Source organism: Hemiscyllium ocellatum, chromosome 1, assembly GCF_020745735.1.
Source record: "Hemiscyllium ocellatum isolate sHemOce1 chromosome 1, sHemOce1.pat.X.cur, whole genome shotgun sequence".
In the NCBI taxonomy this organism is placed as follows: Eukaryota; Metazoa; Chordata; class Chondrichthyes; order Orectolobiformes; family Hemiscylliidae; genus Hemiscyllium; species Hemiscyllium ocellatum.
The window spans coordinates 60,174,561-60,318,739 of NC_083401.1; the positions used below are offsets into that span (position 1 = coordinate 60,174,561).

Below are 144,179 nucleotides of genomic sequence, written 5' to 3' on the forward strand. Positions count from 1 at the left end.
ATAGGACCGTTTCTCATTATACCAAAATAACTTGTGCAGTAGAGCTTTCTTTGAGCGTCTCTCTTGCCATGTTGTTATTTACATGCGTTTCCTCCAAGAATTGCTTAAAGACAGTCCAAGTTCTTTGTTTAACATAGAGACCTGATAATTGACAGCATGTACATTTTGCAATCTCGATCAAAAACATACATCTGAACAGTTTGTAAAGAGACTCTGCATTACTGTTTGCTGCATTATTCCAAACACTTAGAAAGAAATGCTGGGTTTTTTCCAAATCTGATTGGATCCATTTAAAGAATCCAATGTTCTAATGAAAAGTCATCAATCTTAAAAGTTGACTGTTTCACATATGCTGCTTCACCTGTGTATTTCCAGCCTGAAGACACAGTCATCATGGTGGGACAAAGGAAGGGGGCTTACGTAATGCTGAGTCTGAAGAATATAATATGGGATACAGTACCTATAAAAAAACTATTGGCAAGGGAGAAGGGGCAAGGCTGTGAAAGAAAATGGTGAATGATGAGAATTTTAAATGGCAACCAATATAGATAGTAGGGACAGAGGCGTGGGTGAGTGGAACTCTTCCACAAAGTGGAACTTTGGATGAGCTGGTTTATTGACTGTCTCTGTTTAAAGGTGAGCTAGACTAGTATTTGGATACTTTAATTTGGAAGTGATTAGATGAGCTGAGACATGCAGAAGTGAGTGCCCTCTGATGGAAATGGACTATGTAATGTAGAGAAAATGGTGTTGGGATTTTTTTTTTCTCTCTTCGGTCTGTGACTCTGATTCTGATCTTCCAATTGTGAAGATTTCATCAGTGCATTGAGGAAGAATATTGATACCAATTTTGAGAGTAATTGCATGTGTGTGGATGTCAGAAGGTATTGTCTGTCTTGCCCATTAATAACACCAAGCACTAATACCCACGCCATTATTTGCACTGTGAAATAAGGGCTATTGACATGAGAACATGAAGCAAATAAGACAAATGTTGACACAAATATGGTGCTTACTTTGTAGAAAACTACCTAGAGTATATTCTAATAGAGAATCTTGAATTTTGATATTCATTCTGGTAAATCTTTCAACAATTTTAATATTTTGCAATATCATAAATTAAATTGGATTGTCAAGACAACAGGATTATTACTCCAAAGTTTAATTGAATTGTTGAAGTGAAATAACGACTTACCAGGTTACTAATAGATTCATACAGTAGAGAAAAGACCCTTTAGCTCATTGGAGTCTAAATTAGAATGGTGCTGGAAAAGCACAGCAGATCAGGCTGCATCCGAGGCACAGGAAAATCGACGTTTCTGGCAAAAGCCCTTCATCAGGAACCGAGGCAGTGTGCCTGCAGAGCGGAGAGATAAATGGTGGTTGGGGGGAGGGGGAGAGAGAGAGAGAGAGAATGTAGCATAGAGTACAATAGGTGAATGGGGATGGGGATGGAGTTGATAGGTAGTTGGGGATTGCAGTGAGAGAGACTCAGAGATTCTTGTGAGAGAGGAGGAAAACTTCAAGGCAGGCATCCATAAGACCATATTGTGAGCAAATAGTTTTATAAAATAATAATAAGTATGAGTAGGCTAGTCAACCCTTTGAACAAACACTGCCCTTTGAGATCATAGCTGATCTTCTATTTCAACACCAGTTTCTTGCACTATACTCATTTCCCTTAATATTCGTATTTCCCTAAACATTCAATGCAATGCTCTTGAAATAAAGCACTTTGCAGTAACTTGATGAAAAAAGCCAGTAATTTCCTCAGAGGCATTTGTGGCCCAGTAACTTTATTAGAAATATTATGGAATCTTCAATCATCTTCAATATACTTTCAATCATATAAATGGGATTAGTGAGTTTTTTGAGAAGATGTGTAGCTCAGGTTGAGGTTCTGGATGTAGATTTGTTTGTTGAGCTGAAAGGTTCATTTCCAGACATTTTTGTCACTACTAGGTAACATCTTCAGTGGGCCTCCAGGCAAAGCACTGCTGGTGATTCCTGCTCTCTAGTTATATGTTTGGGTTTCTTTTGAGTTGGTGATGTCATTTCCTGTTCTTTTTCTCAGGGAGTGGTTGATGGGGTCGAACTTTGTTTGTTGAAATCGTTCAGGTTAGAATACCATACTTTTAGGAATTCTCGTGAGTGTCTCTCTTTGGCTTGTCCTAGGATGGATGTGTTGTCCCAGCTGAAATGGTGTCCTTCCTTATCTGTATGTAAGGATACTAATGAGAGAGGGTCATGTCATTTTGTGGCAAGTTGATGTTCATGTATCCTAGCGGCTAGTTTTCTGCCTGTTTGTCCAATGTAGTATTTGCTACAGTTCTTGCATGGTATTTTGTAAATGACATTAGTTTTGCTTGTTGTCTGTATAGGGTCTTTCAAGTTCATTAGCTGCTATTTTAGTGTGTTGGTGGGTTTGTGGGCTACCATGATGCCAAGTGGTCTGAGTAGTCTGGCAGGAATTTCCACTGTGTCTTTGATGTAGGGGAGAGTGGTTAGGGTTTCTGAATATGTTTTGTCTGCTTGTTTGGGTTAGTCTGCCGATTTCTCAGCAACAATGTTCATGACATCTCGGAAATTCCTGCCAGACTACTCAGACCTCTTGGCATCATGGTAGCCCACAAATCCATCAGCACGCTAAAACAGCAGCTAATGAACTTGAAAGACCCTATACAGACAAGCAAAACTAATGTCATTTACAAAATACCATGCAAGAACTGTAACAAATGCTACATTGGATAAACAGGCAGAAAACTAGCCACCAGGATACATGAACATCAACTTGCCACAAAACATGACCCTCTCTCACTAGTTTCCTTACATACAAATAAGGAAGGGCACCATCACTTCTACTAGGACAACACATCCATCCTTTAAGAAGATTGGTAAGGACAAACCAGGGAACTATAGACCAGTCAGCCTGATGTTAGTAGTGGGCATTTTGTTGGAGGGAATCCTGAGGGACAGGATGTACATGTATTTGGAAAGGCAAGGACTGATTAGGGATGGTCACCATGGTTTTGTGCGTGGGAAATCATGTCTCACAAACTTGACTGAGGTTTTTTGAGGAAGTAACAGAGGATTGATGAGGGTAGAGCGATAGATGTGATCTATATGGACTTCAGTAAGGCATTCAACAAGGTTCCCCATGGGAGACTGATTAGCAAAGTTAGATCTCATGGAATACAGGGAGAACTAGCCATTTGGATACAGAACTGGCTCAAAGCTAGAAGACAGGGTGGAGGTGGGTTGTTTTTCAGACTGGAGGCCTGTGACCAGTGGAGTGCCATAAGTATCAGTGCTGAGTCCTCTACTTTTCATCATTTACATAAATGGTTTGGATGCGAGCATAAGAGGTACAGTGAGTAAGTTTGCAGATGACACCAAAATTGGAGGTGTAGTGGACAGAGAAGAAGGTTACCTCAGATTACAACAGCATCTTGACCAGATGGGCCAATGGGTTGAGAAGCGGCAGGTGGAGTTTAATTCAGATGAGTGTGAGGTGCTGCATTTTGAGAAAGCAAATCTTTATCAAGGACTTACACATTCAATGGAAAGGCCGGGGAGTGTTGCTGAACAAAGAGATCCTGGAGTGCAGGATCATAGCTCTTTGAAAGTGGAGTTGCAGGTAGATAGGATAGTGAAGAAAGCATTTGGTATGCTTTCCTTCATTGGTTAGAGTATTGAGTATGGGAGTTGGGAGGTCATGTTGCGGCTGTACAGGACATTGGTTAGGCCACTGTTGGAATATTGCATGCAGTTGTGGTCTCCTTCCTATCGGAAAGATGTTGTGAAAGGGTTCAGAAAAGATTTACAAGGATGTTGGAGGATTTGAGCTATAGGGAGAGGCTGAACAGGCTGGGATTGTCTTTCCTGAAGTGTTGGAGGCTGAGGGGTGACCTTATAGAGGTTTACAAAATCATGAGGGGCATGGATAGGGTAAATAGGGAAAGTCTTTTCTCTGGGTTTGGGGAGTCCAGAACTCGAGGGCATAGGTTTAGCCTGAGAGGGGAAAGATATAAAAGAGACCTAAGGGGCAACTTTTTCCAGACACGGTGGTGCGTATATGGAATGAGCTGCCAGAGAAAGTGGTGGAGGCTGGTACAATTGCAACATTTAAGAGGCATTTGGATGGGTATGTGAATTGGAAGGGTTTGGTGGGAGATGGGCTGGGTGTTGACAGGTGGGACTAGATTGGGTTGGGATATCTGGTCGGCATAGACGGGTTGGACCAAAGGGTCTGTTTCCATGCTGTACATCTCTATGACTCTATATACTGCATGTGACTAAAGAAAGCTATCCCTACCATTAAATCAGGGATACAGTGCAATTTGATTAGAACAAATGAAAATTCACATCTTGCATGTTGAGAAGATTTTCCACTTCCTCAGTAGCAAGCATAGTTGAAAACTATTAAAGCAATTCCCATGATTAGGTTTTATTCTTTCAATTTTTTTTTCTCAAACTCACCTACTAATGAATACTGCACACTAATTATCCAGTATGTTACTTACCAGTCAGCCCATTTACTACAATATTGCCATAACTCAAAGATAATTTAGAAACAATTACAACCACTATCAGTCATGATTTGGAGATGCCGGTGTTGGACTGGGGTATACAAAGTTACAAATCTCACAACACCAGGTTATAGTCCAACAGGTTTAATTGGAAGCACACTAGCTTTCGGAGCGACGCTCCTTCATCAAGTGAAAGTCACCTGATGAAGAAGCGTCGCTCCGAAAGCTAGTGTGCTTCCAATTAAACCTGTTGGACTATAACCTGGTGTTGTGATTTTTTTTTAACCAATATTAGTGTAGTCAATACATTTTAAATACTTTTGTCCTAGCTGTCTGAACATCAACGCAACAACTGCAATGCTTATTTTCAGAAGAAGAGGGAAAAGGAGTCTACGTTGAGAATGAAAACTAAAAGCCATGGAAACCAGAAAATGGCAACCATCATGAACGTGTGTGTGTGTGTGTGTGTGTGTGTGTGTGTGTGAGAGAGAGAGAGAGAGAGAGAGAGAGAGGTGTTCATAAAGCAGTACTGAACCTCACGCTGAAGCTTATCCTTCTGTATCCAAAGGGTGTCTGTACAAAGGCTCCACTGTATTTGCATTTGAAACACCACTTCTAACGTCCTACAACTACCCTATTCTTGTAGGTAGGCAACTGAAATGAAAATTCAATGGATATTGCCTGGTCAAGATTTTTTTTGTAGTTATTCAGCATGTCAGTGAAAATGTTGCACAACTATACAAGAACATTTGATAGGCTTTCATCTTGTGTGCATCCTTAAAGCAGAAGAGAAAATGAGAAGTATTTTATGCCTGTCAATAAACATATGGTTATACTTTTCAATTCATGAAAATTGACTAACAAACTGAATATTAAAAGGTCCTTATTCTAAACAATAATAAATACATTGAAGTCAAAACATTGCTTGTTAAGCTGTCTGTACTTCATTATAATTTAGCAATACCAAGGGAAAATTCTATGAAAGGATGCAAGCTTGTTTTCAGCTTCCCTAATCTGATGTTAATTCTCTTAACACTCAATTGTTCATGTTACTGTTGTGCTTAGCAAAAAGTAACTTTATTATTTCATGGAATGAGAGTGACACTGACAAGGCAGCATTTATTCCTCATCTTTAATTGCCCTTGAACTGAGTGGCTTGCTCAGCAATTTCAGAGAACAGTTACCTACATTGGTGTGGGTCTGGAGTTACTTGTAGGACAGACCAGCCAAATTCCCTTCCGTATAGGATGTTAGTTATTCAAATGGATTCTTATGATAATCAATGATAGCAGCATGGTCATCATTATTAAGACTAGACTTTATTAACCAAATTAAGCAATCAGGGAGGTTGCCTGATGTCAGACAGGAGCTTAATTACATTCAAAAGGCACAGCATCCACATCATCAGCTCTGTGATTTAAATGCACTGGATGTACATGGAGGGGTACACATTTTGACTGTTCAGAAGCAGATCCATGGCACAGAGTACCTTGCCTCAGGAAACCACAGAGGATGAGCTCAAGTTAGCACCCTGGAAAGAACAGCATGACCCTGAAGTCTCAAAAAACTCATTTTGCCTGCGTTTGACCCATATCCCTCTAAAACTTTCCTATCCATGTACCTGTCCAAATGTCTTTGCAATGTTGCAATTTATCTGTTTATACCACTTCCTCTGGGAATAAACACAATATGCAAAGGCATTATTTTGATGAATCCATCATTATCATTATTCTGGGGTTACCATTGACCTGAAACTGTGTCAGCCAATAAATACTGTGGCTACAAGAGCAGGTTAAAGTTTCGGAATTCTGCCATGTGTAACTCAATTCTCCATAGGATGTTCACCAACTTCAAGGAAGAAGTCTGCAATATCATGGAGTATTCACCACTAAGATTCATAGATCTTAGATAAATTCATAGACTCAGACAGCCCAGAAAAGGCCTTTCAGCCCATTGAGTCTACACTGACATAACTATCACTCTAGGTGGTTAATCTCAATTTCCTGCACTTGTTCTATATCCTTGAATGTTATGATAATTGGAGGTCTCATCCAAGTATTTTCTAAAGGTTGTAAGATTTCAATCCTCCACTACCTTCCTAGGTAGTGTATTCCGGATTCCTACTACCCACTGAGTGAAAAAGTTTTTTCCCAAATTCCTTCTTAAGCTCTTGTCCCTTAACCTAAAACTATGCTATCTCACGATGACCCCTCAGCCAAGGGGAACAGTTGCTCGCTGTTCACCCATAGCCCTCATAACCTTATACACATCAATCAAATCCCCCTCCCTCATCTCTGCTGTCAAGAAAACAATCCCAACATATCCAGTCTCTCATTATATCAGTGTCTCTGTCCCAAGAAACATTCTGGTGAACCTCCGAGTGCTAACACATCCTTCCTGCACTGAGGTGACCAGAATTGCACACTCCAGGTATGGCATGATTGATGCTCTGTACAATTGCAACATTACCTCCTTGCTCTTGTACTCTAGGCCATGACTGATGAAAGTGTCCCATATGCCTTGCCAACTATCCTATTCACATGCTCTGCCAAATTTAAGGGATCTGTGAATAATTACTCCGAGATCCCTCTGTTCCTCTTAAGATAGTCAATGTTCTGCCATTTATTAAATATTCCATCACCTTATTTCTTCTTCCAAAGTGCACCAACTCACACTGATCATAATTAAATACAAGTAGTTCTGGGATAATGCGTGTTTCGGCAACACAATTTGGCTATACCATCGCTGATGAATTAGGAAACAATATTTTGGAGCACATTTACCTCCGTTGGCAATAGCACAATTCCAGCGGGTATTAGTTCATATGCATTATTCTGCATGCCAAAATATTTGCGCCGTTCTGCGCATGCACCAATGTTCTTGCTGTTCTGGGCATGCATGGTGTTGGTGTTGATCTTGGTGCCGTTCTGCACATGCGCTGATGTCAGCTACCAACAAAACAGTTTTCTGTGAGAGGTACTGTACAGAGAAAAGCTTTCGTACATTTTTAAAATGTACTGTGTTAAGTTTACTTTTGTTTTGTTAATAATATGATCTCAAACTTCATTTGGGCTACGCAAGACTTTTCTTTAGACTTTTGGGTAATTTTTGAGCAATTGTGAGTGATATTTTTTGCTAGTCTGCCCCAAACCCCACTTTTCCCATAGGCCCCATTATTTCTATTAAGTGACTTTCTATTAAGCAAAATTTCACCGGAATGCAACTATGGCGTTATAGGAGAAGTACCCGTACCATCTGACCAACCCATCTATATCTTCCTGTAAAACCATCTTCTTTGCAATTAACCATGCTACCAATTTTGGCATCTTCTCTAAATTTGCTTAACATTCCTCCCACACTTTCATCTATATCATTGATGTATAGTCCCAGGACTGATCCTTTGTGGTACACTGCTATACACCAGCTTTCTGACACTCAAACAGCTTTTTACCACTATCCTTTGAGTCCTATTACTAACCTAGTTTCTGATCAATCTTGCCACTTTTCCTGAATTCCATGTGCTTTAACCTTCTCAACTAGTCTTCCTTGTAGGTTCTTGTCAAAACTTTGCGAAGAACCATATAAATTACATCAACTGAACATCCCTCAGCCACTCACTTGATCACATTTCAAAAAATTCTAATAAATTTGTTAAGCACGACCTCTCTCTGACAAAGCCATGCTTAATATTTCTAATTAACCCATACCTTTCCAAGTAGATGTGATATATATGGACTTCAGTAAGGCATTCGACAAGGTTCCCTTGGAAGACTGGTTAGCAAGGTAAGATCTCGGAGTACTGGAGAACTAGCCATTTGGATACAGAACTGGCTCAAAGGTAGAAGTCAGAGGGTGGTGGAGGGTTGTTTTTCAGACTGGAGGCTTGTGACCAGTGGGGTGCCACAAGGATCACTGCTGGATCCACTACTTTTCATCATTTATATAAATAATTTGGATGTGAGCATAAGAGGTATAGTTAGTAAGTTTGCAGACGACACCAAAATTGGAGGTGTAGTGGACAGCAAAGGAGGTTACCTCAGATTACAATGGGATCTTAATCAGATGGGCCAATGAGTTGAGGAGTGTCGGATGGAGTATAATTTAGATAAATGTGATGCGCTGCTTTTTTGGGAAAGCAAATCTTAGCAGGACTTATACATTTAATTGTAAGTTCCTAGGGAGTGTTGCTGAACAAACAGACCTTGGAGTGCAGTTTCATAGCTCCTTGAAAGGAGAGTTGCAGCTAGATAGGATAGTGAAGAAGGCGTTTGAATAGAAAGGGTTTGGAGGGATCTGGACTGGGTGCTGGCAGGTGGGACTAGATTGGGTTGGGATATCTGGTCGGCATGGATGAGTTGGACTGAAGGGTCTGTTTCCGTGCTGTATATCTCTATGACTCTAATTCTCTGGCATGTCCCTGTTTCACCTGTGCTAGGATGTTTACATCATTCCAGTTGAATTTGTGTCCTTTGTTGTCTGTGCAGTTGGAAGTGAGAGAGTGCTTATCATGTCAGGCAGTGGCAAGCTGATATTCGTGCACTCATATGGTCAGTTTTCTTCCTGTTTGTCCTATGTAGTGTTTTTCACAGTCTTTGCAGGATGTCCTGTAGATAACTCGTCCTGTTGGTTGTGAGTGTCGGGTCTTTAACCTTTGCGAGGAGCTGATGGAAGGTGTTTATTGGCTTATGAGCAACTAAGGTTCCCAGGGTTCTGAGTAGTTGGGTGGTTACCTCTGACATATCTTTGATGTATGGTATGGTCACTATCATGTCTGTCAAACTATCGAAACTCACCCATAACAATGATACAGACACCACAGAGACATGGATAAAGAACCTCTCAGACTGGCCAGTCACAGACTCGGGGAAATCCATCCTGATACGCGGACTAAATTCTAACTACAAAGATGCCAGGGAAACCAATTTCCTCACAGCCCGAGAGTCCACACTAAAAAGCAACGACTGGATGAAGAAACACAACAGTCTATCAGACAGATGATAGCTCCGACCCTAACCAGAAAAGGAAACCGGAATACATGCACCACAGAAGAAAGGAAAACACTGGAGAAACTCAAAAGGAACAAGAACATAGTAATATCACCAGTGGACAAACGAAGGATGACGATAATACTCAACAGAAACCAGTACACAGAGAAAGCAAATTAACTACTCAGTGATTTTTTTTTATTTCAAAAATATACTTTATTCATAAAATATGCATAGAATAATTTGATACACTGTACATTAGGTGATGCCATTCATATTTCCACATTTACATACACAGCTCTGAATTATCATTATTCCATACAGCTCTGTGCATCTCTCACTCATGTATTGAGCTGAGGCGTCAGCAGAGCCCAAATGACTGCATGGGCCCCCTGATACTGCCATTTACCAACAGGTGGCGATAGACACGATCCCACAACTTGAGGACAGGATTGCCATGACACTCAAGCGTCTACACAGCACAGTAGGCATCAGCAAAACAGACCTGCAAAAGAAGAAACCCAACAGATCCAATACACCCCGATTCTCTGGATTACCCAAGGTTCACAAAGCAGGAGTACCGTAGGGCCTATTAATATCTCTCCCAGGGACACCTACCTACAGGTGAGTCAAGGAGCTGCAAACAAGACTGAAACACCGAATAGAATACTCCAACCACTCTATTCACTCCTAAGAGTTCCTCAACATCACCAGAAACACCAAAATAGAAGAGGATGAAATAATGTTTTTATTTGATTTAACAGCACTCTTTATATGTACAGACATCAACCTAGCTAAGGATGCCATTGCCACATTATTGGAGAATGTGGTTATTAGGATACCCGATGACACCAGCAGCATTAACAAAAACAGCACATTGAAACTATTAGACCTATGCCTGCAAACTCACTTTATATTCAATGGACAAATGTACACACAAATCAATAGAACACCAGTGGGGGTCCTCAATATCAGGACTGATAACAGAAGCAGTAATGCAATGCTTAGAATGGAAAGCCCTCCCTATCATCTAACCCAAACTCTTGATCCAGTGTGTAGATGACACCTTTATCATCATTAACTTACAAAAATGGAAGAAACCCATCACCACATCAATAACGTCCTCACCTTTCCCACTGACTCTTGGGGACTTATAACATACCCCAGTAAATTGGTTGCCCCCTGAATATTCTCAAGTTCTACTCACAAGGTCTCTTTTGAGGACCCTCTCTTTATTGAAGTAATTGACTCCTTAATTAATAGTGCTATACCAGACCATTTTTACACTCTCCTCTGTCTTATCCAAAGATCCTGTACTCCAGAATGTTGAGTTGTAAGTTCAGCCCATCCCTCAATCATGTTTCCGTGATGGCAACAACATCACAGTTCTATGTCCCAATCCATGTCATTAACTCATCAGTCTGATCTATTAAATGCCTAACATTAAAGACCATCCAGCCTATCTTATTTTCTTGACACTCCATATAGCTGAATTCACTGTGACTGGCTTCCTTTATTCAGATGGGTCCAGGAGAGGCAGATGGAGTTCACTTTAGATAAATGTGAGGTATTGCATTTTGGTAAGGCAAATTAGGGCAGGACTTATACACTTAATGGTAGGCCCCGGGGAGTGTTGTTGAAGGAAGATACCTTAGGATCAGGTTCATAGTTCCTTGAAAGTGGAGTCACAGGTAGACAGGGTAGTGAAGATGATATTTGGTATGCTTGCCTTTATTGATCAATGCATTGATTATAGGAGTTGAAATGTCATGTTGTGGTTTTACAGGACATTGAAGAGGCCACTTGTGGAATACTGTGTTCAGTTCTGGTCCCCTTGCTATGGGAAGGGTATTGTGAAACTTGAAAGGGTTCAGAAAAGATTTACAAGGATGTTGCTCGGGTTGAATTATAGGAAGAGGCTGAACAGGCTGGAACTATTTTCCCTGGAGCATCGTAGGCTAAGGGGTGACCTTATATAGGTTTATAAAATCATGAGGGGCATGTATAGACTGAATAGCCAAGATCTGTTTCTATGCTGTGTGACTCTATGACTTGCCCTGCCTTACTTCCCAAGAGAAGGTCAAGTTTTGCTTCTTCTCTAGGAGATAAATCTACATATTGATACAGAAAATTTTGTTGAACAACATTTTTTAGTAAATATTTTTATTGAAAAAAGGATTTGAGGTTTTTTACAAACTTACAAAATTCCCCCACAGTAGGCTATTATACAAAATGAGGAGGAATGGGATTGTGGGAGACATGGTGGGCGGCACGGTGGCACAGTGGTTAGCACTGCTGCCTCACAGCACCTGAGACCCGGGTTCAATTCCCGACTCAGGTGACTGACTGTGTGGAGTTTGCACGTTCTCCCCGTGTCTGCGTGGGTTTCCTCCGGGTGCTCCGGTTTCCTCCCACAGTCCAAAGATGTGCGGGTCAGGTGAATTGGCCATGCTAAATTGCCCGTAGTGTTAGGTAAGGGGTAAATGTAGGGGTATGGGTGGGTTTCGCTTCGGCGGGTCGGTGTGGACTTGTTGGGCCGAAGGGCCTGTTTCCACACTGTAAGTCTAATCTAATCTAAAATAACAGTTTGGATCAGTAATTGGCTTGCTGAAAGAAAACAGAGTTGTAGTTGATGGAACATGTTCATCTTGGTGTCCAGTTACTAGCAGCGTACCACAAGGGTCGGTGTTGGGTCCACTGCTGTTCGTCATTTTTATAAATTACCTGGATGAAGGCTTAGAAGGGTGAGTTAGTAAATTTGCGGACAACACTAAGGTCAGTGGAGTTGTGGATAGTGACGAAGGATGGAGTAGGTTGCAGAGAGACATAGATAGGATGCAGATCTGGGCTGAGAGGTGGCAAATGGAGTTTAATGTTGACAAATGTGAGGTGATACACTTTGTATGGAGTAATCGGAATGCAAAGTACTGGGCTAATGGTAAGATTCTTGGGAGTGCAGATGAGCAGAGAGATCTCGGTGTCCATGTACACAGATCCCTGAAAGCTGCCACCCAGATTGACAGGGTTGTTAAGAAGGTATACAGTGTTTTGGCCTTTATTAATAGAGGGATTGAGTTCCAGAACCAGGAGGTTATGCTGCAGCTGTACAAAGCTCTGGTACGGCCACACTTGGAGTATTGTGTACAGTTCTGGTCATCGCATTATAAGAAGGATGTGGAAGCTTTGGGAAGGGTGCAAAGGAGATTTACTAGGATGTTGCCTGGCATGGAAGGAATGTCTTATGAGGAAAGGCTGAGGGCCTTGAGGCTGTTCTCGTTAGAGAGAAGAAGGTTGAGAGGTGACTTAAAAAAGACATACAAGATAATCAGAGGTTAGATAGGGTGGACAGGGCTTTTGCCTGAAACATCGAATTCGCTGCTCGTTGGATGCTGCCTGAACTGCTGTGCTCTTCCAGCACCACTGATCCAGAATCTGGTTTCCAGCATCTGCAGTCATTGTTTTTACCAGGGAGAACCTTTTTCCAAGTATGGGGATGGCAAACATGAGGGGACACAACATTTAAGTGAGGGGAGATAGGTATAAGACAGATGTCAGAGGTAGTTTCTTTACTCAGAGAGAAGTAAGGGTATGGAATGCTTTGCCTGCAACGGTAGTAGATTTGCCAAGTTTAAGTGCATTTAAGTCATCATTAGACAGGCAAATGGACGTACATGGAATAGTGTAGGTGGGATGGGCTTCAGATTAGTATGACAGGGCGACGCAACATCGAGGGCCGAAGAGCCTATACTGCGCTGTTATGTTCTATGTACAAAACCAGTGCAAAGTAGTTTGACAACTTTATAATATAATAGAAATAATAGAAAACAAACTACTACTCTACTCCACAGACTACCAAAACACGAAAAAAACCACAAAAAAATCTATAAAACTACAATTCAATAAATAATCAAGGAGAAAGAAGAAAAATAAATAAACATGAAATAAAATTAAACCGCATTATAACAAGATAACTTAAATTATATTCAATTAAATTACTGCACTCAGCGCAATCGTATCGCAGCTCCCCACCACTGGGACCAATAGTAAGTAAACCCGTATTTGTTAGGGATTCCTCCCAATATGGGTCCCCTGACCGACAGACACAACCCTCACAGCTACACAAGGCCCTGAATAGTATAGCCGATATGTTTGTACAGATAGAATTCAAAAAGGGCCTTCATGTTCTGTAAAACAATTACCATTTCTGGTGCACATACTCACAAGAAAGTCCGGGGGATGTGTTCCATGACTATCCTACGCCAACTTGAGAATCATAGGGGATTCTCTGTCACCCAGCTCATTAGAATGTTTTTCCTCATGCAGAAAGAAAGAATATTAAACAATTTCTTCCCATGCGCATCCAGGGAGGGAAGATTGTTGAACATCTTTAACAAATTCCAAGCCCTTCACACTATGGCAGTCCTCGTCTATGTTTAGAAAGTTAAAATCCCCTATTATTGAAACCTTATTATTCTTACAGATATCTGAGACATCTCTACATTGTCGCTTCTCAGTTTCCTGCTGACTACTGGGGGGAGGGGGACGGTGGGCTATAGGACATCCCCAACAAAGTGATCATCCTTTTCTTATTTTTGAGTTCCACCCATATAGATTCACTGGATTATCCCTCAGAAATATCCTATATACAGCAGTAATGTTTTCCCTAATCTAAAACACCACATCCCTCCTTTCCTGACATCCTTTTCTATCCCTCCTATAGCATACAAACCCCAGAATATTGAGCTGCCAGTCCTGTCCCACCCTCAGTCATGTTTCTCTAAGTTATGATTTCCCAGTCTCATGTTCCCATATATGCCAATAATTCATCCAACTTACCTGTAAGACCCCTTGCATTGAAATAAATGCAGTTTAATTCTTCAGAGTTACTTCTGTTCTTGTTCTTGCTCTGAGGAAATGTCACTCAACACAAAACATTAACTCTGATTTCTCTCCACAGATGCAGCTAGATCTGCTGAGCTCTTCCAGCAATTTCTATTTATTTCTCTGATTTACAGCATCCACAGTTCTTTCAGTTTTCAAGTATTTTGGTTGTAGCACAAATAAAGCAATCATTAACCTTTTTCCCAAGACAGCCAAATGCTTGTAATCAAAACTGTTCCTGAGATTTGGAATGGTCTGACCAGTGCATTGTCACTCAGTGATTGCTTTAAACTAGTTTCTTAAAAGTGATGGTAATTTACAGACACAACTTCTTATTATCTCTTAACTTGTTTCCTAAGATGTCAGCCAGCTGTGGAATTGTCCCTTTTTCATTAAATGTTATGGCTTTCCACTACAATTTTTTTTCTGTAATGACTTATTTAAGGTAAGAGAGTGTGTGATGTTAAATATAAATGATTAATTCACCAAATTGCTGCATATGTATCATATTGTAAGCCCTGTAGAATTTTGGCAGCTATCAGTATGTTTTGATTGACATTCTCTTTCTGGTGTGGATTTCCATAGCGACTGTTGGTGCCTGGCGCAATTTATTTAAAAATAGCAAAGGAAAGTAAGTAGTACACAGCCTTAAAACTAATACAAAAATTATAAAGTTATTTCATACTTAATAGTAAAAAGGTGCATGCAAAATATGCACATAACATCAGGGCATAAAGATAATTGATATGTGAAGATGAGATAAGGCTGCAAGCTTACACAAAAATCACAGCAGGATACATTTAACTGATACAGTATATGTTCGTAAGTAAGAGACAAAACTACTTGACTGTAAATAGATGATAGAATCTAATTTATAAGCTCACAGCACCAAAGCAAAACTTAAGCAGGTAATATAATTAGCAAGAACATGATTGCTTTTTAATGCATGATGAGGTAAAAGACTAGGTAATTTAGGGCATTAGGCTGAAAATTTGAAACTCTCATAGCTATACTTCTCTCACATCGGAGCTTTCTAACTCAAACATAATAAATGTCAATGGCTGGTGAGTATCAGTTGCTGATCATTCTTCAGCAAAATAATAGAAGGTGCTGTTGATGATCTGTTCAGCTTAGATTTGGGCAGGACCATTTGGCCCTGGCTCATAAGACCATAGGAGTGGAAGTAAGGCCATTCGGCCCATCGAGTCCACTCCGCCATTCAGTCATGGCTGATAGGCATTTCAACTCCACTTACCCGCATTCTCCCTGTAGCCCTTAATTCCTTGTGACATTAAGAATTTATCAATCTCTACCTTGAAGACATTTAGCGTCCCGGCCTCCACTGCACTCTGCGGCAATGAATTCCACAGGCCCACCACTCTCAGGCTGAAGAAATGTCTCCGCATTTCTGTTCTGAATTTACCCCCTCTAATTTTAAGGCTGTGTCCACGGGTCCTAGTCTCCTTGCTCCAGTGCCAGTATGTCCTTCCTGAGGGTGGGGACCAAAACTGGACACAGTACTCCAAATGGGACCTAACCAGAGCTTTATAAACTCTCAGTAGCACAACGGTGCTTTTATATTCCAACCCTCTTGAGATAAATGACAACATTGCATTCGCTTTCTTAATCATGGACTCATCCTGCATGTTTACCTTTACAGTAGTTACAAATTCCAATGTGATTGTGGAAAATGCTCCACTAGCAGAAATTCATGTTGCTAGGAAAATGGGTCAAGTTGAAAACCAATATTTTATCCGAAGACATCAAATATCCTCGTCTGCTTATTGCACATAAAATTTTGTGACTTGTCCAGTCATGTTTCTGTTCATTAGTGAGTCCAAGATATTGAAAGTTGGAAAATCAATGATGGTACTACGGTTGAATGTCAGGGTTACTCATTTCTTTTCCCAAAGCCTTTCCACAATCAACAAGGAAAAGTCAGGATTTCCATTTCAAAGAACAAAGAAAATTTACAGCCCAGGAACAGGCCGTTCGGCCCTCCAAGCCTGAGCCGATCCAAATGTACTGTCTAAACCTGTCGGTCAATTCCTAAGCATCGGTATCCCTCTACTCCCCATCTACTCATGCATTTGTCCAGACGCAACTTAAATGAATCTACTGTGCCTGCCTTTACCACCTCTGCTGGCAACGCGTTCCAAACGCCCACCACCCTCTGTGTGAAGTACTTGCCGCGTGTATCCCCCTTAAACTTTCCACCTCTCACCTTGAAAGCGTGACCTCTCGTTATTGAATCCTTCACCCTGGGAAAAAGCTTGTCTCTATCCACCCTGTCTTTACCCTTCATGATTTTATAAACCTCAATCAGATCCCCCCCCTCAATCTCCTTTTTTCTAATGAAAATAAACCTAACCTACTCAACCTTTCTTCATAGCTAGCACCTTCCATACCAGGCAACATCCTCGTAAACCTTGTCTGCACCCTCTCCAAAGTGTCCATATCCTTTTGGTAATGTGGCGACCAGAATTGTACACAGTATTCTAAATGCGACTGAACCAATGTCTTGTACAATGTTAACATGACTTACCAGCTCTTATACTCAATACCTTGTCCAATGAAGGCAAGCATACTAAATGCCTTCTTGACCACTCTATCCACCTGTGCAGCAACCTTCAGGGTACAATGAACCTGCACTCCTAGATCTCTCTGCCCATCAACTTTTCCCAAGGCTCTACCGTTCATTGTACAATTCACTCTAGAATTAGTCTTGCCTAAATGCATCACCTCACATTTGTCTGGATTGAAATCCATCTGACACTTTTCTGCCCAACTCTCTAGCCTATCTATATCCTCCTGTATTCTCTGACTGTCCCTTATGCTTTCTGCTACTCCACCAATCTTCATGTCATCTGCAAACAAGCTGATCATACCAACAGTGCCCTCTTCCAGATCATTTATGTATATTACAAACAACAGTGGCCCCAACACTGACACCTATGAAACACCACCAGTCACCTTTCCCCATTTCAAGAAACTCCCTTCAACTACTACTCTCTGTCTCCTGCTGCTCAACCAGTTCTTTATCCACCTAGCTAGAACACCTGTACACCATATGACTTCATTTTCTCCATTAGTCTACCATGGGGAACCTTATCAAATGCCTTGCTAACATCCATGTATATGATATCAACAGCCCTTCCTTCATCTATCAACTTGGTCACTTTCTCGAAGAACTCTATTAAGTTGGTAAAGCATGATCTCCCCCTCACAAAACCATGTTGCCTATCACTGATAAGCCCATTCTTTTCTAAATATAAATAGTTCCTATCCCTCAGTACCTTCTCCAGTAACTTTCCCACCACTGACATCAGGCTCACTGCTCTGTATTTACCTGGAATATCCCTACTACCCTTCTTGTACAGGGGGACAACATGAGCAACCCTCCGGCACCTCACCTGTATTTAATGATGCCACAAAGATAGCTGTCAGGGTCCCAACTATTTCCTCTCTTGCCTCCCTCAGCAACCTGCGATAGATCCTATCCGGTCCTGGGGATTTGTCCACCTTAATAACCTCTAGCCTACCCAACACATCTTCCTAGTTATGTCAACGTGATCCAGACGAATCAAACTTCTATCTCTAATCTCAACATTCATCATGTTTCTGTCCTCAGTGAACACTGATGCAAAGTAATCATTCAGAATCTCACCCATTCTCTCAGGTTCGGCACACAGCCTTCCTTCATTATTCTTTAGTGGACCAATTCTTTCTCTAGTTACTCGTTTGCTTCTTATATAAGAATAAAATGCTTTGGGATTCTCCTTAATTCTGCTCACAAAAGCTATTTCATGACCCCTTTTAGCCCGCTTGATTTCATGGGACATTGGCATCAGTTTTGAAACTGGGAGGATCTGTACCGATCAGACCATCTCCACCTGAACCGATCTGGAACCAGTGTTCTAGCGAAAAGGATAATTGGATGGTCACTAGGACTTTAAACTTGTAAGTCAGGGGGAAGGGAAAGGGAAAGCGAAAGCGACAGGGAGTATGGAGTCAAGTAGAAAGATAAACAGCAGGTTAGCACGTGTGCAGGGTTTAAGTTCAAGGCAGACTACGAATGAAGCAAAAAGGAATGTTAACTTAGGACATATTACTAGAGATGTTGGAAATCATGAGGATAAGAAAATTAGCATTAAGGCACTTTATCTGAATGCATGTTGTATTCGTAACAAAGTAGATGAATTAACGGCACAAATCATCATGAATGATTATGATGTGGTAGGCATCACAGAGATGGGGTTGCAGGGGTTCAGGACAGGCAGTTAACCCTCCAAGGATTTACAACTTATTGAAAAGACAGGGAGGTGGGCAGAGGGAACAAGGTTGCCTTGTTAGTTAAGAATGAAATTAAATCTATGGCACTGAATGACATAGGGTCAGATGATGTGGAGTCTGTGTGGGTGGAGTTGAGGGACCACAAAGGCACAAGAAAAAACAAAAAAGGCACAAAGGTACAGACCTCCTAACAGTGGTCAGGACAGGGGTGCAAGATATACTGGGGAATAGATAGGGCATGTCAGAAAGGCAAGTCACAGTGATCATGGGGGACTTCAATATGCAGGTGGACTAGGTGGATCCAAAGAAAGGGAATTCATGGAATGCTTACAAGATGGCTTTTTGAAACAGCTTGTAATGGAGCCCACAAGGGAGCAGGCTATTCTGAAGGTAGTGCTATGTAATGAGCCAGATTTTATAAAAGATCTTAAAGTAAGGGAACACTTAGGAGGCAGTGATTATAATATGCTAGAGTTTGGTCTGCAGTTTGAAAGAGAGAAGGCAAAATCGGATGTAATGGTTTCACGTTAAATAAAAGTAATTACAAGGGCATGAGAGAGGAACAGATGAAAATCAACTGCAAGCAGGCCTAGCAGTTGAGCAACAAAGGCAGGAGTTTCTGGGTGTAATTGAGGACATAGTACAGAGGTTCATCTCAAAGAAAAGAAAGATTATCCGGTGAAGTGGAGGGGATATTTGGGGGATTAGACAGTCATGGCTGACAAAGGAAGTAAGGAAAGGTATCAAAGAAAAAGAGAGAGCCTATAAAGTGACCAAGAGCAGTGGGAAATCAGAAGATTGGGAAGACTACAACAACAAACAGAGGATAACAAAGAGAGAAATAAGGAAGGAGAGGATCAGATACGAAGGTAGGCTAGTAAGTAATATTAGAAATGATTGTAAAAGTTTCTTTCAATACATAAGAAACAAATGAGAGATAAAAGTAGACATTGAGCTGTTCCAAATTGATGCTGGAAGGCTAGTACTGGGAGATGAGGAAATAGCTGAAGAACTTAACAAGTACTTTGCATCAGTCTTCACAGTGAAGACATGAGTAATATCCCAACAATTAACAACAGTTAGGGGACTGAGTTGAGTATGGTAGCCATTACAAAAGAGAAAGTGGTAGAAAAGCTAAAAAGACTAAAAATTGATAAATTTCCTGGCCCCAAAGGGCTACACCCTAGAGTTCTGAGGGAGGTGGCTGAGGAAATAGTGGAGGCATTGGTTGTGATCTTTCAAACGTCACTGGAGTCATGGAAAGTCCCAGATGATTGGAAGATCACTGTTGTAACCCACTTGTTCAAGAAAGGATCAAGACAAAGGATGGAAAATTATTGGCCGAATAGCCTAACCTCGGTTATTGGTAAAATCCATCATTAAGGAGATTTTGAAATTCTTGGAAGCGCAAGGCTGGATTAGAACAAGTCAGCATGGATTTAGTAAGGGATAGTCATGCCTGACAAACCTATGAAAAGAATTCTTTGAAGAGGTAACAAGTATATCAGACCAGGGAATGCCAGTGGATGTTCCCTATCTAGACTTCCAAAAGGCCTTTGATAAGATGCCTCATGGAAGGCTGCTGAGTAAAGTGAGAGCCCATGGTGTTCAAGGTGAGCTATTGGCATGGATTAGGGATTGGCTGTCTGATGGAAGGCAGAGAATTGGAATAAAAGGTTCTTTTTCGGAATGGCAGCCGTGATAAGTGGTATCATAGAGTCCTGCAGGGTTCAATGTTGGGGCCGCAGCTGTTAATTTTATATATTGAGCAAATGTGAGCAAATGTGAGGTCTTGCACTTTGGAGAAAAGCATACAGGCATGGACCAATTTCTAAATGGTGAGAAAATTCATAAAGCCAAAGTACAAAGGGATCTGGGTGTGCTAGTCCTGGATTCTGTAAAGGTTAACTTGCAGGTTGAGTCAATGATTAAGAAAGCGAATTTAACATCATTTACCTCAAGAGTGTTGGAATGTAAAAGCAGTGATGTGCTTCTGAGACTTTATAAAGCTCGAGTTAGGCCCCTGTTAGAATAATGTGCCCAATTTTGGGCCCCACACCTCAGGAAGGACATCTTGGCACTAGAGTGTGTCCAGCGGAGATTCACACAGATGAGCCCTGGAATAGTAGGCCTAACATATGATGAACTGATCCTGGGATTGAGTTCATTTAATATTCATTAGAGTTTAGAAGGTTAAGGGGAAATCTAATAAAAACTTACAGATAATGCATGGCTTAGAACGGGTGGATCCTGGGAAGTTGTTTCTGTTAGGTGGGGAGACTAGGACCCATGGGCACAGCTTTAGAATTAGAGGGAGTCAATTTGGAATGGAAATGAGGAGACAATTCTTCAGCCAGAGAGTGGTGGGCCTGTAGAATTCATTGCCACAGAGCACAGTGGTAGCTGGGATATTAAATGTCTTCAAGGCAGAGACTGATAAATTCTTGATCTTGCAAGGAATTAAGGGCTACGGGGAGAGTGGAGTGAAATGTCCGTCAGCCATGATTAAATGGCGTAGTGGACTCGATGGGCTGAATGGCCTTACTTCCACTCTATGTCTTATGGTCTTATGGTCTAGATTATTATGGGATACATTTAACTTGCCTGATTGTGTGCTGTATGCTATTCCAGCTATCTGTGACAAAACCAACCTATAGTTATTCATCCCTATTAGCAAGGTTACTGTTCCTGAAAAACCCTGCAAAAGATGAATTCACAGAGCTTTATAACTTATTGTAAAACTAGGATTAGGTTCCCGGACCTCAAGGTTATGACTTTCTCCCTATTATTTTTGGGTTAAAATAATAAACACTAAAACATTTGAACAAAAGTTAATACTAATAGAATAAAACATTAAAAACAATTGTAGTGTGTTTTTAGTGTAGCTAGCTAGTTGGGAGCCAATGACCATAATTCTATTAGTCTTAAAGGATAGACTGGACCTATACGTTCAAGTTCCAAATTTGGGAAAGCCAATTTTGAAAGTCTTAGACAAGACCTTTCAAACTTTGATTGGGGGCCAGATATTCACAAGTAAAGGGATGGCTGGAAATGGGAAGTCTTCAAAAATGAATGTCCAGAGACAATATGTTCCTGTTAGGGTGAAGGGAAAGGCCGGGAGTTGTCGGGAATGCTGGATGACTAAAGAATTTAAGGTTTTGGTCAAGAAAAAGAAGGAAATATATGTCAGATATAGGCAGCAGAGATCACGTGAATCCTTAGAAGAGTATAAAGACACTAGGAGTATAGTTAAGAGGGAAATCAGGAGGGCAAAAAGGGGACATGAGTTGGTTTTGGCAAATAGGGTTAAGGAGAATCCAAAGGGATTCTACAAATACCTTAAGGACAAAAGGGTAATTAGGGAGAGAATAGGGCCCCTTAAAGATCAGCAAGGCCCCAACATGTGGAACCGCAGGAAATAGGGGAGATACTAAATGAGTATTTTGCATCAGTGTTTACTGTGGAGAAGGATATGGAAGATACAGAATGTGAAGAAATAAAAAGTCACATCTTGAAATATGTCCATATTACAGAGGTGGTGGTGCTGGATGTCTTAAAATGCAGAAAGGTGGATAAATGCTCGGGATCTGATCAGGTGTACCATGGAACTCTGTGGGAAGCAAGGAAAGAGATTGCTGGGCCCCTTGCTAAAATTATTTTATCTTTGATAGTCGCAAGCGAGCTGTTGGTCACTGGAGATTGGCTAATGTAGTGCTACTATTTAAGAAGGGTGATAAAGGAAAGCCAGGGAGCTATAGACCAGTGAGCCTGACATTGGTAGACAAGTTGTTGGAGGGAATCTTGAGTGACAGGATTTACAGGTACTTGAAAAAGCAAGGACTGATTAAGGATAGTCAACATGGCTCTGTGCTTGGGAAATTGTGTCTCACTGATGTGATTGACATTTTGAATAAGTGACAAAGCGGATTGGTAAGGGGAGAGCAGTGGACGTGATCTATATGGACTTCAGTAAGACGTTTGACAAGGTTCTCATGGTAGACTGGTTAGCAAGGTTAGACCACAGGAATAAAGGAAGAACTAGCATTTTAGATACAGAACTGGCTCTAGGTAGAAGGCAGAGGATGATGGTGGAAGATTGCTTTTCAGGCTGTAGGCCTGTGATCAATAGTGTGTTATAAGGATCGGTGCTGCGTCCATGCTTTTTGTCATTTATATAAATGATTTGGATGTAAACATGGGAGATATAATTAGTAAGTTTGCAGATGACATGAAAATTGAAGATGTAGTGGACAGTGAAGAGGTAACATCAGAGTACAACAGGATCTAGATCAGATGGCCATTGGGCTGAGGAGTGACAGACGGAATCTAATTTAGATAAGCGTGAGGTGCCGAAAGACTGGAGGTTGGCTAACGTGGAGCCATTGTTTAAGAAGAGTGGTAAGGACAAGCCAGGGAACTGTAGACCAGTGAGCCTGACGTCGGTGGAGGACAAGTTGTTGGAGGGAATCCTGAGGGATAGGATGTACATGTATTTGGAAAGGCAAGGACTGATTAGGGATAGTCAACATGGCTTTGTGTGTGGGAAATCATGTCTCACAAACTTGATTGAGTTTTTTGAAGAAGTAACAAAGAAGATTGATGAGGGCAGAGTGCTAGATGTGATATATATGGACTTCATGAAGGCATTTGACAAGGTTCCCCATGGGAGACTGGTTAGCAAGGTTAGATCTCATGGAATACAGCAAGAACTAACCAACTGGATACAGAACTGGCTCAAAGGTAGAAGCCAGAGGATGATAACGGAGGGTTGTTTTTCAGACTGGAAGCCTGTGACCAGTGGAGTGCCACAAGGATCGGTGCTGGGCCCTCTACTTTTCGTCATTTCATTAAATGATTTGGGTGCGAGCATAAGAGGTATAGTTAGTAAGTTTGCAGATGACACCAAAATTGGAGTAGTGGACAGTGAAGGTTACCTCTGAATACAACAGGATCTTGATCAGATGGGCCAATGGGCTGAGAAGTGGCAGGTGGAGTTTAATTCAGATAAATGCAAGGTGCTGCATTTTTGGAAAGCAAATCTTAGCAGGACTTACACTTTTAATGGTAAGATCCTAGGGAGTGTTGCAGAATAAAGAGACCTTGGAGTGCAGATTCATAGCTCCTTCAAAGGAGAGTTGCAGGTAGATAGGATAGTGAAGAAGGCGTTTGGTATGCTTTCCTTTATCGGTCAGAGTATTAAGTACAGGAGTTGGGAGGTCATGTTGCGGCTGTATAGGATGGTTAGGCCACTGTTGGAATACTGCGTGCAATTATGGTCTCCTTCTTATCGGAAAGATGTTGTGAAAGGGTTCAGAAAAGATTTACAAGGATGTTACTGTGGTTGGAGGACTTGAGCTATAGGGAGAGGCTGAACATGCTGGGGCTGTTTTCCCTGGAGCATTGGAGGCTGAGGGGTGACCTTATAGAGGTTTACAAAATTAAATAGGGGCATGGATAGGATGAATAGACAAAGTCTTTTCCCTGAGTTGGGGGAGTCCAGAACTAGGGGGCATAGGTTTAGGGTGAGAGGGGAAAGATAAAAAGGCTGAAAATATGTTGCTGGAAAAGCGCAGCAGGTCAGGCAGCATCCAAGGAGCAGGAAATTCGACCTTTTGGGCATAAGCCCTTCTTCAGGAAAGATAAAAGGGACCTAAGGGGCAACATTTTCATGCAGAGGGTGGTATGTGTATGGAATGAGCTGCCAGAGGAAGTGGTGGAGGCTGGTACAATTGCAACATTTAAAAGTCATTTGGATGGCTATATGAATAAGAAGAGTGTGGAGGGATATGGGCTGGGCACTGGCAGGTGGGACTAGATTGGGTTGGGATAACTAGTCGGCATGGACAGGTTGGACCAAAAGGTCTGTTTCTGTGCTGTGCATCTCTATGACTCTATGGCTTAGAGGAATATGGCCAAATACTGGCAAATGAGACTAGGTTTATATGGGATATCTGGTCAGCATAGACAAGTTGGACCGAAGGGTCTGTTTCTGTGCTATGGCTTTGCATGGTTTTTGAGAATCCAAGCTTCCAACCAGTAATAATGTGTATTCACGATACAACACTGCTGAATCTGTGGCCACAGCAGGCAAAGGTTAGGGAAACTGGTGAATAGGAACATTTCAACCTGCAAATTCCCCTACTAAGTCACCCACAATCCTGACAGCTACATAACTGTTATTTCTTGTTCATTAAGCCAAACTTGTGGAATGCTGAAAGGATTCAACAAAGTAGCTCACTACCACCTTCTCTAAAGGAAGTAACACACACTAAGTGCTGGCCTTATCATACTAAACTTTTTTGTGGAGGTAACAAGCAAGGTAGGTAAAAGACCATAAGACCATTCGGCCCATCGAGTCCACTCCGCCATTCAATCATGGCTGATGAGCATTTCAACTCCACTTACCCACATTCTCCCCGTAGCCCTTAATTCCTTGTGACATCAAGAATTTGTCAATCTCTGCCTTGAAGATATTTAACGTCCCGGCCTCCACTGCACTCTATGGCAATGAATTCTACAGACTCAGCACTCTCTGGCTGAAGAAATGTCTCCGCATTTCTGTTCTGAATTGACCCCCTCTAATTCTAAGGCTGTGTCCACAGGTCCTAGTCTCCTCACCAAACGGAAACAATTTCCTAGTGTCCACCCTTTCCAAGCCATGTATTATCTTGTAAGTTTCTATTAAATCTCCCCTTAATCTTTTAAAGTCCAATGAATACAATCCCAGGATCCTCAGCCATTCCTCGTATGTTAGACCTACCATTCCAGGGATCACCCGTGTGAATCTCCGCTGGACACACTCCAGTGCCAGTATGTCCCTCCTGAGGTGTGGGGACCAAAACTGGACACAGTACTCCAAATGGGGCTTAACCAGAGCTTTATAAAGTCTCAGTAGCACAATGGTGCTTTTATATTCCAACCCTCTTGAGATGAGTGACAACAGTGCATTCGCTTTCTTAATCACGGACTCAACCTGCATGTTCACCTTTAGAGAATCCTCAACTAGCACTCCCAGATCCCTTTGTACTTTGGCTTTACGAATTTTCTCACCGTTTAGAAAGTAGTATACGCTTTTATTCTTTTTTTCCAAAGTGCAAGACATCGCATTTGCTCACATTCAATGGTGAATTCCAGAAGGCATTTGATAACGTGCCAAACTTTGGGCTATTTCATAAGAACCCAAGGTGCTGGAGATAATATATTAACATAGATAGAGGATTAGCTAATAAAAGACAGAAACAAAAAGTAATTGTTGAAAAAAAACTCAGCAGGTCTGACAACATCTGTACACAGAGTTAATATTTCGAGTCCAGTGACTTCTTCAGCACTCTTTCCTGAACGCCATACAAAGTTAAAAATCACACACCAGGTTATAGTCTAACAGGTTTAATAGGTCGCACTTCTAATTAGACCTGTTGGACTATAAGCTGGTATTTTTTAACTTTGTACACCCCAGTCCTACACCAGCATCGCCAAACCTGAACACCATGACCTCCTTAATTTCAGATTATTAAAATTCGCTTGCAACATTGAACCAGTAAGACTCTACACAGACCCCGAGCTCGAAGTGCCGCGCGCGCGCACACCACCCAACCTGTTCACTCTCGACCCTCACGCTCCCCCAGCTTCTCTCTCGCCCTTTCACTTCAGCCCCTCCCATCCCCTTCCGTCAGCTCCCTCCCAAACCAGACCCGCCCCCCCAATACGTCATCTACGTCCCTCCCACTCGCTGTTCCCCTCCAACCACGTCACCTCCAGACTAGACCCGCCCCCTCAATGGAGACCTCCAACCCCGCCTTCCAAACCAGGTCCTTCCCCACCATGCGCACCAGGTCCCGCCCCCTCAATCAGGCGCACGCCCCTCCCTCTTCCCTTCCAGCGACTCGGCAGCGTCTGCCACATCCCTCTGTGACGTCAGCAGGGTCGACGGGCCGCTTCTTCAGCCGCCGCCATATTGCTGGAAAGAAATCCAGCGACGGGGCTTTCGGCTTCCCCCTTCTCCCGGAGTTTCCACCTTGTACCGCCGGCACTGAGCGAAGACAACCGCTCCCCTCCTTGACAAATTTATGAAGCCTCCTTCCTGACAAGGCAGAAACGGTAGCGGCTGACCCCGATCCTCCTCGAGCCATGTCGACTCTCACTCAGAGGAACTCCGGCCTCGTCCAAAGGAAAACCGAAGCTTCGAGAAACGCGGAAAAAATCCCTGACGGCGACGACGACCGGAGGGCCGAGCATGAGCAGGAAGACGAGAAAGGCGACTCGAAAGAAACTCGCCTGACCCTGATGGAGGAGGTCCTGCTCTTGGGCCTGAAGGACCGGGAGGTCTAGTTTATTTTATTCAGTTTCCATGAGCTGCGATAACATGACTATGTCTGCCTTTTTAGATAGAAGACAAGTCTGATTTTGTGTGAAAGTGTAGGCTCGAAAGATTGTCAACCTAACATGAACGGAAGGTGTTTGAAGGGAGAGGCGGGCTCGAGAAATGATTGAGGTGTTTATTGACCAGTACTGAAGGGCGGAGTTGCTGGGATAGCAGGTGGGATGGAGTTGGTCCAATAGGACTGATGGAGGGTGGTTCCTTCCGCACATCAAGTGTGGTTGCTTTCTTCTGTACACAATACCTGCACTGAGTGAACACCACTGAACACCAGCTCAGTTCCGGTTGCAGGCAGACTGAGCCAAGCGTTGGTTCTGGGAAGACTTGATAACCGAACTGTATCAAGCCGTTAAATAGAAAGGCTTTGCCATTTTTCTAGTGGGGCGGCGAACTGAGTAGAACGATTGTTTGCAAAGGAACAGAGACGACAGGAAATCTAAATATTAAGAGGAACCTAGGACCGCCAAGTGCAGAAAACACGAAACAATACCAGTTTATATTTATGCAGCAGGCTCAAGGTAGGAAAACGTCCCAAGGCACATCACCACAGGAACTTTGCAAAACAAACATGCTCAGCCGCGCAAAGGGATAATCGTTAAATGTTAGGTGGAAGAGGTCGGAAAAGTTGGAAAATAAGGCACAAATGCAAGAACTTGAGTCACTGACAGCTGAAGGCCGGGTCACTAGTTGTGAGCATTTAGAGTCAGGAATGCTCAAGGACAGAACGAGAAGATCACATACCTGAGCGATTGTTGGCTGGAGGTAGAGACAGGAATGTGTGAGGCAGTGAAGGGATTTAAAGGCAAAGCTGCCTATTTTAGCTTCAACAAAAGCCACACTAGGTTAACAAACAGTGATGGGTGAATGGAATTCTGAGAATTGGGAGGTGGAAAATTGAATGATCCTATGTTTATGGAAGATACATGAGGCATTGGCCAAGAATGTGTTTTCATTGTCAAGGTAACAAAGAAATAGATGGGGGTTGCAAAAGCAGATGAGATTGAGATGAAGTTGGGCATTGTAATTTTGTGAAAATAAAGGTGGTTAGTAATGGCGCAACATGTGGTCAGAAGCTCAACTAAGAATGTCAGAAGATGGTGGAGTTGTGAACAGTCTGATTTGGTCCCAACAACTTGCCAGAGACAGCGATAGATTTCTTGACTAAAACTCTTAATTTTGCAGGAAGTCTGAGCCTTGTTATGTTATGGTCTTTTTTTTCTGAGATTCTTACACACTTGATGCAACTGCAGCATGCCAGCTTTTGTGAACAACCAAAGTTTTATTAAGCACAGTACAGGACAAGCTTTCTGGAGAAACCCTTCAACACTGTGCAACGCTTGCAAAAGCCATGTCAAGGGATCTCTCTGGGCAAAGGAAACGGTCCTTCTTTTATACAAAATCTTTACGTCACAGTCAGTAATGCCCAAAAGACAGCCTCCAGCCATCCCCCCTATAGTCACATGTCACTCAAGACATGACACCTGATTATCTTCAGAAACAGTGTAATGTAAATCATCTCTTAATGGCCAAGTCTGTTGTGAATTGTCTCGTTTAACTACAAGAAGTAGTCAGAATTTTTAATTGCACGGCTGAGTAGGGGATGATAGTGTAACTCTTTTACTTTGAATAACTAGGAAATGGCCATGCAAATAGCTCTGAATGGCAATGGATGGAGATGTAAATTCTTTACATTCTACCTGTAAGACAGAGACATCCCACCCTAGCCTCGGGGCATCCATTTTCCTGCAGGTCAGCAGAGCAAATTAACCCTTTAATATCTCCGATACAGGAACTGGGTTGAGTTTAAACATACTTCAGCATGACTACATTTGCATGACTGTATGTTTCACTTTTTAAAAAAAAAATGCTTGAAGCTGTTATTGGTTTTAAAACAATTCGATAGATTTATTTGTTTAGGTGAAATTGCTCTAGAATTATTGTAGACCAGCTCGACTAAGAATGCCACATGATGAACAGTCTGATTTGGTCCCAGGAACTTACCAGGGAGGGTGATCATCTTCCTATTATTTAAGTGTTGGAATCTTCACTTAAACAATCCTGGATATTGGGCAAGAATCTGGGCAGTGCAGATATAATGTCATATGACTGGTGACAGGATGGAGCTGAGTGTTGTTGACCTGCCTGTGAAAACTGACATCCTTTTTTTGATTAATTGTCTTGGGCCACATTGATAGGTAGGTAAAAGGATCTTTGGATCACCACCTTTAAGGAACACCAAATGATCTGGAAGCATTGCAGGTGACCTTGTGAATATGAGTTGGTAATCAGTCATAGGCTTTTCTATCTAGTGAGATGATGGTGGTGAGGTGTTGGAGATGGAAGATATAGATCTGTCGGGATAGTTTGCCTTTGGCATTAACATGAAGCATGTAATTTATGATTTTGATAAGAAGCTATTTTAGTGTTGTGGCAGAGGCAGAAATTTTGATTGGAAAAAGTTAAATGTGAAGCCCTCCAGGTTGGAGACAGTTTGGTATAGATTGTGGGGACAATTTTAAAACATTGAATCATAAAGATGTACAGTACGGAAACAGACTCTTTGATCCAACTTGTTCAGGCTGACCAGATATCCTAAATAAATTTAGTCCCATTTGGCCCATATTCCTCTTAAACCCTTAATATTCATAAACTCATCCAGGTGCAATTTAAATGTTGTAATTGTACTAGCCTTCACACTTTCTTGACACCCGGACCAACCAACCCAACCACCCCATGGCTCAACACTTCAACTCCCCCTCCCATTCCACCAAGGACATGCAGGTCCTTGGACTTCATCGCCAGACCATAGCAACATGACGGCTGGAGAAAGAGCGCCTCATCTTCCGCCTAGGAACCCTCCAACAAGGGATGAACTCAGATTTCTCCAGTTTCCTCATTTCCCCTCCCCCCCACCTTGTCTCAGTCCCAACCCTCGAGCTCAACATCACCTTCCTAACCTGCAATTTTCTTCCTGATCTCTCCGCCCCCGCCCCCACTCCCACCCTCACTCCGGCATATCACCCTCACCTTAACCTCCTTCCACCTATCTCATTTGCAACGCCCCTCCCCCAAGTCCCTCCTCTCTTACTTTTATCTTAGCCTGCTTGGCACACCTTCCTCATTCCTGAAGGGCTCATGCCCGAAATGTTGATTCTCCTGCTCCTTGGATCCTGCCTGACCTGCTGCACTTTTCCAGCAACACATTTTCAGCTCTGATCTCCAGCATCTGCAGTCCTCACTTTCTCCTTCACACTTTCTCCATCCGCTCATTCCATACACACCACCACTGTCTGCGTGAAAATGTTGACCTCCGGTCCCTTTTAAATCTTTCTCCTCTCACTCTAAGCCTATGCTCTCTGGTTTTGGGTTCCCCCACCCCAGGGAAATTATCTTGTTTATTTATCCCATCCAAGGCCTCATTTTATAAACATCTATAAGGTCACCTGTCAACCTCTGATGCTCTAGGGAAAATAACCTTCATCTATTCAGCTTCTCCCTGTAGCTCAAACCCTGGTAACATCCTTGTAAATCTTTTCTGAACTCTTTCAAGTTTCATAACATCCTTCCTATAGCAGAGAGACCACAATTGTACACAGTAGTCCAAAAGTGACCTAACCAATGTCCTGTACATTCACAACATGACACATTAACTTTATTTAATTTCAAATATTGATAGGCATGCCATGTAGTTTCACAATACTAATTTATATTTGTGTCTGAGGCTGAGTAGCATGGAAGGCACGATTTAATCATTACTACAGGTCTATACTTAGAGCTAAAATTTAAAATGTGGGAAAGGCTTGCCAAAATACTAATTTTGTAGCAATTGAGTCTCAATACAGGAGTTAGATATAGTTTAAAAATACTTTTTCAACAAGTTATAGTTGTATGACTATGATTTCCATTACTCTGAAAAATGTTTGAGGCTGTTGAATAATGGTCTTTTACTATATTGTAAGCATTTATGAAGTTTAATATTTTTAAGAAAAAATTGCTGTACAACTGTTTTAGGTCAGTGTGTTTGCTAAGTGACTTTTGTTTTGGAGTATTCGTGATCTAAATCCAAGAATAAAGTAAAACTTGCCCAATTTGCTATAAATGATGTAAAAATAAATCTGTCTGTAATTTGTTTGCAGTAGCAGCCTTACAGTAAAGTTTACTTGTAAAATAAATTCATTAGATGGTGTTTACAGACTTCTCTATTCATCAAGTACCTTCCTTGTACAATTTCTGTATTTAGAATACATTTAGAAATGCTTATCTATACCAAGTTCTTTGGTGTGAGGAGGAAGTGAGGTCTGCAGATGCTGGAGATCAGAGCTGAAAATGTGTTGCTGGAAAAGCGCAGCAGGTCAGGCAGCATCCAAGGAACAGGAAATTCGACGTTTCGGGCATAAGCCCTTCAGGAACCTTTGCTGTGAGGGAAAGCTAATGAGGGTTTGAAGTTTATTTTAAAATTAGTTGTAATGCAAAATAGGTATACTTAATGTGCTGCGAGATTGGGGAAGTCAAAAATGCAGCCATGAAGTTGAGCCAAACATATGTTACCATCTCTGCTTTTAGTGCAATAGCTGAGCATAATGTGCTTCCATGAAAACTGCTTTTAAACCAGTTTTTGGATGTTAGATACTAAAAGTAAGCCTGTTCTCTCAAGATTCTAGTGTGCACTATAGGAAGAAATGGATGCCTGGCCATCTATTTTTGTTGGTACAGTTCCTAGATGTCTTCATAGTGAATCTGTTTTGTAGAGCTGAGCTCCACCATATTACAATAGATTAGCTTGACAGGGGTTATGATTTGACAAGTGGAAGTGGAGCATTTGGTATATTTGAGATTATGGTTTACTTATTCTAATCTGTCAATTCTGTCTGTTTATTCTGCACAATATTAAGAGGTGCTATGAAAGGTACTATGAATGGTTTCACTTGATTAAGGTGTATGGTTGCAAGAATAATTTGTTTTTGGTTTATTATTTTCCTCCCATATTTTAAGTCTTGCTAGTTGTTATATGACTCTTAAACATACCACACAGAATTGGTTAGTATGGGGAATAGGAAGTTGGAATGAGAGCTAAGGATGCCTCAGAACTTCTCAAGGCATAGAGATAGGACTTCTAACCAGCCTGCTTTGGCACTCTGCCACCACCGAGCCTGCCTTCACTCCCCTTCTAGAGCCTACAGGATTAACTTTCCCAAAACAATTTCTTAGAGTAAAATTGTTTATTTTCAGGCTCTTTATACCAAGAGTCTGCAAGTCAGAAAACAACAGAATCTGGCCCAGCATTTCACATTTCAAAACCTGCAAAAAAATTGATCTGAATAATTATTACTGTACCCACACATTCTACCAGATTAAGTATTTTCAGTATATTCTACTTGCAATGTAGGAAAGTATTTTGGGATTTCATCTTAATCTTACGTGGCAAATTCCAGATTTGTACTCCGATCATTTAGTGCAGCACAAGAAACAGATGGGGTTGAATGCCAAGGTCATCCAGATTACTGTTGCATCTTACCAGCCCAGATATTTTATACTGTTTGCTTTGAAACAAATTGTGCCATTTGGACTTATTTCAAAAGTTCCCAGAAAGGAGGATTTTAAAAAAAAAGTCATATTTTAAAAAAATTTCCCCCAAAGAAAGCTGGTTATTATGTCATAGTATGTTATACAGGAGGTTAAATCAGAATGGTTTTACCTTAACTGTTGTAACCCTTGTCTCCTGAATATGTTATTTACATTAGATGTTTTGCTTTGAGTGTTAATTTTGGTTTATTCTGATGCTCTGTATGTAAACTAGGAGCAGGAGTAGACAGTTCAGCCTCTTGAACTTGTATTGCTATTCAATACGATCATTGCTGATCTCATCTCTGCCTCAACTCCACTTTCCTGCCAGCTTCCCACAACCCTCAACTACTCTGATAGAGAGTACAGTTTGAGAAAAACAAGCAGTATTTGGAGCATGTATTTTGTATCTTGATATAGTTTTGTAGAATTCCAAGCTTTTGGCTTGGAACTGTGCTCATTAGCTTACAATTTAGCACGCTATTTGCATAATTGAGTAAAATCTTCAAAGAGCCAGCAAATTTTGACACCTTAATTGAACCTGTAATTTAGAAGACATCACCATATTTCAAGTATAGTAGACTAATGTAGTTTCATTGAATGCAGCTAAAAATACACCCTTTTTAATAAATGTTCAGCCTTTACCAACTGAGCACTGAGTTTTTTTTTGGAAACACTAAAAATTACTTGACACAATAAAGCATGTTGAACTATTTTGTAGTCTCATTAGTGTGAGCTAGTCAGTTTCGGAGTGAACTCTCAAATCTCTGTTTCCAAATCTTTGAATTTTCTTTTTTTGTACCTTCTGATTTTTTTTTGCCTTTGTTGCATGGATGTTACTGGCATAAGCAAAGCAAATATTCTGTTAAGAGACTCTTTTCACAGGCTATATTCTAATGTGCTTCATTGATGGCATTGAATACACTAATCGACATACTTACTTATAGTTTGTAACTTTGCACCCTGTAATGTTGAGTAGTTAGAGACTATGCTGTTTTTTTGTTTGAATCAGTCTATGTACATTTATAAAAAGAGAGAGATAGAGATATAGAATATATCTACAAATAAATAAATGTCTTGTATGAAATTGTGCACTCTCGCAAGCACGCACACTCTTTTACATGTGTGTACATATCTATGGGCTGAATCATTTCATCCAAGATGTTTGTTTATTTGCAGATATTCTATTTTGTTCAAAAAACACAATTTGTAATCACAGTCAGTCAATGTGGCATCTTATAAATTCCAGCTTTCGGAATAAAACCAACCTGATTCTAGGCTAAACCGCGGACAGATTTTGAACAAAGCCTCACGCCTACAATCCAGGGTCAGGCAGGAATTATCACCTTTTGTATATTCCTATCGCTCTTCCTGATCATCATGACAGCATAGCACTGACATTGACATTGTAAACAGTCTAACATTCTTACTCGCCTGCAGAGACGTATTATCTGACACTCCGCTCACTAGTTGTATGATCTTTTGATGTCTCTGCTTATTAACTCTGTGTGTATGCCCTGCTCTCTCAGTGCAACTGATGAAGGTACTGCGCTCTGAAAGCTTGTGATTTCAAATAAATCTGTTGGAATGCAACTTGTGGTGTCATGTGACTTTTGACTTTGTCCACGCCAGTCCAATACTGGCATCTCCACATCACAGCAAAGGAATGGCAATGGAGTTCCAAGCCAAGGTGGAGTGTGGCTTGAAGTGGACTTCGCAGCTGTTTCCATACGTTTGTTGACTTTCTCCGTGGTATTACTCTCAAATTGTGGAGGTGCTGTTGAAGGACTTTTACTGTGCATCACTGCAGGGAGGGAACATTTAAAGATTGGAGGGGGGAGGTGAGGTACTGAACAGGTTTGTTACATTATCCTGAATGGTAGTGAACTTCTCATTTTGTTATTTGAGCTGCACCAATTGAAACAAAGGAGAGCATTCCATCAAACTTCTGATTTCTGCTGTATGGGTGGCGGGTAGTGGAGATTCAGGAGGTAAATTGTTGCAAGAAATATCCAGCCACTAATCTGATTTTGTAGACACCATGATTGAAGGAGTACATAACCCATATTGTGATTATCCTCCCAGCCCTAAACCAAAAAGATTTTGATGGCTGGAGAGGCAGAAATAATACCATTGTGTTAAGTGGAGTGGGTTAGATTTTCTTTTGATGGAATGTTCATTGCCTGGCACTTTTGAGGTGTGATCATTAGTTGTCACTTAACAGTGCAAGCCTTGTTGTATATGATGATGCGCTATGTCATATTTGAGGTGTCATGAATGGCACTGAACACTAAAGTCATCAGTGAACTTTTCCATTCAGACCTTAGGCCCAACTAGCATCAGTTGCTTCATATGACACTACCCTAAGAAACTACTGAAAAAATGTTCTCATTCTGAGATGAATATACTTTTTTTCTGTTTTGGTTCAGTCACTATTTGCCATCTGCCTAGTAAGGCAGAAATCCTGAAGGACTTTGTCCATTATCAAGAGTGGCATTGAAGAACTCCACGCAGAGTACATTATATGTCCTTGCTATCCACAGTGTGACTTCTAGTTCAAAATTTGAGGAATACTGATCAATCTGCCAAGGGAGGGTAGGCAAGCAGTGAAAGGTTCACTTGTTTTTAACCTGATGTCATGAGAATTTATAAGGTCTGGAGTCAACCTTTTGCACTTCTAAGGCCATGCACTAAAGACAGCTATATACCACTATTCCAACCTCTGTTGGGTCTGATGTTGGGGGGTTTTGGGACTGCAGCTATAAGTTATGATTTGCTGAGTATGATTGTTGGAGAAAGTGAGGCCTGCAGATGCTGGAGATCAGAGCTGAAAATGTGTTGCTGGAAAAGCGCAGCAGGTCAGGCAGCATCCAAGGAACAGATGAATCGACATTTTGGGCATGAGCCCTTCAGGAATGGCTGGAGGAATGTGCTGAAGAAAGGCTCATGCCTGGAACGTTGATTCTCCTGCTCCTTGGATGCTGCCTGATCTGCTGTGCTTTTTCAGCAACACATTTTCAGCTCTGAGTATGATTGTTGCTTATCTAGTCTGAGAGAGAGAGAGCTCTCCCAATTTAGGCAAAAGTCTCCATTTGATTGATGAGGCCTTTGCAGGTTTGGCCATGCAATGCCTACTACTATTTATGTTGAGAGTGTATTTTTATAAACTTGAACAATTTAGGTGTGATGGACAAAACATAGACCTGATAAACTACATAATAAAGACTTTGTGTGCTTGCACAAAACATGTGCTTGACTTAAATGTCTAGCAAGCCACCAGTTGTATTTTTGAATGCGGTTCATTATTTTCTCACCAGTTAGTATGTAATGGAACTTGGCCTTACATTTTATTCATTCACATGTTCTATGTTCCTTTGGTTGTGTGTATTGTGGAGATGTGACTGCATATCAACATTTAAGGAGCTTGGAGTGGTGGTGAAGTGAACCTGCAAGAAATCCTTGGAAACAATGAACTATGTTATTTCTTGCAAAAATAAGTAGCATTTTCCATCAGTGTGCAGATATACCAATAACCAGTTATGTCTCCACATTTTTTACCTATACGTGATTGTTGAGCGGTAAAATGGCTTCCTGGGCTTAGCGTGAATACTGCTTGTGGACCCTGATGTGAGATTTGGACCTGGAGCTTCTGGCTCTTGTAAAGACACTAGCTTTCCACAATAAGGGTTTTTTTCCTTTGGTAGTTAAATCAACTTTTGCTTGTAGCATGGGAGAACCATACTCTTTTGTTTAATACATTTTTTTTGTTCCCAGAAAAGTTAGAAACATTTGTACTTTATTTCTTTGTATATGTTCCATAAAATCAAAGGCAAAGAAGCATGATTACTTCTGATGTCCTCAAACTGATTTCTCCAAGCTTTGTATTCTGACAGGCTTTTATAGACCTGAATAGAAGGAATAAAATCTCATGGTCAGAAAAGACAGTAGATAGTCAGCATGGAAACAGATCCTTCGGTCCAGTCATTCCACGCTGAACATAATCCCAAACTAACTAGTCCCACCTGCCTGCTCCTGGTCCATATCCCAAATTAGTGGTGCTGGAAGAGCACAGCAGTTCATGTAGCATCCGAGGAGCAGTAAAATCGACGTTTCGGGCAAAAGCCCTTCATCAGGAATACAGGCAGAGTGCCTGAAGGGTGGAGAGATAAATAAGAGGAGGGTCACTTCAGGGCAGAAGAAATGACCTGGGAGTTCCAGTGAGAGAGGGACTCCCTGAGATTCTTGTAGAGAGAGGAGGAAAACTTCAAGGCAAGCATCCTTGCAAGAGGGTTCGCAGTAGGATTAAAATCCAATGAGGTATAAACAATGACTGCAGATGCTGGAAACCAGATTCTGGATTAGTGGTGCTGGAAGAGCACAGCAGTTTAGGCAGCATCCGAGGAGCAGTAAAATCAACGTTTCGGGCAAAGGGCCTTCATCAGGAACATAGGCAGAGTGCCTGAAGGGTGGACGGATAAATGTGAGGAGCCCTTATTTTTAAACAGCGAATCCTAGTTATAGGCTCTGCGCACCTGTGTCAAGACCTCTTGGGATTTTGTTCATTTTCAAATAAATTACTTCTTGATCTTCTGATTCTACTAGGACCCAAGCCCAACCTGTCTAACCTTTTCTCATAAGACAGCACTACAGCCTTCATTCAAACAACACCAAAAGAGCTGAATTCTCGAGGTGAGGTGAGAGTGACTGCCCTTGACATCAAGGCTGCATTTGACCGAGTATGGTATTGAGGAGCTTTTGCAAATGTCCTGATTAGGGCATTTGCAAGAATTGCAGAAGTCGAAGGAAAACTACATGTATACTGTATGAAAATGCTCATTGGTTGGCAAATGGACCCTGGTAGAGCCGTTGCCATAGAGAATCCAGTGGTGGAATCAGTGGGTATCAGGCAAATTCTCCATTGATCAGAGTCATACCTGGCACATAGCCTGTAGTTGTTGAAGATCAGCCATCTGAATTCCAGGACATATCTGCAGGAATTCATCAGAGTAGTATCCTTGCTCCAACCATCTTCAGCTGCCTCAGCAATGACTTTCCTTCCATCATCTCAGAAATGGGGATGCTCACTGTGCAGTCATCAATGTTCAGCACTATTCATGACTCGTCTGATACCGAAGCAGTCCATATTCAAATACAGCAAAGTCTGGACAATATCCAGGCTTGGGCTGACAAATGGAAAGTAACATTCACGCCATACCAATCCAGGCCATGACTATCACCAATAAGAGACAATCTAACAACTGCCCCATGATTTATAATGGCATTACCATCACTGAATCCTCCATTATCAACATCCTAGGGGTGCCTTTGACTGGAAACTCAACTGTGTTCGCCACACTGGCAACAAGAACAAGTCAAACTAGGAATACTGTGGCGAGTAACTCCTCTCCTGACTCCCCAAAGCCTGTCCATAATCTATAAGGCACAAGTCAGGAATATAATGGAATACTCCCTACTTGCCTGAATGGATGCAGCTCCAACAATACTGCTAAAGCTTGACATCATCTAGGGCAATCAGTCTGTTTGATTGGAACTACATCCGCAAGCATCTGCTCCCTCCGATGCTCAGGAGCAACAATGTGTACTGTCTGCAAGATGCATTGCAGATATTCATCAAAGATCCTCGGACAGCACCTTCCAAAGCCACAACCGCTTTCATCTAGAGGGCCAAGGATAATAGATGTGGGAAGACCAACACCTTTCTAGTTCCTCTCCAGGCCACTCACCATCCTTACTTGGAGATACATCACTGTTCCTTTGTTGTTGCTGGGTCAAAATCCCAGAAACAATTACCTCCCTAATGGCACTGTGGGTCAAACCACAGCAGGTGGATTGCAGCGGTTCAAGAAGGCAGCTCATCATCTCCTTCTCAAGTGCAACTAGGGACAGGTAATAAATTCTTGCCAGTCAGTGACCTCCACATCCCACAAATTAATTTTAAAAAATGCATCTCCATTCCTTGTATTTATTTGAAAAATTGTCCCTGAACTGCCTCCTTTTTTTAAAGTTAGGTGACTGACACTATGCACAGTATTCCAGATGTGGTATCAGCAACGCCCTGTACAATTGATGCATAACTTCACTACTTGGGCCTGTGTTCAGCAATATGGTTGATTCTTAACTGAAGGGATGCTAGAGAAGGCAGTTGGAGAGGCATCAAATGTTTGCCTTTAGGGTGGCACGGTGGCACAGTGGTTAGCACTGATGCCTCACAGTGCCAGAGAACTGGGTTCAATTTCCACCTCAGGCGACTGACTGTGTGGAGTTTGCACATTCTCCCCGTGTCTGCGTGGGTTTCCTCCGGGTGCTCCGGTTTCTTCCCACAGTCCAAAGATGTGCAGGTTAGGTGAATTGGCCATGCTAAATTGCCCGTAGTGTTAGGTGAAGGGGTAAGTGTAGGGGTATGGGTGGGTTGCGCTTCAGCGGGTCGGTGTGGACTTGTTGGCCCGAAGGGCCTGTTTCCACACTGTAGGTAATCTAATCTAAACAAAGGGGAGGATAAGAAATGAAAGAAAACCGTCTTAGTCCTGGGACAGTGCTGTATTTTCAGAATATCTTGCTGTGGGTAGGATGACAATGAGAAATCAGATTGAGCTCACTCATTCTTCAAGGGGGTGACACAGTGGCTCAGTGGTTAGCACTGCTGCCTCACAGTACTAGGGTCCCAGGTTCAATTCCAGCCTCAGGCGACTGTGCAAACTCCACACAGACATTCTCCCCATGTCTGCGTGGGTTTCGTCCGGGTGCTCTGGTTTCCTCCCACAGTCCAAAAGATGTGCAGGGCAGGTAAATTGGCCATGCAAAATTGCCCATTGTGTTAGGTGCATTAGTCAGAGGAAAATCGACCTGGGTGGGTTACTCTTTGGAGGGTCGGTGTGGACTTGTTGGGCCGAAGGGCCTGTTTCCACACCGTAGGGATGATCTAATCTAATCTAATCTTAAAGATTAGAAAAAAAGGAGATGGATGGGAAACCTGATTGAGGTCTCCAAAATCACGAAAGGTATAGACAGCGTGGATAGAGATAAGCTTTTTTCCAGGGTGAAGGATTCAGTAATGAGGGGCCACACATTTCAAGGTGAGAGGAGAAAAGTTTAAGGGGGATACATGCGTAAAATATGTTCTACCGAGGTGGTTAGTTGCCTGGAATGCGTTGCCAGTAGAGGCAGTCACGTTAGGTTCATTAAAGGTGCATCTGGACAAATGCATGAGTAGGTGGTCAGCAGAGGGATACAGATCCTTAGGAATTGGGTGATGGGTTTAGATAGTGGATTTGGATTGGCATAGGCTTGGGGGGCAGAAGAGCCTGTTCCTGGGCTGTCACTGTTCTTGGTCTTTGTTACTGTGGTGGACGAGAAACTTTCGATGTCTGAATTGGTCAAAGTTGAACAAATTAAAGATAGTGTTATTTGAGGAATTGTTTGACACTGGTTATACAGATTGAAAAGGATGGTTAACAGGAAGTGCTGCACTATAGTCATAGCTGCAGATTATCTGTATAACCTTTCTTTGGATTTTCAGTGCTGTGGCAGCTGGGCTAAAATTTGATTTGAATATAGAGTTTAAGGGTGTTAAAATGAGCCTGAGTATTGGAGCCGACAATACATTCAAAACTTTTTGAAAAAGGCAGTGTGGTTGGGTTTCAAGAGGCCACAAATAGTTTTTTGTTGAGGAGAAAACACTGTATTACATTGTCACGGTCAACATGTTGAACTAGTAGCAATTACAGATTTGAGAAATCTGGAGGTGAGCATCATGAACAAAATAAGCTTAGAGTTGCTTCTCCTGTCAATCTGCATTTTCTATATTGAGTTATGTTGGGCAACTCAAACTCCTGAGCTCTTTGCTTGCATCAAATCTGTACTCACTGCATGGAATGCATCTGCAACTTGGTCTAGAACTTGTGATTCTCAGTGAAAATAAGACTTTCTTTCATAAATATTTTGATTTTAATGACTGTCTCCGTAGTCCAGAAGACCACAGACTACTCTCTTCTTAGAGAGACAATTAATGGTGAGTTTGACCTGAGGATCACCTGCCCTCGGTGATATTTAGATGTTGGAACTTTCATGGTGACCTCAACCAATACAGAATTGAACCTGCAGTATTAGTATCACTGCATTGCAAACCTCCTGTCCAGCTGATTGACAGTTCCATGCTTGCTTAACATTAGTGAATGTCCCTGATCTATCCTTGCCTACTTAACTCAAAGCTGAAAATGTGTTGCTGGTTAAAGCACAGCAGGTTAGGCAGCATCCAAGGAACAGGAAATTCGATATTTCGGGCCAGAGCCCTCCATCAGGCTCTGGCCCGAAACGTTGAATTTCCTGTTCCTTGGATGCTGCCTAACCTGCTGTGCTTTAACCAGCAACACATTTTCAGCTCTGATCTCCAGCATCTGCAGACCTCACTTTTTTCTACTTAACTCAAATACCAGTGACTAGACTGAACCTAATCCATTTGTTTTTCCTAAAGACCTAAGTTTTCTCTTTAGGAATTCTTGTTTTTAAAACTTTAGTTCCTTAGCACTTTTCCAATAAATACCTTTTAAACAGAAACAAATCAGTCAGATTGGTGAAGGCTTAAGGGGCCAAATAACCTATTTGTGCTCCTAATTCATATGTTTGTAAGTATTGATTTAGTAGCTTTGTCTGAGCCTTGTTCCAGGGCCTCTATAGTTGCCACAGTGTGAACTAACCAAAACTGGACACGTTTTGAATAGTTTTGCACAACTGCCAAATAATTAATTTCTGCCTGTGAATGTAACCTAGTTTGCTATCAAGCACAAAATCAGCCCACTAATGTTGATAGAAATGTTTTATTTTGTACCCTACTGTGTATTACCTTGTTAAAGGCCTTTGTAAGTATAGACCAGTTAATTGAACAGACTGCTAGTGCAAGGTAGAAACAATGACTGCAGATGCTGAAAACCAGATTCTGGATTAGTGGTGCTGGAAGAGCACAGCAGTTCAGGCAGCATCCGAGGAGCAGTAAAATTGACATTTCGGGCTGTATTCCTGATGAAGAGTTTTTGCCCGAAACGCTGATTTTACTGCTCCTCGGATGCTGCCTGAACTGCTGTGCTCTTCCAGCACCACTAATCCAGACTGCTGGTACACACACCATTCTGATAAATGACTAATTATAGCATTTTAATGAGACATTTATCAGAATGGTGTATGTACTAGCAGTCTGGATTAGTGGTGCTGGAAGAGCACAGCAGTTCAGGCAGCATCCGAGGAGCAGTAAAATCAGCGTTTCGGGCAAAGACCCTTCATCAGGAATACAGCCCGAAACGTCAATTTTACTGCTCCTCGGATGCTGCCTGAACTGCTGTGCTCTTCCAGCACCACTAATCCAGACTGCTAGTACACACACCATTCTGATAAATGACTAATTATAGCATTTTAATGAGACAAACAGTTGAAATTCTGTATTAATTCTTTTTCTATAACTGTTTAACAATCTATCCCTCATGACCCACATTAACTTTAGTTACAGAAAAGTTGCTAAACAAATATGCCAGTAATTCTTCAGTGTTTCATTTTCCATGTAGATAATTCGTGGACCTAACTTCTGCCAATGGGTACAGGAATGTGGGAACATTCACTCTATCATTTACGACAATCATGGCTGATTGAACACTTCCACGCCTTTTATCCACCCCATCTCTATAACCCTGCACATATTGGAAATAAGAAATCCACCTGAAACCTACTTAAAATCTGAGCTTCCACAACTCTGTGATAAAGAATTTCAGAGATCCACAACCCTCTGGGTAAATAAAGTTTTTTGCCTCTTGGACTTCAATGATATCCCCTTATTAGAACAAAGAAAATTCACAGCCCAGGAACAGGCACTTTGGCCCTCCAAGCCTGAGCCGATACAAATGTCTAAACCTGTCGGTCAATTCCTAAGCATCTGTACCCTTCTACTCCCCACCTACTCATGCATTTATCCAGACGCATCTTAAAGGAATCTACCGTGCCCGCCTCAAGCACCTCTGTTGGCAACGCGTTCCAAACACGTATGATGTATGAAGTACTTGCCGCGTGTATCCCCCTTAAACTTTCCACCTCTTGCCTTGAAAGCGTGAACTCTCGTTATTGAATCCTTCACCCTGGGAAAAAGCTTTTCTTTATCCACCCTCTCTATACCCTCCATGATTTTATAAACCTCAATCAGATCCCCTCTCAATCTCCTTTTTTCTAATGAAAATAAACCTAATCTACTCAACCTTTCTTCATAGCTAGCACCTTCCATCCCATGCAACATCCTCATAAACCTTCTCTGAACCCTCTCCAAAGCGTCCACATCCTTTTGGTAATGTGACGACCAGAATTGTACACCGTATTCTAAATGCGGCTGAACCAATGTCTTGTACAATTTTAACATGACTTGCCAGGTCTTATACTCGATACCTCGTCCAATGAACACAAGTATACTATATGCCTCCTTGACCACTCTATCCACCTGTGCAGCAACCTTCAGGATACAATGGACCTGCACTCCCAGATCTCTCTGTCCATCAACTTTTCCCAAGACTCTTCTGTTCATTGTATAATTCACTCTAGAATTAGTTTTGCCTAAAATGCATCAACATATTCTCAAACTATGCTTCCTGGTTCTGGACTCCCCAGCCAGGGGAACTTGCTTACCTGCTTCCATCCTGTCTTTCCCTTTTAAGTATTTTGTAAGTTTCAATGAACCACCACACTCTCTTCAAATCTCTAGAGAGTAGACACCAAATCTGCACCGTCTTTCTTCATAGGACATCCCTGCTATCCTGGGAACAAGTCTGGAACCTTTTCTGAGGTAAGGTGACCAAAATTGCATACAGTATGTCAAGTGTGGTATAAACAAATAATTGAAGCAAGACTTTACTACCCCTGTAGTCTGATCCCCTCTTAATAAAGCCGAACATTCCATTAGCCTTCCTAATGTTCAATCTCTTAGCATGTAAGCAATACAGTGCACTCTGTTTTTCTTACAAAAGTGGACAACCTCAAGTTTTTCAACATTATATTCCATCTCTCATGCTTTTGTCTTCGAATCCTCCTAAATTAACCTTGCATCTTCATCTCAACATACATTCCCACTCAACTTTGTATCCTCTGCACATTTGGTCCACTCCTTCATATCATTGGTATACATTGTGAATAGCTGGAGCCCAAGGACAGATCCTTACAGTACCCCATCAATTACAGCATGACAATGTGAGAATGACCTAATTATTTGTGCTGTTTTCTGTCGGTTAGCCAAGCATTAAATCTTGCCAGAGTATGGGTCGGGTACGTTTTGGCGCCCATCATTTGGCCCCGCCATTTTGGCTCTAAACTGTTTTGGCACTCATTACCTTGGCACTGAGTTTTGGCGCCAATTCAGAATCTAAAAAATGTCTTTTGTTAAAGAAGAGAGGATGACTAATGACCCGATGTAATTTTCTCAACTAGCAAGAGTTGATAGTCAAAACTGTAATGATCAGCTGTAGATTCAAATCTAGTTTTGTAATCATTTTCTCATTTAACAATTGTTAATAGTCATCTACTGCCTTGATGATACTTAAGCCCTTCTGTCTTCACATTGGAAAGCTGTAATACAATTTTCTTTTTATTTTCTTGTAGAGCCTATACCAGAAATGGCTGAAAATATTCTAAGCAAGAGAGACAAACCAAAATTTTCACACGATGGTTATCTAAGTGTTTGATAAATGTAGCAAAATGTAGAAATTCGTTTTTATAATGAACAGGTTAAAAATAATGAATAAAAAATAATTAGTTTTATTTCTTACAGTGCAATAAAAACAAATATCTTATGGGTTCTTTTTATTCTGAAAGACGTTTTTTAAAATCTGAATTGGTGCCAAAACAGTTTAGAGCCAAAACGGCAGGGCCAAATGATCGGTGCCAAAAGAGTGGCGCCAAATAGTCCCATTTCACCAGAATATTACCTGCTATCACTTATGCTTTATACTTAGTATTCCTGGTTGTTCTTTCTATATACTTCCTGGTTATATTTTCTAACCAACCTAATGTGAGGAATTTTAGAAAAGTCTTTTGAAGATCTAAATATGCTATTACTGTTGGCTGTCGTTTTATCAATTTTGTGAATGGTATCTTAAAAAAAGCTCCCAGGTTTATCAAACATTATTTTCCATTTGCACGTCCCATGCTGACTGTGCCCAATCAATCATTATTCAGGAAGAAATTACTGCAGATGTTAGAATCTCTTCCAAAAACAACAACTCTTGTAGATCACAGCCAATCGAGCAGCATCCATGGAGAGAGAGCAAGCTAACGTTTTGAGTCGTGATGAATCTTCAGAGTCTGAAGAGTCCTGTAGACTCTGTGTTAGCTTGCTGTCTCTCCATGGATGCTGCCTGGCCCAATGTGATCTCCACATCATTATTCCATTCTTTTATAAGCTTGTAGCATTTTCCCTAGCACTGATTATAAGAATTACAGTCTGTAGTTCCTTATTTTTTGTCTCACTTCTTCTTGAATAGTCGGGTGACATTTACTACCATGAGGTTCCCATCTCCCTGACGAGCTTGCTTAAACCCATCCTAACAGCTCTGGCAAATCTCCCTATTAAGTGTATCAGTCCCAGTCCTGTTAAGATTAACAGATCCATTTTATCACAGCCCCGCCTGCCTCAGTACTAGTTCCAATTCCTCACAACTGATTCCTTTCTTCTTACTCACCAATACTTGCTCACCTGCACATAGAACCAAGTAATCTGAAGTTCTGCTTGCTCTTGAGGTTCTGCTTAGGAATGTCCTCCCTAATTCCCTGAAATCTGCCTTCAGGACCTCATCCTGCTATGTTGTTGGTAGTATTGTGTGTCATGGGCAGCACGGTGGTTCAGTGATTAGCACTGCTGCCTCATAGCATTAGGGACCTGGGTTCAATTCCAGTCTCAGGCTATGTAGAGTTTGCACATTGTCCCAGTGTCAGCGAGGGTTTCCTCCGGTTGCTCTGGTTTCCTCCCACAATCCAGAGATGTGCAAATTAGATGAATTGGTTATGTTAAATTGCCCATAGTGTTAGGTGCATTAATCAGAGGGAAGTGGGTCTGGGTAGGTTACTGTTCGGAGGGTTGGTGTGGACTTGTTGGGCCGAAGGGCCTGTTTCCACACTGTAGGGAATCCAGTCTAATATAATCTAATATCTAGTGCCTCTTCCCTAGAGAGTTGTCCTGCAGCACCCAATCACCACCCAGCTCCAAGGCAGCAGCAGCACTCCACCCAGCAGTCACTTTGACCACCACAGAAGCAACAGTTTTAACTCCTAATTATGGAATCGTCTATGACAATTGCTCCATTATTCTTTTTCCTCCTCCCCTATACAGCTGAGTCATCTATGGTACTATGGGTTTGGTTCTAGTTGCAGTTCTCTGAGGAACTATTGCGCTCACCAGTTTGAAAAATGGAATACAGATTAGTAAACATCATAGTCTCATGGGACACTTGCACTACCTTTTATAGATTGCCTGTTAGTTACTTAATCTGTATGCTTCTAATCTGTAGTGAGACCACACCTGTGAATGTGCTATCTATGTAGTCCTTGCCTTGTGGATGCACAGCAGTGACTTCAACTGCTGCTCAAGTTTCAGAATCTTGCACTCAAGTATGTGCAGCTGCTGACAGTTCCTGCAGATGTTTGTCAGGGTCACAATATATCTGTGATCTCTCTCACTGCAGGATGTACACAATGTTTTAAAAAAAAACAAGAAGCAGCATTGCAATCTAAGCAAGATTGTCTGGAGGCAAGGGGATGACTTGGTTCCAGAGCATGTGAAAGGAAGGATCAGTTCATGGTCTTAAGATGTAGATAATCTGGCACAAGTGTATGTGGGGTGTGAGATAAATCGGGTGGTCGGTTGAATATTTACTTGGGAGTTAAACTTTGTATTTAATGGTCTAAATTTTCCTGAGTGACTATTACTTTCATTGGGACTCCCTGAAAGTCTCCACCTAAAGTTGGAGAATTCAGAATACCAGGCATGAAGGCAGTGTTCATTGGAATATTCAATTTTGCAGATAATTTCTTTGGAGTATGCTATAATGGGTTTTCCGCAGAGTCTTTGTCTACAAATCCCATCTACATTGGAATAATGCCAGGCCACTGTCGTCTTAAAAACTTGATGATTTCCTACATAAACATAGTTATAGTGAATTTGTTTTTTTTATTTGATTCTACCTATTTGGAACACTTTAAAAAAAATTCAGTTGCTCAAGAAAAAAGGCTAACATATTTTAAGTGTTTAATTTGGATTTTTAATCTAAGTTTTGCAGTTTTCTGCCTGGTCATGGTGTTTTTTTGTTTCAGTTCATGAATTCATTGTTCAAAAATAACAGAACTGATTATATTGCATGTTCCATCAGTTCTGACTTGGCTTAAGACAAAACAATGGCCAATGAAGTGACAAAGCAAATGTTATGTGTTTAGTGTGATGAAGGCAGTTCACATAAGATTGTGCTTAGAAATGGTGTTCTAAAATGAATTTAGAGTTTTCAAGTTATTGTTGATCGATCTTTTTAATAGGTCAAGTTTATTTTGAGTTCAAACTTTATTTCAAGGAAGTCATATGAATTTAGCAAAGTGGCCAGCAAGTCATCTGGGGATATTATTACTGGAGTGTTTGCTAATGTGAGTTTTGCAACTTTCAAAGGCACGAGCATAGAAACTGTTTTTAATGCGGATACAGGCCGTTTGGTTCATTGAGCCTCATGGACTCTCCAAAGAGCATCTCACCCAGAATCCCATCCCACAAATCCTCCACCTCCAACAACACTACATTTACTATGGCTAATCCACCTAGCCTGCTGCATATCCCCGGATGCTATGGGTAATTTAGCACTGCCAGTCCATCAAACCTGCACATCTTTGGACTGTGGAAGGAAACGCAGTACCCAGAGGAAAACCAAGCAGAGACAGATGAGTAAACCAAGGACAGAATCGAACTTTGGTCACTGGCGCTATGAGGTAGCAGTGCTCATGCCTCTAGAGAAAGGGACAGAAGTAGGTTCATGCAGGGAGAAGTCCGCAAAACCAGTGCTGTTATTAGCTATCTCCAAATAGTCAAGACTGGGAAGAACTGATTAATTGGGCGTCAATGAAGAGCGAGCTCCAGAAAAGGGCTGGAGGTGGTTGTCAGACGACGACATTTTGCAACTCTGTTGAAGACGTGTTGAGGGAACTGTTTTTAGTTGTAAGTAATAAGTTAGCCATTTGTTCTAAGTGTCTTTGAGAGACATTATTTGAAAGAAAAGCATTAAGTGAACACAACAATTTGCTGAAAGGGCCACATGGTACCTCAGTGGTTAGCACTGCTGCCTCGTTTGAAGGGTTGGGGCAGACTTGATGGGCGAAATGGCCTCTTTCCTCATTATAGGGATTCTATAATTCTATGGAAGAAAGCTGGCAGCAGCCATGCAGGCTGCACTTGAAGATTTCATGTACAGATACGGGTGACTCTTCTTTGAGCCTCAAGTGTTTGTAAGGGTATTGTTGGGGAAAAAGAGATGTATGTATCTTCCCAATTCTTGGAGTGAGATCCTTTAATAGTTTATGTGCAATGTAATCTGGTTCACATTTTCATTGTATAATAGATTTGTGTTTTAATAAAAGTGAATAGATTCTCTTGCATATATTTAGTGACTTACACAGTAAACGAAACAAAAAATTTTATGGCCTGTTAAGCCAGAATTCACTGGAGAATCTGACTCATCCAGCATTGTCATCAGCTGGGATCATAGAGTTGAATGTAGTCTTCTAATATATTAGTCACTGGAAAATGTATTGTGTACACTATTTTATGTGCAGTTTATTCATATACCCATCCAGATACCTTTTAAATGTTGTGATTATACCAGCCTCCACCACTTACTCTGGCAGCTCATTCCATACAAGCACCACCCTTTGTCCCTTGGATCCCTTTTATATCTTTCCACTCTCACCCTAAACCTATGCCCTCTGGTTCTGGACTCCCCCATCCTGGGGAAAAGACCTTGTCTATTTACCCTATTCATGCCCCTCATGATTTCATAAACACTATAAGGTCACCCCTCAGCCTTTGACGCTCCAGGGAAAATAGCCGTAGCCTATTCAGCCTCTCCCTATAGCTCAAACCTTCCAACCCTGGCAACATCCTGGTAAATCTTTTCTGAACCCTTTCAAGTTTTACAACATCTTTCTGATTGGAGGGAGGCCAGAATTGCACACAATATTCCAAGAGAGATCTAACCAATGTCCTACACCGCTGCAATATGACCTCCCAATTCCTACACTCAATGCTGATACCAATAAAAGAAAGCATACGAAATGCTGCCTTCACTCCAATCTACTTGCGACTCCACTTTCAAGGAACTATTAACCTGCGCTCCAAGTCTGTTTGTTCACCAACGCTCCCCAGGACCTTGCCGTTAAGTGTATAAGTTCTGCTCTGATTTGCCTTTCCAAAATGCAGCACCTCATTTATCTAAATTAACCTCCATCTGCCACTCCTCGGCTAATTGGACCATCTTATTATTACTTATTATTCCAAAAGAAAATAGTAAATTTGTCAGATCAAACACACGTACACAAACATGTAATATGCGTATGGAGATGGGGATTGTCAACACTGATATAAAGGTAACAGCAATTGTATCTCTTAGGTCATGATTATGTCAAATTGAGACATGGCATCTGCAGTCATGCAGAGGTCATGTCTCAATTTAAGGACTGAATTCAAACTGTTTTGCTGTTTTGTTTCTTCAGTGGTCATTGTACTCTGATGTAATCTTCTTTCCTGTCCACCACACTTTCAATTTTGGCATCATCTGTAAACTTACTTACTAACCTATGTTCACATCCAAACTATTTACATAAATGACAGAAAGTGGTACAAAGACCCAATTTTTCTTTAAGACAAATAAAATGTGTGAAACACTGTTCTAACATTTTCGTGGCTGGTATGATTAATTCAGTGCAAACCCTGTTTTACTCATTGCAATGATTTGTAGCTTCTGGTCGCTATATTTGTGGTGAAATTGCCTTTAGATGATCCTTCATAACCCAATGTTACTTTATTTAGTCAAGAAGTTCTTTTTTAAAATTGGCTATTTTGCTGTGTGGAATTGTCATTCCCTCCTGAAATTTCAGCAGTTAAAGGCATTGAATTTTGAATTTTGGGATCAGTAAAATGTTTGTCGTAGCTCAATGGTCAAAGTTGTTTTGAAGTCATATCTTGTTTTTACCTTGCAAAATTCTGTTTGGCCAAAGAAGTCCAAGGCTGGTCATGTTTAATCAATAGTTTTTCAACATTGACTGACTGTGTAATTAAACTGTTCAAACTATTGCATGTGAATATAGGACTTAAACTTCATGACGTGTGAGTAAATATGTTTGCTAAAGTTTTGCATGAAGTCCTGGAAGCTCATAATTTGAAGATGTCATTTTTGTTTTTCTGCTCAGTAGGTGAAGCATGTTAGTATTAAGTAATTGAGTCATAGAGTTATATAGCACAGAAATAGACCCTTCAGTCTAACTTGTCCATGCCAACCAGGTATCCTAAACTGAACTAGTCCCATTTGTCCATATCCTTCTAAACCCTTCCTGTTCATGTACCCATCCAGATGTCTTTTAAATATTGTAATCATGCCTACTTCCAACACTTCCTAAGGCAGCTTGGAATAGAATACTTTCTATTTTGGACACTCATTATCAAATTGAAATGCTCTCAAGTTCAAGTTAACAATGAGGTGAAATGTGAAAAGCTCATGGTATATCCATCAGGAAATTTTGAAAGAACTGGGACTCCTTTTCTCTAGAAAAGGGAAGACTATAAGGAATAACCTGACAGAAGTCTTTAAAATTCTGGAAGCATTTGATAGGGTAGACATGGTGGAAAGTATGAAAGGTATGTCATTTATATAAATTTTGGTTTTGAGGTCTGATTTCAAACAATTTTGTTTGTGTAAAGTGGTTTAATAATTAACTAGGTTAGTCTTTCAAGAACCATGATTATGGGAGGTTAAATGCTACAGCAAATGGCAGGAATGTTAGGAGCATTGATATATAGAGGGATCTTGAGGTGCAAGTCCATAGCTCCCTGAAAATAGAAACAGAAGTGGATAAGGTGATAAAGAAGGCATGTGGCATACTTGCCTTCATAGGGTTGGACTATTGAATGTAAAATTGGGCAAGTCATATTGCAGGTGTGTAAAACTTTAAGCCACATTTGGAGTATTGTGTGAAGCTCTGGTCACCACACTACAGGAAGGACATGGAGGCTTTGGAGAAGGTGCAAAGAAGGTTTGTTTGGATTGGTGTGTATTGGTTTTAAGGAGAGGCAGGACAAACTTGGATTGTTTTTGCTAAGGTCAGAGGCTGAGCAGTAAATACATTTTGCCAATTTGAGATTTTACAAATTCTGATATATTTAGCTTGTTTTTTATTGTTCTTGTATCATAAACATCTGCTTAATTGTTCGGACCAAATCTGTAGTCTTGTCTGTTAGTTTAAATTGTTGTCTTTCACTGAAACAAAAAAGAAAATATGATATATCAAGCCAGGTGTCATCTCGGAATCCGACTTGTCCAGTATTAACATCAACTATGACCATAACACCATGACCTTTTATAAATCTCTACAAGATCAGGCCTCAGCCACCGACGCTCCAGGGAAAACAGCCTCAGCCTCTTCAACCTCTCCCTATAGCTCAAATCCTCCAACCCTGGCAACATCCTTGTAAATCTTTTTTGAGCCCTTTCAAGTTTCACAACGTCCTTCCAATAGGGAGGAGACCAGAATTACATGCAGTATTCCAACAGTGGCCTAATCAATGTCCTGTAGAGCTGCAACATGACCTCCCAACTCCTGTACTCAATACTCTGACCAATAATGGAGAGCATACCAAGTGCCGCCTTCACTATCCTATCGATCTGCAACTCCACTTTCAAGGAGCTATGAACCTGCTCTCCAAGGTCTCTTTGTTCAGCAACCGTCCCTTGGACCTTACCATTAAGTGTATAAGTCCTGCTAAGATTTGCATTCCCAAAATGCAGCACCTTGCATTTATATAAATTAAACTCCATCTTCCACTTCTAATCCCTTTGGCCCATCTGATCAAGATCCTGTTGTAATCTGAGGTAACCTCCTTCACTGTCCACTACACCTCCAATTTTGATGTCATCTGCAAACTTACTAACAGAACCTCTTATACTCACATCCAAATCATTTATATAAATGATGAAAAGTAATGGACCCAGCACCGATCCTTGTGGCACTGCACTGGTCACAGGCCTCCAGTCTGGAAAAACAACCCTCCACCACCATCATCTGTCTTCTACCTTTTTGAGCCAGTTCTGTATCCAAATGGCTAGTTCTCTCTGTATTCCGTGAGATCTAACCTTGCTAATCAGTCTCCCATGGGGACCTTGTCCATATAGATCACATCTACCGCTCTGCCCTTATCAATCAATCCTCTTTATCACTTCTTCAAAAAGCTCAATCAAGTTTGAGAGATATGATTTCCCATGCACAAAGCCATGTTGACTATCCCTAATCAATCCTTATCTTTCCAAATACATGTACGTCTTGTCGTTCAGGATTCCCTCCAACAACTTGCCCACCACTGAGATCAGGCTCATGGTCTATAGTTCCCTGGCTTCTCCTTACCACCTTTCTTAAACAGTGACACCACGTTAACCAACCTCCAGTCTTCCGGCGCCTCACCTGTGACTATTGGTGATACAAATATCTCAGCAAGGGGCCCAGTAATCACTTCCCTAGCTTCCCACAGAGTTCTAGGGAATGCCTGATCCGTGACACAAATGTAGAATATTCATGAAATCCAATTTAGTAGAAACTTCATTGATCCAACGAATGATTAGAATGTGAAACTTAGCACCACAAGGGGTATTTAAGAGCAGCAACATTGAAGCATTTAAGAGCAAGCTCAGTAATTTGTGATGGAGAAAGGGATGGAAGGATACATTAAAAAGAGGTGGGAGAAATATCATATTATGATGATAGTGGCTTTAAGAGGTGTGTTTTGTCCTTTTATTTTGAAAAGAAGGGAGGTTTAGACAAGATGCAGAGCAGTTTGCTTCAAGCCAATAAAATAAACCGCTTGTGAAGATTTGGGTTTTGTTTTTGTAAGTTGGAACAATTAAAGCAGTCTGAATGTGTGGGGTCAAGCTCCCACAGAACCAGGAGCTGTAGTTCAGCTTTCAGTAGCCATTGCTGGGGTCCTGAAGCTGGGTGTGGAAGCTCTCACTCTCGCTCTCTCAAAGCCAAATGCTGGGGCACTCTTTCTGCTGATAGAATTGCATGTGAGGCAATCTGTGTTACTGAATTCACCTTTCCCCAGGATGCACTTATGGGATTTTGCTATATTGGAACAGTTAATGAGTAGTTTACTATTTTAACTATTTTGGTAGAGTTACAGTTGAGCCATTTTTTTTCTTTTTGGCTGTATTTTAACTATAGTGTATGAATAAAGGGTGTTTTGCTTCACGCTTAACAAGCCCAATTGAATTGTATCTGGAATGCAATGTCTGGTGCATGCCTTTTAAAATAAGAAGTGTGAATTTCTGCTATCCCTTTGAAATATTTTGAGGAGGGTTGGTCTGGCCCATATCAGTATGGTGCACATAGAAACAGCTATGTAGCAAATATGCTGAATGTTTATAGAGTTTGGGCTGCAGTTAGAGGAAGGTTGGGTTAAAGTCTGTCTTTTGTTACGATCAGATAATATAGATGTTTTTAGCTTTTTGGGAGCAACAGCATCATGGAAAAGGAATCAGGAGAAGACGATGATTAACATGAGTAATTGACAACTGGTAGAGCAAAGCAAAATCATAGAATTATACAGATTGTGACTATGCTAGCTGTTCAAAAGAACTATCCAATTAGTCTCATTTCCTTGCGCTACATCCTTAATTGTACATTTCTTTTTCCTGTGTTGAAGTGGCAGGCAACTGGAACCTTAGGGTCATGTTTGCAGATTTGGGTATTTTGCAAAAAAGTCACCAAGCTGCATTTCATCTCCTTTAATGTAGAGCATACCACATTGAGTACAGCAAATACAGTGGATTAGATTGAATGAAGTACAGATAAATTGCTGCTTCACCTGGAAAGTATGTCTGGGGTCTTAGATTACGAGGATGTAAACTGATATTACACAGTCTGCAATTGCATGAGAAGGTACAATGGGAGTCTGATTTTATAGGGAGAGATTGGACAAGCCAGGACATTTTTCTTGACCGTGTCGGAGACTGAGGAGGTGGGGTCTTACAGAAGTGTATAGGATCATAAGAGGTGTGGATAGGGTGAATGCACTTGGTGTTTTTCCTGGGGTTGGGGAATTGAGGATGAGAGTGCGTCAGTTTAAGGGGGGGAAGAAATCAAGGGAATCAGAGGACCAACCTTTTTTTTTTAAACACAATGTGGTATGAGCTGCCAACAGAAGTGGTTGAGGAGGGTACATTAACAACATTTTAAAAGGCATTTGGACAAACCCATGGATAGGAAGGATTTAGGATGTGGGCCAAGTGCAGGGAAATGGGGTTAGCGTGGATAATATTTTCGTTGGTGTGGGCCAGTTTGAACTGAAGAGCCTGTCTCCATGCTCTATGACAGGAATAGTGGAGGAGAGTACAGTGTTTCCTAATGTCGTGTCGTCCCATTCTCCCCTTTGTCGAAGCAAAATGCTCAGAGACACAGTATAGTTTTACACTTTCATCTTTATTCTGGGCCCTGGAGGGAGAGAGAATGATCGCCCATGTTCACGGAGACATGAATTCACGGTCAACTCTGGAATAGCAGTTTCTTGATGATTATATAGTCATTTTACAGGGAGGAGCATTCAGATAAGGCAACATACATATTGATTGGATGACCATTACAATCAGCGAGTGTCAGTAGTAAAGATTTAGCCATCTGCTGTTACACCATGAATGTTCTTAACCTTAAGTGGCTTCACATAATGAATACTTTTTGCCTTGTTAAACTGACCTTGCATACTAAATGCTTCCAATATTGTTAAATGGCTCCACATAATGAATGCTTTTCTATTTTGTTAACCCATTACCCTTGCCTCCAGCATTCCATTGTTAACTGCAAGTTATCTGATCTGAGTCATGCTCAGCTGATTCTCTTGTTTCATAAAACTCCAAACATCACTCTTTCCCTCCAGTGAGAATGTGTGTAGGAATGATCCCTGTGGAATGCTGATAATGAGAGGTGATGGTTTTAGCGGTGGACTGTTAACCAGAGAACCAGGCAATGTTTTAGGGACCCAGGTTTGAGTCCTGCAACTGCAGATGGTGGAATTTTAAATGAATAAAAATCTGGAATTAAGAGTCTAATGACCATGAAACAATTTCTGATTGTCAGAAAAACCCATCAGAATTATTAATGCCTTGTAGGGAAGGACACTGCTGATGGCCTACATGTGACCCCCAGACCCACAGCAATGTGGTTGACACACAACTGTTTTCTGGGTAATTAGGGATGGGCAATAAGTGCTGATGTAGCCAATGACACCCTCGTCCTATGAATGAATAAATTGGAAAGAAAGGGAAGGGAGAAGACCAGAGATCTTGTGATGGCATTCCATTGGAGGTGATAGTAATGGCGGCTTACAGTCCTTTGGATGTGTATGCTGGTGTGGTGATAAGTGAGGACCAGAGAGACCCTATTATTGTTGTGGGAAGGAAAGGAGTGAGTGAGGGCAGAAATGTGGGGAATTATACACACATGGCTAAGGGTCCTTCCCACCACAGTAGCAAGTATCTTCAGTTGAGGCAAAAAGGTGGATTTCGAGAATTATTTTTAAGGCACAGTATATAACTATCCTCATTTACTAATATGCCATTTTTTTTCAGTTGCAAACATTACACTGCTGCTCTCTATGCCCAAGTCTGATAAAGGAATTGGTGTAATGTAACCAAACTATTCCTTAGGGAAACATTGCCGTCACCAATCATTAAAACATACATCACCATACTTCTCTGTATCATTGAGCTAATTTTGTATCTGTATTGCCATTTCCCCCTTAATCTCATGAGGTTCTAATGTCCTAATAAGCTTCCTGTGTGACATTTTGGAAAGTTACTTGAGTCTGTATTTGCAACATTCATTTGTCTATCTTGATTGAACTCTTGCATTTCAGAATGTTTCGTACAATCTGTGCTCCTGGTATTTGATCCCTCTACTAGTGTCATAGTCCTACAGCAGGAGACAGGCTCTTTGACTCATGTTGGTCCACGCCGACCAAAATGTCCATCAAAGATGAACCCATTTCCTTGCAATTGGCTCATATCTTTCTAAACCTTTCCTATCCATGTATTTGTTAAATATTGTTAATATACCCACCTCAACCAGCTCATTCCATACATGTACCACCCTCTGTAAAAAAAAAACCGAAAAGGTTGCCCCTCAGGTTCACTTTTATTCTTTCCCCTCTCTGCCCTCTAGTCCTCAATTCTGCAGCCCTGGGAAAAACAGTGTTCATTCACCTATCCATGCCTCTCATGATGTTATACACTTTTATAAGAGCCCCCTTAGTCTCCTATGCTCTAAAGAAAAATGTTCTAGCTTGTCCAACTTCTCCTTAGAACTCACTGTTGAGTTCTAAGGCAATGTTCTTGTAAATTTCTTCACTCTTATCAGTTTAATGACATCCTTCCTATAGCAAGGTGACCAAAACTGAATTCCGTACTCCAAGTGTGGCCTCACCAACATTCTGTACAACTGCATCATAACTTCCATACTCAATGCCCTTATTGATGAAGGCTCGTGTGTCAAAAACTGCCTTCACTGCTCTGTGTACCTGTGACTCCACTTTCAGAGAACCATGCACCTGAACTCCAAGATCCCTCTGTTCCACTACACTCCTTAAAGTCCTACCACTCTCCATGAAACTCCTACCTTGATTTGACTTCCCAAAATGTGAGACCTCACACACATCTATATTGAACTCCATTTGCCATTTCTCGACCCACTTGTCCAGCTGATCAAGGTCGTGCTACAATTTCTGATAATCTTCCTCACTGTCCATGATACTGTCTATTTCAATGTCATCTACAAACTTACTAATCTTGTCTTATACATTCTCATCCAAATCATTGATATAGATAACAGTAATGGGCCCAGCACTGACCCATGAGACACTCCACTAGGCACTGGCCTCCAGTCTGACAAGCATCCTTTCACTAATTACTCCTCTGCTTCATATCATCAAGGCAACTGTGTATCCAATTTTCCTGCTCCCCCAGGATTCTATATGATCGAACCTTATCAAAGGCCTTACTGAAACCCATATAGATTACATTTACTGCTCTGCCCTCATCAATTTTCCTGGTCACGTCATCAAAGAACTGTAATAAATTTGAGAGGTATGATCTCCCATGCACAAAGCCATGCTGACTATTCCTAATGAAACTCTTATCGTTTCAGATGTACGCATATCTAACTTCAGAATCTTCTCAAGTAACTTATCTACCACAGATATTAGGTCTACAGTTCCAGTTTTTCTTTGCAGACCTTCTTGAATAATGCCACGATATACGCTACCCTCCAGTTTTCCGGGACCTCACCCCTGGCTAATGATGATGGATAAATATCAGCCAAGGCCCCTATAATTTCTTCCCTAGTCTCTTGCAGTATTCTTGGATATATCTGGTCCGGACCAAGAGGTTTATCCACCTTCATACATTCTAATACATCCAGCCCTTCTCTACTCTAATATGGACTTTCCCCAAGATATGACCACTAACTTTCCCCAAGTCTTATGTCTTTCTCCACAGTAAACACAGGAAACATATTCATTGAGGACCTGCCCATCTCCTGTAGTTCTATCCATATATGTCTGCTTCAATCTTTGAGGGGTCCTTTTGCGTACTCTCTCTCTCGATTCACCGTAATCTTGTGCCCCCTTCCTTCAGTAAACTCGTGTATCCCCTCTATATCTCCTGGGATTCCCTTGATCCCAGCTGCCTGTACCTAAACCATACCACCTCTTTTTTTTTTCTGGTTGAAGCCTCAATATCTCTTGTCATCCAAGGTTCCCTGTTCCAGTCAGCCTTGCCTTTCACCCTCACAGGAGCATATAGACCTTGAACTCTAGCTATATCACTTTTAAAGGCCTCCCACTTGCCAGAAATCTCTTTGTCTGCAAGCAAACTATTCCAGTCAACCCCTGCAAGATCCTGTCTGATTTCATCAAGATTTGCCTTGCCCCAGTACTAATTGGAGGGAAAAATTGCCTTTCCTATTCACCCTATTTATGTCCCTCATAACCTTATACACCTCAATCAGATCCTCTCTCAATGCTCACTGCTTCAAGGAAAACAACTTCAGTCTATCCATTTTAGCTTCTGGCTTTCCTTAGGTACCCAGTGAGAATTGAAACCGGTGCCTCACCTTAAGTACTTTGTCTACTTTCAGTTACCTAGGATACACATACTCTGAATTAGGTTATCTAATGCAAGAAATCTCAAGGATTTGAGCCGGTGTAAATCATATGATCTGTTGATCTTTCTCTACCATTTGACATGATCATGGCTGATGTTGGGTTTCATCTCTACTTTTCTTCCTGCTTGCGACATCTCTTGATTTTCAGAGAGACAAAAAAAATCCTCCATATAACCTTGAGCCTACTCAAGAAGGACAACCAAAACCCTTTGGGCTAGAAGATTCACAACACTGCAGTGAATTCCCCTTATCTAGCCAGTTCCAGGACTCAGCCAGTCTCAGCCAGAGACTTTGATCCGGGAGGTTAGACTGAGGGCTGAATTTCCCTGGTTAGAGTTGATTTGAGTTATTAACCATCACCTACCAAAATACAGTAAAAAATATTGTTTTACGTGCTAACCAGACAAATCACATCTTACATAAGTACATCAGGGTAATAGAAAAGAATGCAGAATATACAGAGTGCAGAGAGAAGTCAACTCTAATTTGAGAGGTCTGTTCATCAGTCTGATAGCAGTGGTGAAGAAGCTGGTGTTGAATCTGTTGGTATGTGTTTCTAAACTTTTCTGCCTGATGGAAGAGAGTTTATCTAAGATAAACAGGAAACAAAGAGGATCTGTGGAGGGGAAGGTGGCTGGATTTAATTAGGAAAAGCACTATAGTGCTGGAGAAAGTAGATGTCCTAGAAGGTTGCAGGCAGAATTGATTTGATGAGAGCGAAGGAGCAAAAAGATAGTTACTTTGCTTGGTGCAATTTAAGGCTGCCACCTGGTGGGAGGAATGTAGATGAACAAATTTGCAGGGAATTTAGAGATGTGTAAGCATCAGAGTAGGAACAATGGCAGATCTTGACTTAACCGTGCAGAGTGGAGTACAGCACAATGGGTCCAGTCCAGTCTATTGAAACACCGTTTTTAGTTTTTGCAAATGTAGAACCATTAGCAGTAGTAGAAGGGCCAAGTGGAACAACTATCTGTTTTGGAACATATCAGGGTCAGTGATAATTTTATCAGAAGGTTTAAGATGACAGTCAAAAAGTATACTGATGAATCCAGACTAAGATTAATTAACTGGGCTGTCAAGACCTAGATTTGACCAAACAAACATTTATTGTCGTCAGTGTTCATGGGTAGCAGCAATAATACTATGGTTGAATTTTACATACAGTTTAAGGGAGAGAGAATTGTGGGTCCAAGACCATTTTGAATTTAAACAAGGGTAAAAGGACATGAAAACAGAGCTAATGAAAGTGAGCTAGCAATTTAGTTTAAGGGGTGGATCAGTAGAAATACAATGGCAAACGTTTAAGAGAACATTCCAGAAAGCGCAGAATAGATGCATTCTAATAAATAATAATTCTAAGGGATGGAACTGCTTCCTGTGGTTAACTTTAAAACAAAGGTCAAAGATCATATCAAATACCACTAAGAAACACTTCCTTCACTCCCAACACTTCCCCCATGGGACGTTCCCTTGCAATCACTGAAGGTGTAACAGCTGTCCATTTAACTCTTCCCTCTGTATCCAAGGGTCCAACCAAGGTGAAGCAGAAGTTTGCCTACACTTCACACAATCTAATCTATTGTATTTGCTGCTCACAATGTAGTCCCCTCTACATTGGGGAAACAGAGCATAGACTGGGAGACCGTTTTGCAGAACATTATATTTTGTGCGCACAAAAAGATTCTGAGCTTCTAGTTGCCTGCCATTTTAACATACCAAAAGCGAAAATGAGGATTGCAGATGCTGCAGATCAGAGTCGAGATTAGAGTGGTGCTGGAAAAGCATAGCAGGTCAGGCAGCATCCGAGGAGTAGGCAAATCGACGTTTCGGACAAAAGCCCTTCATCCGGAATGGCCTCCTTCCTGATGAAGGGCTTTTGCCCGAAATGTTAATTTTCCTGCTCGGATGCTGCCTGATCTGTGCTTTTCCAGCACCACTCTAATCCAGTCTTTAGCACACCACCCTATTCCCTGGCCAACATCCCCGTCTCCGGCTTGCTATAGTGTTCCAGCAAAGCTTAGTGCAAGCTGGAAGAACAACACCTCACTTTCCACTTGGGACCCTGCAGCCCTCTGGACTCAATATCGAGTTCAACAATTTTAGGGCTTGAATTCTCCCATGCCCTAGCCCCCACCTACACACACCAGGCCTTGTTATCACATTCTGCCATTACATGCTGTCCATTGTTAGCCACTTGCAGTCTCCATTCAACAACAGTTCACTCCCCTGCCAGATCGTGATCTAATCCTTTGTCCAACTGTCTTTTCTCTCTTTGGGCTCTATCCCCACCTATCATTTACTCCTCACCCCATCCCCCACCCCTATTTTCTGCATATAAACCAGCAACATCTTAGCTGTCATCAATTCTGAGGAAAGACCCAAAATGTTAACTTTGGTTTCTGTTCACAGCTGGTGCCAGACCTGTTGAGCTTTTCCAGCAACTTCTGTGTTTTGTTACAACTAAAAGATCTAATTCTTCAAAGATAGATATCAGGTCAAAAGATAGGACAGAATGTTTTGTAAAATGCAAGCAAAGAATTACTAAACGTTTAATATTGAGGGGAAAAGTGAAATATGAGAGAAAGTTAGCCAAAAATATACAGCACAAGAAAAGTTTCTTCAGATATTAAAACAAGAGGAGAGTTAATGAAGTGCTGGTCCTTCTGAAAGTAAGTCTGGGGATTTAGTAATAGAAGATAGCACACAAATTCATTTTGAGTTGGGCTTCACTCGAGAGGATACCAGTATCATTCTGGCAATTGCTGTAAAACAGAAATTGAAACGGATGGGGGAAATTAAAAATTACAATTACCAGAGTAGTAGTATGGAATAAATTGTTAGAATTGAGTTGATAAGTTCTCCGGTTCTGATAGATCTCATCTTTGGGTCTGAAAAGAAGTAACCAGTGAAATAGTTGATGCATTGGTTTTAATTTTCCAACACTCATTAGATTCAGGGATGGTTCCTTTAGATTGAGAAATAGCTGATGTTATTCCTTTATTCAAAAAGGGAGGCAGAAAATAGGAAACTGCAAGCCAGAGAGCTTAACATAGGGAATGTTTTAAAGGCTTCACAGCAGGGTATTTGGATAACTTCAAGGTAATCAGTCAGAGCCAACATAGATTTGTCAAAGGTAAATGGTGTTTAAATAATTTATTGGAGCTCTTGAAGTAAGTTGTGCTTTAGATAAAGGGGAACTGGTAGATGTGTTGTATTTTAGATTTCCAGAAAGTGTTTGATAAGGTGCTACATCAAAGGTATTTGTAGGAAAAAGAAGTGGCTTAACAAATTGACATGAATAGAAGATTAGCATGTTGACAGGAAGTGGGGAGTAAGAGTAAATGGTCTTTTTCACGCTGGCAGAATATAATGAGTGGTGTGCTACAGGGGTTAGTGCTGTGGTCTGAACTCTTTTTTTTACAGATTTACGGATTTTTGGATTAAAGGTATGGCTGCTAAAATTGCTCATATCACGAGGGCAGGAAAATGAGTTGTGAAGAGGACTGCAGGAGCCCACAAGGGATATAGATAGGTTAAGTGAATGGACAAGCATCTGGCAAATGAAGTACAATATGAAAAGTGTGAAATTCTCCATTTTGGTGGAAAAATTATCTAAATGATGAGGTTTCAGCGCTCTGAGATGCAGCGAAATGATGATTTCTTAGTTTATAAATCACAGGGTAGTATGTAGCCATAGCCAATAGCTGGGAAAGCTAATGGAATATTTTTGTGAGGGGAATTGAATGCAAAGTACGGAGGTTATATTTTGGCTATAAAGGGCATTGGTGAGAAGGGTTCTCGACTGATATCAGAAACAAATGGATTGCCTTATGAAAAAAGGCTAGACATGCTAGGGCTGTATCTCTGGTGTTTAGAGGATTCAGAGATAATTTAATTGATACATAAGATCCTGGATGTGCTTGACTAGGTGGCTATTGAAAGGATATTTCTTCTTTTGAGAGACTCTAGAATGGTGTTCATAATTTAAAAATAATAGGATGTTCATTTAAAGCAGAGGTGAGGAGACAATTGTTTCTGAGAGTTGAGAGTTTGAAATTCCCTTTTTCAAATAGCAGTGTGTACAGAATCTTTAAAGAAGTAAGTAGATTCACCCAAGAGGTGAAAGATTATCAGGGGCACGCAGTGTTGAGGTTAAAATGAGATAAACCATCATGTTGTTGTGCCTGCTCCCCCTTCAAATAGTCATGTGATCTACATTTGTTCCTAATTTTCATGGGGCAAGAATGGAGCTAGGCCTGATAGCCTGGAGCCAAAAGTTGGTGAGGGTGAAAACTGTATCTGAACAATGGGATTCCTTCAGAGAAGAACAGGGTTCAAGCTCAGTTAAGATATCTTGAATGGGAAAAGTAAAACATACAAATCCATGATGTAGATGTAAAAGGAAATCATAGTCCTAGAGCGAACCAGCATGGAAACAGACACTTCGGCCCAACTTGTCTCTGCAGAGTAGGTTTTCTCAACTGAATTAGCCCCATTTGCCTGTGTCTTGCCCATATCCCTCTAAATCGTTTCTATTTATGTACCTGTCTAAATGGCTTTTAAATGTTGTACCTGCCTCTACCACTTCCTCCAGTAGTTCATTCCATAAATGCACCACACTCACCGTGGAAAATGTTGGCCCTTGGGTCCTTTCCTAAATCTTTCTGCTTTCCCCTTAAACCTCTGCCCTTTAGTTTTGGACTTCTCTACCCTGGGAAAAAGACCCTTGCTATTTACCTTATCAATGCCCCTCATGATTTTATAAATCTCTTAGAGGGGAATTAATAGTGTCAGACTCCAGACTTGAGACAAATTTAGAGCTCGTGGAATAAAATCAGGTGACTGAGTGATAGGAAATGTGTTAATGTTAGTGTATTTTTTTGGGCTGGACGAAGGCTTGTAGTGGTGTTCCCAGGCATTGATATTGGGAGTCTTAGGTTTCCTAATAGATATAATATTCTAGAGCATGTCCTTTTGGAGGCTGTTTCCAAGTTTGCAGATGATATAAAATTTGGAAGTATGATAAATAGTGAGGAGCTGAAAATGTGTTGCTGGAAAAGCGCAGCAGGTCAGGCAGCATCCAAGGAGCAGAAGATTCGACGTTTCTGATTCCTGAAGAAGGGCTTGTGCCCGAAACGCCAAATCTCCTGCTCCTTGGATGCTGCTTGACCTGCTGCGCTTTTCCAGCAACACATTTTCAGCTCCGATCTCCAGCATCTGTAGACCTCACTTTCTCCCCTAAATAGTGAGGAAGACAGTGTTGAAGTTAAAAATGTTGTAGACCGTTAGGTGGCAAATAAAATTCAATGCAAAGTATGAGGTAATGCATTTTGATAGAAAGTAGAGAGAGTATGAAAAACATGCTACTCTGCAGAAGCAGAGAGATCTGGGTATATATGTGCGTAAGTCATGGCAGGACAGAGAGAGCATTTAGTAGAGCTTAAAGACTTTACTAATAGTGACATGGTACATTAGGACCGACGAGGTGGTCGAGAGGTTAAGGAATTGATTGTGCCTTGCAAGTGTGGGTTCGAATCAGGTAGTCAGGAGCTCGTGTTGGTGCTATCTTTGCCTGTATCTTTGGGCGGCATGGTGGCTTATTGGTTAGCACTGCTGCCTCACAGCACCAGGATCCCAGGTTCGATTCCAGCCTCAGGCGCCGGTCTGTGGAGCTTGCACATTCTCCCTGTGTCTGCGTGGGTTTCCAGTTTCTTCCCACAGTCCAAAAATGTGCAGGTCTGGTGAATTGGCTATGTTAAATTGCCCATAGTATTAGGTACATTAGTCAGAGGGAAATGGGTGGGTTACTCTTCGGAGGATTGGTGTGGGCTAGTTGGGCCGAAGGGCCTATTTGCACACTGTAGGGAATCTAATCGAAGAGCAAGGTGATTGTGTTCAACCCATATCCAGGTCTGTTTGCCACCCTTTGGGAAGGATGTGAACGTTTTTCAAGAGAGTGCCGAAGAGATTTGGAGCGTGGATCCAGGGATGTGGAATTTCAGTAATAAAGATAGTTTTGAAGTTTTTGAGAGAAAAAGGTTATAAAGGAATTCAACAGAAGATCTCAAAATCATGAGTTTGTACAGTTTAGCTGGGGGAAAATATTTCTGCTCATAAAATGACCAAGAATGAATGCTCAGATTTGAAGTAATTAACACAAGAAGCAGATGCGATGTGAGGAAAAATAACTTGTTCACACAACAGTATCTGGAATGCAAGTCAAGAGAATTGCAATAAGTACTAAAGATGATTTGGACAGTTGGTGTAAACACATTGGGCTGAGTAGTCGTCTTCTGTACTGTAACTTCATGGAAGAATCACAGAATTTTTAATATAACTGTTCTTTCACTTCACCTATATCTTAGCTATTCTCTGTCCTCTTGACTGCTTTCAATGATGTATCATCAGTAAAGTTAGATCAATACTCTGACTCTTTTCATCTTGAGACATCAGCATAGATTGTACATGATGACCAAAATGATCATTGTGGCACTTTGCCCATCACAAGCTGCCAACTTGAAAATGTCCTATTTGCGTCCAATCTCTGCCTCGTTAACCTTTCCATACTAATAACATATTTATGTTAGGTAGTAAATACAGTCGTTAGGCAAGCTGAAAGCCCAAGATTCAGAAGGAAAGTACAAAAGCAAATTGAGAGAAGCCAAGAATGATTACAAGAAAGACTGTTCTCCTATCAGCCCAACTTATCTGTGTACTTTTGGAGTTCAGCATTGTCTTCCCCATAGTTTACAACATTTCTTAAATTTTGTGTCTTCTACAAACTTTAAAATGGTCTCCTGCATGCCAAGATCCACATCGTTAATACATATCAGGAAAAGCAAGGTTTCCCATATTGATCCTGGGGAGCTCCACTATAACCCTTGTTGTAGCCCAAAATCTGTCCATTGATCACTCAGCCAACTTTGGATCTGCATTGCTACTGTCCCTTTTTGTACCATGATCTAGAACTTTGCTCGAGTCAGTTGACTGGCACTACATCAATGCAAATTAATATAACCCATATCAACAGCATCATCCTTCACAAGCTTTTGTTAACTTTTCAAAAATCCAGCAAGCCTGTTAAACCCAATTTTCCTCTTGGGAATCCATGCTGACTCTTCCTAATCTACCCACCTTTCTCCATGAGACGACTAATTTTATTGCAAATAATTTTTTCTTCTCAGCTTCCCCACCAGTGAGGTTACACTGACTTGTCTGTAATTGGGATTGTATTACAAACTTCCTTGAATAAGGCCATAATATTTGCAATTCTCCAATCTTCCGGCACACCTCAGAGTCTAGGGAAGTTTGAAAGATTGTGCCTGTGCAGTTTCTATCCTCACTTCCTTCCAATTCAATCACTTCAAATTCCTTGGATGCATTTCATCCAATCCCAGTGCCTTTTAAGTGCCAACTGTCTGTCCAAGACTACTTTCTTATTTGTTTTGATCCCTTCTAGTGACAGAGCTTCCTCCTCTGTCGCTGTTGATAGGGCTTTATCCTCCTCTTTGAGAAAGATGATGTAAAGTGTTAACTTAATATGTCTGCCATGCTCCCTGAAATGATTAATAAATTCCCTTTTCATCTCTGATTTACCATACTTGTTTTAAATATTCTTTTATGTGCCTGTAGAAAACTTTGGAATACCACTTTGTCAGGTCCTAGTCTTTTCTCATTATTCCTCTTTGCTTTTCTTATTTGCATTTTCACCGCCCCTTTAAATCTTCGGTAATCCTCTTTGTTCTCAATTGTATTTTCTGCCTTACACCTGTCATAAACCTTTTTTTTAACTTCTCATGTTAAACTTTACCTCCTTTGTCATCTAGAGAACTTTGGATTTGTTTGTCCTACCTTTCCCATTTCTTTTCCAGTTGTGGGAAGTGGTAACATTGTCAAGCCAGCACTTATTGCCTGTGCTTAATTATTCTTAAATGTGATGGTGCGGATACCTACATGAACTGCTGCAGTCCATGTGCTGTAATTAGGTCTGCAATGACTAGAATGTAGCTGAACCATTTCTTTCAAGGTAGTTAGTTCATTGTTCAGTTATTGTTTTGTCTGCCAACCACTTGTTCCAGTCAATCCTGCCTAGCTTTGCTTTGCCCTGTTGAAGTCAGCTCTCCATTGATTGAAAAAAAGAAAATATCAGATTGGAAGGATTCTGGTTATTGCTTTCATGACTTTAGTAAATGTAGTGTACTTGTATACTAGAATTGGAACATTATACCAATATTGAAATTGCCTTGAACATAATTTAGAGTAAAAAATGAGGTCTGCAGATGCTGGAGATCACAGCTGAAAATGTGTTGCTGGTCAAAGCACAGCAGGCCAGGCAGCATCTCAGGAATAGAGAATTCGACGTTTCAAGCATAAGCCCTTCATCAGGAATGAGAGAGAGTAGCCAAGCAGGCTAAGATAAAAGGTAGGGAGGAGGGACTTGGGGGAGGGGCAATGGAGGTGGGATAGGTGGAAGGAGGTCAAGGTGAGGATAATTTAGCCAGCATATCTACTTTGCCAGCTAAAGTTGTCATTTACAGGAGGCTTAGCCTGGGGTAGCTGGTGGGAAAACCTGCCTGGTGACAAACATTATTATTTCCTACTTCAATCCATTTGTTTTCAAGAAGACTTTCGTGTCTTGGTTTTAGCTGAACTGTAAAAGTAAATTGCAGATGACTGGGTCTGGTGATATCAAAGGTAAGTAGAAATTGTTGAAGACAACAAGACCACCTCTTTGAATAAATGTTCACATCAAATTAATAATGCCTTAAGTTTTACTTGTCTTGATGTTTCTTAGTTTCTTAATTGGCAACATTCTGGTCATCGTTTTTGTAGGAACAACTCAATTTTGTAGTTGAGCAGAATCTTAGTGCAACAGGATGATAGTCCTGTTTTTTTTGGTTTTGTAACCAATGCCTTTTAATTATTTGCATTTTTCTGTAAAAGACCCCAAAGGTTCACATTTATTACATAATGCATTCTGACTAGTTGGCAAGGGAAAATATAAAGGAGCATATTAATTTGGTATCAAAGTCGGTCTTGATTTCTCCCAGTTAACTGTAGGGACTTGACAAACAGTTTGCGTGAATATGAATTCATGCACTTACAGCATTTTTTCATTTGCATCTTTTGTATGCACGTTTTCTATAATGTGTCACTAGTCCACAACAATCTTCATATAAAATAATGAAAGTATCTTACAGCAGCAAATATAAGAGGCATAGTTAGTAAGTTTGCAGATGACACCAAAATTGGTGAAGTAGTGGACAGTCAAGGAGGTTGCATCAGAATATGACTGGGCCTTGATCAGATGGGCCAGGAAGTTGAGGATGGAGTTTAATCTAGATAAATATGATTTGCTACCTTGTGTTAGGACAAATCAGGTCAGAACTTAAACACTTAATGGTAACGTTCTTGGGAGTGTTGCCGAACAAAGAGGCCTTGGAGTGTAGGTTCATAGTACCTTGAAAGTGGAGTCACAGGTAAACCTGGTCGTGAAGAAGCCATTTTGTACACCTTATCTTTATTGGCCAGTGCATTGAGTATAGCAGTTGGGAGATCTCATTGTGGCTGTACGGGACATTGGTTGCAGAATGGAATACTGCATTCAATTCTGGCATCCTGGCCATAAGTGTATTGCTAAGCTTGAGAAGCTTCAGAAAGATCTACAAGGGTGTTGCCGAGATTGGAGGGTTTGAGCTATAGAGAGGCTGAATAGGCTGAGCATTTCTTTTCCCTTGAGCATCAGAAGCTGCAGGGTGACCTTAGTGGTATATAAAATCATGAGGGGCGCAAACAAAGTGAATAGCCAATGTCTTTTTTTTTCCCTCCCCAAGGTAGGGAGAGTTCAAAACTGGAGGGGATAAGTTTAGTGTGAGGAGAAAGATTTAAACAGAACCTGAGGGGCAATTCTTCCATGCAGAAGGTGATTGTGTATGGAATGAGCTGCCAGAGGAGGTATGGAGGTGGGTACGATTAGAACATTTAAAAAGCGTCTGAATGGATGGCGATATGAATAGACAGGGTTTAGAGAAGTGTGGACCAAATGCTGGCAAATGATACCTGGTCAGTTCTGATATCTGGCCATTGCAGATGAGTTTGACCAAAGGGTCTGTTTCCATGCTGTATAACTCTGACTCTAAACCTATTGTATTTTTTTTCCTTTTTACGTTGTCCCTGACATTCCTCGTCAGCTATGGTTAGCTCATCTTTCCCTTAGTATGGTTTATTAGAAAGTTTGATAATTGGAAGGAAGTAAGATATTGACAAATAATGTACTTAAGAGATAATCCTTGGGATAAATTTCTGCTGTGCCTCTGAAACTTTCCCCCATTGCTGCTTCACCAGCTTCCCTTCTAGGCTTCCTTTATTACCTACCGACTGCATGAGCCCTTACCTGCTCAAATGCTATTGGAAAGCCAGTCAAAGTAAAAGCAAGTTTCTCATTTTGGTAGTTAGAAATGTATAGAATTACCAGAACACACACATTTTTAAAACAAAAACTTACCCACTCTTTCCAGAGTAATATAATTAACCTTTAACTGCCACCTGAAATGGCTTCATTTCATTCAAGGGCAATTAGATATGAGCAACTGATGGTGATTTTGAAGGAAACCCCCCCAATTGTAATCATCTCCATGAAAAAATGTGAAATTGTACTTGAATATGGAGAAATTTTCAAACCTAAGACTATTTGCATTGGCTGCAGGAGCACTGTAAAGTAAAAGAATGTTTTTAGAATGACAAGGGGCCTAGAGAATTTAGGTATGTGAATTATGACTGAGAGTGTGTTGCAAGTTCACGAGATATGTAATGAATATCATTAGAGTGTCCAAATACTTACGCACTTTGTTTCTTAACTTTACTATTTTTGCTTGTGCTACAGGGTTACACGTCTTTTTGGAATGACTGCATCTCATCTGGTTTGCGTGGATGCATGCTGATTGAATTAGCACTTCGAGGGCGTTTGCAATTGGAATCTTTTGGGATGAGACGCAAAAGTTTACTAACAAGAAAGGTAAGTGCAGTCTTGGCATTGTAATTTTTGAGTTTGTTTTACTTGTAAAACAAATACGTTACCAGCATACATTATAACAAAGTGTCTATGCATCTTTTGAATAAGTTGTTTCTACATGCAGTGTTCTATGTTTTAGTTACTGGTATAAATCATTGAGCACATCTTGAGTCTGTGTGTCTTCTTTAAGTAAATTAACGTGTATTTACAATTTACAGGATACAATAATTATGGTTAATTTGTCCATCTATAATGGACCCATTGCAATTTCTGTATATTTAGGATATACACCATGCCTTGTATGGAAGCATGACATCTGTCTGCCTGTCTAGGTTTGTCCTTCAGGTGAAATCCTTGACTGAAATAGATGTTGTTTATTTGCATTGGTGTTCCAGCGATATGATGGCATTATGCAAAGTAAAGTACTGTTCTTTTTATATTAGTTCATATTTATTCTTTAACTAAGAACTAGTTTTCCATCTAGAGACTGTCGAATGACTTTAGGTAACACATTAGATTACTTTTAACTTTTTTATTGATAAAGTATCTTGAGATAGTTTTCATAAATGTAAGATGCCTATGCTGATGAGAGAGACTACATTTGGAAACTGTGCATTTTCATCCCCTTAGTGAAGGAAAAAACATAATTTCATGGGAGGCAGTTCATTGAAGGTTCACCAGGATGATCCAGGTATAGAGAGATTGTCTTATGAGCAACAGCTAAACAGGTTGGGACTGTACTCACCGCAATTTAGAAGAATGAGGTAATCCCATTGAAACATGTGTGATTCTTAAGAGGCTTGATGTCAAATGTGGAGAAAATATTACCCCTCATGGAAGAGTCCAGACTTAGTCCCAGAATAATGGAATACCAATTTGAGACTGAAATGAGGAGGAAGTTTCTTCTCTGAGGTTTAAGAGTCTTTTAAACTTCTCGCTGCAGAGTTATGGGGAGCAGTCCTTGTGTATAGTGAAGGCTGAATTAAATTCTTGATCAATAGGTGATATGACTTGAATAGTCATATTGGACTCTAAACATTAATTACTTTTCTCTCGCAGATGCTGAGAGACTGGCTGAGATTCTCTAACAGCTTCTTATCATTTAATCTTGTAAAGCTCCTGTGCGCTGCTTCTGCTCTTATTTGTAGCAGGACATAAATAGGAGATTAAAACTGCAAACAGTATTCAAGATGTGGTGTGCCCTGTAGAACTTAAATATAACAGTCTTTATTTTCAACTCCAGTCGTAATAAAAGATGGCATCCCATTTGCTGCTTTGATTATGTACTGTACCTGCATATTAATCTTTAGTGACTCATGTACCAGAACACCCCTTTAGCATTTTGGATTTCTGCAGATGTTCTCCATTTCAGTCATGCTCTGTTTTTCACATTTTCCCACATTATGTGCCCTCTGCTAGATTTTTGCCCAATTCTTCAGCCTTTCTGTATGTCTGCAACCTTCTTATGTTTTCATAATGTACTTTAATAGCTATCTTGGTGTCTTCTGCTTAGTTAAAGATCTTTCCTTACGTCCTCACATCTGAGTCATTTGATGTAAATTCTAAAAAGTTGTTGCCCTGTTGCAGACCCCTGCCAGGTTCCATTTGTCATATCCTATCAATCAAGCAAAGTATCAACTATGTGTAGTGTCTTTTCTGCCAGCCAGCCAATCTTCTATCCATGTGTTATGGAAGTGTATGTTAAATAAGTTAATTCCCCTTTCAACTCCTGATTTACAGCTCTTGCTAAAATGATTTTTGTATAGAATGAAGAACGAAGCAAAGTATTTGGCTGCTCATCTACCATTCTCTTAGTCTGTACTGTTAACTTTCCATTCTCACTCTTGTTAGAGGATCAGCACTTGCTTTGCTTTCATTGTTCATTTTTACATATGTGGCAAAACTCTACCTGTTTCTACACTCCTAACTAAATTATTTTTAACTATAATTTCTTACTCATGATTGAATTTTGTCATTCTCTCTGCCATTCTTTATACTCTGACTTGTATGGTGAACCATGGATGTGTGTCCTCCCTTTGGAGGTTTCTTCATAGAATCTTCAATTTCTGAGCGTTCTGAAATATCCTCTTCAGTGTTTGCCACTGTCTCCGTTGATCTATCCCCTTTGGTTCACTTCGGCTAGGTCTGTTCTTGTACCCAGGTGGCTGCCCTTATTTAGCATTAAATTACAATAAATTTGTCTGGCTAACTACTGCCTCACCAGTCTACTCTGAATCATCAGTAAAGTGATGGAATGATGCCAAGTTTGGGTTCTATGAGGGCCATTCAGCTCCTGACCTTATTTCAAACATGGAGAAAAGAGCTGAATTCTAGAGGTGAGGCGAGAGTGACAGTCCTTGACATCAAGGCCGCATTTGACTGAATGTGGCATCAAGGAGCTCCAACTGGAAACAATGGATATTGGGGCAAACTCTCTGCTGATTCAGCTGTTACCTGAAAGATACTGTTAGTAGGAGTAATAGAAGTAGTAGCAGTATTGTTGAAGGTCAGTCATTTCAGCTGCAGGACAACTCTGCAGGAGTTCCTCAGGGGAGTGTCCTAGGCCCAACCATCTTCCGCTGCCTCATCAATGACCTTCTCTCCATCCTAAAGTCAAGTGGGAATGTTCACCGATGACTGCACAACGTTCAACACCATTCATGAATCCTCAGATACTGAAGCAGTCCATGATCAAATGCAACAAGATGTGGACAATACCCAGGCTTGGGCTGACAAATGGCAAGTTATCTTCATGCCATGCAAATACCAAGCAAGATCCATCTCCAATCTAACCACTGCCTCATGATGTTATCATCACTAAATCCCCCATTTTCAATATCCTTGGGTTACCATTGATTAGAAACTCAACTAGACTTGCTGTGTAAACATAGTAGCTACAAGAGCAGGTAGGAGGCTAGGAATACTCCTGCAATTAATTCACCTCCTGACTCCCTAAAACCTATCCAACATTCATAAGGCACAAATCAGGAGTATGGTGGAATACTCCCCACTTACCTGGCTAAGTGTAGCTCCAACAACACCCGAAGTTTGACACCATTTCAGGGCAAAGCAGGTTACTTGATTGGCATCACATCCACATTCTCCTGCAACAATGTATTGTGTACCATCTACAAGATGCATGCAGAGATTTACCAAAGATCCTTGGATAGCACCTTCCAAAATCATGACCATTCCATCTAGAAGGAAAAGGGCACTCCTCATTCTGACTTGGAAGCATAGTGCTGTTGTTTGGTCAAGCTCCTGGAATTCCCTCCCTACGGGCATTGTGGCTCAACATGCAGCACGCAGACTACAATGTTTCAAGAGGGTAAATAACCACCACCACCTCAAGGGCAGCTCGGAGCAGACAATAAATGCTGTCCAGCCAGCAACACCCATCTCACATGCGTGAATTTAAAAGAGAAACTTGTCTTGGATCCAATCTTCTCCGTTCAGACTGGATGTAAAACGAAGTCTGACTGTGTGGTTTCTGCTCCCTTGGCATGCCTTGATTTGGAGGTATTAATCAATCCTGTTCTGTTACACAATCAAAAGTATAATATAATCTGTTCTGTACTTAGTTCTAGAGTGTGCTGTTAGAAGGAACCATCTCAAAACTATTCTAAAAGGGCATACAATTGCTGCTGATTTTTTTTTTAATGTTTATGTAGATTAATGTCTCTCTTGTTTATTGTTGCTCTTTTATCACAAGCATCCAATATTTCTTCTTGTATACTGTCCCACGTTATGATTACTGATCAGGAACCTTTAGACAACTTCACAGTGACTTCTTTACCTAACAGTTCTTCTCCATCCAGATTCTGCATCCTGATGGCTTGTGACCATAAGATGAGTCTTTCTCACTCTTCATTGAGATCATTGGTGATCTGATGACCCTCAACTCCATTTTCCTATCTTTTCCCTCTATTTCTTGATTACTTTCCTTATTTAAAGTCTATCTTGACCTTGGATATATTTGATAACTCAACGTCAACAGATCTTTTGTGGTAAAGAATTCTGCAGAGTAACTACCCTCAAGTTATTCCTCCTCATCTCTGTTTTATGTGGGAAGTACCTTGTTTTGAGAAGATTTCCTTTGGTCCTAGACACTCCCACAAGAGAGAGGAATTTTTTTTCTGCAAATACCTTGTCAAATCTGAGTCTTGTATGTTTTATTGAGGTTACATCTCATTCTTGTAAACTCCCAATGAGTACAAGTCCAATCTGCTTAACCCTCTCAGAGTCATAGAAGCAGATGTTTTGGTCCCACTTGTCCATGCTAACCATAGAGCAACATAGAACGATACAGGGCACAACAGGCCCTTCAGCACGAGATGTTGTGCTAACCTGCAAACTGGTTTAAGCTCATTCCCGTACACTATCCCATCATCCATGTGCTTATCCAAGGATTGTTTAAATCTCCCTAATGTGGCTGAGTTAACTACATTGATAGGCAGGGCATTCCACGCCCTTACCACTCTGAGTAAAGAACCTGCCTCTAACATCTGTCTCAAATCTATCACCCCTCAATTTGTAGCTATGCCCCCACGTACAAGTTGACGTCATCATCCAAGGAAAAAGGCTTTCACTGTCTACTCTATCTAATTCTTTGATTATCTTGTATGTCTCTATCAAATCCCTTCTTAGCGTTCTTCTTTCCAATGAGAACAGACTCAAGTCTCTCAGCCTTTCCTTGTAAGACCTTCCCTTCAGACCAGGCAACATTCTGATAAATCTCCTCTGCACCTTTTCCAATGCTTCCATGTCTTTCCTGTAATAGGCCGACCAGAGCTGTACACAATTTTCCAAGTGCGGCCGCACTAGCATTTTGCATAGTTGCAGCATGACATTACGGCTCCGGAACTCGATCCCTCTGCCAATAAAACCTAACACATTGTATGTCGCCTTAACAGCACTATCAATCTGGGTGGCAACCTTCAGGGATCTATGTGCATGGACTCCAAGATCCCTCTGCACATCCACAGTACCAAGAATCTTTCCGTTGACCCTGTATTCTGCCTTCCTGTTATTCTTCCCAAAGTGAATCACCTTACATTTAGCTGCATTGAATTCCATTTCTCAGCCCAATTCTGCAGATTATCCAAGACCCCCTGCAACCTGCAACATTATTCTACACTGTCCCCAACTCCACCGACTTTAGTGTCATCTGCAAACTTACTAACCCATCCACCTATGCCTGCGTCTTTGTCATTTTTAAAATGACAAACAGCAGTGGTCCCAAAACAGATCCTTGTGGCATACCAATAGTAACTGGATTCTGCTGAATATTTTCCATCAACCACCACTCGCTGCCTTCTTTCAGAAAGCCAGTTTCTAATCCAAACTTCTAAATCGCCCTCAATCCCATGCCTCTGCATTTTTTCCAACAGCTTACCATGTGGAACCTTGTCAAAGGCTTTACTGAAGTCCGTGTACACCACGTCAACTGACCAGATATCCTAAATTAATCTAGTCCCATTTGCACTTGGCCCATATCCCTACAAAACCTTCCTATTCATATACCCATCCAGATGTTTTTTAAATGTTGTAATTATACCTCTGGCAGCTATTTTCCATAATGCACTACGTTCTGCATGAAAACATTGGCACTTTGGTCCCTTTTATATCTTTCCCCTCTCGCCCTAAACCTATGCCCTCTGGTTCTGGCCTCCCCCACCCTATGCATGCCCCTCATAATTTTATAAACCTCTGTAAGGTCACCCCTCAGCCTCCGATGTTCCGGGAAAACAGACCCAGCTTACTCAGCCTCTACCTATAGCTTAAATCCCACCAATCCTGGCAAGATTCTTGTAAACCTTTTCTGAACCCTTTCAACTTTCACAACGTCCTTTCTATAGGAGGAAGACCAGAATTGCACACACTATTCCAAAAATGACCTAACCAATGTCCTGTACAGCCACAGCATGACCTCCCAACTCGAAAACTCAATGCTTTGACCAATAAAGGGATAGCGGACCAAGTACATTCTTCACTATCCTACCTACCTGCGACTCCACTTTCAAGGAACTATGAATTTGCTCTCCAAGGTCTTTGTTCAGCAACAGCCCCTAGGACCTTAACATTAAGTGTATAAGTCCTTGCAAGAAAATCACTGGGCTTCTTCCAATGCCAGTATTGCTTTCCTTAGATGAGGTGCACCAAGAAGTGTGGTCTAATTGGTGCCATGTATAATTTTGGCAAAAACTTCATGATTTTGTACTCCATTTCCTTTGCCATTTCCAACTATTGTGCAAATGTCATCGTCATGAATTAACAATACTAATCCTGCATCTTTACCTAGCATCCTATTTTTATTCAATGTTATATACCACTTTAATACTTGGGTTCCAATCCTTGTATGAACATGTCCTTAGCAAGTATGTAAAGATCGACTTATCTATTGTAACACAATATTTGTCAGAGAAGTGCTCACTTCCTCACTACAGCTGGGTCTGTTTGCAATTTGTGTTTTTAATCTGTGATCTTTGTATTGGCTTATATATTCACAAATGTATGATTTGTCAAACTACAAAAAAGTTGCTACTTGTTTTATATAAAAGTTTTGGAAATTATTTTTAAAACTTTGATTTCTTTGCTTTTGTTTCCCGTAGGTCATCTGTAAGTCAGATACTCCAACTGGAGATGTTTTACTTGATGAAGCCTTGAAACATATTAAAGAAACTCAGCCTCCAGAAGCTGTGCAAAGCTGGATTGAGCTTCTCAGTGGTAAATGAACAAAAGAACCCGCAAGGGTGTAAATGAAAAATGTTCGATTCAAACAGAATTGATAGACATACAAAACAATCATTTCAGATATCCAAAGGATAGAAGGTTAAATTTGAGTTGTGTTAACTAAGTAAGTTTTATGAATGCAACTGCATACTTTAAAAAAAACGCCAATTTTCCATGGAGATGTTTTATATTTTGCCACATCTTAAGATTGGCAGAGACTTTGACTTTTACATTGTCTCTGTCTTTGTGGAGCCTCCAGAAAAGTTAGAGGGGAAATCCAAGAACCCTTATCAAAACTGTGCCCCTTGTTTTTGCAAGTTTTGTTAGAAAAGTGAGAAAAAGTTTTAAATTCTTGAGTCTTTGCTAAAATGTTATTGGCAAATAATATGATAACTATGTTAAAAATGGAAAATTAATTTTGCAAATATGTAATGAGTTGGTTTTGTATTCAGATTTAAGTGTCATGAGGACCTTGCTTGATAAAACTTGATGTTTAAACTACTTTATTTTGTTTTGGGGCATGACCCGCACTGCCAAGACCAGTATGTATTGCCTATCCACAACTGCCCTTGAGAAGATGGTGATGAACTGTGACTTTGAACAGCAATAGCCTGTCTGATCGACTGGGCTTGTACTCCATGGAGTTTAGAACAATGAGGAGGGATTTCATAGAAACATGTAAAATCCTGAAGGGACTGGACAGGCTAAATGTGGGAAGAATGTTCGTGATGGGGAAGTCTAGAAATAGGTGTCACAGTCTAAGAATAACCAGTAAGCCACTCGAGTTGTGACCTTGTGGGATTCTGTACCAAAGAAAGCTGTTGAGGGCAGTTTGTTAGATGTTGTCAAGAGGGAGCTGGTCGTGGCTAAAGGGATCAGCGTGTGTGGAGGGAAAGTGGAGATGGTCTACCGAAATCGCATAGTCAGCCATGATCATATCGAATGGTGGTGCAGGATTGAAGGGCCGAATGGTTTGCTCCTGCATCTATTTTCAAAGATGCATGTATGTCCACATTTCTGTTAGAAATGGAGATCCAAGACTGAGTGGCAGTTGTGAAGGTGTAATGACATAGTTTCAAGTCAGGATATTATATGAATTGGCACACTTTCAGATGATTGTGTTCCCAAATATCTGTTGTCTTTATTCTTCTGGGTGGTAGAGGGTTGGATGCTGCAGTTGAAAGAGCTTGGTGAGTTGTTGCAATGCATGTTGAGGGTATTGTGTGAAGCTGTAATTATCCCAGTAAAGGGAGAATATTCTAATACAAACTTGAACCTTGTAAGTGGAGGGCAGGTTTTGAAGAGTCAGCAGTGGAAATATTTGCCATAGGATGTAAACAAATCATGAAAAGATGTGAAAATACGTAAAAACACAACAGCATTGTTGCAGTGAGTGGTTTTAACTTCCCCAATATTGACTGGGACGCTGACTGCCAGGAGCTTAGTTGAGGTTGAATTTGTTAGGTGCATCCAAGAGGGCTTTTTGAAACAATAGTTAGATCGTTCAACTAGAGAGGGTCATACTCCTCTTGTATTGGGGAATGAACCCAATAGTTTTGGACTTGCCTATCCTGGCGAAAAGACCTTGACTATTCACCCTAAACATCCCCCTCATGATTTTATAGACCTATATAAGGTCACCTGACTACTTTCAGGGAAAATAGCCTAGCCTATTCAACCTCTCCCTATAGCTCAAAATCTCCAACTCTGGCAACACCCTTGAAAGGGTTCAGAAAAGATTTACAAGTTTCTTTTCTTCAGTATTTACAAATGAGAGGAACTGTATTGTTGAAGAGTAGAGTATGAAACGGACTGGTAAGCTAGAGGAGATACTTGTTAGGAAGGAAGATGTGTTGGACATTTTGAAAAACTTGAGGATAGCCAAGTCCCTCAGACCTGACGGGATATATCCTAGGATTATGTGGGAAGCAAGAAAGAAAATTGCAGAGCCATTGGCAATGTTCTTTTCGTCTTCACTGTCAACGGGGGTGGTACCAGGGGACTGGAGAGTGGCGAATGTTGTGCCCCTGTTCAAAAAAGGGAATAGGGATAACTCCGGGAATTATAGGCCAGTTAGTCTTACTTCGTTTGTAGGTAAAGTAATGGAAAGGGTACTAAGGGATAGTATTTATGAGTATCTGGAAAGACACTGCTTGATTAGGGACAGCCAGCACGGATTTGTGAGGGGTAGGTCTTGCCTTACAAGTCTTATTGAATTCTTTGAGGAGGTGAGCAAGCAGGTGGATGAGGGTAGAGCAGTGGATGTAGTGTACATGGATTTTAGTAAGGCATTTGATAAGGTTCCCCATGGTAGGCTTATGCGGAAAATCAGGAGGCATGAGGTAGTGGGAAATTTGGCCAGTTGGATAGACTACTGGCTAACCGGTCGAAGTCAGAGAGTGATGGTAGATGGTAAATATTCTGTCTGGAGCCCAGTTACAATTGGAGTTCTGCAGGGATCAGTTCTGGGTCCTTTGCTGTTTGTAATTTTTATTAATGACTTGGAAGAGGGAGTCGAAGGGTGGGTCAGTAAATTTGCAGACGATACGAAGATTGGTGGAATTGTGGATCGTGAGGAGGGCTATTGTCAACTGCAAAGGGACTTAGAAATGATGCAGAGCTGGGCTGAGGAGTGGCAGGTGGAATTCAACCCTGTCAAGTGTAAGGTTGTCCATTTTGGAAGGACAAATAAGAATGCAGAATACAGGGTTAATGGTAGGGTTCTTAATAAGGTGGAGGAGCAGAGGGATCTTGGGGTCTATGTTCATAGCTCTTTGAAAGTTGCCACTCAGGTGGATAGAGCTTGTAAGAAGGCATATGGTATATTAGCATTCATTAGCAGAGGGATTGAATTCAAGAATCGTGAGGTGATGTTGCAGCTGTACAGGACCTTGTAAGGCCACATTTGGAGTATTGTGTGCAGTTCTAGTCGCCTCACTTTAGGAAAGATGTTGAAGCTTTGGAGAGGGTGCAGAGGAGATTTGCCATGCTGTTGCCTGGAATGGAGAATAGGTCGTACGAGGAAAGGTTGAGAGTGCTAGGCCTTTTCTCATTGGAACGGCGAAGGATGAGGGGTGACTTGATAGAGGTTTATAAGATGATCAGGGGAATAGATAGAGGAGACAGTCAGAGACTTTTTCCCCGGGTACAACAGTGTGTTACAAGGCGAAATAAATTTAAGGTGAAGGGTGGAAGGTATGGGGGGATGTCAAGGGTAGGTTCTTTACTCAGAGAGTGGTGGGGGCATGGAATGCGCTGCCTGTGGGAGTGGCAGAGTCACTATCATTGGTGACCTTTAACCGACAATTGGATAGGTACATGGATAGGTGCTTAAGCTAGGACAAATGTTCGGCACAACATCGTGGGCCAAAGGGCCTGTTCTGTGCTGTGTTGTCCTATGTTCTATAACATCTTTCCTATAGCAGGGAGATCAGAATTGAACACAGTACTCTAAAAGTGGCCTAACAATGTCTACCAGAGTTCAGGATCTTGTTCATGTTCCTTTTGTGGTTGAAAGATGAGGATGGCAAGATTTGGAAACTTTGGATGCCAAGAGGTATTGAAAGTGTTTTTAGTTTTTAAAAAAAGGGAACCAATGTAAGGTTTAAGAAATGGAAATCAGACAAGCCCCTTAGGTGTAATGAAAGCATAGGAGAAAGTGAGGGCTGGAGATCAGAGCTGAAAATGTGTTGCTAGAAAAGCGCAGCAGGTCAGGCAGCATCCAAGGAGCAGGAGAATCGACGTTTCGGGCATGAGCCCTTCTTCAGGAATGAGGAAAATGTGCCAAGCAGGCTAAGATAAAAGGTAGGGAGGAGGGACTTGGGGGAGGGGCGTTGGAAATGAGATAGGTGGAAGGAGGTTAAGGTGAGGGTGATAAGATGAGGGCGATGGGCTGGAGTGGGGGTGGGGGCAGAGAGGTCAGGAAGAAGATTACAGGTTAAGAAGGTGGTGCTGAGTTTGAGGGTTGGGACTGAGACAAGGTCGGGGAGGGGAAATGAGGAAACTGGAGAAATGAGTTCATCCCTTTTGGTTGGAGGGTTTCTAGGCAGAAGATGAGGCGCTCTTCCTCCAGCCGCCGTGTTGCTCTGGTCTGGCAATGGAGCAGTCCAAGAATCTGCATGTCCTTGGTGGAGTGGGAGGGGGAGTTGAAGTGTTGAGCCACGGAGTGGTTGGGTTGGTTGGTCCGGGTGTCCCAGAGGTGTTCTCTGAAACGTTCTGCAAGTAGGCGGCCTGTCTCCCCAATATAGAGGAGGCCACATCAGGTGCAGCGGATGCAGTAGATGATGTGTGTGGAGGTGCAGGTGAATTTGTGGCAGATATGGAGGGATCCCTTGGTGCCTTGAAGGGAAGTAAGGGGGGGAGGTGTGGACGCAAGTTTCGCATCTCTTGCGGTTGCATGGGAAGGTGCCGGCTGTGGAGGTTGGGTTGGTGGGGGATGTGGACCTGACGAGGGAGTCACGGAGGCAGTGATCCTTTCAGAACGCTGATAGGGGAGGGTAGGGGAGGGAAATATATCCCTGGTGGTGGGGTCCGTTCTGAGGTGGCAGAAATGATGGATGATATGATGTATTTGGAGGTTGGTGGGGTGGTAGGTGAGGACCAGTGGGGTTCTGTCCTGGTGGCGATTGGAGGGGCGAGGCTCGAGAGCGGAGGAGTGGGAAGTGGAGGAGATGCGGTGGAGGGCATTGCCGATCACGTCTGGGGGGAAATTGCGGACTTTGAAGAAGGAGGCCATCTGGGTTGTCGGTATTGGAACTGGTCCTCCTGGAAGCAGATGCTGCGGAGACGAAGGAATTGGGAATATGGGATGGCGTTTTTACAGGGGGCAGGGTGGGAGGAGGTGTAGTCTGGGTAGCTGTGGGAGTCGGTCGGTTTATAGTAAATGTCCGTGTTGATTCGGTTGCCCGAGTTAGAAATGGAGAGGTCTAGGAAGGGGAGGGAGGAGTCTGAGATGGTCCAGGTAAATTTGAAGTCGGGGTGGAAGGTGTTGGTAAAGTGGATGAACTGTAATGAAAGCAGAAAAGAACTGAAACAAGAGACCAGGAGAGCTAGAAGGGACTTTGAAATGTCTTTGGCAAGAAGCATTAAGAAGAATCCCAAGACATTTTTACCATTTATTGGGGCCACAAGGGTACCTGGGGAAAGTGTAGGTCCACTCAAAGACACAGAAAGGAATTTATGCGTGGAGCCAGAGGAAGTGGGGTGAGCTCCTAAATAAGTACTTGAATCAATTATTCTGCAAGGAAAAGTACTGGATTATGGTAAGATAATGTAGGAGTATGTTGATACTCCTGGGGCACGTTGCTGTTGAGAAGGTGGTGGTGTTGGATCGCTTTAAAAAATGTGGAAGTAGGTAAGTCTCCAGGGCATGATGAGATCGATCCCAGGATGAAGGAGCCAAGAGAGGAGATTGCTAGAGCCTTGATAAAGACCTTTGTCTCCTCTTTAATCACAGGTGAAGTCCTCAAAGACTGGAGATTAGCCAATGTTGTTCCTTTGTTTAAGAAACACAACAGGGATAATCCAGGAAATTAGAAGCCGGGTAGCCTTGCATCTGTGATGGGAAATTATTGGGGGAGATTCTTAGGCATAGCATTTGCTCGTATTTGGAGAAGGTTTGAATGATTTGTGTCTCAAACTTGATTGAATTTTTTGAGGAAGTGGACCTGAGGTGACACTCTGTGGTGTTCTTTTCTGGCTGGTAGCAGGTGTCACACCATCACCATGCAGTGGGTATTGCGCTGATGCTAATGTCTAAATGATTGTGGCTTCATTACAACTCTGTCTGCTGCTGTCAAAATGACACTGGGTTTACATGCCCAACAGGAAGGCCCAGTTTTTGCAGCTGATTAAGTTGCATTGCCAGTGGCTGAAAGACAAAGAGTAGAACCTGCTGTGGGCCAGTAGCCTGATTCTGGGTTAGATTTCTGCAACCAAGGAGCCTCTTGTGATGACGTTGCTGCTTTAGCCAGGTTGTGTTGTCCTTGTTTTTTTTTCCAAAAGTGTCTTATGACACAGGTTCCAAAATGTCTGGCTTGATCTACTTAAAAAAAACTTCTAAGTTTTTTAAAAAAACACATGTACAATGAAAGGGGATTGGCCAGTTCACCCAGCTTAGCTTTAACCTGGTCTGGTTTGGTTTGGGTTTTAGCAGTCTGTCTGTTCAAAGCAAGCAGTGAGTCAGTTTGTTTGAGGCTGCTGGTCAAAGAAACAGCTATGGAAGAAGGTGTTCCATGCTGAATCTCTCTGCCATTTCTCTCTCTCCTGTGAGAACCTGTTTGTTTTTTTTTCCTCTTTTGCAAGGGATGTTTATGGGGATTGTTGCAAGTACAGAACAACCTTGGTTATCGAATTTTGGATTATCCGAATAAGGTCTCCATGTCCCGTAAAAACGTTATCCAAACAATCAGTTATCCAAACAAAATACTCCCCACCCATCTCATTTGGATAATTGAGTTTATTCTGTAATTGGAACAGCATCATTTAAATTGGGATAGTCTGTTTGGTTTTCGGATGCTTTAAGTTATTCTATGTTCTGTTCTCCTTTATTTGTGTTTCATTTGATAATCTTGGTTGGTTTGTTTAAAACTAAGTGGTTGGGCCAGCTGCATCACTCCTGGAATATCTACTCTGCACCTGTTTAAAACAACTAGCAAAGTTAGGATCAGGGCTACTTGCTTGAAATGTTTTGAGGAGGTCTGACCTGATCAATTACGCTCTGGAGAGTTTATACCTACAGGGCATGCTTTATAGACTTGTGGACTTTGACTTGATTGCTGATTCCTATCTGGCTTGTTCAATACTGCGTGAAGTACCATGTTGCAACAAAACCGTATGACAACGTATCAATGTGAAGTCAAGAATTTTCCTGGGTGACACAATTTTACAAATATGGAAAGTTATTTCACCAATGCAAGAGGATGATCATTCTGGGTGTATAACTTCAATGGCTGTATAATTAAATTCAATGGTATAGAACAACTTGTTCTTTACATTTTGAAAGGCTTACTTACCATTAAACACTTTTTGGCAAGCTCTTTCATGGTAGGCTGATCCAGAAGATTAGGTCATATGGAATCCATGGTGAATTATAAAATTGGCTGGGTCATAGATTAGATTAGATTCCCTTCAGATTAAATTTCCTACAGTGTGTAAACAGGCCCTTCAGCCCAACAAGTCTACCTCAACCCTCCAAAAGAGTAACCCACCCAGATCCATTCCTCTCCATTTACCTCTGACTGATGCACCTGACCTACACGTCTGTGAACACCTATGGCCAATTTAGCTCGGCCAATTCACCTGACCTGCACATCTTTGGATTGTGGGAGGAAACCAGAGCATCCGGAGGAAACCCACGCAGACACAGGGAGAATGTGCAAACTCCACACACAGTTGCCCTAGGTGGGAATCGAACCTGGGTCCCTGGCGCTGAGGCAGCAGTGCTAATCACTAAGCCAAAGTGGAAATGCCAAATATTAGGGAGCACAGGTTTAAGGTGTGGGGGTAAGTTTTAAGGGGATTTGCAAATATATGTTTTTTACAAAAGTGATCGGTGCCAGGGATACATTGTCAGGGAAGGTGGTAGAAATAGAAGCAGAAACATTAACAATGTTTAAGAGGCACTTAGACACATGAACAGGTAAGGGATAGAGGCGGATGGGGTTAATTTAGAATGACATCGTGTTGACGCAGACGTTTGCAGAAAGGCCTGTTCCTGTGCTATACAGTTGTAATTCCCAAACTCTGATCTAGTGTTTTAGGTACGGTGTTTATATGGCTAATTTGGTTAAGTTTCTGGTCAGTGATAAGATCCAGATGTTAATAGTGGAGGATCTAGCGATGGTAAAGCTGTGAATGTTGAATAGTGATAGTCAGATTCTCTCTTGTTGGAGATGCTTGTTGCCCAAGACTTCTGTGCTGTGAATGTTACTTGCCACATGTCAACTTAAATCAGAATGTTGTCCAGGGCTGGCTGCATGCAGGCACTGGCTGCTCCTCATATCTGAGGAGTAATAAATGGTGGTGAAAACTGCAGTCATCAGCCAACATCTCTACTTCTGATGTTATGATGGAGGGGCAGTCATTAATGAAGTAACTGAAGATGGTTTGGCACATGTCATTACCCTTAGGGATTCCTGCACTGATATCCTGGGGGTAAAATGGTGAGGTCCAACAAGCACAGCCAGTTTCCTTTGTGTTCAGATTGACTCCAATCGATGGAGATTTCCCATCTAATTCCCATTGACATCAGTTTCATTAGGGATTCTTAATGTCAGATTGTCAAATATACCCTATATGAAAAGAGCTGCTACTGTCAGGTCATCTTTTTTCCCCACATTTGCACTGAGACTGTAATGTGTGATGGAGCTGTGTTGCCCTGCTGGAACTGCAACTGAAACATTGCTGCGTAAATGTCACTTGATAGTACAGTCAATAATGTCTTGAGACTAGACAGATGGAGCAGTAATTGGTTCGGTTTGATTTGATTTGTCGAGTTTTCTATAGGCAGGAAAAACTGGGCAGTTTTTAACAGTGATGGATGCTAGTATTGTAGCTGTACTCGAACAACTTGGCTAAGGGTGCGGCTAGTTTTGTGACACACAAGACTTTAGTACTACAGTTGGAACGTTATCAAGACTCAAAGCCTTTGCTGTACCCAATGCCTTCAACTGTATTCTGATATCGTGTGAAGTGAATTGACTTGCCTGAAGCCTAGAACCCTTTATGTTGGTGGTCTTGGAGGAGGCAGGGATGGAGCATTCACTTGTTACTTCTGCACGAAGGTTATTACAAATGCCTTCACTTCGGCTTTTGCACTGATGGGCTGGGCACCCACATAATTGAGTAGAGTATTTTTGGAGACACCCCTCCTCTTGTTTGTCCATCAACTTTCAAGAGACGTGACAGGTCTAATTAGACTCTAATTAGTTGTGGGGTCATTTTACCACAGTCTGTAGCATCTGCTTCCATTTAGCATGCATGCAATCTTATGATGTTGCTTCACTGTGATGTTGACTTGTCATTTTTTGGATATGGTACAGGATGTCTGGTACTGGTCCTGGTATGCTTTCCTCAAGGTATCATTGAACCAGTTTAGTCCCTACCCTTGGTGGTACTGTTAAAAGTAGTGCCATGCTGAGCCTTGAAGCTACTGGTTGTGGTTGAATACATTTTTGCTTCGAATGATTCACAGTGCTGAAGTGCCCAGTTTTTAACTCCTAGATCAGTTTTGATGCCACAGTATTTAGTGGTGATAATGCTAGACAGTACACTGGTAGGTGTCAGTAGAGTGAAGTTGAGTTTCATTCCACAATAGTATTGTGGTTGTTCCTCCTACCAATACTGAGGCCTAGATGCATCTGTAATCGGCAGACTGGTGAGGTCAGTCAGATTTCATTTTTTCTAATTATCTGTATTGTTCCAATGATGTGAATATAGTCTTCAGAACTGTGAAAAGGTCACAGATCTGAAATTTTAATTCTTTCTCTGTCTCAAATGCTATCACATTTACTGAGTCTTTCCAGCATTTATTGTTCCTATTTGGGAAATCAGAAACCTTTGCCAATTTAGGCAGAGGACGTTATGGCCTTCATATAATTATTTTTATTATATTATGGCCTTTATATAATTATTTTTGTGTAAATGACCATTCTTTTCACTGTTCTCCTATTTAAGTAATAACTTAATAGCAAATTATTAATAATGAAGTAGTAGTAACTGTACTTTACGACTGTGTCCACATGGTGTCAGCATAAATCTGTTATTATAAAGTTTGGATATTCAAATTGTGACTTTAATTTAGATTAGATTAGATTCCCTACAGTGTGGAAACGGGCCCTTAGGCCCAACCAGTTCACACTGACCCTCTGGAGACTAACCCACCCAGACCCATTTCCCTCTGATTAATGCACCTAACATTATGGGCAATTTAGCATGGCCAATTCACTTGATCTGCACAGCTTTGGATCGTGGGAGGAAACCCATACAGACACAGGGAGAATGTGCAAACTCCACACAGTCAGTCACCCAAAGCTGGAATCAAACCTGGGACCCTGGTGCTGAGAGGAAGCAGTGCTATCCACTGTGCCAGCCACTGTACCACCCACTAAACAATGCATTGATTTCTCATGGGAAGCAAGGTGTGTATGTATGATATCGACCCTCCGAAGAGTAACCCCCCCCCCCCCCCCCCCCAGACCCATTCTCCATATTTACCCCTGACTAATGTACCTAATTCTGTGGGCAATTTAGCATGCCCAATTCACCTAATCTGCACATCTTTGGACTGTGGGAGGAAACCGGAGCACCCAGAGGAAACCCACACAATGACACTGGGAAAGTGTGCAAACTTCATACAGACAGTCGCCCGAGGCTGGAATGGAATCCGGGCCCCTGGTGCTGTGAGGCAGCAGTGCTAACCACTGAGCCTATTAACCAGAAGAGCTAAAATGCATTATAGTTGCAAATTGAACTTGTGTTATCTGTTTTCAAAGTGGATATGGTTTTACATTATTTAAATGCACTTTTATTATACTGTAAGCTAGGCATGCTGGTTACTATTTTTAATACTCTTACCTTATCATCCTCCTCCCCACCATGGGTGATGTCAGCAGATTACACTACCCACATGCCATCTCCAGTTTTATTGAGGATAATTGTATTTGAATCCTAGATTAGACTTAATCTTGTTGCACAGGAGGTCCTTATTGTTGCTTGCTGATCTTGGTTTCCAGATTCTCTGTCAAAACGTACTGAAGGTATTCTTATGCATGTGTGTAACTGGCAGTATATATGCTTTTGCATTCTATCTTTTATAATTGTAATATTTATTTTTGAACAGTGAGACATTGCAAACTCCATGAAAAACATTCCATGGTTCCTGCAGTGCACTGATCATTCCAGACAAAATTTTTGAAATTATGTTGTGATCGGTTGTGCATATTATGTTTCAGAGCCAACTGACTTTTGGAAAGTGTGATAGCCATCTGCATTATGCATTATTGTTTGTACTAGTATTCTAAAGTATTTTGGCTTTATGAAATCTTCTTTGGCACTTCTAAACATGCAAAATTGCGTCTTGAGAAGTTTTAAAAGGCAATATTGAAGTTTGATTTTCTGTTTTACATTAATTTATTAATTGCAAGAAAAATATTTTGTCCAGCTTAACTGAAATATTCATCAGTAGTCTATTGAGGCATCCTAGTAATGATTCTCTGCTCTGACTCCTTCCCTAGACTGGCAGTTTTGAGGTAGTGTCCATGAAAACAACAATACCAACATTTAATGTTCTGCTGCTAGAAATTACTTTCTAGTTAAACAAGAGTAATTTCACACTTCTGCTAGTTGCTGTTCTTGTTGGGACTGAGTAGAGACATTAAGATAAATTTGTAACAGCATTAATGCTTTACCATAGGGATTGTTTGCCAGACAATTGCATTGTTTAAGGAAATGTTGGATGAATGTTAAAGCAGAAGAGGAAGAAACAACTATAGGGAGAGAGCAATGCAGCGGGTTTGGTTTTGGATTACTTTGGCACAAATATGGTCAGCTGAATGTCTTCCTTCCATGCTGTAAATTTCTATGGTTTTATCTCTATGATCCTAGATGTCAGCCATGGCTCCGGGTAGTGTTCTTGCTTCTGGGTTAGAAGGTTGTGGGTTCATGCCCTACTTTGGAACTGATGATATAACTAAATTCAGATTACATAGTGAACCTTGGCTCAATAGACTACAAATTTATTTTTGCAATTTGATTCTAATGTTGGACACATTCATTTTCATGTACTTTTAACAACAGAGCATAAATTCATTACATAAAATTTTTAAATTGTTATGTAAACATATAAGACAATTTGGGAACATAGGACAGTACAGCATAGTACAGACCCTTTGGACCTCTGTGCCACCCTTTTATCCAACTCTAAGATCAAGCTAACTTACATACCCTTCAATTTACTATCATCCATGTGTCGATCCAAGTGTCCCGAGTGTATCTGATTTTACTATCACTACTGGCAGTGCGTTGCACCCACCACTCTGTGTAAAGAACCTATCTCTGACATCTTCCCTAAACCTTCCTCCAAACATCTTAAAATTATGCCCCCTAGTGATAGCCATTTCCACCCTGGGAAAAAGTCTCTGGTTGTCCATTCTATCTATCCCTCATCATCTTGTACACCTCTGTCAAGTCATCTCTCATCCTCCGTTTGGTCCAGTGAAAAAATCCCTAGCTCTTCAATCTTTCTTCACAAGACATGTCCTCTAGTCCAGGCAGCATCCTGGTAAATCTTCTCTGCATCCTCTGTGAAGCTTCTGTATCTTCCTATAATGAGGCAACCAGAACTGAACACAATATTCCAAGTGTGGTCTAACCAGAGCTTTGTTGAACTGCTGCATAACCTCTCAGCTCTTAAATTCAATCCCCCTGCTAATGAAAGCCAACAAACGTACGCCACGTTAACAATGCTATCAACTTGGGTGGCAACTTTGAGGGATCTATGGACGTGGACCCCAAGATCCCTCTGTTCCTCCATGCTGCCAAGAATCCTGCCTTTAACCCTGTAATCTGCATTCAAATACGACCTTCCAGAATGAATCATTTCACACTTTTCCAGGTTGAACTCAGTCTGCCACTTTTCAGCCCAGTCTGCATCCTGTCAATGTTCCAGTGCAACCTACAACAGCCATCAACACCACCCACAACTCCACCAACCTTTGTGTCATCAGTAATTTACTAACCCACCCTTCCACTTTCTCATCCAAGTCCTTTGTAAAAATTACAAAGAGAAGTCCCAGAACTGATCACTTCAGAACACCACTGGTTACCAAACCCGAGGATGAATGCTTTCCATTTACTACTACCCTCTGTCTTCTATGGACCAGCCAATTCTGTATCCAGGTAAAAACAATGACTGCAGATGCTGGAAACCAGATTCTGGATTAGTGGTGCTGGAAGAGCACAGCAGTTCAGGCAGCATCCAAAGTGCAGTGAAATTGACATTTCAGGCAAAAGCCCTTCATCAGGAATAAAGGCAGTGAGCCTGAAGCGTGGAGAGATAAGCTAGAGGAGGGTGGGGGTGGGAAGAAAGTAGCATAGAGTACAATAGGTGAGTGGGGGAGGGGATGAAGGTGATAGGTCAGGGAGGGGAAGGTGGAGTGGATAGGTGGAAAAGAAGATAGGCAGGTAGGACAAGTCATGGGAACAGTGCTGAGCTGGAAGTTTGGAACTGGGGAAAGGGGAAATGAGGAAACTGTTGAAGTGTTCCGAGGCGGAAGATGAGGCGTGAGACAGCCAGATTTCCCTGTATCCCATGCCTCCTTACTTTTTGAATGAGCTTAGCATGACGATCCTTATCAGACTCTTTGCTAAAATCCATATGCACCACATCCACTGCCCTACCTTCATCAATGTGTTTGGTCACATCCTCAAAGAATTCACTATGTCTTGTGAGGCATGACCTGCACCTCACAAAGCCATACCGACTATTTCTAATCAAACTATGCTTTTCCAAATAATCGTAAATCCTGTCTCTCGGAATCCTCTCCCATAATTTGCCCATTACTGATGTAAGACTGACTGGTCTGTAATTCCCAGGGTTATCTCTATTCCCTTTCTTGAACATTTGCCACCCTCCAATCATCTGGTGGTACTACAGTGGATGGTAAAGAAGCAAAGATCATCGCCAAAGACACAGCAATCCCTTCCCTCATTTCTCTTGATAACTTTGGTATATCCCATCTGGCCCTTGGGACTTGTCTATCCTCATGTTTTTCAAAGTTTTCAGCATATTCTCCTCCTTAAAATCAGCCTGTTTCACACTGTCCTGACAAACAACTAGGTCCCGCTCTTTTGTGAATACTGAAGAAAAGTATTCATTAAGGACCTCCCCTACCTCTTCTGACTTGAGGCACAAGTTCCCTCCACTACCCCTTATTGGCCCCACCCTCACTCTAGCCATCATCTTGTTCCTCACAAATGTAAAACGAATTGGGGTTTTCCTTAATTCTACCTTCCAAGACCTTTTCATGCCCCCCTAGCTCTTTTAAGTCCGTTCTTCAGTTCCTTCCTGGCTGTATCCTAACCCACTAGACTCCTGTCTGATCTTTGTTTCCTCAACCTTAAATAAGCTACCTTCTTCCTCTTGATTAGGTGTTCCGCAGCTCTTGTCATTCGAGGTTCTTTCACCCTACCATCCCTTCCTTGCCTCAGTGGGACAAATCTATCCAGCATTCGCAGCAAGTGCTCCCTAAACAACCTCCACATTTCTGTTGTAAAAGATCTTATTCTGGATTAGTGGTGCTGGAAGAGCACAGCAGTTCAGGCAGCATCCAAGGTGCAGCAAAATCAACGTTTCGGGCAAAAGCCCTTCATCAGGAATAAAGGCAGTGAGCCTGAAGCGTGGAGAGATAAGCTAGAGGTGGGTGGGGTGGGGAGAGAGTAGCATAGAGTACAATGGGTGAGTGGGGGAGGAGATGAAGGTGATAGGTCAGGGAGGAGAGGGTGGAGTGGATAGGTGGAAAAGGAGATATGCAGGTAGGACAAGTCCGGACAAGTCATGGCTGGAAGTTTGGAACTATGGTGAGGTGGGGGAAGGGGAAATGAGGAAACTGTTGAAGTCCACATTGATGCCCTGGGGTTGAAGTGTTTCGACTCGGAAGATGAGGCGTTCTTTCTTCAGGCGTCTGGTGGTGAGGGAGTGGCGATGAAGGAGGCCCAGGACCTCCACGTCCTCAGCAGAGTGGGAGGGGGAGTTGAAATGTTGGGCCACGGGGCGGTGTGGTTGATTGGTGCGGGTGTCCTGGAGCTGTTCCCTAAAGCGCTCTGCTAGGAGGCGCCCAGTCTCCCCAATGTAGAGGAAACCGCATCGGGAGCAACGGATACAGTAAATGATATTAGTGGATGTGCAGGTAAAACTTTGGATGTGGAAGGCTCCTTTAGGGCCTTGGATGGAGGTGAGGGAGGAGGTGTGGGCACAGGTTTTACAGTTCCTGTGGTGGTAGGAGAAAGTGTCAGGATGGGAGGGTGGGTTGTAGGGGGGGGGCGTGGACCTGACCAGGTAGTCACGGAGGGAACGGTCTTTGCGAAAGGCGGAAAGGGGTGGGGAGGGAAATATGGTGGTGGGGTCTTTTTGGAGGTGGCGAAAATGTCGGTGGATGATTTGGTTTATGCGAAGATTTGTAGGGTGAAAGGTGAGCACCAGGGGCGTTCTGTCCTTGTTATGGTTGGAGGGGTGTGGTCTGAGGGCGGAGGTGCGGGATATGGACGAGATGTGTTGGAGTGCATCTTTAACCATGTGGGAAGGGAAATTGCGATCTCTAAAGAAGGAGGCCATCTGGTGTGTTCTATGGTGGAACTGCTCCCCCTGGGAGCAGATACGGTGGAGGAATTGGGAATACGGGATGGCATTTTTGCATAAGGTAGGGTGGGAAGAGGTGTAATCCAAGTAGCTGTGGGAGTCGGTGGGTTTGTGAAAAAATGTCAGTGTCAAGTCAGTCGTCATTAATGGAGATGGAGAGGACCAGGAATGGGAGGAGGTGTCAGAGATGGTCCAGGTAAATTTAAGGTCAGGGTGGAATGTGTTGGTGAAGTTGATGAATTGCTCAACCACCTCGCGGGAGCACGAGGTGGCGCCAATGCAGTCATCAATGTAGCGGGGGAAGAGGTGGGGAGTGGTGCCGGTGTAATTACGAAAGATCAGCTGTTCTACATAGCCAACAAAGATCTTATCCTGAACAGAGAAAAAAAATTGATTCTTTGCCCCAGCAATATGCCTTACAGACATTTAACCCCCAGTGAGATGTCTCCCCTCATATCTTCACTTCAAAATTTCTCACTTTTTTTTATCGGCTCTCTAATTCTCTCCATCTGTTTCAGAAATACACACAGGCAAATTCACTGAGCTTTCCTCGAACCTTGAGGAAAGTTCAGTACTTTTTCTAGCCATGTCTACTTGAGAAGACAGTGTGTGAACATCCATCGTTGCAAAAGAAAACAAAGTACTGGGAAAAAAAAACAGGTATTACAGCATTTGTGGAGAGAGAAACAAGGTTAACAGTTAGAGTCCAGTGATACTTCTCCAGGAGAGCTGGAGTCTTGAGTTCTGAAGATGCATAATTGAATGATACATTCTCCTAACCTGGCTTTCCCTCACTGTAGATGCTGCTAGATCTTAGTTTTTCCAGCTGTTTGTTTTTATTTATGATTTCCAGCATCCACAGTGTTTTCCTTTATCATCACCTTAAAGTTCCCTTCAAAGTTGCACAGCTGCCTGATGACATCTGTTTCTAATCATGTATTGCTGCATCATTAGCCTGTATTTCTTGTCAAGGAGAATTGTGTATGTCCTAAGAAATGCTGTGATTCCCCAAGAACGTGTAAATTGTCTACTACAGAGTCACAGCATCAAACCAGGGCAGGCAATTAATATGGAGTTGTAAATGTACACAAAGTGAGCGCAAATCATTTTTTAAAACCACTGAAAATAATGTACAGCAGCATGGTGAATTGAAATGTTAATATGTGGTGTTAAACAGTTTGCAATTAAACCTCTGCGTTATTAATGTGAATCATGACATACCGAGGTGTTGCTTTGAAGAGTGCAGGAAGGCATGCCAAGAGCAGCACCAGGTATAGCAAAAAGGCTTCAACCTGGTAATCCTACAACACAGGACTATTTGTGTGCTAAGCAACAAGTGACAAACAGCTACACAATTCCACAATGAATCCAATGGATCAGAACTGAGCTCTGAAATCCTGCTACATCTAGTCTTGACTGGTTGAGGACAAATGGGCAACTTACAGGAGGAAGAGGCTTCACGAACATTCCTGACCTCCATAACAGTTGAGCTCAGCACATCAGTGCAAAATGCATTTGCCACAGTCTTCAGCCAAAAGTAGCAAGTGGATGATCCATCTTAGCATCCTCCAGAGGTCCCCAGCATCAAAAATGTCTTCAACCAATTTGAGTCCGCTGTGATGTCATGAAACAGTTGGAGGCACTAAATACTACAAAGGCTACTGGTCCATACAACATTTCTGGAATAGTACTGAAGAGTTGTGCCTCCAGAACTTGCCATGTCCCTTGCCAAGCTATTCCAGTACAGCTGCAGCAGTGAATTTATCCAACCATGTGGAAAATTGTCCAGGTATGTTCTGTACACCAAGCAGGTCAAATCAAACCCAGTCAATTACCATCTAGCAATCTAGATGGTAGAATCATAGAATCATAGGGTCATTTAGCATAGAAACAGGCTCTTCGGTCTACTATGTCTATGCAATGTCTATATCGTCAGTAAAATGATGGAAGTGTCATCAACAGTGCTGTCAAACTCAGTAATAATCTGTTCACTGGCGCTCAGTTTGGATTCTGCAGGACCACTTCACTCTTCACCTTTTTTGCTGTCATGGTCCAAATATGGACAGAAGAACTGAATTTCAGAGGTGAGGTACGAAGGACAGTCCTTGATATCAAGGCTGCATTTGCCCAAATAGCATTAAGGAGCTCTAGCAAAACTGGAGTCGATGGGAATCAGGAGAAAAGCTCTCCACTGGCTGGAATCAAACCTGGCTCAAGAGGTGAATGTGTTGATGGGAGGTAATCTAAGCTTCCGGACATTACTGTAGGAGTTCCTCCAGGGTAATGTCTTTGACCCAACCATCTTTGATAAGGTAGCTAATGTCATAAAGCATCTCCAGAACAATATAGGGAGGTTGAGTCAATGGGTAGAAATTTAGCATATGGAATGTAATGTGGGAAATGAGATTTTTTTTACTTGACACAAACAGAGGAGCTGAATACTATTTGGCGAAAGACTGCAGAAAGCTTCAGAACAGGAATTTGGGAACTCTTGTCCACGAATCTTCAAAAAACTAGTGCCCAGATTCAATGGGAAATAGGGAAAGAAAATAGAATACTAATCTTTTTATTTCAAAGGGAATATAATATTAAAGTAGGGAGGATTTGCTAAAACTATGCAAAGCACTAGTTGACCACTGCTGAAATACTGTGAACAATTTCGGCCTCTTCATCTAAGGAAAGTTAAACTAGTGAGCGGCACGGTGGCACAGTGGTTAGCACTGCTGTCTCACAGCGCCTGAGACCCGGGTTCAATTCCCGACTCAGGCGACTGACTGACTGTGTGGAGTTTGCACGTTCTCCCCGTGTCTGTGTGGGTTTCCTCCAGGTGCTCCGGTTTCCTCCCACAGTCCAAAGATGTGCGGGTCAGGTGAATTGGCCATGCTAAATTGCCTGTAGTGTTAGGTAAGGGGTAAATGTAGGGGTATGGGTGGGTTGCGCTTCAGCGGGTCGGTGTGGACTTGTTGGGCCGAAGGGCCTGTTTCCACACTGTAAGTAATCTAATCTAATCTAATCTAAGCATTGGAGGCTGTCCAAAGAAGATTTATGAGGCTGATATCCAATGTGGAGGAACTGTTATAAGAGATTGAGTGAATTGGGCCCCTCTCATTGAAGTTTTCAAGAATGAGGGGGCGATCTTATTGAAGCATATGTCTGACTTGGAGGACTTGACAGTATGCATGCTGAGGTATTGTTTCTTCCTTATAGGAAAGTCTGGGACCAGAGGGCATAAACTTATAGAAAGAATCGTCCATATAAAACAAGGATTAAAAATTCTTTTAATCTTTACTGCAAAGGGCTGTAGAGGCAACAAATCATAGGTATTGAATTTTAGTTCAAGCTTATTTACTCAGAATATTCACGCACTTTATTCATTCACTTCTTTAAAATATTGTTAGCAGTTGGAAATTCTGCTACAGACCTCTAAACACCAACTAAATTATGCTTCACAAGATATTTACAGAAGAATAAAGTTATCATTCTTTATGGATCTACACAGAATATGCTTCCCCATCCTTATATGACTGCATCCAGTTAAACAGTTCCATGGTTTCCACTCTGCTTGGAAGTCCATTATATGTTATCAATGTTTTGTGAAAATTTACAGATATTTGTAAAATTACTTGCTAGTTTGAGCATATGTATTATTGTGTAACTCCTCCAACTTAATTTTATAATAGTAATCTGGATTGACATTTCTCACAGTATGTACTGTTTATAACAATGGGAGAAAGTGAGGGCTGTAGATACTGGACATAAGAGTCAAAAAGTGTGGTGCTGGAAAAGGCCAGCGGACCAGGCAGCCTGACCTGTGCTTTTCCAGTGCCACACTTTTCTTCTCTCTATATCAATGGACTTTACATTTGAGAATTCAAATTCATTCTTTTTAGGCTGACCGGCTGAAGGTTTTTTCAGTCTTTTCTCATGCCAACCTCTGACACTGCAGTTGGCTTGGGAGTTTTTTTTCTGCACTACTTCCAGCATTTGAGTATCTCCTTTGTTTCTCGATGAGGTCTGATCAGAGTTCCTAGTGCAACAAAAAGTGTGTTCTGGAGAAACGTAACAAATCCAGTAGTATCTGTTGAGAAGAACAGTGCTAACATTTTGACTCCAGTGACCCTTCAGAATTCATTGTGGTCTTCTACAGTTTAAATACAGATCTCACGTTGACCAGTAAAACAGGAGTGTAATATTGTGGTGAGAGTTTCTATTATTCCTGCTAAGCTTTGATTCAATGCTGCTGCTGTTATCTACAGTTGTCTGAATGTTGTTTGCTTTAGAAAATAAAAACTTCCAACTTGTACGATATTATGAAGTGCTATCTTGAAAGCATTTTGTTTTCTTAGACCTTTTATTATAAAGGGTTGTGAAAGTTTGAAGGACTGCAGAAATACTGTAGGCTTTTATTATAATTTGGAAGGAACACTGGTACATCTTTTAGTAAAGGCTGGAAATTGCATGACTGCTTGAATTTGTTTAAGGAAGTTGTGTGTCTTCCACTAACTGCTTAAACTCTCATGTTTGGGTTTATGGCTGTCAAGAGTAGTGGATATTTTGTGAGATGAGGCCCCAACTCAGCCTCTGACTTCCTGAGGATTATATGTGAGACCTAAAACACTTCTGGACATCTCCTCTGAGCAAATTATGCCTGGACATCCCAAGAACAGACCCTGTATCCAGTGATGCACAAACATAGAATATAAGAGCAGGAATAAGCCATTTAGCCCTTATGACCCTTGTCTGTCATTTAGTATGATCATGGCTGATCATCTAACTCAGTACCCTATTTCTCCCAATACCTTTGATCTCTATGTCTATTCCTATATCTAACTTCTATGGTTTGGCCTCAACTGGAATGAACTGCCTGAAGAAGTGGTGGAGACGGGCATAAATATAAAATTTTAAAAGGCATCTGGATGGTTCAATGAATTGGAAGGGTTAAGAGGATTTATGGGCCAAATCCAGGCAAATGGGACTAGATTAATTTAGGAGTTGGACAAGTTGAACCAAAGGGTCTGTTTCCATGCTGCATGTCTCTATGGCCAAAGTGTTTTTTTTAAAAGTTAATTTCTGAAGAACCTCGGGGGGGGCGGGTTTCAACTGAGTGTCCTGATATGGCTTAGTAACATTTCCCTGCTATCTTTCACTTGTCACCTCATTAATTATGTAACCAGCTCATTTAGAGTGTTTCTTATGCAATCATTTACCAAATGAGGTGGAATTCCTGCCACTGCCAGGTCCTTTTTGGTATACAAATTGCTGGTGCCATATTTAAGTCCCACTTTTCATCTGTTCAGATGCTGCAAGCCAGGAGCTATGCTAAACGTTATCCTCTTAGGAAACAGAATTATTTCGAAAGGTAATGTTTTTCCGATAGGGACTTGGAGGATGGGGTGATTGAGGAGAGGTCCATCCTCTATCCACTGGACTACAAAGAACATAGAACATTACAGCGCAGTGCTGTGCCTTCAGCCCTCGATGTTGCGTGACCTGTGGAACCAATCTGAAGCCCATCTATTCAAATTATTCCATTTTCATCCATATGCTTATCTAATGACAATTTAGATTAGATGACTTAGTGTGGAACAGGCCCTTCGGCCCAACAAGTCCACACCAACCCACCGAAGCACAACCCACCATACCCCTACATTTACCCCTTACCTAACACTACAGGCAATTTAGCATAGCCAATTCACCTGACCTGCACATCTTTGGACTGTGGGAGGAAACCCACGCAGACACGGAGAGAACGTGCAAACTCCACACAGTCAGTCGCCTGAGGCGGGAATTGAACCCAGGTCTCTGGCGCTGAGACGCCGCAGTGCTAACCACACATAAATTTAAATGTCCTTAAAGTTGGTGACTCTATTACTGTTGCAGGCAGTGCGTTCCACACCCCAGTTCTCTCTCAGAAATGATCTCTGATATCTGACCTATATCTATCACCCCTCAATTTAAAGCTATGTCCCCTCATGCAAGCCATGACCATCTGAAGAGAAAAAGGTTCTTGCTGTCCACCCTATCTAAACCTCTGATTATCTTATGTCTCAATTAAGTCACCTCTCAATCTTCTTCTCTCTAAGGAAAACATCCTCAAGTCCCTCAGCTTTTCCTCATAAAACCTTCCCTCCATACCAGACAATATCTTAGTAAATTCCCTTTGAACCCTTTCCAAAGTTTCCATATCCATCCTATAATGCAGTGACCAGAGCTGTTCACCATACCCCAAGTGCAGCCACACCAGAGTTTGGTACAGCTGCAGCATAATCTCGTGGCTCTGAAACTTGATCCCTGTACCAATAAAAGCTAACCCACCATAATCCTCCTCAACGACCCTATCAACCTGGATGGTAGTTTCAGGGATCTATGTACGTGGACACAGATGTCTCTGCTCCTCTACATTACCTGAATCTTACTATTATCCCAGAATTCTTTAATCCTGTTGCTCCTTCCTGTGTCAATCACCTCCTGCTTCTCTGCATTAAACTCCATTTGCCATATCTCAGCCCAGCTCAGCGGCTTATCTATGTCCCTCTGTAACCTGCAACATCCTTTGGCACTATCCACAACTCCATTGACCTTAATGTCATTTGCAAATTACTAACCCATTTTTCTACACCCTCATCAAGGTCATTTATTAAGAATAACAAAGGAGGTCAACACACCAAACAGCTGGCCTGGTTGCAGATAGTGGCCCTTCAGTGCTGTCTCCAGGTCAGCAAGTTGATGCAGCTGCATTTTGGAATAAATTATGTACAACAGAATTTTCCCATGCTTTGACCAACTGCAAGAGTGAAACATCTGAGTTTTGACAGTGATTAAAAAAACTTTTTCCAATTATGCCCAATAAATAAAGAGCTGTATTTATCAGGTAAACATTCTGATTTTCAGGACAAGAATTGCACACTGCATATAAATGAGATGACTTGGGATATTAATGTGATGCAAATGCTTAGAAATAAGGTGGTGTTTACTGTTTAGCTGGGAGATTCTCAGCCCATCACTGAAGCCTTTGGAGCAAAATTAGAAAAAGTTCTTTGTCTGTCAAAAATCAGATGTTTTCACTCTTGCAGTTGCTGAAAGCATGGAAAAATTCTATCGTACATAATTTATTCCAAAATACAGCAATGTCAACTAGCTGAGTACATATGCTGCATTTCTGATGAAAATGTAGCTATTCTGATGTTTTTGAGGAGCCATTCCAATGCATTCCTCTCAGTCAGATCTTCCGTAGGACAGACAAAATTATGAGGGGCATGGATAGGGTAAATAGGCAAAGTCTTTTCCCTGGGGTTGGGGAGTCCAGAACTAGAGGGCATAGGTTTAGGCTGAGAGGGGAAAGATATAAAAGAGATCCAAGGGGCAACTTTTTCACGCAGAGGGTGGTACGTGTATGGAATGAGCTGCCAGAGGAAGTGGTGGAGGCTGGTACAATTGCAACATTTAAGAGGCATTTGGATGGGTATATGAATAGGAAGGGTTTGGAGGGATATGGGCCGGGTGTTGGCAGGTGGGACTCGATTGGGTTGGGATATCTGGTTGGGTTGGACCGAAGGGTCTATTTCCATGATGTACATCTCTATGACAGGTTTATACTGCTGTTCTTACACCAATTTTTCATGAACACTGAATTCCCCCTCCCTGTCACAGTTGTTTGATCAGTTGGCAAAGGTTATGAGTTGTAGCTTGAAACCAAGTTAATACTTCATTTGTTTGACCAAAGGACCCATTTCAGTTTGTCATTGTATATCTTAATCTCCTGTGCTTTATCTTGACTATATGGCTCATATTGACTGCTTGATCCCATGTGCCAGGAACTATGAACCTGCACTCTCAGGTCTCTATGTTTGACAACACTTCCCGGGATCCTACCATTAAGTGTATAAGTTCTGCCCTGATTTGTCTTTCCAAAATGCAACACCTCATATGTAATTAAATTCCATCTACCATTCCTCAGCCAATCTCAACAAGGTCCTGTACGCAATCAGGTCCTGACCTTCCTGTGGCTTGACTGCTTGATCCCATGTGCCAGTTTATAAGATGAGTAAAACAGGCATTTGACTTGGAAAATTGAGGCTATATCATAATATAAGTATGGCATGTCTTAAGAGTTGTTGACTGTTGAGGTTGACTTCTATACTGAACATGGGCTGATGATTGGTGCTGGGAAGATTGGCCTTTTAGACACCAAGTCAACTTGTATACAATGCTGAAAATGTGTTGCTGGTTAAAGCACAGCAGGTTAGGCAGCATCCTAGGAACAGGATGGGCTCTGGCCCGAAATTCGAATTTCCTGTCCACTTCTTCAGTTTGTATGCAGTAAATCTTATCAAATTGCTTTTTGTTAACACTTGTGATTTCCACTTAAGCTGAAATTTCCATTTCACAGAGATCTGGAGATTGTATACAAGTTAGAGTAAAAAGTGAGGTCTGCAGATGCTGGAGATCAGAGCTGAAAATGTGTTGCTGGTTAAAGCACAGCAGGTTAGGCAGCATCTTAGGAACAGGAAGGGCTCTGGCCCAAAACGTCGAATTTCCTGTTCCTAGCATGCTGCCTAACCTGCTGTGCTTTAACCAGCAACACATTTTCAGCTCTGATCTCCAGCATCTGCAGACCTCCCTTTTTACTCTAACTTGTATACAATCTCCAGATCTCTGTGAAATGGAAATTTCAGCTTAAGTGGAAATCACAACAAGTGTTAACAAAAAGCAGTTTGATAAGATTTACTGCATACAAACTGAAGAAGTGCTATTTTTGATCTTGATGTGTGTCCTTTAAACTAATAGTCCTGCTTTGTATTTACGCTTTTGGACTGGAATAAGTTATTTAATAAAGCACGTAAAAATTTGCGAAAAGCTTTGAAGGTGAAATTGTGAACTGTAGCATGACATAATAAATAAGCTATCAATTTTATGGCTCTATATGGTCGACTGTTTAGGGATTGTTGATGTAGCTTAGACTATATTGAATGATATTTGTATATTCAAAATATGAAAATATGGACAATTATTCAATCTATGGGTATCAAGCTAAAGTTCTTGGTTTAGATGAGATGCAAAGCTTGATGGTGTGAGAGCCATTCCCTTTTTGGTTTGCATACTTTCTTAATTGGTTAATGTTCATCAAGTATATTGTGCAAGCCATTCACACAAATATACAATGTGTGGCTGCTATTCACAATGGAGTCTGTAGGAACAAATATTCCTGTGCTCCTTGTGATGCTTCAAGACCTAGTAATCTATATCTCAAGTCAGGGATATAGCTTAAAAACCATTGAAATATATATTTAGAATCAATAATATGGTAAAATGTTTTTCTAAAGTGTTTTGTGTAATCTGCCAAGTCAATGCGACTGTTAAGCTTTGTTTTTAATAAAAGACTGATTCAAATAATAAAAGAATGAGGTTTGGCCGAAATGGCCTTTTCGGTACTGACATTTGTCTACTCTCACTGATCTTACTTAATGTTTGTTGTTATCCTGGACTACTAATGATCGTTGGATTGCTCCTCTACCAGTGCCACTAAAATTGGTGGGTGAGTGAAACTTGTTGATTAAAAAGTAAAAATGAGGTCTGCAGATGCTGGAGATCACAGCTGAAAATGTGTTGCTGGTTAAAGCACAGCAGGTTAGGCAGCATCTCAGGAATAGGGAATTCGACGTTTCGAGCATAAGCCCTTCATCAGGAATGAGAGAGAGTAGCCGAGGAGGGACTTGGGGGAGGGGTGATGGAGGTGGGATAGGTGGAAGGAGGTCAAGGTGAGGGTGATAGGCCGGAGTGGAGTGGGGTGGGGGCGGAGAGGTCAGTAAGGAGATTGCAGGTTAGGAGGGCGGTGCTGAGTTGAGGGAACCGACTGAGACAAGGTGGGGGGAGGGGAAATGAGGAAACTGGAGAAATCTGAATTCATCCCTTGTGGTTGGAGGGTTCCCAGGCGGAAGATGAGGCGCTCCTCCTCCAGCCGTCGTGTTATGTTCTGCCGGTGGAGGAGTCCAAGGACCTGCATGTCCTCGGTGGAGTGGGAGGGAGGGTTAAAGTGTTGAGCCATGGGGTGGTTGGGTTGGTTGGTCCGGGAGGCCCAGAGGTGTTCTCTGAAGCGTTCCGCAAGTAAGCGGCCTGTCTCCCCAATATAGAGGAGGCCACATCGGGTGCAGCGGATGCAATAGATGATGTGTGTGGAGGTACAGGTGAACTTGTGGCGGATATGGAAGGATCCCTTGGGGCCTTGGAGGGAAGTGAGTGTGGAGGTGTGGGCGCAAGTTTTACATCTCCTCGGCACGGTGGCACAGTGGGGGCGGCACGGTGGCACAGTGGTTAGCACTGCTGCCTCACAGCGCCAGGGACCTGGGTTCAATTCCCGCCTCAGGCGACTGACTGTGTGGAGTTTGCACGTTCTCCCCGTGTCTGCGTGGGTTTCCTCCGGGTGCTCCGGTTTCCTCCCACCCTCCAAAGATGTGCGGGTCAGGTGAATTGGTCATGCTAAATTGCCCGTAGTGTTAGGTAAGGGGTATATGTAGGGGTATGGGTGGGTTGCGCTTCGGCGGGTCGGTGTGGACTTGTTGGGCCGAAGGGCCTGTTTCCACACTGTAAATCTAATCTAATTTCCTGCGGTTGCAGGGGAAGGTGCCGGGGGTGGAGGTTGGGTTGGTGGGGGGTGTGGATCTGACGAGGGAGTCACGAAGGGAGTGGTCCTTGCGGAACGCTGATAGGGGAGGGGAGGGAAATATATCCTTGGTGGTGGGGTCCGTTTGGAGGTGGCGGAAATGACGGCGGATGATACGTTGTATGCGGAGGTTGGTGGGGTGGTAGGTGAGAACCAGTGGGGTTCTGTCTTGGTGGCGGTTGGAGGAGCGGGGCTCAAGGGCGGAGGAGCGGGAAGTGGAGGAGATGCAGTGGAGGGCATCGTCGATCACGTCTGGGGGGAATCTGCGGTCCTTGAAGAAGGAGGCCATCTGGGCTGTGCGGTGTTGGAACTGGTCCTCCTGGGAGCAGATGCGGCGGAGACGAAGGAATTGGGAATATGGGATGGAGTTTTTGCAGGGGGCAGGGTGGGAGGAGATGTAGTCCAGGTAGCTGTGGGAGTCAGTCGGTTTATAGTAGATGTCTGTGTTGAGTCGGTCGCCCGAGATAGAGATGGAAAGGTCTAGGAAGGGGAGGGAGGAGTCTGAGACAGTCCAGGTGAATTTCAGGTCGGGATGGAAGGTGTTAGTAAAGTTGATGAACTGTTCAACCTCCTCGTGGGAGCACGAGGCAGCGCCGATACAGTCATCGATGTAGCGGAGGAAAAGGTGGGGGGTGGTGAGCGGAGGAAAAGGTGGGGGGTGGCTCCTCCAACCGCCACCAAGACAAAACCCCACTGGTTCTCACCTACCACCCCACCAACCTCCGCATACAACATATCATCCGCCGTCATTTCCGCCACCTCCAAACGGACCCCACCACCAAGGATATATTTCCCTCCCCTCCCCTATCAGCGTTCCGCAAGGACCACTCCCTTCGTGACTCCCTCGTCAGATCCACACCCCCCACCAACCTAACCTCCACCCCCGGCACCTTCCCCTGCAACCGCAGGAAATGTAAAACTTGCGCCCACACCTCCACACTCACTTCCCTCCAAGGCCCCAAGGGATCCTTCCATATCCGCCACAAGTTCACCTGTACCTCCACACACATCACCTATTGCATCCGCTGCACCCGATATGGCCTCCTCTATATTGGGGAGACAGGCCGCTTACTTGCGGAACGCTTCAGAGAACACCTCTGGGCCGCCCGGACCAACCAACCCAACCACCCCGTGGCTCAACACTTTAACTCTCCCTCCCACTCCACCGAGGACATGCAGGTCCTTGGACTCCTCCACCGGCAGAACATAACAACACGACGGCTGGAGGAGGAGCGCCTCATCTTCCGCCTGGGAACCCTCCAACCACAAGGTATGAATTCAGATTTCTCCAGTTTCCTCATTTCCCCTCCCCCCACCTTGTCTCAGTCGGTTCCCTCAACTCAGCACCGCCCTCCTAACCTGCAATCTCCTTACTGACCTCTCCGCCCCCACCCCACTCCGGCCTATCACCCTCACCTTGACCTCCTTCCACCTATCCCACCTCCATCGCCCCTCCCCCAAGTCCCTCCTCCCTACCTTTTATCTTAGCCTGCTTGGCTACTCTCTCTCATTCCTGATGAAGGGCTTATGCTCGAAACGTCGAATTCCGAAACTTGTTGATTGCCCTGATGATTTGTTTCTGCCCTACCTTGCAAGTAAGCTGGCCTTCACCTGCCACCCTTTCATTATAACTTGAGTAGCAATAGGGAGTGCAAACTAGCAATATGTGGTTTCTCAGTTTTAGATTTGCAACATGCTCCACCTCAAGTATGAGGTTTTTTACCAATACAGTTTTAAAAAATCGACATTTGTTCTGTAAACCATAGCCTTTGATGTTTTGTGTGATATACTTCATTGCTTCTGGCATTGAAGATTGTGAAAATTTGTGTGCCATGTTTTCTTTTCAGGATTCTTACCATTTACAGATAAAGTTTGATAATGATCACGTTAATATTTTGCTGATTTCCATTGTACCTTGTCAGTTCTAATTTCTTAATACAGTTTTTAATTTTTTAGCTGTATTTTTGCTAATGGTGGTGAGTGTGAGATATCCTTGTATATTGATGCCAGTGAATGGCTCACTTTCTTGTTCAAGTCAAATACTGTCAAATGTGGAATAATGCAGCTAGTTCCTAAACTAAAACTGTCTTCTCCAACCTGTGTTTGACCCTAACTGCAGAATGCCACCCCACTGCAACTACATGAATTTTTCATTATTATTCATGCAAACTAGCTTCTCTTGTCTTTGCAGCAACCAGCTGAAATTCACATCAAATGATGCAACTCCAGAAATCACCTTATATTAAAATGAATAGAGTTCAAATTCAGTCCCATCAGTAAAAAGGGCATAACATTATTTCATTGTAAACCCAAGGTTCCATACAATGGTTGAATGAATGTATGAAAAAGTACAGATATACTCTGTCATTAATAGGATTGTGTAACTTCAAATCCACTATCCTGCCTACCCTGATGGCCTTTTACCCACTTAACAAGATTCTATCTATCTCAGCCTTAAAAAAGTGTTCAAAACTCTACGTCCACCACCTTTTTTTTCCAGAAAGAGTTCCACAGATTCATTTCCTCTGAGAGGAGGGGTAAAAAGCACCTAATCTGTTTCAGATGGGCAACCTCTGATATTTAAACAATGATCCCTAGTTCTGGATTCTCACAGGGGAGAAAATCTTTTCCCCGTACCTGCCCTCTCCAAATCCCTCAGGATCTTGAATGTTTTAGTCAATGACCTCTAAACTTTCAAGCCTATCCCATCCAACCTTTTCCTCATCAGCAATGTTCCCTTTTATACTGCACATGCATTCCCTTTCCACTGCACACGCAGCTCTTCTGATGCTCTGTGAACAGTGATGGGCATTGACTTCAGCTTTGGAGGTTGCTGTGGCACACTGGCTTTGGAGACCCACACAGCCAGTAAGAAAATTAAGTGGCATGCTGCTCATAAGCCAGCCCAGTCTTTCAGTGTTATTCTGGTAAACCTCCTCTGAATGGCTTACAATGCATTTGCATTCTTGATGCATTTTTAAATCTAATTTGAAGGGACCGATTTGAGAGAGATATTTCTCTGCTCAATGTTAATATGTTCCTTTATTCCTTCAGTTATTTTCTAAACAGTCATTTTGAAGAGTTTTTTTTAATATCTGGATTTTTGGTCCTCTAGCAATCAGACTTAAAGCAAAGATCACTTCTCACGAATTCGAACTTCAAGTTCATTCATTTTAACTGCTTCATACGTAAACCTAATATACTAATTATATATTTTTCTTTTTTTCTCTTGTGTTCTAAGGTGAAACGTGGAATCCATTAAAACTACACTATCAATTACGAAATGTCCGTGAGCGATTGGCTAAAAACCTGGTGGAGAAAGGTGTACTGACTACAGAGAAACAAAACTTCCTGCTGTTCGATATGACGACTCATCCGCTGACCAACAATGTCATCAAACAGCGTCTCATCAAAAAAGTGCAGGAAGCAGTGCTGGATAAGTGGGTGAATGACCCTCACCGGATGGACAAGCGCCTTCTTGCGCTCATTTACTTAGCCCATGCCTCAGATGTACTGGAAAATGCTTTTGCCCCACTTTTGGATGAACATTATGACTTGGCCATGAAAAGAGTGCGACAATTACTGGACTTGGATCCTGAAGTTGAATCTATGAAGCCTAATACAAATGAATTGCTCTGGGCTGTCGTGGCAGCCTTTACTAAGTAAAATGTATCGAACTGTATGAAGTATATTCTTTTTCCTGTTTTTCCTTTTTCATGTTATTCATGTCCTTCTAAAACAATTTTTCGTCCGCTAAACTTGTCCTTTCCTTTTCAAGCTGCTAAAGGCTTTGCTTCCAGTTAATCCAGGAAGATCATAAATGGCCCATGAAACACAGCATTTAGTACAGCCAAAGAAATACAGTAAGCTTTGTTTTGTGGCCTGTCTGGTTCTTGACCCACGTGCATTAAAGTGATTGATTGTGTGAAGAGAAAAGCAAATGCAATTTATTCCAGATAAATTCATAATCAGTCTATCAAGATATTTTGTCAGCAATTTTCTGTGATAGAAATGAATGAGATTGGTAGATTTTAAAAACTGATCAAATATGTATTTATCTGGACTATAAATGGCATTGCTATTTACAATAATTATCATATGAAGTTACAGTAAAAGTACTGCAGTATAAAATGTTCAATACCTGCCTTTTTACTGCAGTATTTTTTGCTCGGGTTTAAAATGTTAATATTGTTATGAAGGAGAGATATGCAAGATAAAAATGTCTAGTGTTTATTTCCACCCCATTCAATCACACTTTAAAAACCAGTTACCTAAATTTAGGAGGCCCATTCACACTACATTATAAGATATTTAAGTAAAGCTTTGCCTTATTATGTTATCCATATGTCATCAGCTGTAAAATGTCATCAGACTTATTCGTTGTGATGACGAGTGAAACTATTGGCTACTGTGGCAGTACTGCTCTCAATGGACATTGGAAACCAGGTCTTCCCATGCAAAGTAATAAAACTAGAAGACCTTTAAAAAGAACTTGCACACGCCTGATAAATTATAAGAAATGATTAGGAAGTTGAACTATTATTTTATTCTGATTCACGTCTCAAAGTGAGTAAGTACAGTCACAATTTAGTTGTATTTTTCTATCTTAGAGACATTCTCCTTTGAGAATAGATTGAGTGTGCATTCTCTTCTCTCTTTTTTTCAATCCTGGCCCTGTAACAGAAGAATAACAGTTTCTTTAAAGTTTGAAGATTTCTGTTAGATTTTTGTAAGTTTATATGTTTGCGTTACATATATACTTTTTTGTAAGGCATCTCTGTTTTTAAATTATTACATCAACTTAGTTGGCAGAGGGTGCCTTCTAACAATGGTCCATGAATTCACAATTTTAAATGGAAGCAATTCTGGGATAGCCAACATTCCAGTACATTATGTATATAGTTCAACTTGTATATTTATCTACTCCATCCTAGTTTTTTGCAAGACACAATGAATTCTACACCTGACCTCATCTGTGCTTAGCCACTGATTTATGGTGGAAAGGGGCTTCTTCTGTAAAGCATGTGCAAAGTTCTTGTATGTGATTTTGATGTATGTGGAAAAGTACCGAGCAGGTATTTTGACCTATGCATAGCCTTTTATTATGTTAATCAATGTACAGTAAGAGTCAGTTCTATGTCATTGTAAAGAATATATTTCATGTCAAAGAACACTTGTGACTGGCAAATTGAGTGCAATTTTTTTTCATTTCTCTGTTCTTTGTACACTGAAAAAGGATGTGAAATCACAGGTTTTTTTGCGCATATATTACCAACTTTTAATTAATATCCAGCTTTAGAAACATTCTTTTATAGGCATGGCATGTGAATTGTTTGTAACAATGGATGTTCACCGTAATTATTAAGGGTATTATTTTTGTTGAGTAGCAAATATTCCAATAATGGCAGATTTTAGTTTTATATATAACTTGATTTTAGCATCTTATCTTATACAATTATTGCCATTTTTTAAACCTGTGAGCTTTTTCCATTGCTTGCTTCACTGCTGGTTTCACCGGGTGTGTGTGTGTGTGCGCGTGTGTGTGTGTATGTACATATAACAAGGAGATTGTTACAAATACAGTGATTCAAGATATACTGCATCTTAATGATGGGGCTGACAGGTGTTTGGAAATTATTTTTGTTTAAATATTCAAAGCAAAAATGCTAGATGGTGTAGAACTGTAGACCTGAAATTCAAGGGATCCCTGATCTGTATACTAGCTTTTTAACCTTTCAGTTAATAAACAATGATTTTGAAAGTGCCTGAACTAGAGCACATCATTTATGCATTTATTCATTCTCACTATTTATAATGGTGGTCACTGTTTTGATGTATCATGCAAGGAAGAATTATGCAAAAGCTCAGATTGAATCTGAGATCTCTAGCATTAAGGTCCAAGTTTTAAGGTGGGAATGACCTCCTCTGTTCTTAACTCTAACTTATGGTAATGAAGCTGCTGTCATATTGTTGGCTTATAGCACACTAGTGTAGAAAGCAGGGACCCTTAGGATCCTAACTTGGAATTTTGGACATGAAGATGTGTTCCATAGAACATGGGGTTGTGCGTAATAAACCTAGCATTTTGAGACAATGTTTTGTCCACAAATTGTCAAACTGAAATGTAACTACTTGCCTCAAAATTATCTCCGTGTTTCTTTTTTTTTAAAAGACACTCAGCTTATTTCAATTGTAGCTGAACTTTGTGTTTCATTTCTGTTTCATAACTTGTCATTCATGCAGCCAGAAGGGAAATTCCTGCCCTCTTATTTAACAAAAGCAACCTTTTTAAACTGTGGTGTTTAAAATGTTTTCCTGTGAACACCTTAAACAATGCGAGTTGTAACTATTTTACTTTTTGGTCATCTTAGTATTTAATTCCTAATTGACTAGTATGGAGTTGTTTTTAACAAATGAAAAATGTTTGTAATCCATGGAGACTTTTAGTAATTATTTTAATTTGTTGTTTGATATTTTGAATTGCCAAGTAAGATCATAATATTTATTAATTTTGAGTACAAGTAGAACTCATACATGTATTTCAAATAAGTTGTCTTTAAAAATAATAGATGAAATATAAATGTTCATATTTTTAGCGACTCCATTCTCCTGTATTTAAAATGTACTTTTTCATTGTGAAATATCAGAAGACGTATATTTTTAGGGAATAATCCAATAAAAACCATAAGTTTTGAAAGTAAAGCTGAGCAATGAGGAAACATGACTTGGCCAACAAATCAAATTGCTTAAAAAGGTTCTCAGTAATTGTTCCTGCCCTCCTGTCCTGCCCTTGGCTTCCCACAGATTTACTTTAAGCTAGACTTGTGTAAAGCCAAACATCCTAGAGCAAGAGAATTGTGCCAGAAAATGAAATACAATTCCAGAAATCACAATTAACATTTTTTTAGCAAGTTGTCTGCACCTACTATTTTAGGGAGAAGTATCTCAGTCTCCCCTCGTCACTCTTCCATGTGTTGTGCTACCTGAAAACAACAAATGATGAAGATCACAGTGGGTCAGACAGTTTCCCATATAGAGTATGTTATTTCTGTATCTAACAATGTGGTGCTTATAACTTTGCTATTCAGCCATAGTGTGTGCATTGCTGCTGACCCAATGAACTGTCTCCCTACCAATGAAACCTTGAGTGCCACAGCTAATTGCAAAGCTATTTTTAAAAATCTTTTTAATAGACTAAACAGAGTCAGGGTAAATTAATGATTAAACCTCAGTGAGAAACAAGCTGAAATTCCTTCTCAATCTCCTGAGAAATTATGTGTATTCCTGTGGCCATATGTCTTAGAATAAATACAGACAGCGAAGTATCTGGCAGCATCTGAGTTATGGACTATCTGGCTGATGCATCATTTATATAAATGCTGACAGTATCAGTGTACTTGCAGGTGCTTACTGCTTTACAGAATTGAAAGCTTTCAGTGTTTAATGGGAGTATGTTGTTAAGCCCAAAAATGATGTAATTGTAGAAGTTTATGATGAATGGATTAGTTTCAAATGTCTTGAGGCAAGATTTGCTATTTGTGTTCTGCCAAAGTACATGTTACAACATTTCATAAATTATTTTGCAAACCGTACTGTATCTATATTAAAACTGAACAGAATGAGAAACCATATCTTGCATTACAGGGTGTAAAACCCTGCCTCTTTTAAAAAAAAAACAAATTCTCAAGGGTAAACTGCCTTATCTTTAATGTTTGGTGTACTTCTTAAACTGAGCTGAACGCATCAAAGATTTAATCATTTTCAGGGCACTGCAAAACTTCATAAATTTATAATGATAAATCTTGATTTTTGTGCAGATGATCATCAGAGGTCAGTGGATGTTTTGTAAACACATTTATATATTCTTCATCATTCTGTAATAGGAGCATATGAATCCAATATATATTAATATTGTCTCAATAGAAATTGATTAGTCTTGATGTAACTGAGAATTTCTACTGTTTATGTCTCTAGTCTGAGACAACAGTCAACTTTAAGACCATAAGACATAGGAGAGGAAGTAAGGCCATTCGGCCCATAGAATCCACTCCACCATTCAATCATGGCTGATGGGCATTTCAACTCCACTTACCAGCATTCTCCCCATAGCCCTTAATTCCTCGAGACATCAAGAATTTATCAATCTCTGCCTTGAAGACATTTAGCGTCCCGGCCTCCACTGCACTCTGCGGCAATGAATTCCACAGGCCCACCACTCTCTGGCTGAAGAAATGTCTCCGCATTTCTGTTCTGAATTGACCCCCTCTAATTTTAAGGCTGTGTCCACGGGTCCTAGTCTCCTCGCCTAACAGAAAAAATTTCCTAGTGTCCACCCTTTCCAAGCCATGTATTATCTTATAATAATCTTCCAAGCCATGTATTATCTTCTAAACTCCAATGAATACAATCCCAGGATCCTCAGCCATTCCTCGTATGTTAGACCAACCATTCCAGGGATCATCCGTGTGAATCTCCGCTGGACACATTCCAGTGCCAGTATGTCCTTCCTGAGGTGGGGGGACCAGAACTGAACACAGTACTCCAAATGGGGCCTAATCAGAGCTTTATAAAGTCTCAGTAGCACAACGGTGCTTTTATATTCCAACCCTCTTGAGATAAATGACAACATTGCATTCGCTTTCTTAATCATGGACTCACCTGCATGTTTACCTTTAGAGAATCCTCGACTAGCACTCCCAGATTCCTTTGTACTTTGGCTTTACTAATTTTCTCACCGTTTAGAAAGTAGTCTATGCTTTTATTCTTTTTTTCAAAGTGCAAGACCTCGCATTTGCTCACGTTGAATTCCATCAGCCATTTCCTGGACCACTCTCCCTTCTGCAGCCTCCCCACTTCCTCAGTACTACCTGCCTGTCCACTTAACTTCGTATCATCGGCAAACTTCGCTAGAATGTCCCCAGTCCCTTCATCCAGATCATTAATATATAATGTGAACAGCTGCGGCCCCAACACTAAACCCTGCGGGACACTGCTTGTCACCGGCTGCCATTCCGAAAAAGAACCTTTTATCCTAACTCGCTGCCTTCTGTCAGACAGCCAATCCTCAATCCATACCAGTAACCCACCTCGAACACCATGGGCCCTCACCTTGCTCAGCAGCCTCCCGTGTGGAACCTTATCAAAGGCCTTTTGGAAGTCTAGATAGACCACATCCACTGGGTTTCCCTAGTCTAACCTACTTGTCACCTCTTCAAAGAATTCCAACAGGTTTGTCAGGCACGACCTCCCCTTACTAATTCCATGTTGACTTGTTCTAATCAGACTCTACTCTTCCAAGAATTTAGAAACCACATCCTTAATGATGGATTCTAGCATTTTACCAACAACCGAGCTTAGGCTAATTGGACTATAATTTTCCATCTTTTGTCTTGATCCTTTCTTGAACAAGGGGGTTACAACAGCGATCTTCCAATCATCCGGGACTTTCCCTGACTCCAGTGACTCTTGAAGGATCTCAACCAATGCCTCCGCTATTTCCTCAGCCACCTCTTTCAGAACTCTAGGATGTATCCCATCGGGGCCAGGAGATTTATCAATTTTAAGACTTTTTAGCTTTTCTAGCACTTTCTCTTTTGTAACGGCAACCATACTCAACTCAGCCCCCTGACTCCCTTTAATTGTTGGGATATTACTCATATCTTCCACTGTGAAAACTGACGCAAAGTACTTGTTAAGTTCTCCTGCTATTTCCTTATCTCCCATCACTAGGCTTCCAGCATCAGTTTGAAGTGACCCAATGTCTACTTTTGCCTGTCGTTTGTTTCTTATATATTGAAAGAAACTTTTACTATCATTTCTAATCTTATTGGCTAGCCTACCTTCATATTTGATCCTCTCCTTCCTTATTACTCTCTTTGTTATCCTCTGTTTGTTTTTGTAGCCTTCCCAATCTTCTGATTTCCCACTGCTCTTCATCACTTTATAGGATCTCTCTTTTTCTTTAATACATTTTCTGACTTCCTTTGTCAGCCATGGCTGTCTATTCCCTCCCCGGATAATCTTTCTTTTCTTGGGGATGAACCTCTGTACAGTGTCCTCAATTATACCCACAAACTCCTGCCATTTTTGCTCTACTGTCTTCCCCGCTAGGCTCTGCTTCCAGTCTATTTTTGTCAGTTCCTCTCTCATGCCCTCATAATTACCTTTATTTAACTGTAACACCATTACATCGGATTTTGCCTCCTTCTCTTTCAAACTGCAGACTGAACTCCACCATATTATGATCGCTGCTTTCTAAGGGTTCCCTTACTTTAAGATCTTTTATAAAGCACTGTTTTTGCTGTTAAGTTGAGGAGAGCATTTTCCTTGTTACTTGCCAGTTAAGTACCATTGCTTATGTGCCCTTTTTAGCTAACACAGCTTTTTTGGGGGATATTTTAATTTAACGTATATCAAACTGATATTTGTACTATGCTGATATCCTGATTTTCCAGTTAAGCCAATAGCTGCACCACTAACAACAAGCAGTGCTAAAGCATTCTGATCAGTTATACATTTTCCAGGAATTTGGCTTGATCCACATCATGGGCATGGACTTCTCCGTATGCCATTTGTCTCTGGCTTCCCTGAATGAGTGAAAACATTGGTTGGTATTGGTGCTGCTGCAAATCTGATTCTGAGCCTGCAGCTTTTGTGCAAACAGGGACAGCAGCACTATTACCCAGCACCACGGTTGGGTGATTCGGGGAATTTTTTGTTGGTGTGGGTCCCAGTACAGTGCTCCAAAATAGTTATCCTCTCTGGCCCAAGACTGGGTCTGGTATAAACAGGGAGATGTCTGGTAGGGCTGAGAGCAAAAGGCCGAAAACTAAGAATATGGGGTTTTGGGAGGCTTGGGGAACAGTGGTCTTATGAGAGGGAGTGTAGATCTGAAGATTTAAATCAGGCAGTGATTTAATTATTTGAGTTAGCTGTTCCTTTGCTCCCTTTCATGCTATGCTCCCTGTTCGTGTTGCAAAAATTCTTGATGTTTTCTCACAATGTAAGTTATCATCATCTCTTGCTAGTTATAAGAGGCATAATTATGTTTTTAACTGAGATATGAATATATTCTTAACATAGTGGCGTATTCTTCCACATCCATTGGCTGCAAGTGAGCCTGTATGCCCATATCAACTGTTTAGATCTGAAGTCTTTTCTTACTACCTCTTTAACTTTCCCAATATTTAATTTTAATTTGAATTATTTCATTGTTCCATAAGCTTTTAATTGCTTTTCATTTCTGAAGACCTTACCCTGCCAAGTAAATTTCCATCATATCTTTTAAAATTTTATTTAAGCAATACATACAAAATTTCAATGTTACTATTCATCATTTCTAATTCATTTAGAGCAGTTTGTACTTTTCAGTTAGAGTCAGAGATGTACAGCATGCAAACAGACCCCTTCAGTCCAACCCGTCCATGCTGACCCGGTACCCCAAACCAATTCAGTCCCACCTACCATTACCCGGCCCATATCTCTCCAAACCCTTCCTATTCATATACCCATCTAGATGCCTTTTAAATGTTGCAATTGTACCAACCTCCACCACTTCCTTTGGCGGCCCATTCCACTCATGCACCACCCTATGTGTGGAAAATTTGCCGCTTAGCTCTCCTTGATATCGTTTCCCTCTCACCCATAACCTATGCCCTCTAGTTCTAGACTCCCCCACCCAGGGAAAAGACCTGGTCTATTTATCCTATCCATGTCCCCCATGATTTTATAAACCTCTATGTTCACCCCTCAGTCACCGATGCTCCAGGGAAAAAAGCCCCAGCCTATTCAACCTCTCCCTATAGCTCAAACCTTCTAACCCTGACAATATCCTTAAATCTTTTCTAAACCCTTTCAACTTTCACAACATCTTTCCAATAGGAAGGAGACCAGAATTGCACGCAATATTCCAAAAGTGGCCTAACCAATGTCCTGTACAGCCACAGCATGACCTCCCAACTCCTGTACTCAATACTCTGAATAAGAAAGGAAAACATACCAAACACCTTCTTCACTATCCTATCTACCTGCAACTCTCCTTTCAAGGAGCTATGAACCTGCATTCCAAGGTCTCTTTGTTCAGCAACACTTCCTAGGACCTTACCATTAAGAGGAAAAGTCCTGCTAAGATTTGCTTTCCCAAAATGCTGCACCTCTTGTTTATCTAAATTAAACTCCATCTGCCACCCATTAGCCCGTTGGCCCATCTGATCAAGATCCTGTTGTAATCAGGTAACCTTCTTCACTGGAAGAAAGTGAGAACTGCAGATGCTGGAGATCAGAGCCAAAAATGTGTTGCTGGAAAAGTGCAGCAGTTCAGGCAGCATCCAAGGAGCAGGAGAGTCGACGTTTCAGGCATGAGCCCTCCTTCGGGAATGAGGAAAGTGTGTCCAGCAGGCTAAGATAAAAGGTAGGGAGGAGGGACTTGGGGGAGGGGCGTTGGAAATGCGATAGGTGGAAGGAGGTCAAGGCGGGGGCGGAGAGGTCAGGAAGAAGTTCACAGTAGGTTAAAATCTAGGACCATAGCAACATGACGGCTTGAGGAAGAGCGCCTCATCTTCTGCCTAGGAACCTTCCAACTACAAGGGATGAACTCAGATTTCTCCAGTTTCCTCATTCCCCCCCCCACCTTGTCTCAGTCAAATCCCTCAAACTCAGCATCGCCTTCCTCACCTGCAATCTTCTTCCTGACCTCTCAGCCCCACCCCCACTCTGGCCTATCACCCTCACCTTGACCTCCTTCCACCTATCGCATTTCCAACGCCCCTACCTCAAGTCCCTCCTCCCTACCTTTTTATCTTAGCCTGCTGGACATACTTTCCTCATTCCTGAAGAAGGGCTCATGCCCGAAATGTCGACTCTCCTGCTCCTTGGATGCTGCCTGACCTGCTGCGCTTTTCCAGCAACACATTTTCGGCTCTAACCTTCTTCGCTGTCCACTACACCTCCGATTTTGGTGTCATCTGCAAACTTACTAACTGTACCTGTTATCCTCACATCCAAATCTTTTGTATAAATGCCAAAAAGTAGTGGATCCAGTACCGATCCTTGTGGCATTCCACTGGTCACAGGCGTCCAGTCTGAAAAACAACCCTCCACCACCACTGTCTATTTTTTACCTTTTGAGCCAGTTGTGTATCCAAATGGCTAGTTCTCCTTGTATTCCATGAGATCTAACCTTGTTAACCAGTGGATATAGTTTTGCTCACTGAACCTGGAGGCTGATTTCCAGATGTTTCGCCACCATACCAGGTAATATCCTCAGCAAGTATCCAGATGAAGCACTGGTGGCATGGTCCACTTTCTATTTGTGTTTCACTTTCCTTGGATCAGTGACGCCATTTCCTGTGGTGATGTCATTTCGTCTTCTTTTTCTCAGGGGATGGTAATGAGATTCAATTCAATGTGTTTGTTGAGCGAGTTCCGGTTGGAGTGCCATGCTTGTAGGAATTTTCATGTGTCCCTCTGTTTGGCTTGTCCTAGGATGGATGTGTTGTCCCAGTCAAAGTGGTGTCCTCCTTCATCAGTATGCAAGGATACCGGTGAGAGTGGGTCATGTCTTTTTGTGCCTAGTTGACATCTTTTTGTGGCTCACTGATGATTTTACCTAGTATGATGAAATGTCTGAAAATGAACCTTGCAGCTCAGCGAGCAAACCTACATCCAGAACCTGAACCTGAGCTACAAATCTTTTCAAAACTTGCTTGTAACCCGTCTCCGGTGGGGAGTCTTTTCGAATGCCTTACGGAAGTCCATATAGCTCATGTCCACCGCTCTGCCTTATCAATCCTCTGTTACTTCAAAAAACTCAAATCAAGTTTGAGAGACATGATTTCCCATGCACAAAGCTGTATTGACTATCCCTAATCAGTCCCCTTTTTGCCCTCCTGATTTCCCTCAAGTATACTCTACTGCATTTATACTCTTTAAGGATTTGCTCGATCTATCCTGTCTATACTTGACACATGCTTCCTTTTTCTTAACCAAACCCTTAATTTCTTTAGTAATCCAGCATTCCCTACACCTACCAGCCTCTCCTTTCACCCTAACAGGAATGTACTGTCTCTGGACTGATGTTTTCTCATTTCTGAAGGCTTCCCATTTTTCGGCTGTCCATTTTAGCTCTGAATATCTGTCACCAGTCAGCTTTTGAAAGTTCTTTTGGGTTTTCCAATATCAGCATTTCATACTTTCCTTGGCAGATTTGATTATTTTCAGCAGTGAGGTTTTCAGAATTGTATGATGAATTCCATTTGCTTTAAGAAATATCTAAAATCTTGGCAATTAATAGTTTAAAATACTCAAGATTACAAGATGATAAAACCCCAGCTCAGTGATTTAGATCATGATTGGTTAGAGAAGCAGGATCCTATGTTTTAATGTGTGGATTCCAGTATACGCATGTTTGCAATCATGTCAACCCGACTGACGATCTAAATTTGTTGTCAACATAATTGTTTGGTCATTCTGGGTTATGTTCTTTGCAGACAGAAAGAAGGTACGCACACAGTCACAACTCGGCAATATCGGGAACAGCCAGTCGCTGGTTTATGTCCAAGACAATGCCTTGATCAATCTGATTCAAAATGCCTGGTTTATATTTTAAACTAAAACCTGGCAATTAACTGTCAATCATCATTTTTAACTAGGCATTCTCCATGGCAACATATCTACCAATCAGAATCCACTTAAATGATCTGTGCTTTCCTCCTGTGCAATATGAATGTTGATTTTTCTCTGTGATAATCTCATGAATTTCCTTGATGAGTGTGCATCAAAAAATTTCAGTAAAATATCTTTTGTCAGCAATACTCAATTTTATTAGAGTTGGTTTTGGCTTTTGGCATTAAATCATTTATCAACATAGTCTTAAGATTAATTCTGTGCAGCACTTTGTCTCTTTTGGCCTTTTTCCAAAAAATTGTTATTTTTCTTTCATGTAGGTCAAATGTAGTGATTCAAACAAAAATATCAAATAGTTTTTATCTTCCCACAGGATCCTCTTACTTGAAATGTTACAGTTTTTAAAATGTAATTCTTGCCATGTCATGAGATAAAAGCAATGGTGGTTCAATTCTATCACTTGTGTGATTGTATTTTGTGTGGGATTTAGGTTTATATGGCATCAAACATTGGCAGCAGTTCTTGACAATTTTATTCAACCTTTTTTCATTTAAAATGTAAATCAGAAAAATCAAAGTTTCAAGTTTGTTTCATATTTTAATATAAATTGCTGTCTTATTAAAATGAGTGAATAGATTACTAATGACTCAAGTTTGAGTTGTAATTATATTGGGACTGTAAGCATTTACTATTATTGTTGCTCTGAGATTGGCAACTTCTTGTATCTGTGCAGATACAGGAGGCGATGGCCTATTGGTATTATCACTAGACAATTAATTCAGAGACTCGGGTAATGATCTGGGGACCTGGGTGTGAATTCTGCCATGGAAAATGGAATTTGAAGTCAATAAAATCTTGTGACGACCATGAAACCATTGTTAATGGTCAGAAAACCCATTGGTTTACTAATGCGCTAAGTGAAGGAGTCTGCTCCCTGACCCAGTAATGCCTGCATGTGACTCCAGACCTTCAAGAATGTGGTTGACTTTAAACTGCCTTCTGGGGAAATTAGGGATAGACAAATATAGGCTTAGCCAGTAACGTTCATATCCTGTTTGAATAAAAAACAATTATATTCAGAAGTTGCAGTCATCGACTCAGCTTCTTCACAATGTGCACTTTCGCAGTATCCTAGACAATTGATCTTAATAGCACAGAGGGCATTCAGCCCATTTAGGCATGGTGGCTCAATGTCAGGGGCCAGAGTTTGATTCCAGCCTTGGATGTGGAGTTTGCACATGGTTTCCATCTCTGTGGGTTTATGCTGGTTGCTCTGGTTTTCTCCCACGGCAAAAATGTGTAGGCTAGGTGGATTGATCATGCTAAATCTGAGGTTACGGGTATATAGTGATGGTCTGGGTGGATGCTTTTCAGCGAGTCGGTGCAGACCCGATAAGCAGAATGGGCTCTTTCTGCACTGAATGGATCCTATGTGTATACCCACCAACAAAAGATCTAATTACACTAATTCTTGTTTTTCAGCTATTGACCTACAGATTTCCAAATTTGTTTTGAATTCTGAAGAATAAGAATGTCTAGAAATCGCTGATTCCCAAGTTTTACTATGTTGCTGGAAACAAAAGTTTAAGTTATTGCAACTTGCTGAGGGAGTTGAAATTGGGTTTTAAAAGGCTTGGTTAAGTCAGAAAATCATGGCTGAGCTGGTTGTAGTCTCATCTCCATTTTCCTAATTGCACCACAGTAGCTTTGACTCTTGTCTATCTAAAGTCACTGTAGCACAGCCTTGAGTAAATTTTGAAGACTCAACCTCCAAGACCTTCTGGGGAACAGAGTTACACACTCTCAAGTACTGTGTAAAACTCTTCCTTCACGCTGTTGGTTCTTTTGCTAATTAGTTTAAATCTGTGTCCTCTGAGACAGGTGGAACAGAGTCTGTGCTGCATCTTGAAGGTACTGTGCACAGCCGGAACATTGACTATTGTTTACTGTCTAAATCTCTCCCCCATTTTATCTCTTCTGCTTCATACTTTTGAGCATCTGCGAAAGCATTTCTCCTCTTATGAAATGGTTTTATAGTTTTGGCATTCCTCAAAAGAGAAAACATATTCCTGGGTTCAATTTTTTTTAAACCAGAACCTCCCCACCCAGCCCACCATCTACAAGGTGCAAGTTAGGAGTCTGACGGAATACTCCCACTTGTCTGGATTGCTGCAGCTCCAACAACACTCAAGTAGCTTGGCATCATGTCTACTTCTGCCACTGACGCTCAGCAGCATTGTACTATCTACAAGGTGTACTGTAGAAATCCAAAGATGCTAGACAACACCTTCTAAACCCACAACCACCTCCATCGAGAAGGACAAAGGCAACTGATACAGTCAGGGCAGGCAGGGACAAAGCAGAGTACAAGGTAGGACTGATAAACTGCATTTATCAGTTGCCTAAGAGGCCTAACAGGGAAGGCAGATGAACTCAGGGCATGATTAGGAACATGGGACTGGGGTATCTTAGCAATTACAGAAACATGGCTCAGGAACTTAATGTTCCAGGATACAAATGCTCCAGGAAGGACAGAAAGGGAGACAAGAGAGGAGGAGGGAGTGGCATTTTTGATAAGGGATAGCATTACTGTTGTACTTAGGATATTGCCGGAAATACATCCAGGGAAGTTATTTGGATGGAACTGAGAAATAAGAAAAGGATGATCACCTTATTAGGATTGTGTATTATAGACCCCCTAATAGTCAGAGGGAAATTACAAATGTATTTCTCAAGGAGATCTCAGTTATCTGTAAGAATAATAGGGTGGTTATGGTAGGGGATTTCAACTTTCCAAACGTAGACTGGGAGTGCCATAGTCTGGAGGGTTTAGATGGAGAGGAATTAGTGTGTACAAGACAATTTTCTGATTCAGTATGTGGATGTACCTACTAGAGAAGGTGTAAAACTTGACCTGCTCTTGGGAAATAAGGCAGGGCAGGTTACTGAGGTGTCAATGGGGGAGCACTTTGGGGCCAGTGACCATAATTCTATTGGTTTTAAAACTGTAATCGAAAGGATAGACCAGATCTAAAAGTTGAAGTTCTAAATTGGAGGAAGACCAATTTTGACGGTATTAGGCAAGAACTTTCAAAAGCTGATTGGGGGCAGATATATGCAGGTAAAGGTAAAGGAAAATGGGGAGCCTTCAGAAATGAGATAATGAGAATCCAGAGGAAGTATATTCCTGTCAGGGTGAAAGGAAAGGCTGGTAGGTATAGGGAATGCTGGATGACTAAAGAAATTGAGGGTTTGGTTAAGAAAAAGAAGGAAGCATTTGTCAGGTATAGACAGGATAGATCGAGTGAATCCTTAGAAGACTATAAAGTCAGTAGGAGTATACTTAAGAGGAAAATCAGGAGGGCAAAAAGGGGACATTAGATAGCTTTGGCAAATAGAATTAAGGAGAATCCAAAGATTTTTACAAATACCTGAAGGACAAAAGGGTAACTAGGGAGAGAATAGGGCCCCTCAAAGATCAGCAAGGCAGCCTTTGTGTGTAGCCGCAGGAGATGGGGTAGATATTAAATTAGTATTTTGCATCAGTATTTAATGTGGAAAAGGAAATGGAAGGTATAGACTGTAGGGAAATAGATGGTGACAATTTGAAAAATGTCCAGCTAGCTTAACATCTATCACAGAGAAAATGTCCCTCATGATTTTATAAGTTCAATAAGGTCACCCTTTAGCTCAAGCCCTCCAATCCTGGCAACATCCTTGCAAATCTTTTTTGAATTCCAGGACTTAATGCAAACAAAGACAAAACAAGCAGAGATTTGGAAGTCATCAATTTTATGGAAGGTAGAATTTGGGAAATCAGTTTAGAGTTTGCTGGAATAATCCAGTTTGGAGATGAGGAAGGCATGAGTGAGAACATAAGAGGTCAAGAACAGAATAAAGGATGGGAAAGTTGACATGATAAAGATGTGGAACAAAAAGTAAATTAAATGTTACTGATTGTAGTTAAGAAAGCATTTTTCCAGAGTGTGAGGTAAAGTAATATACAATTGTTTCAAAGCAAATATATAAAAATCAAAACTAAAACTTATCAAAATGAGGGACGAAGTTCATGGTCTGAAATTGCTGAACGCGGTAATGTGTCTGAAAAGCTGTCATTGGGAAATAAGTTGCTGTTCCTGGATCTTTCATTGAACTTCATTGGAACACTAACAGGCTAAGGAAAGGTTGAGAGGGGTAGGGGTAGAAAAATAATTTCTTCTGGAATCACATAGGATGCCATTTGTCACCTGAGATATGTTTCAGTTCTGTGGCATGATGGAGACTGTAGTGGTTCTGTTCGCCGAGCTGGAAGTTTTTGTTGCAAACGTTTCGTCCCCTGGCTAGGAGACATCATCAGTGCTCTGGAGCCTCCTGCGAAGCGCTTCTTTGATGTTCCTTCCGGCATTTATAGTGGTCTGTCCTTGCCGCTTCCGGGTGTCAGTTTCAGCTGTCCGCTGTAGTGATTGGTATATTGGGTCCAGGTCGATGTATCTGTTAATGGAATTTGTGGATGAATGCCATGCCTCTAGGAATTCCCTGGCTGTTCTCTGTCTGGCTTGCCCTATGATAGTAGTGTTTTCCCAGTCGAATTCATGTTGCTTGTTGTCTGCGTGTGTGGCTACTAGGGATAGCTGGTCGTGTCGTTTCGTGGCTAGTTGGTGTTCATGTATGCGGATTGTTAGCTGTCTTCCTGTTTGTCCTATATAGTGTTTTGTGCAGTCCTTGCATGGTATTTTATAAACTACATTAGTTTTGCTCATGTTGGGTATTGGCTCCTTTGTTCTAGTAAGTTGTTGTCTGAGCGTGGCTGTTGGTTTGTGTGCCGTTGTGAGTCCTAGGGGTCGCAGTAGTCTGGCTGTCAGTTCTGAAACGCTCCTGATGTATGGTACATACTGACAATCCGCATACATGAACACCAACTAGCCACGAAACGACACGACCAGCTATCCCTAGTAGCCACACACTCAGACAACAAGCAACATGAATTCGACTGGGAAAACACTACTATCATAGGGCAAGCCAGACAGAGAACAGCCAGGGAATTCCTAGAGGCATGGCATTCATCCACAAATTCCATCAACAGACACATCGACCTGGACCCAATATACCAATCACTACAGCGGACAGCTGAAACTGACACCCGGAAGCGGCAAGGACAGACCACTATAAATGCCGGAAGGAACATCAAAGAAGCGCTTCGCAGGAGGCTCCAGAGCACTGATGATGTCTCCTAGCCAGGGGACGAAACGTTTGCAACAAAAACTTCCAGCTCGGCGAACAGAACCACTACAACAAGCACCCGAGCTACAAATCTTCGCACAAACTTTGAATGATAGAGACTGATTGTAGTGATTCAAACATAGAGGTTGAGAAAGATGAGCACTGATTTTTGGAGATGATGACGTACAAGGAGTTTGGAGAGGAAATGGAGGTGATAGTTTGTGAGGATGGAGGAGGTTATATGTTGAGGAGGACAAGGGTGATGATTATATTTAAAGGAGCCTTTAAGAGGATCCAAGGAACAAGAGACAACTTTTTAAAAAAATTCATGGCGTATGGGTGTCACTAGCTGGGTCAACATTTATTGCCCATTCCTTGAAAAGGTGATAATGAGTGCCTTCTTGAACAGCTCCACTCCACATGCTGTGGGTAGATCCACAATGCCGTTAGGGAAGGAGTTCCAGGATTTGATTCAGTGACAGTGAAGAAATGGAGATATATTTCCCAAGTCAGGATGATGAGTGGCTTGGAGGAGAACTTGCAGATGATGGCATTCTCATGTATCTGCTGCCCTGTTGTAATAGATGGTAGTGGTTGTAGGTTCATAAGGTGCTGCTTCAGGATCTTTGGTGAATTTCTGCATTGCACTTTGGTACACACCACTTCTGTTGAGTGTTGGTGGTGGAGGGAATGGATATTTGTGGATATGATGCCAATCAAGTGGGCTGCTTTGTCCAGGTGGTATTAAACTACTTGAGTACTGTTGGAATTGAACACACCCAGGCAAGTAGGGAGTATTCTGACCTGTGCCTTGTAGATGGGGACAGGCTTTGGCAAGTTAGGTGAGTTGCCTGCTGCAGCATTTCTAGTCTCTGAAATGCTTCTGTAGTCATTAGTTATGGAGTGAGTCCTGTGGAGTTTCTGGTCAATGATAACCACCAGGAGTTTGGAGTTCAGTGATGGTAACATCATTAAATGTCATGGGGCAATAGTTAAGTTCTCCCGCATTGGAGATGGTGAACGCCTCTCATTTGTGTGGGAGCACGAAGTGGTAGTTCACTGGTCAGTTTAGTTAATTGTGAAGTAGAGTTGTATTGAACTACAAGCATTAACTCTTTTACTCTCTCCACAGGTGTAGCCAGACCTACTGAGTTTCTTTAATAGTTTATATTCTTATTACTGATGTTAGATGGAGAGAAACTGGGGTAAAGTTGAAGTTCGGGGCAGGAAGTGTTGTTTAATTTTTGCATGGTGACATAGGGGAAGGACTGGAATGGCGGAGGAAGTTGATCATTAGTGCTAAACAATCCTATGAAAATGTCACACATGCGATTGGAGGTGAAATTGGTTGAGGCAGGGCAGAAGATTTTTGGAAGAACGTTTGCTGTTGTGAAGAATCCAAGAATTGTCTTTGCATTTCAGGGTTATCCTGGAATCGCGAGCAGTTTTTGGTAAATGAAAGTGTGTTCTTGATATGCAACAAAAGACAATTATTATTTGAAACCGTATCATTCAAATGTATTCAGTTAGCCATACACCATTGTAATGGTTTAACTTTTTGATAGGATGTTTTGCTTCAAACAAGGACGAGAGTATCGATTTACTTTCATGAGAGGGTGTTGCTGAAAAGTATTGGCATGGATGGAGTTTATCCTTGGAATTCACTTTGCCAGGATAATTGAATACGTGTACTAAATGAGGCTGAAGATACTTCAGATTTTCATGTGAATGTTGGAGTTATGATCAATTACTTCAACTCCTAGCTTTAAAAGAAAACCCAAAAATACTGAATACTACAAATATTGCTATAACTAGGAAAAGACTGTGCTACAGTAGTTGAATTTCGGAGATTCAATTACTCACACTATAAAACATAGGAGCAAAAGTAGGCCACAGCCGGAGAACCGATGTTTTGAAAAGGTGGGGTAATTCTTGTACTGAATCTATACGGTAAAAGGTGTGACAGTGTTTATTTTGTAGTGAAGTGCCAAACTGCGCGTTGGAGGTTTTATTTTCCATTTTCAGCGTAAATCCTCTCTTGTTACTGTTGCCTGCTGCTGTACTTGAAGAAAATGACAGTCTCAGAAGATGTTAGCAATGAATATCCTTCAGAAATCCTCCCCAACGTTCTCGCGGTAACCCTTCCTCATCTGCGATTGTTGGATCTGCGGCGCTGCAACAGGCTTTTTTGATGCCTACAAAATAAATAGGCAACGTTTCTGTATAACAAACCTATGAAGTTTATATCCACTAGTGAGGTTAACCTTCCATTTTTTTTTGAAGGCTGGAGTAGATTTGTGTTCTCTAAATAGGGCTGTGACTGAAGCCTGAATCAGAATCAAATAAATGTGTTAAAGCGCAGAAGTTGTTTTGTGTAGTGACTGGTTTGCAGTTTACTGCCTGGGAATTAGAAATCAGTCGATTAGTTCATAGTTCCTGTAATTCATCTATTAATGTTTACTTAAGCTGCTTCCTCCCCACTACCCCTAATGTGTAAAAACAATTTACTTAATCTTTGCTAAAACAAATAATTGCGGAGGCTGGAGATCTTAACTGAAATTGCTGGCAACTCAGCAGATTTGGCAGTAGCTGTGGAGAGAAAGCAGAGTTAACTTTTCGGGTCCGATGACTTTTCATCAGAACTTGATTTTTCTCCAGAATTACCACTTTTGTTACTTAATCTTTGCCTAATTTTTGACCATTAAACAATTATCGCTGAAGTAACGCATTAAAAACGAGATTCCGAAACATTAAAGCGTTATATTATCCGTTACAATAAATTATAGGTTGGCTCTGCTTTGTTGCATCCTAAATGTACAGCCGATCCACGCTTGCTAATAGTCATGCAGTCAGTAAAAGTCTGGGGAGGGGGTAAAGAAGCAGTAGCGGGTCCCTACAGGTCACTAGGAGACAGACCACCACAACCTCTAGAGCCCCGGAGACCCGCCCCGCTGCTCTCACTGGACCGCTCCGTCTAGCCGCAGAGCCGATTGGCCCGAGCGAGCTGTCAATCAGCAGGTTTTGTTGTTGCAAGGGCGGGAACGGCTGGTGATGCAGCGAGTGGGAAGGAAGAGCTTGTGTACCCAGAGCCCGCGGGGAGGAGAGGGCACCGAGTTCCGCAGTGAGTGAGCGGGCAAGGATCGCCCACAAGGAACAAGGAATGCTCAGAAATCTCCAACCCTCATTTCCATTCACCAACCACTGATTGGATATCCCACTCCCCGATAATGTTTTCTTTAGTAGGTGCGGGTAATGGGAAGGAATTAGGATAATGTGATGTATTTGAGGAAAACCGTAACTGGGCTACAACAGAAAGGAAAGCGCAGTATGAATTAATTCAGGTAAGTGATCGTTTGGCAACTTATTTTCATCTCCGAGGGTTAAGGTTTTCCTGCGTATATTTATCGTGGTTGTTGGGTAGGATGTTTGTGGAGTGCTCTGCTACTTCTCCTGAAATATAACTCTCGAGCAGTAATGTTTTGTTTGATTAGGATCCGCCACCTGAAGTCATGATTAAGACGCAGTTGGATGCAGTTTACAGGTTAATCTCTCCCGTACATCGCAGGACGATGGCTTGCGCAGATTTTCGCCCGTTTTGGTTTATATTTATAAAGGGCCGTAACGTAGTAACACACCCCAGATTTCTTCCCGAGAACGTTATCTCTCAGATTTTGATTTGGAATCATTTAAGAATCTGCTAGAACAGGTGACCAAAGCTTGGTCAAAGATGATGGTAAGAAGCATCTTAAGGGAGGAGAAAGAAGTGGAGAGGTTTAGAGAGGGAATGCCTGAGATTTGAGACCAGATCAGTGCAGGCACCAAACCTCAGCTGCAGAAATAATTTTAGGAGTAATTGAAAACTTTTGTGGAAGAGGGAAGAGTTGGAAAGTACAGGGATAAATGTCTTGACCTTTTCAACCTTGCAAGCTGATATTAGTTTTTAACATTTTCATAGACAGCAGTCTGTTTAATCATACAATATGACTGTCATTGTAAATGAAGTTAAAAATGACAACACCAGGTTATAGTCCAACAGGTTTATTTGGGAGCACTAGCTTTCGGAGCACTACTCCTTCATCAGGCAACCCAGTTCAACACTGGCATCTCTAAGTTGTAAATGAAGAAATAATGATCACAGTTAAACAAAAAGTCTGCCCGTTTTTAAAATCAAATGTTCAGTAGCTATTTCTCAATTCTGGTTCAGATATCCCTTATTTGATATTGCTGTTTCATTCTTGTACGCTGTTGAGAAATTACTAGGCCAAGCCTGCTGAGCTTGGAGAAGATTGGACTCAAACTCTATGCTGTTAGGAATTCCTGGCAGCTTTTTGCTTTGGACAAATAGTATTATAAAATAACAGAAATCTGTATCCTACTGAACTGCGCCAATTGGAGAAATTTTAAATCTCTTCAATGCTCAGTGATATAGCTCTGCACACTCAAAACCAGTAGGGACTCAGTGAAATTGGCAGCCCACATAAAGGTTTAGAATAGATATTTGTTCAAACTTGCGTGCGCAAATCTTAGCTGTACAATTTTGTACTTCTAAATTAGTTTAAACTTTATTTCCTAAATCTCGACTGTAGAATGAATTTAATCTATTCATTTCTTCATTTCCTATTTTGTTTTTATCCATTTATAAGATGTAGACTTCACTAATGGGGCCAGTGTTTGTTACCCATCCATGGTGCCCTTGACAAGTGAGCTGACTTTTTTAAAGTCTGCAGTCCTTTTAATAGAGATGTAGACCCACAAATGCTGTTAGAGAGAGAGCTTAGAGATTTTGACCCAGTGACACTAAAGGAATAATAATATATTTCAAGGCCTGGACAGTTAGTAGCTTGGAGGGCAACTTGCAGCTGGTGGTGTTCCCAAGAATCTGCTGCACTTGTCCTTCTGGATGGTAGTAGTTTTGGGTTTGGAAGGTGCTGCTTAAGGAGCCTTGGTGAATTTCTGCAGTGCATCTTGGATATGGTACATACTGCTGCTACTGAGTATAGATTGTGGAGGGGGTGCAGACTTGTAGATATGATGGTACCTGAGCAGGCTGCTTTGTTCTAGATTATGTCAAGCTGCTTGTGTATTGTTGGAGCTGCACTCATTCAGACAACTGGAGAGTGTTCCATGCCACTCTGACTTTTGCTTTGTAGATGGTGGACAGCTTTGAGGAATTTGGAGCTATGTTCTCTTTAATTTTGTACAGACCTTCTAGGTTCACAACAGTGATTCCTGGAAAAGGAAGTTATTATTTTTGCATGCCAATTAGACCTGCATGGATACTCTGGCTGTATGACTTAGAGTGAATGTTGATCAGGAGATGAGTTACTTGCCACAAAATTCCTAGCTTCTGACCTGTATTTATATGGCTAGTCCAGTTCACTTTCTGACCATTAGTAATCCCCAGGATGTTCATATGTCTTGTATTAAACAGTGACCACACTTCAAAAGTACAAAGCTGGTTGTAAGGTGCTTTGTGATGTCCTGAGGTTGAGGAAAGACTTTTCTTTAGATTATATCCTACACAAATCACCTGTAAGCAAGACTTGCAGTCCTGTGACCTCCACTGGGGTTCACTTGAATTGCGCTTACATACGGCACGAGAACACCTGCTGTCTGCCAAAGGCTGAAGTAGGCAGATTTCATTTTACAAAGACTTAATGATTTATTTGCACAATAGTTTCAATTTAATTCTAGTCAGTTCCCAGACTCTTGGAAGCCCAAAACTTGCCAAACTTCTAACTGCTTGTGCTGGCTTAGTCTGGAATGAGTAATAAAATAAACTTTTAAGTTCTGACATGCTGTCAGTCTCTAATTATAAAGTGAGCAATTTTTCTCAGGCAGTTAAACAGAGCAACAACGAACTTTTGTTAATTTCAGATTTACTGCCATTGTAAGAATGTGACTCATCAGTTTAAATTATCTTCCTAAATGAGAGGAAGGCATGACAGTTATGAATGACTTTGAGGGATTATGTTTCATGTTTGTTGCTATACGGCATAATTTTGACAATCTTAAGAACAGATAATTAGAAGGTTTTATTAAGCATAAAACTAGGCAGGGCTAGGATGATGCATGGCAGGGCAAGTGAGAGTGCGATGTTGCGTCTTGTATTTAAATGTTTGTTTTCCATTGACAAGTAAAATGTGTGAAATTCTTAAAAACATCAAGGCATCTTTCAAGATACAAATGAGTAGAAAATGGACTAGAATTTTTTTTTAAAGTTTCTTGTGTTCAACTAGAAGTATTTGGACTCCAAAGTCAGTTCTAAAAATGCCAGATATCAATCTGATGCAGAAAGTTGGAGGAAAATTTGAGAGCCTTGAGTAAGCACTGTTTCTCTATTTTCTATATTGGTAAGTATTTTCATAAGGTTTGAATTCTAGAAAATTGTGTACACTTCAAAGTTTGTGAGAAGATTTGTAGCTTGGAAGCTCGTTGTTGTGGTGCTGTTCGCCGAGCTGGGAATTTGTGTTGCAGGCATTTCGTCCCCTGTTTAGGTGAATTCTCAGTGCTTGGGAGCCTCCTGTGAAGTGCTTCTGTGATGTTTCCTCCAGCATTTATAGTGGTTTGTATCTGCCGCTTCTGGTTGTCAGTTCCAGCTGTCCGCTGCAGTGGCCGGTATATTGGGTCCAGGTCGATGTGCTTATTGATTGAATCTGTGGATGAGTGCCATGCCTCTAGGAACTCCCTGGCTGTTCTCTGTTTGACTTGTCCTATAATAGTAATGTTGTCCCACAGATTTATTTTGTCTGTTTACAGCAAGTGTGGGTGATTTAATTGTTATATATTGAAGGAGACACAGATTGTTTTACTGGGAAGAACGAACTAAGGGCATTGTTGCTAAGTTTGCAGATGTCGCAACGGTAGTTGGGGGTCTAGTTAGTGTTGAGGAAACTGCAGAAGGATTTGACTGGTTGAGAGAGTGGGCACAGAAGTGACAAATGGAAAAAATGTAGGAAAATGTAAGGTTATGCACTTTAGATCGGAAGAATAGAGGCAAAGGCTATTTTGTAAACGGGGACAGGCTTTGGAAATTTGAAACACAAAGGGACTTGGGAGTCCGAGTTCAGGACTCTCTTAAAGTTAACACGGAGGTTCAGTTGGCAGTTAGAAAGGCAAATATAATGTTGGCATTCATTTCAAGACACCTAGAACACCAGAAGGAGTATACTGGCTCAACAGTACAAGGCTCTGCTCTGACTGCATTTGGAATATTGTGAGCATTTTTGGGCCCCCCATCTAAGGAAGGATGTACTGGTGTTGAAGAAGGTGTAGAGAACATTTATAAGAATGATACTGGGGATGAAGAGCTTGTCATATGAGGAGCAGTTGTGGCCTCTGGGTCTGTACTCGATGGAATTTAGAAAGATGAGTGGGGAAAGCAGATCTACATTTTGGTCTCGTGTCACTTCTCCAGACCACCTTCACTGAATCCAAAACGTTAACACTGTTTTCTTTCCATTGATGCTGCCAGATCTGCTGAATTTTTTTTCAGCAATTTCTGTTTTTGTTCCTGATTTCCAGAATGACTTTTTTTTTGTTTAGTTGTTATAACCTTTTGTTTTTAATGAAGAAGTCGGAGACTTTATTGCTTGTGAACCAGTTGCTCCATGCCTCGTGCAGATGTGTGTGAATCTGATAGAAAAAAAATCAAAGCACTTAAGGTTATAGGAAACAAAAGGAACCACTCCATCGAATCCTGCCGTTATTGAACAGTTTCCTATATTTTACTTCCCTTCTCTGCGTAATACCAAATTTATTTGTCTGTGCACACGCGCATATCTCTTATTCATTAACAGGAGGTGGTCATCGCTGGCTGGCCCTGCATTTGTTGCCCATTTCTATATTCCTGGAAGGCTGTTAAGAGTCAACCGCATTGTTGTAGTTCTGGAGTCACATGTAAGCCAGACCAGGTAAGGATGGCAGTTTCCTTCCCTAAAGGGCATACGTGAGTCAGATGGGTTTTTCTGACAATTTACAGTGGACTTATGGTCATCATTAAACTCTGAATTCAAATTCCACCACCTGTCATGGCAGGAATCGAACCTGGGTCCCCAGAACATTACCTGGGTCTCTGGAATAGCAGTCCAGTGTTAATACCACCCCCTTGTGTTGTATCTACGGGGTGTCATTTAGAAGGGTGTTAGTGTACTATGTAGTAGAGTTATATAGGCAAAAGTGAGGACTGCAAATGCTGGAAACCAGGATCTAGATTAGTGATGCTGGAAAAGCACAGCAGGTCAGGCAGTATCCGAGGAGCAGGAAAATCGATGTTTTGGGCAAAGCCCTTCATCAGGGCTTTTGTAGAGTTGTATGTTGACAGTTCAGAGTTGTTTACCTATGGTTAGAATCTGTTGCACTAAATAGTTTTTTTTTAGTATAGAAAGCTGGGCAAATTAGTCTCTACTCACTAGAGTTTTAATGAATGAGATGATCTGATTGAAAGCTGCAAAATATTTAAAGGGATAGATTGGCCAAATACAAACTAGTTACTTTTGCTGGCTAGGATGTCTAGAACCAGGAGTCTGGAGATAGTAAGGATTGCAGAAGCTAGAAAGTCAGAGTTGATAAAATGTGGAGCTGGAAAAAGCACAGCAGGTCAAGCAGCATTGGAGAAGCAGGAGAGTCAACATTTCAGGTCAGGCCCTTTCATCAGAGTGCCAGGATATCTGACTGTCCTGTTCTTATCTGTCAGCCAGGGTTCCCTGATTGGGGCTGTAAATCTGATCCAACCAGCGAACTCATGTTGTGATGTCCACCTGACTGACCTTGTTACAATCACTAAACTTAATTGTGATTTATTAATTGTGATAAAATTAAATGTTTAGTATACATTTTCATTTTATTTCAGACATGATTTAGTATAAATTATTGGATTATTTGCTTTTGAGATCTTCCCACCAGAAGTGACGAAGGACCCTTTTTAAAAAAAATTGTGTTGAATCATATGTCTAAATGTGTGGGCCTTTTAAATGTGCTATGTTGAGGCAAGTTGAATATCAAATCTTAAAGTAATGTGGAGCTGGCATGCTGATGGCTTGAATTAAATAGATGCTTTTGTACTTTTGAACTCAAAGATAAACAGGGTTGAGTGGTTTCTTAGTTTACAGCCTTCAGCGTAGATCCAAAGGTGACTTGATAGATGAATATTAACACAACACATTAGCACAAGTGCAGAGTCTCGAAAAATCTGAGCTGACATCCCACAAATGATCTGGAACAGAGTCAAAGGTCACACTTGTAGATTCAGCTTTTGTGGGATGCTTAGCGATAACATTAACAGTTTACTTTGTGGTCACTATTTAAACAAAATTTTAGCTAAATGATTCAAATCAAATAGGAACTCATTAGTCAATGAGTAATGAGCTAAACTTTCTATTTTCACTTTTCATTAGACTGTTACCCTGAGAATTGATGCATATCAATGTTATTTGTGATAGACATCCCAGTGCTTATGTAGCAATGCCATAATTAACAAAGATGAAACTTACAGGAATGTGGGAATGCCATACTGTTTTAGGGATGGTTTTCCAATGAGGCAATAAAGAGGCCCTGTCTGACCCTTAAGTGTACATAAAAGATTGTGTGGCTAGATTTGAAGAACAGCAGGTTCCCTGTGACCAGAGGTAAAATTCATCCCTAAATAAATACCTGTTTGTTATACATTTATTGTTTGGGACCTTGCTACATGCAGATTGGTTGCTGCATTTCTTGGATTACAGCAGTTTCTGCACATCAAAAGTTAGAATTGTCTTCCTTTGGCATGTCTGGATGTTGTGGAAGCTGATGTATAAATGAAAGTTTCTTGTATAGCACAGAGTTGATTTTCAGGTATTTAAAAAGTGAAAATATGAGAGATATACAGTAAATTAATTAGTCACTAATAGGAAAAGGCAGACTAACACTGCCTGGAGGGCAGTTAAGGCAGATGATGTCACAGCCTTTAAAAAGTACTTGGATTAGCACTTGAAATGTCACAACATTAAAGGTTGTGGGCCTCGTGCTGTAAAGTGGAACAACTGTAGATTTAGTATAGCTTTGGTAGTATAAACTTGATGGGCTGTAGGACCTCTTCTGTTCTGTACGATTCTATGGACAATTTAGACATCCAGACAATGAACTTGTTTTCTTTTGAGAGACAAGTATAGCGCAGTATAGAGCAATATAGCACAGTACAAGAATGGTCCTTTCTGCCTGCCCTTGCACCGTATCTCTCCCTTCCTTGCATGTTCATGTGTTTTTCTAAAAGGCCCTTTAATGCCACTATCATATTTGCTTTCACCACCACCACCCGGCAGCACTTTCCAGACTCCTACCACACTCCATTTTTTAAAAAAAAACAATTGCCCCTGACATCATCTTTGAACTTTACCCCTCTTACATTAAATACATGCCTCCTAATATTAGACATTTCAACTCTGGGAAAAAAGATTCTGACTGTCAGCCCTATTTATGCACACCATTATGTTAAAAACTTTTATCAAGTCTCCTCTCGGCCTCTGCTGCTGCAGAAAAAGCAACCTGAGTTTTCTAGCCTCTCCTCTAATCCAGCAGCATCCTTGTAAACTACATCTGCACTTTTTTTTTACATTAGATTAGATTAGATTACTTACAGTGTGGAAACAGGCCCTTTGGCCCATCAAGTCCACACCGACCCGCCAAAGCGCAACCCACCCATATCCCTACATTTACCCCTTACCTAACACTACGCACAGTTTAGCACAGCCAATTCACCTGACCCGCACATCTTTGTGACTGTGGGAGGAAACTGGAGCACCCGGAGGAAACCCACGCAGACATGGGGAGAATGTGCAAACTCCACACAGTCAGTCGCCTGAGGCGGGAATTGAACCCAGGTCCCTGGCACTGTGAGGCAGCTGTGCTAACCACTGTGCCACCGTGCCGCTCCAAAGCTTCCACATCCTTCTTGAAATGTGGTCACCAGAAATGTATGCAATACTCTAAGTGTGGCCTAACCAAAGTCTTGTAAAGGTGCAATGTGACATCTGACTCTTGTACTCCATTTCCCATTCAATAAAAGCAAGCATGCTGTATGCTGCCTTTACCATCTTATCTACTTGCTAGTTTCAGGGAGTTATGGACTTGAACCCCAAGATCCCTCTGTGCATCAATGCTGTTCAGGATCCTGCCATTAACTGTATACTTTTCCTTAACGTTTGATCTCCCAAAATGTAGCACCTCACACCTCTGATTAATCTCCAACTTCCATTTCTCCATCCATAACTGTAACTGATCTATATCCCGCTGTTTCTTTTGACAACCTTCTACACTATCCACAACTCCACTGATCTTTGTGTCATCTGCAAACCTACTAACCAATCATCTGCATTTTCATCCAAGTCTTTTATTTATCACAAGCAGATGTCCCAATATAGATCCTGCAGAACATTACTAGTCATGAACCTCCAGCCATAAAATCAACCTTCCACCACAACCCTTTGCCTTATATGAGAAAGTCAATTCTGAAACCAGTTTGTTAAATTAGTGTGGATCTCATACATCTTAATCTTCTGAATGAACCAACCATGAGGGACCTTTTGAAAGCCTTATTAAGATCCATGTCTGCAATATCCACTGTTCTACCCTCATTGTCACCTCCTTGAAAAATTCAATCAAGTTAGTAAAACATGACCTGCTGTGCACAAAGCCGTGCTGACTGTCCCTAATTAGGCTATGCTTTTCCAATTATGCATAAAACCTATCCCTAAGAGTTCTCTCCAACACCTTCCCAACTACTGATATGAGACTCACTGGTCTATAGTTTCGCAGATTATTCCTATTTCCCTCCTTGAACAGAGGAACAACATTAGCTACTCACCAGTTCTCTGGGATCTCACTGGTGACTAGAGAGGATAAAAAGATTTTGGTCAAGGACCCAGCAATCTCCTTTTGCCCCTGTCAATAACCTGGGGTAGATACAATCGTGTTCTAGGGATTTATCTACCTTAATGCTCTTCAGGACACCCAAACCACTTCTTTCTTGATCTCAAAGTTTCCTAGCATATTAGCATGCTCCACACTAATCATACTATCCTCCATACATTTCTGGTGAGTGCCAATGCAAAATACTAGTTTAGGACCTCATTCACATCCTTTGCCTCCAAGCACAAGTTCCCAAATTTATCTTTTAAGTGGTCCTACCTTCTCCCTAGTTGTCCTCTTGTTTTTAGTGTATGTATAGAATGATTTGGGATTCTCTTTAACTGTACTGGTTAAGGTCACTTCATGGCCCATTCTTGCTCTCCTAATTCCCTGTTTGTCTGATTCTGAATTCCCAAACCTTACTTATGCTTCTTTTTTCCCTTTTGACTAAATTAACAATCTCCCTTGTAATCCAAGGGCCCCTTACCTTGCCATCCTTATCCTTCCTCCTGACTGAAACATGCCAATCCCGAACATGATCAATAGGTCTTGAACAACTCCCACATGTCAAATGTGGACTTGCCCAATAACAACTATTCTCAATTATCACTCCCTTGCTCCTGCCTAATACTGATATAATTTGCCCTGCCCCAATTTAGTACCTCCCTACAAGGTTCTGACTTATCCTTACTCATTGCTTTCTTAAAACTTGTGATCACTGTTTCCAAAATGCTCTCCCATTGAAAGTCAGTCACCTGCCAGGCTCGTAAGCTAGTATAAGATCCAGTATGGCCACTCCCCTAGTTGGACTGTCCACAAACTGTTTCATGAAACCCTCTTGGATGACCCTTCTAAGCCTTTTGCTCTAAGGGAGTCCCAGTCAATATTGGGGAAGTTAAAGTCACCCACTATGACTGTGTTCTGTTGTTATTGCTTCTTTACATAATCTGCCTACATACATATTCCTCCATACTCGACTATTGGGGAACTGAGAGTATAATCTTATCATATGATTGCACCTATCTTAATTTTTGAGTTGTAATTCAATGGATGAGTCCTCCACTATGTCCTGAGTGCAGATGTGACATTCTTTCTGATCAGTAATGCAACTCCTCTACCTCCTTTACCTTCATCTCTATCTGATCTTAAAACAATGAAACCCTGAAATATTGAGAAACCAGTCCTGTCCCTCTCTCAACCAAGTCTCTGTAATGGCCTCAACAACATAGTTCAATATACTGATCTAGGCTCTAAGCTCATCTGCCTTACTTATAATACTCCTTACGTTGAAATAACCACATTTCAGCCCATTAGCACCATCATGTTCATTTACCCTTCTCTACCTATCCTTCCATTCTGACATACTGATTCTGACATCTACCTTCCCCTCTATCCCTCTGAAGATCTGGATCCCTGGCAGGGTCTCTCGGTTCCAAGATCAGACAATAAACACACTCAATCGGTCTGGCTTTAAAGACTTTACTCTTTATTTTTCATATGGCTGGGCACAGAGCGTCCAGAAACTCAGAGGTTATACACTTCCATGTTCCTCAGAGGAGGTGCGCACATGGCTTAAAACAAAGACATTTTTATACTTTTCTTAAAGAAGGGTACAGGCCATGATTCAAACAATTACCAATCAATGCATGATACTGCTTTATTTGACAGTTCCTTGGTCTAGTGATATTTCCTGAGGAGCAACTCTGTTTTCCAACACTGAGGCCACCCTTACGTCACTAACTGAGCCATTGCACCTGCATCTGAAGGTCAGTTAGGATGGTCGATAATGTCTTATCTAGTCTAGTTATTTCTATGTTTTAAAGGGAGCATTGTCCACTAATATGTATTGAAGCAGGCTGTGGTTAGTCAATTATGCAGCTATAACAGAATTAGCAGTTAGTAACTCAAATTCCATTTTATGCAGCTTTAGCAGAATTGTCAATTTGTAGCCAAGAAGCCAATTTGTCATGTTATTTGCATCGAGAAGCCACCTTAATGCCGCCTTTAGTTATTAAGAGCATGTTGTGTGGTTGTTCCTGACAACAACTAGTTACTTCAGTCTGCATTCAGGTTTCAGATCCTCACCTTCACTGCTGATCTGCTGCTCTGTTTCCCCAGCCCACTGCTGCTCTAGTCTAAACCCTCCTGAGTAGCACTAGTGAACCTCCCTATGAGGATATTGGTTCCCCTCCAGTTAAGGTGCAACCCATGTCTCTTATGCTGGCCACTTCTGCCCGAGAAGTGGTCCCAATAATCCAAGAACCTGAAACCCTGCCCTCTACCCCAGCTCCTTACTCGCGCACTCATCGGTTCTATCTTTGGAGTTAGTGAGGACTGCACATGCTGGAAAGTCAGAGTCGATAGAGTGTGGAGCTGGAAAAGGCACAGCAGGCCAAGCAGCATCAGAGGAGCAGGGGAGTCGATGTTTCAAGTCCGAATCCTTCATCAGGACTGGGGAGCGGGAGGAGGGATGAGAAATAAATAGGATGTGAAGGGCTGGAGGAAAGGCAGGTGGAATGGCAATAGATGGATGCAGGTAGAAGCTGATTGTGATTGGTCAGTGGGAAGGATGGATGAGAAGGAAGATGGACAGGTTAGGTCAGGTCAAGGGAGTGGGGTGGAAAGGGAGACTTGGACCTCGGATGAGGAGGTTTGAAAGTTGGTGAATTCTGTGTTGAAGCCATTGGGTTGTAAGCTCCTGAGGGGGAAGATGAGGTGTTCTTTGTTCAGTTATCATTATGGCTTTATTTTGATGGTGGAGGAGGCCCAGGATGGATGTGCTGTTGTGGAAGTGGGAGGAGAGTTGAAATGGCTGCAACTGGAAGGTGGGGTTGATTGGAGTATATGGATCCCAATCTTGTGCTCAGCCTCTCCGATGTAGAGGAGACCACATCAGCAGCAATAGTTCAGGTTGGAGGAAATGCAGATGAACTTCTGCTGGACTTGGAATGATACTTTGGGGCCCTGGATGGGGGTTAAAGGGGAGGTGTGAGGGCAGGTTGGAAAAGGTGCCAGGTGTGGAGGAGAGGTTGATGGGGAGTGTGGACCGAACGAGGGAGTGGTCTCTATGGAAAGTGGACAGGGGTGGGGAAGGAAATATCATTTTGGTGGTGGGGTCAGACCCAGGTCTGACCAGGTGGTGGGAATGGCAGAGGATGATGCACTGGATTTGGAGATTAGTGGGGTGGAATGTGAGGACCAGGGGGAGACTATCCTTGTGGTTGAGGTGATGGGGATTTGAGGGCAGAGGTATGAAAAATGGAGGAGATTTGGTTGAGGGCATTGTTGGTCACAGGGGAAGCGAATTTGCGGTTCTTGAAGTAGGACAACGAGGATGTCCTTGAGTGGAATTGCTCATACTGGGAGTGGAGGTGGTGGAATTGAGAGCAAGGGATTACATTTTTGCAGGGGGGACTTTGGGAAGAGGTGTAATCGAGGTAGCTGTGGGAGTCGGTGGATTTGAAATAGATGTCGGTGCCGAGTCGGTTGCCGGAGATGAAGAAGGAGAGTCCTGGTATGGGAGGGAGGTGTCAGAGTCAGGTGAATTTGAGGTGTGGGTGAAGTGCATGACCTGCACAAGGATGGGAGCACAAGGAACACTGATGCAGTCATCAATGTAGCAGAGGAAAAGGTGGTAGATGGTGCCAGTGTAGCTGTGGAAGAAGGACTATTCCACATATCCTATGAAGAAGCTGGCATAGCTTGGACCCATGTGGGTACCCATAGATATCCCGCTGGTTTGTTGGAAGTAGGAGGATTTAAAGCAAAAGTTGTTGAGGGTGAGAACCAGTTTTGCCAAGTCGATGAGGGTCTACAGGAGAGGAACCTTAATATAGAATTGACCAGCTTTCAAATCTCCCCATCTCCCACCTCATCCCACATCTAGTCCTCCTTCTCCACCCTGCTCCCTTGATCTGTCCTAACCTGTCGATCTTCCTTCCCATCTATCCACTCCACCCTTTCCACTGACCATCACAATCACCTCCTACCTGCATCCACCTGTTTCCATCCCACCTTTCTTTCCCACCCCCACTCCCTTCCCTCTATTTCTCAGTCCCTTTCTCCCTCTCCAGTCCTGATAAAAGGTTTTGACCTGAAACGTGAACTCCCCTGCTCTTCTGATGCTGCTTGACCTGCTGTGCTTTTTCCAGCTCCACTCTTTATCGATTCTGTCCTATCTTTCTATTCCTTTCCTCACTAGCACATAGCAATGGTAGTGACCCAAAGTTTACTACCCTTGAGGTCTTCTTTCCTAAATCCCTGTACTCACTCTGCAGGACCTCATCCCTCTTTGTACTTGTGTCATCGGTACCAATGGGCACAATGACCTCTTAAGAATTTCATGCAACCACTCAGATGTCCTTGACCCTGGCAGCAGGGAGGTAACACACCATCCTGGAGTCTTGAATGAAGCCACAGAAACACCTGTCTGTGCCCCTAATCAGTGAGTCTCCTAAACACTATTGCTCTGACCCTGCAGTACAGCTGATGCATTTCTTTTAGATTTTCAGAATTTGTATTTATTACTTTTTCCTTACTATCAGATGTGAAGTTTCATTGTATTCTTTTGACTCCTTCACTCACAGAGGCTCTCTTCATTCTCACTGTGATTCATCTTCTTCAATGCAGTTACATGTTTAGCTACAGTGATAACATTATCTTGTGAAAGTTTAATAGGACAATCAGGCAATTGGACAATACTATTTCTTAGTTAATATCTTAAGCTAACCTAAAAAATGCCTTTGTTTTAGCACACTAAATGGGTGAATGTAGACAGGATGTTTCCTCCTGTGGAAGAATCTAGAACTAGTTCATAGTTTAAGAATAAAGGGCACATCAGCCAAAAATGAAAGAAAACTTTTTATTCACAGAAGATTGAATCTTTGGAATTCCCTTCCTAAAAAGACAGTGGATGCAGAATATTTACATATTTTTAAGACAATTATTTTTATAGCAATTTAAAAGGAATAGCAGTTTTTTAAAAAATGAAAAGTATACAATATGGTGAAGATGATTGGGAAACCAGAGTATTGGGAAGCCTTTCAAACCAAAAGAGAATAACTATAACAGCAATGAGAGGAAAAGTTGCTAACTAGTAAGTGAAAAAAGATTGCAAAGAGTTGTTTTAGATATCTAAAACGCATCACAGATGCAAGTGTAGACACTAGACTACTAGAAAACAAGACTTGGGAAGTAGTGATGGGGAACAAAGAAATGGCAGAGAAACTGAATGCAGTAGATACTTTGCATCAGTTTTCACAGTAGAAACATCAGGAATTTTCCAGAACTTCGAGAGTCGGTGCAGAGGTGATGGTAGTGACCATTTCTAAGGAGAAGGTGCTGGGGAAGCTGAAAGATCGGAAGGTAGATAAATCATCCAGCCCATGTGGACTACATCCCAGAGTTCTGAGGGAGATAGCTGAGGAGAATGTAGAGACATTGTTGGTAATCTTTCAGGAATCATTAAAGTCAGGAAGGGTGCCAGAGGACTGGACAACAGTTAATATGTCACCCCTATTTAAGAAGGGAGGGAGGCAGGAGATAGGAAATTAAAGGCTTTTTAGCTGACCTTGGTCATTGGTAAGATTTTAGAGACTATTATTAAGTTTGACATTGTGGAGTACTTGGAAGTACATGGTAAAATAGGGTTGAGTCAGCATGGCTTCATCAAGGGGAGGTCATACCTAGCAAATCTGTTAGAATTCTTTGAGGAGGTAACAAGCAAGTTAGACAAAGAAAAGGCAGTGACACAATCTATTTGGATTTCCAGAGGGCCTTTGGCACAGGAGGCGGCTAAATGAGATAAGAATCCATGATGCGAGAAGCAAGGAGCTGCTGTGGATAGAAGATTGGCAGAAAGTGGAGAACAGAGATAAAGGGGTCTTTTTCAGGATGGAAACTGGTGATTAGTGGATTTCCACACGGGTCTTTATTGGGACCACAACTATTCACATTATACATTAGCAATCTGAATGAAGGAACTGAGGGTATTGTTGCTAATTTGCAGATAACACAAAAATAGAGGGAGGGACAGGCAGTGTTGAGGAAGTGGGGAAGTGCAGAAGGACTTGAACAGACTAGGGGAGTGGGCGAAGAAGTGGCAAATGGAATACAATGTGGGAAAGTGTGAGGTTATGTACATTGGTAGGCAGAGAAACCTTTCCTAAATGTGGAAAGACTTTGGAAATCTGGAAACACAAGTTGGCTTGGGAGTTCAGGATTCTCTTAAGGTTAGCAGGCATGTTCAATTGGCAGTTAGGAAGGCAAATACAATGTTAGTATTAATTTTAAAAGAGGGCTAGAATACAAGAGCAGAGATGTACTACTGAGGTTGTATAAAGCTCAGGCTGCATTTGGAATATTAGAAGCAATTGTGGACTCTATCTCTAAGGAAGGATGTGCTAGCAATGGAGATGGTCCAGAGGAGAGTTACAAAAATGATCCCAGGGACAAAGAACTTGTCAGTTTGAGGAGTAGGTTACTGAGTGGCCTGGATTGAGCCTTGCTTACATGCTTCTTCTGTCTTCTGATTTACTTTCTTCCTCACATCCTGACTATTGCTGGGAGGCCTGTAACAACTCCCACCTTTATTCCTTTGCGATTCCTCAACTCTACCCAAACAGATTTTACGCCTTCCAGCTCTATACCACTTCTTGCTATTGATTTAATTTCATTTCTTATTAACAAAGCAACCCCACCCCTCTGTCCATCTGCCTATCAATAGAATGTATATTCTTGGATATTTAGTTCTGATCTCTGATCCCTTTTGTAGCCACGTCTCTGTGATAGCCACAATATTGTGTCTGCTGATTTCAATCTGTGCTACAAAGTCATTTACCTATGTTCTTCTACTGCATTCATTTAAGTACAGTGCTCTCAGACCTGCATTGAATGACCCCCTCCCCCAAAAGTTTTCTCCCTATCTGCTGTGCCTGAAGTTGGATTCCTGATCCTTTCCATATTCTCTGTTCTATAACTTGTTCTGGAAACTTTAATAACTTCTGTTAAGCCTTCCTCTCTATCCCTAAACCCCCCTTAAATTTTTTTCATATTTTCCATGCAACTGAACCCCCTCCCTATTAATTTAAGCCCAATCCACAGCCCTGGTAGTGTGATTTGCCAGAACTCTGGCTCAAGCATGATTTAGGTGGAGCCCGTTCCATCGGATAGCACCCTCTTTTCTCAGTACTGGTGCCAATGTCCAATGAATTCGGACCCGTTTCTCCCACAACAGTCTTTGAGCCATGTCTTTTCCTCTTTAATCTTGTTGACACTGTGCCAGTTTGCTTGTGGCTCAGGTAGTAATGCAGAGTTTATTACCTTTGTGGTTCTGCTTTTTAATTTAGCCTCTGCTCACATTCCCTCGCAGAGCTTCTTTCCTCTTTCTACCTATGTCACTGGCACCAACGTGGGGCATGAAAACTGGATCTTTGCCCTCCCACTCCATGTTCCTTTGCAGCCCAGATATCCTGAACACAAGCACAGCCTTTAAGACTCTTGATCCTGGCCATTAGGATGTAATTTTGTCTGTGCAGACAGACATATATTGGGGCACATTGATAAATATATATTTGTCTTCCCCTTTGATATTTTATACCTCTACAGTGGCAAAATACTTTCTAGAACTAGGAAAAATAAATTATAAATGTATGCAACAGGATTAGATTTTATAGTGTAATGATGCCACGGTATTTTTGTTCTACTTTCGGTGTCACTGAACAGAATACGCGTGCTAGGACGTTTCGCTTCCTGACCTTGAGCCTTCATTAGTTGAACCAAGTAAGCGTGACGTTTAACTGAAGTTAAAGGTTCCTGATAACAGCTGGGAACATCCTGGAGCAGATATGCTTAGAAGCTGAAACGAAAACAAAATTCTGCATGAACTCCATGTTGATTCTTTTCAGATTAAAATTCAGGTTTGACCAGGCTGGATTTTATAGATGAATCTATACTTCTATTAGAATGTATATGTAGTAGTTGGTGTTAAATTATAAGAAGGATGTTTTACAATAAAGGTTCATTACAACCTTTCCGAGGAAATGTAAGTACAAAAAAATTTGAAATGTGCAATTGATCCTTTTTACTTAATCAACATGGACTATGTAATGATATTATTTCAGTAAATCCCTAGACTATTTTCAGTCATTACGTGTTCATGAAGAAAGACCACAGATTTAGAGTCATAGAGATCTACAGCATGGAAACAGACCTTATGGTCCAACCCGTCCATGCCGATAAGATATCCCAACCCAATCTAGTCCCACCTGCCAGCACCGGTCCATATTCCTCCAAACCCTTCCTATTCATGTACCCATCCAAATGCCTCTTAAATGTTGCAATTGTACCAGCCTCCTCCACATCCTCTGGCAGCTCATTCCATACACGTACCACCCTCTGTGAAAACGTTGCCCCTTAGGTTTAGGCTGAGAGGGGAAAGATATAAAAGAGACCTATGTCCTCTAGTTCTGGACTTCCTGATCCTAGGGAAAAGACTTCGCCTATTTATCCTATCCATGCCCCTCATACTTTTGTAAACCTCTATAAGGTCACCCCTCAGCCTCCGCGCTCCAGGGAAAACAGCCTCAGCCTGTTCAGCCTCTCCCTGTAAGTCAAATCCTCCAACCCTGGCAATATCCTTGTGAATCTTTTCTGAACCCTTTCAAGTTTCACAACACCTTTCCGATAGGAAGGAGACCAGAATTGCATGCAATATTCCCACAGTGGCCTAACCAAAGTCCTGTATAGCTGCAACATGACCTCCCGACTCCTGTACTCAATACTCTGACCAATAAAGGAAAGTATACCAAATGCCGCCTTCACTATCCTATCTGTCTGCAACTCCACCTTCAAGGAGCTATGAACCTGCACTCCAAAGTCTCTTTGTTCAGCAACACTCCCTAGGACTCTACCATTAAGTGTATAAGTCCTGCTAAGATTTGCTTTCCCAAAATGCAGCACCTCACATTTATCTGAGTTAAACTCCATCTGCCACTTCTCAGCCCATTGGCCCATCTGGTCCAGATCCTGTTGTAATCTGAGGTAACCCTCTTTGCTGCCCACTACACCTCCAATTTTGGTGTCATCTGCAAACTTAATAACTGTACCCCTTATGCTCGCATCCTAAATGACAAAAAGGTAGAGGGCCCAGTACCGATCCTTGTGGCACTCCACTGGTCACAGGCCTCCAGTCTGAAAAACAACCCTCCACCACCACCCTCTGTCTTCTGGCTTTGAGCCAGTTCTGTATCCAAATGGCTAGTTCTCCCTGTATTCCATGAGATCTAACCTTGCAAATCAGTCTCCCATGGGGAACCTTGTCGAACGCCTTACTGAAGTCCATATAGATCACATCTACTGCTCTGCCCTCATCAATTTTCTTTGCTACCTCTTCAAAAAAACTCAATCAAGTTTGTGAGACATGATTTCCCGCACACAATGCCATGTTGACTATCCCGAATCAGTCCTTGCTTTTCCAAATACATGTGCATCCTATCCCTCAGGATTCCCTCAAACAACTTTCCCACCGCCGAGGTCAGGCTCACTGGTCTATAGTTCCTTGACTTGTCATTACCGCCCTTCTTAAACAGTGGCACCACGTTTGCCAACCTCCAGTCTTCTGGCACCTCACCTGTGACTATTGATGATACAAATATCTCAGCAAGAGGCCCAGCAATCACTTCTCTAGCTTCACATAGAGTTCTCAGGTACACCCGATCAGGTCCTGGAGATTTATCCACCTTTAACCATTTCAAGACATCCAGCACTTCCTCCTCTGTAATCTGGACATTTTGCAAGATGTCACTATCTATTTCCCTACAGTCTATATCTTCCATATCCTTTTCCACAGTAAATTCTGATGCAAAATATTCATTTAGTATCTTCCCCATTGTCTGTGGCTCCACACAAAGGCCGCCTTGCTGATCTTTGAGGGTCCCTCTTCTCTCCCTAGTTACCCTTTTGTCCTTATTATATTTGTAAAATCCCTCTGAATTCTCCTTAATTCTATTTGCCAAAGCTATCTCATGTCCCCAGTTTGCCCTCTTAAGTATACTCCTACTTCCTTTATTTTTGTGACAAAGTACTGGAGGAAACTGCACAGAGTTATGAGGATGTCAGTTTCAATTAGTGATAATGGTAAAGCAAAAACTCAACATTTGTGATCAGTTTGAATAGGTAAGTAAAGGAAGACAGTTAAAGATATTTGAATTTTAGGGCTATTTGCTAGTAAATTTATTAATCTATAGTTATCTGTGTACCTTGTGCAAATTCTACATGCAAGCACCGGAATTGGTGGGTGGGCGCCAATCATGCTTTCACCAGAATGCTGCACTGATTCTTGAATGGAAGAAACACCGCATCATATAAAGTAGATTAAGAGGTCACATGTAGACAGTCTGTGATTTTTTGACTGCTTTTGATTTCCTATGGACTTTGGAGAGGAATTTTTGCAAAGTATTGTGTTTTTGCAAAGTATTTATGTTTTCCTATTTTCCATCCTTGGGTTTTTTTTCTCCTCTTGCCTTTCCCAAGATATTACCTGTCTTGAGAGAGGTTGGGTGTGGGTGTAGTAAGTATGGTGAAAAT

The 144,179-nt window shown here is 41.6% G+C and overlaps 1 protein-coding gene and 1 long non-coding RNA gene across 2 annotated transcripts; one reads left to right on the forward strand and one right to left on the reverse strand.

The window, feature by feature from the left end:
- Positions 1 to 9,946: 9,946 nt before the first annotated feature.
- Positions 9,947 to 14,382, reverse strand: LOC132818622 (uncharacterized). The gene is made up of 3 exons (XR_009645003.1): positions 14,351 to 14,382; positions 13,736 to 13,828; positions 9,947 to 10,019 (listed from the first exon to the last, which is right to left on the reverse strand). It is a non-coding gene; the product is annotated as an uncharacterized LOC132818622 (long non-coding RNA).
- Positions 14,383 to 26,606: 12,224 nt separating this feature from the next.
- golph3a (golgi phosphoprotein 3a) lies at positions 26,607 to 107,634 on the forward strand. The gene is made up of 4 exons (XM_060856572.1): positions 26,607 to 27,010; positions 68,995 to 69,126; positions 75,735 to 75,849; positions 105,112 to 107,634. Exons 1-4 carry the CDS (start codon positions 26,816 to 26,818, stop codon positions 105,534 to 105,536), a joined length of 867 nt encoding a protein of 288 aa, XP_060712555.1. The 5' UTR covers positions 26,607 to 26,815; the 3' UTR covers positions 105,537 to 107,634.
- The last annotated feature ends 36,545 nt before the right edge of the window (positions 107,635 to 144,179 follow it).

Excerpts from the sequence above, each read along its gene's own strand:
- golph3a (XM_060856572.1), top strand. The coding sequence starts at position 26,816 with ATGTCGACTCTCACTCAGAGGAACTCCGGCCTCGTCCAAAGGAAAACC. Across the intron at positions 27,011-68,994 it reads TGGGCCTGAAGGACCGGGAG|GGTTACACGTCTTTTTGGAA; the intron begins GTCTAGTTTATT and ends CTTGTGCTACAG. Across the intron at positions 75,850-105,111 it reads CTGGATTGAGCTTCTCAGTG|GTGAAACGTGGAATCCATTA; the intron begins GTAAATGAACAA and ends TTGTGTTCTAAG.